Source organism: Tetranychus urticae, chromosome 3, assembly GCF_039701765.1.
Source record: "Tetranychus urticae isolate SD_2017Ah chromosome 3, NJAU_TeUrti_SD_1.0, whole genome shotgun sequence".
In the NCBI taxonomy this organism is placed as follows: domain Eukaryota; kingdom Metazoa; phylum Arthropoda; class Arachnida; order Trombidiformes; family Tetranychidae; genus Tetranychus; species Tetranychus urticae.
In genome coordinates, this window is record NC_142960.1 from 24,187,530 (window position 1) to 24,313,000 (window position 125,471).

The window sequence follows — 125,471 nt, forward strand, 5'->3', positions numbered from 1 at the left end:
TTGAAGGTTACAACTCGATCGCAGAAGACAATCAGGAAGTTGGAAATCAGATTTGCTAATTTTGTTAGCTAAACGACAAATTTCTATACTAATCAGTGTTATTTTACAGTGATCTTTTGATTTGTTTCAGGAGATGACGAGTGACTTGATAAAGCACCTCAGTTGTAGCTGAGAGTAGTGCTCATCAGTTGAAAAGGAAACGGAAAAATGTTGAGAGTAATCGCTCTTCAGACACAATTTTTATAATGAGAGCGAGCTCGTCAATTTCACTGAACACGATAATTTAATTGAATTGAATTGGGTATAGTTGAGTTGAGATGGATCACTTGTAAGCAAAGCTTCTAACACAAATATTATAAGGTAAAGCTTAGGTTTGTTAATAACCAAAATATAAGTAAAGATGAGATCAAAATTAACACACAATTTTGCACTGACTAGTATTGAAAGACTAGCATCCTCGCCATTTGTGAGTACTCTATCAGGGGATGAAAGGTAGAGCAACACAAAGTGATGTGATTCAGTATAACATCTATCAATAAATTACTTATTCAGATCTTTGATGAGAACAATTCACTTTAATTCAATTTAAGCACAATTATTAAAGGCACACAGGTAAAGGCACAAATATTAGAGGCTCAAAGATATGAGAGAAACGCTCATCAACACTGAACAATTTTCTTAATTGTTGACAAAATACCAAATAACACATAAATTAAATTTACTTACTGTTGACTATTTATATCAAAATTAAAGGAAAAGGAAAGAGCTAAAGGTAAAAGTGAGGGAAAGCTAAAGGGGTTGATACTTAATGACAAACTGTAAAATGAAGTGAGACAAATAGTGAGTAGATCCCTTACAGCTAGATTAGATGAAACAAACCTAGTATTAAATTGTTTATATGGGTCAAATAGTTGATCTTATAGTTGATTGAACAATCAAAGATACTTGTTTCTTGGAGCAAAAGATCATTGACCGTTAGCTCAAAAAAATTTTCAGCATTTTTAACCTTTCTTGTTTAACTTACCATTCAAGTTTCTTGCCTTTTCTCATCAGCATCATCATTTTTTTCATCATTCTCATCGTCAACATCTTTTCATCTTCTTCTTCTTGATATTTCTGTGTGAGTCCATAATTAAATGTAAACAGGGTGTGGAGATCCCATAGCCGCCATTACAGTTTAGCCTCAGGTTTAGTCTTCAGCTTAGTTTCTTTTTTTGAATTACTACTTGACAAGAGCCTCACTTGAAAGACAAAAGATGATGTAAAATGGTAAAGCATCTCAAGTTGCTGGACCAAACATTGAATAATAATGGTAATGGTAATGGTATTGAAGTGAAGACAATTTGCCAGAATCAGTTTGTTATTGACACCAATCAATTAGGAGAAACCAGAATTCGGGTTAACTCGGATTGTCTTTCCCTACTTTCTTTTGTTTTTGTCCTCCCTTTGGGTAAAAAAACCAGTTATCAATCAACTTTCTTAAGCACAGTAATTGATTAAATATTAAAATAGTGCTGATTAGTTGAAGATTATCAATTTTCCATTTTTTAAGCAAATCGTCCCATTTCATCCCATTTCAATTTCATATGATTCAAAAGCGTCTCTAAATAACATTATTCACTCTCTATTTGCAACCATGTGTAGACTATTGCTGCCATTTTGAAAACACACATTGCCAGTGAAAGGATAATTGTGAGTGCAAGTTGCGGTTCCTTGTGAGACGAATTAATTCCATGATTGCCTTCCTAGTCAAATTCTCTCCTAAACCATTTACTTGACCAAACAGAAGAATCAACAGGATTATTTCCCAGCAGGAATTATGATAAATGATGTAAATATAAGCGAAAACTTGTCTTAGCTAAGCAACACAAATAGAAGGGGGAAAACGTTTGCTTATTGATAATGTGTTGAAACAAGTGTTGACTTACCTTTGAATTTAATTGTTTTCCAGCAATTTAGAAAGCTTGAAAGCAATATCTAATGATCCATCTCGTTAAACACAGAACCAATAAAACTGGTGAAAAGAAAACAAAAGGTAACCAAATGATCCTTTGGAGTCTACAATAAAAAAAGCTTAATCATTTACTTCCACTGATTTTCGATTATGTTGTGCATAATCATTGATTTTATTAGCAAAACAGCACTATTTAAATACCTTTCTTGATAACAATAATTATCAGTTACTCAATCAGTGTTATATAATGATAAAAAAAGAAAAGTATTTCAAGGTAGGCTTAAAGAAGTGATTAATCTCTAATTAATCTCGTCTGGTATCTCATTGTACTAATGAAGTACAAATACACTAGAGTACCCGGTTAAAGCAATTTTTTTTTCTAAGTCTCCATCTAGTGATAATGGGTTTCAGAAAGTGGCAGCGCTTAAGATTTATGTAATGCAAGGATTATAAAAACAATGTAAATTTTCATAAAATCATAGATGGCGACTGTGAAAATTGCTTTAAATGGGACACAAAAAAATTGCTTTAACCGGGTACTCTAGTGTACTTTTCAACTTCTGGAGAGATAATCATCGATACTTCCACAATACTATCGATGTTTGAATTAAACCGTTTAATCAAATGCAAGCAGTTGTATTACGTTAACTTGTATAATGATAGATGGCGTTGTAATTGAAATCTCTTGAATCAATCACATTTTTTGTCATTAATATTTCAATTTTTCATTGAATGTTCAGTTTTTTCCAAGAAATGTTCGTTATTCCTGATTATTAATTAATAGGAATTACAATTGTTCAATGATTGAATAGCTGATGATGAAAGAGATGAAAAGGAAAGAGAAAGGGAAAGGAAAAAAGAGTGAGAAAAGTGAGTGAGAAAGAAAGAGATAGAGAGAGGGAGATAAAGTGAAACTTGAATTATATGTTTACAAGTTAGTTTTGTAATAAACGTTTGTAAAGAAACTTTGGATAATTTTGTTAACATATATTTGCTTTCATTTTTGTGCCTTTTTTAATGTTTAATAATCAAATTTGTGCTCATTTTCAGTAAAAATTTGTTCAATTTAACCTTGACTTGAACAAGCAACCAGACAAATCAAGCGTCATTGCCTGAAATCATCAAATACACTTTCATCAGATACCAGTATAAGGCTTAAAAGTGTCTCACATTTTGAATGGTTTGTTTCTTACAACTTTAATCAACTTGCCAATGAGCTAATTGTGTGTTTTATTATCGAACAATTTATTAGATTTAACCATGGATCTAAATGTGTTCAATGAAACTTGGGATGTATTTAATCAACTATTCGGTGAGTGATTCTTTCCTTTACTTATGCATGTATAAGCTTAGCTTTATAACCACCATCTGTATGTGTTGCCGTGTGTTTACTCCCATTGGATTACTGTGATTATCAATGTGAATCGATCAATTGTGGTGATAAATTGTCTGAAATGAGAGCATTTATTATGTTCTGAGCTGCCAATCAGTTTTTTAAATTTGTTCAGTGATTTACAATACACTAAATTTATGTTTTAAAGCTGGTATTATTGCTGTTGAAGAAAGTGAATCTGCCAAACCTTTTTTTGATTAATAACCTGTTAGCACTGAATTTTCGATAATTTGTTGAATTTGATTCGATTTGATTTATTAAAACTAAATTAGGAGATGATGATGATTACTGGTGCCAAATGTATGTTAGGTTAAATTATTTAATATTGTATCATTGAGATTGATTAAGTGACCTGACAAAATTGCTTCAGGTAAAGCCTTTAATCTGATTAAAATTAAATGAGTTAAAACTGGAAGATCAGTTAATTGTTCTATTTGACCTAACAATTTATTTTTCAATTGAAATTGAACTTCACCATAAATGAAATGATTTTTTTTCTTTCCCTTCTCTTCCAACTAATCAAATCGATTTTAACCAGAAATTTGAAGTAACTTATCTTCCGCCTTTCATGCAAAACCCAAACTTGATTATCATGACATTTATAATAGCTTTGAGCCGATTCAGCTTGTCAGATTGAAGTTTAACCAGTTGATATAAAATGAGACCAATTTGGAGATGATATTATTAAAGTAACAATTAATAGAATGCTCAAAATTAATCAACAATTTAAATCACTAAATGACCAAATAGTTTCTATTCAAATGTTATCTATTGTCCAAATCAATTGTGTTAACCGTAATTAAACAAACTGTGATCCTGTTGTTGAAGGAGGATGTTAACTGTACAAATTGAACTGAATCAATGAAAAAAAACCTAATTATAAATTTTTTGTTTTGTCATTTTCACATTTGCAATATCATCATTTAAGTCAATGTAGAGCTCACAATCAAATCAATTTTGATCAACTCATCAAATTGAGAAACTATTCTTATCCAATTGCAATTAAAATAATCGAAAGTGAATCAAGTTGACTGTCAACTCATCATGTAATATAAATAACTGTAAATCAATTTCAAAATCAGTTTTTGTTTGTTTGTTAATTTGCTCATTTGGATTGACAAAACTAACAGTTTATGGTCAACTCTCAATCTGTAAATCACTCGTCATTTGACATTAAAAATGCAAAAGATGATAAAGATGATTAAGAGGAAGGGAATCTTTAATATCAATTGACACTTGTTTATTCAGTCGACTTGAAATCTTGAATTGATCAACATTTTAACTGACCATAATTGGCTAAATAAATTGATCCGGTTTATGTAGAGTTGAGTATTTGAAGCATCCTTAAATCACACCAATAACAGAAACAATTAACAGCTTCAACAGTTTCTATGGACCGTTATCAAAGTGATTTGACCCAGGCCTTAAAAAAACATAAATCAACTCCACTGACCATGAACTTAAGTCTCTAATGTAACTCAAAATTAGCTTTAATAAAAGCAATCAATTAGAGTGACATGTTTATTTTCACCCAAAAAATCATTGATTCTGTTTTTGATAGACATTTTCAAGGCTCAATGAATGCCACTATAATCAATATTGTTATGACTATGATTAATAACAAATGTTTGTTTATAATAAAAAACGGAGTAAAAATGAGCTTCATTTTACACCAAAAAAAAGGTCCTAAAAGCATTGATTTAAAACAGCCAACACCATTCCTTTGAAAACAGCTTCAAAACAATCTCTTGTTCAGTAACTTAAGATGATAATTGTAACCATAAGTAACAAGAAAATTAATGATAAAAAAAACATAATGGCAACAATGAATGTTATGATGTTGATAAAGCAAAGGAAATTAATTTCCAACAACAATAATCGTCAGCAAATTGTTTCCAGGAGCCTCATTAATTGCGGTAAACTGAATGTAAAGGTAAATGTTCAATATGAGAATAAAGTTAAACATTAGTTTTTTTATACTAAAGTAGTTTTCCTTTACCTTTTTGTTGCCATTTTTGACATTTTGTTTTACTTTTACTTTCAATTTCATTCATCGGTATCTTTTTTAACCAACAATAAGGATGTTGATGCTGGACTTTTTGGGTGTCGTCCTTTAGACCCTCTTTTCGGGCTCAGGTCATTGAAGCGGAAATCATTTGACACAGAAAATAACCGTGACAGTGACACCCATTCATCTTGTTGTTCATTTTCATCGCTCTTTTGGCTTCTTTAAATCCTTGAATCTCTCAACTTTTGCCCTTCACAGAACCTCTGTCATTAAAATATGCAACTAAACAAATCTAAATTTGAATTTGAATGTAAACTTCGCACGCTCGGGAAAAAGGTGTGCACTTGTCTTCATCAATATCATATTTATTACCTTTATCCTTTCATCATTTAGTCTCATTCCTATCATCTTATCAACTTCAACCTTGACTATTATCTTCCCATGGAGGTTATCATTTTACTATTCTGTCTTTTATCTGATAATAAAACATGATTTACTGTTGTTGCTGATAACCAGTTTGATGATAACCTCGGTTTCGATCACTTGTATTCAAACAATTAGACTAACATTTGCAGATGAATGGCTCAATGTTTGCCTCAATTAAGTTCACCTGAATCAACAGTCACTGATTATAATTATCAGAGCTATTCACTTACCATCAACTCATATTTTACCATTCAAGCATAAAGATTATGTCTTGTTGTGAACTTTTCATTTTGCATTATAAGTATTCTGAGCATAAAAGAAGCGTTTAAGAATGTTAATTGTTATGTTGGTAAACATTGAATTCTCATCTTTTTTTGTCAAAGATTAATGTTTAAGATATTCAGCTTCAGGGGTAAAAGGGTTCCCACCATGAGGTCTCCTGTTTGGATTCAACAATCAACAACAATTAACTTTAGTGCAACTTGCTTCCCTTTACTGTCTTCTTCTCAATTTATCCGATTAATTATCAAGTAAGGAACCTTTTTTAACCTTTAATTACTATTTCTTTGGTTCTTGTTTGTTAATTAGTTTAATTCAATTAGAGTGAAATGAGTTATTGTCATGCAATTCTCAAGAGATGCACAATCAACAGGAAGCAAAATAATTACAAAGATTTTAGGTGCTCATTGCGACAGTTGAAGGTGAATTCCGATTAAAGGTGATAACTTACTGTAAGGAGGACCTGCAAAATCGCCTGTTTTCGATTTCTTTTAAAATGGTACTTTTCAGACACAAAATTCAATGTTAATTTCATAAATCAAATCTATTTTTTTATAGCATGCATAGTTTTTGAGATATCGGCCAAAATATCTAAATATCACATAGTATTAGAGACCTTTTAAACATAATGAAGAAGCCGTCTAAGCCAGCTGAATCTTGGCAAAACAAATGTAATCGAGTATGCTGAATAAACTGGTGGTGGTTGAAGCTTTGAAAAAATAGCCAAACAGATTGAAAATTGGCGAAAACGGGATTTCGTTAAATTTTACTAAGTGTCAATGTAACACCCTGTTTGGCTATTTTTTCAGGAACCAAACCATCACCATATTATTCAGCATACTCGATTACATTTGTTTTGCCAATATTCAGCTGGCTTAGACGGCTTCTTCATCATTTTCAAAAATACGCTTATTAATCCCTGTTCTAATTCAGTTTTTTACAATTTTAACCCTGTTCGGCTATTTTTTCAGGAACCAAACCTTCACTGTATTATTCAGCATGCTTGATTACATTGATAATGTCAATATTCAGCTGGCTTAGACGGCATCTTCATTATTTTTAAAAGGTCATTAATAAATCTATATTTTAATCTGGTTTTCGCAATTTTAACCCTATTTGGCGATTTTTTAAGGGACCAAACTTTCACTATATTGTTCAGCATCTTTGATAACATAGATCACGAATAGAATCGACTGGCTTAGCGACCTCTTCTAACGTGCTAAAAAATGCAACCTTCGAATCATGATATGAACTTTTCTCTCGAATGCGTTGTTTTAGCAAAAAAAGAAACAGATATTCGGAATCAGCATAAAAAATTACATTCAAAAAAGTTCATTTTATAAATATATCCTAAGAGGAGATTTTCCCTATTCATTTGCAGGTCCTCCTTACTGTAGCTTACTGATCAATGTTGAATCTACAAAAATCTGGTTCCCATTTAGTTTCAGTTATTTGATATGAAAAAGCAACAACAATTAAACAATTTACATTAATTTTCAACAATTTTTCTCATAATAATTCTTGATGTTCTAATTTTATAGCTCAAATTGTCTCACCAATCTATTAATAGTTCTGAAAATAACGAAGTCATCAATAAATTTTGTAAGCCTTTTCGCTGAGTGATGATTTATATCGAAGATAAACTCAACGTTAGTTTTGATAACAATGTTAACGAGTTACTAAAAAATACCATTTTGTCGGAGGTCTGTCCAACAATAAACTGTCCAGTTCTGTTGAAGCTTTGAATAAACTTGGAGATAAATTTGCTAAGTCAATTTTCCCAGAATTAATGAGCTGAAACCTTAAAGTTCCCTTAATCTCTCTTATAGCCAGTTAATTATACTGACTTACATGATGCCTTCAAAGTATGAAAAAATCCTAGAAATTTAATGAGTGCCAAACGGAAATGTACTTCAAATCATGAATAAAAAGATATCTTTTTCATGAATCAAAAGTGATAAAATTATGCAATTTAAAGGCCTGCTTTAAACTGTTACTTTTATTTTTACAAAACACATTTAAACTCGACCTCACCAGTACAGGCTATTAGTATTGGAAATTCATTCCTTATACTAATATTTTCATCGTATATTCAGATACATGAATTCATTATATGATGCTGTATGAATCATCAAAATAAAATAGCTCCCGGAGGCTATTTAGTTCTGAAAAAGGTTTAGAAGTTGAATTTGAATAATTTAACAGCTGTAAAAAACCACTACTTAATGAATTTAACACATTGAAACACTCTTTTTATACATGTGTTATTGATAATCCTTGTCTTCATCGATGTCAAATACAGTCGAAATCTGGAATACCCAATCGAATAGAAACAGGGCAAAACTTTGAGAATAAATTATTGAACAGCTGCGCTCGTGAATTCCTCTATTCCGCAAATAAATGTTCGCTTCTCGATTAAAAAGAAAATTCTACTATGAATGAAATATATTGAATCTTGACGTCGCTGCCTCTCATTATTCAAATTTAAAATTCTGAAGTCACCTTAAAATTGAAATCTATTTTGATTTTTCGTTGTAAAAGTCAAATAGCCCAATGTATTGGATTGTGTGTTCGACTGGTTCAATTTTGATCAACATTTCAGGATAGATGACTATTAATAGCTCAAGATTTGAATGCAAACAGCTATAATTATGCCGATGGAGATTAAAAATAGTTTGTAGAGTTTAATTCTTTCATTTTTGATTCGAACGTGAATTAAATTATTTGCGTAATTTATGCACTTTGTCCATTACTGCAGCTCTGATGGATCATCATTAGTATTTTGTTAGATAATCACTTGGTTGCTAATGCCATTCAAAGAAATTCATGATTCAACTTATGGTCAATATTGCCCTTGCAGATTGTAATATCATTGAATTGATCTATTAACTAACAACTTCCTTGATAACTGTTTGTACTCTACTTGGAACAGTCTCAATGCCCACTGAACAACCCTTTTGTTCACCTCACCAAGAATAACAATAAACCTTTCCTTTCATCTGACAAAGTCAAAGTCAATATCCTTAAGGCTATTGATTCATCATTTCCCTGAATTTCATTGTTTCCCCAATCATTAATTTATTTGTGCAGACAAAATGAGACACTTTACATTTTATCATCTCTTTAATTAACACGTATTTTTGTAATAATTACCTCAACCAATCAATCAACTTACAAGGTGCAAATGTAAAGCTGAATAAACATTGCAACGAGTTTAAAAAAATTCATGATTATTGCGATTGATTTAGAGTGAAATGAAATAAAAACAAAAGTTGAACAAGAAAAAGGAATTGTTTCAAAGTGCAAATCAACAAATGATTAAATCAATAATTATTATTCAATTGAACAACATTTAACTGTTGATGTTTTGCAATCAATCAAATTGATAAGATTAACACTGTTGATTACTTTGTCTTACCGTTAATCGTAATTGAACAAATAAAAACTTTTTTCCTGTTCAAATGGCTAAACGTTTTCAAATGTCAAAATGTATCTCACAAAATTCATAACCCAAAGTGAATGAACAAACAACGTTTACACAGGTAAAAGGAATGCAAAACTGAAATGATTAATCTTATTGAACCCCAAATGACCTTCAGATAATTATGATGATGATGGTGATGGCGATGATAAAGGAAGCAGTTTTTTGTTTGAAAAACATGGCGAGATGAAAAGTGAATGATTAAAATGATGATTTTGCAAACCCACACAATGAAAGTTGAAAAACCACGAAAGTGTAACTGCATTCTCATCCTCATCCCTATCTTGATCGATTTCAATGGAAACGTGGCATTTTTAGCTTGGACTATAAACGAAGCGGTTAACTGTTGACTGATTGAACGTGCTTGCTCGAAGAGCGACTTGATGATATCCGATTTTATCAATCGATTAATCATTCTTTTCTTGCATTTTTGAATTGTTTAAGCCTTATCTTTTCGTCTATCAAAATGCAACCTAAAATTGGCATTTAAAGTTAATATCTCATCAACCCACTTTTAATGGGACACCCTGTTGTCTCTAATTAGTATCATCCTCTATCATGAATTCAGATTAATCTCAATTCGAATTTGCTTCCAACTTGATAAAACATATTCATGTTTACACTTTACCTTCATTGTTGTTTCTTATTGTTTTTGCTTTCTCCTTTTATTTACACTTTCAATTGAAACATAATTTAAACAGATTAAATGCAACATTTGAAACTTTTACCTGACAATTTACCTTTTGTTATTGGCTATTATTGTTGTTGTACTTGTTTCTGTTGTTTTTGCACTTCATCTTAATGATGAATTAGTTGATCAGATTTATCACACAATTGACTTCCGTGATTATATTATTAGGATTATCATTTATTGCACATTCTTGATCAATCATGCAAAATGAGAATCCCAAGGTTTTCACTTGATCGCAAATATTCAGTTACTTAATTTAATTTTGTTTTCTCAATTTTTGTTGCTCAGTTCAGGTCAGTTCTGTTAATCAACTTTTACCTACAGATAAATGATATATTAACTCTCCTACCACACCTACAAAGTTTCCTGCTGATTTTCACAGCATTTTTATAATACATTTCAGATGAGTTATCATGTTTGATATCATGAAGTTTGGAAAACTTTTTTTTTCCTTCTCTTGTTTATCTTGAAACCTCAACTATTTTTTGAATTTTCAACTTTTGTCTATTTACTTTGCATGACTTTAAGCAAACTTTTGGTTAACTTGTAACTTGAAGATCCATTGAAACAGAAACGCAAATCAATCCGTTGCAATAGATCATGTTAGTTGATTAGTGTGATTTCCTCTCCATCATTCTGATGAAGCTATCTCATGAATTCAGGAAGATGGTAATTTTTATTTCCTCATTTTATCAATAATAATTGGGAAAGTTCAAGTGTAATTTTGTTGCAGTTCAGTGTTGTTAAAGCATTTTAACCCACGAGATTCGGGAGAAAGGCGTTTCAAGCGAAATTAGGGGAAATTATCAGAATGGAAGGGAATTTTTATCAGAACAGATTTGTTTTAAAATTCAGACAAATTTCAATGAAGAACGTAAAGTGGAATTTCAGGATTATTTCAGGAAAAATTGATTGAAAAGAATTTCAATGAATGCTGATTAAGCTCGTCATGAAATTAATCTGGTTTCTCATTCATTTCCATCATCTTCGCATTTTTTAGTGAACCAACTCTTTCATGATACAACTTGAAATTGCTCAATTTAATTGGTTTCCTACTATTTTTCAAAGTGTCTAAATGTCTCACATCATCTTGAATTGAGAAGAGAGAAGAAACAACACAAAAGTGAAGTTGGATGGATGATAGCACAATAGATGGCGATCTTTCATTTTGCAGCTCAAGTGAGGTTTGAAAACACCCAGTCAGGTTATTGAAGTTTTACCGGCATTCAGACTTGATGGAGTTAAGATAAAACTTTCCAGTGCCATCTATTGGCTAGTAAGATTAACTTGATAGAAAATAAACTTTTGAAAAGTTGAGTTATCTATTAGTACATGTAGTTGTAACAAATGAAAGCATCCTTTTCAGATGCACTGTTTTTTGATATGAATTGAAGTAAGGTGCTGATCAAAATTTTAAAGCTGTTCTGAAAAGGGATTCAGCATTAACACAATGCTATTTATGTGTTAAGACCACAAGATGTTTTATCAAACAAAACTTTTGATAACTTTGCCTTAACAACAAGGAGCAGTAAATAAACCATTGACCTAGTTTTTGGAGTAACCGATGGAAATAAACCATTGATATTAACAGCAACTTTTATCGAATATTGTATTGAATAATTTCTATTTCAATATTTTGATTTTGAATAATGAGAAATATTGTTGTGCTTTTTAATTTCATTTCGGTAATTTATTAGTCGATAACTTGAAAGCACAACATTTATCAGAAAATAGCTCAAATGAAAATCAGCATGGATCATTTATGATATTGTTCATGCACTTTGAAAATATGTAATTTTGAGGTAGATTCACCCTTATGATTCAAACATTTTCAAAGTTTTATTTTATCCTTCGATTTCAACACGGAAGATGGCAGCAAATCTGCAGTTTGACCGAGTATCTGTTGAATGTATTGCTTTAGGCCAAGAACACCCGAAGATTGAATTTCATGAAAGAGTGATATAAATGAGTTGTGCCAATTGAATATTTCAATAACAATCAATACAATCAACCCATCAAAGCTTATTGATTTAAGATGTAAAAATTTGTTTAAAGTCAAAGTACCGTTAAACAGCAACATTGATTTGAATGCAACATTTTACTGGGAAAGCAACTAATTTTGAATTATATCGTGATTAACATGGTTCCTATTTTTTGCTTAAAATCACCATAATTATTATTGTTATTGTTAACAGTAAAACTAAACAAAACTGTATACATAATAGTACTTTCGTTAATTGTTAATTTGCTGTTTTCTTTTCTGCGAATCAAATTGCAAAGTTAATAATAATCAGAACAATTGAATGATTAAATGAGCAGCTTGAAGCAGCGTATACTTGCTTGTAAAATACGGAACAAAAGCAAGTTAACTTATTCATAGTAAAAACCCTTTAAATACCAATTTGATTTGCTAATTAAGTTGAACAGAAGCCAATAATGAAGCACAATTGGTTACTCAAAAGATGCTCAATAATAACTTGAACTATTAACTAGAAACTAAATTTGAAAGTAAGTTTGAATGTCAGTGAAACAAAAAGTAAAACAAGGTCAAAGTTTACATTTCGTTCAACTTTATTTAACTTTCATCATTAAACATCATCAATAACTATATTGAACATTCATAATTTATTAATAATCGTAACTAATTACTGTAGTAATTGCCGTTGTTGTTATCGATTGGACGTCAATCGTTAACGGGAATCTTGAAGTTGATCAAGCTGATGATGAACAGCGAACCAGAAAATAAAAACAAAATGATTAACATTCAATAATCAACATGTTATTTATTGGGTGTGAATTGATTCGATAATGATGATTATAATTTGAGCATTTTAATCATAATGATCATTCAACTTAATCATGACCAAATCAATTGATTGAAAGTTAATTTGGTGCAAAGAAAAAAACGTTTAATCATAAATCATATCCAACTGAGTCTATTCACTTGATTCTCATCATCAGCATCATGAAGATGCGAATGAATAAAAACACAAAAAAAATAAAGTTAATGATAAAGTGAAAAGATTAGCGAATTGTTTGGTTTTAATATTTTTAACTGTATTAATTATTTAATCATGGATGAATAATAAATTGTCTGTTGATTTAGACTGTATTGTAGCTGGCTAATAATGAATTTGAAGGAAGATGAAAATTATTTAAAAATAGGTTATTCGGTTTAATTTGTGTGTTGGGTCACAATCAAAACAATCAACAATACACTTTAAATTGTGGTCAGTAAGTGTTGAGATTTGCATTGAAAGGGTTTGAATGAGAATTAAAAAAAACTTTCACTTCTAATTAATTAAATGATACACACCTTGGAGTTTCTTGTTCTTAGCTGATAATTTATTAATTATTAAGATGATGAACAATTACAAGTTATTAAAATCAAGTAAAACACGATCATGTTATTATTTCAAAGAATATAATCAAGAGAAAAGCAAATGCTATCAAAATGATAGTTATAATGATATCATTTGTGATGATAATAATTACAAGAGTTTGTTACCCGGAAGAGCCTTGGTGTTGATGTTGTGGCCAGAAGACGTTGATTATGAAAAATAAAAAGTCTGTTTGAGCTTTGCGATTTTCCTATTGAAACTCAATGAAACATGATTAAAATTTTGATTAATATTTTTTTTTGTTTTCATCATTCAATTAAATTAAATTGTAAATTCATATGATATTTGAATGCAATAACAGCAAAAAAAGTGCGATTCAAGCAAAATCAAGAATAATGATATTGGAAAAGCTATAATTTTTAGTTAATTTAATCAATTTAGGTGTTAATTGTATGGTGAATTTGATCGTATTTTCATTAATGTGATCATTGGTGTTGACCAAAGAGAAGCAAAAGACCTCTTTTCTGGTTTCCTTTCAGTCTCTTTAAGGTTTCTTTCTCATTTTTTGCTGCTTTCTGGTTCCTTTTAGCTTGTTTTTTGGGTGATTTTTTGACCTTTTTTTTCTCGTCCTTTTAAAAGTCTGCAATTTGTAGACAAAATTTCATTCATAAACACTAATCATTTAAACTTAATAGACTAATCTAGTTGATGAACAAACTGAAAAGTCAAAGTCTGTAAAATCTTTTCGAGTTTCCTTTCCCATTCTGTGCATTCTGTCAATTCCATTGACCTTTTCGACCCCTTCCAGTGACAGACTGAGAGAGAGGGCCAAATGATGATGAGTTTAAGACGACAGGAAGATGATGAAGAGGAAGGAAGGATAAAGTTTCCTTGTAAGTCAACAGGATAAAGTAAAATATGAACCGTTCAAAATTACACAGAATCTTGAAGACAACAAAAACAGCTCACTAGAGTTAAAAGCCAAAAAATTAACTAACATTGATAAATTATTAACTCATAAAGGAACCCAAAAGAGGAACCACAAAAAAAACTGAACTAACCTACTCGTTATGAGCCATTTCAAACGGCAACTCCTTACTATGACTTATATCTTTATGTTATCAATAACTATTATTTTTGACGCTTCGTCTTTGAGTACAGTTTCCATTGCAACTTTCACATATGGACTTTCATGGTACAATGAAAAAGAAATATATTATTAGATATTTGAAACTTTCTTGACTTGTTCAAATGTTCAGTCAAACCTAAGCTCAAGTTAAGCCTTGATTAATAAGATGAATCTTCTCATTACAGACAACATCTTGTCTCAGTGTTTTTGACAAAAGTTTCATATTTTCTCAATTTAATAAGATTCATGTGGTAATGTTAATTAGCACACCATGAAATCTCATGTACAAAACTCTTTTGTTAATTATTTTGATGGGAATTTTTTAATTCTTTGCTTGATTGTCTTTCATCAATTCTCAATTGTTTGTAAATCTTTTGTTGAAAGACAACAATCTTTACCGACTTTGTGACCTCAACTTCCTCTGTTGACTTCCGATTAAATTGTTATCAAATTATTGTTTGATGTCATAAATGATGTGATAAAACCAAATTAATGCTAATGTTTATTTATGGGTCAAAAATTATTCTCAATGTTGGTCAATGTTATTAAGTAAATAAAGATGACTTTGATTATCTGAATCCATTGTAATTACAAAACTTGATTTATCATTGTTTGTCAAATGAACACGCTTTTATTATCCTTTGCATTATTATTTTTATCAATTATTCATAAATTACTCACCATTGTTTGCTTTAAATGAGTCAAACTGACCGGCGGATTTCAATATTAACTTGCATCGTAACTGGTTTAATTAACAGTTAACCCAAAAAGTATCATATTGGCTTTTCAATTAACATATAGATTGATGTGGTTCATTGTTGCTCCTTCAATTCAACCCTTTCATGCCTTTTTATCATATGTTAATACATTATTATGTTAATTGCGCTTCCAATTGTTTCCCATGTTAGTTTTGCTTGTCAAACTGTTGAACTTGAAACTTGATGGGTTTTACCGTGAAAACTTTACTTTGAAAGGGTTGAGAGTGTCAAATATATAATAGTTACAACTTAGTTGCTTCAAATCATTAATTTATCCCAGTTTTTGTGTCGACTGTTATGCTTATTAAGATGATTCAAGCAAAAAACTCATCCAACTCTCATCATCACATTTGATTGCATTTAGATTCAGGCCCTTATGATTCTGATCAAATATGGATTAACAAAGTGTATCGTATTTTGTGTCTTCCAATTCACGATCGCATTTTCAAAAAATATTCAAATTCATTTCAGTTGTCAAATTTATTTGCAGTTAACTGTCAATAAGAATGCGCTCTCAATGACCAAGAAATTAACTCAAAAAGTGACAAGAATCTTATTTGAAAGCTTGTATCCAATAAACTTTCCATTCTTTGCAACATTTGTTGTAATTTTTGCAGCCATTTTCATGAGAATATGCTTTCAATACTGCATGATAGAATAATGAAGGTACAATTTATTACCTTATGTGTATTTTGTTCTTTTCGAATAGGAAAAGTATTTATCTCGCATCGCCCCTTCCATTTAAACTGATAGGTAGAGTAATACGTGCAACCCTTAATCTGGATATTCCCATAATTTGCATCTCAAGCTATTAATATATCAACTGAAATGAGTGAATTAGCAACTCAGGAAATTTGCTGATTTTCATATTCATTTAAACATAAATAGAGTTGAGGATAAAAAATATTGTTTTGTTATTGCTATTGCAACCAGAAACCTTACCAATCCAATTGAATAAAAGACTGAACATTTCTTCTCAAACCGACCCTTAATCTAATTTCTTCATTGAACTCTATTGTGATTAAATGGTTATTTAATTAATTGATGAATTGAAGGCGAGTTTAAGTATTAAAAGTGATTATATTTGTAACAATTGACAATCTTGTGAGGTTAACCCAAACATGAATAACATGGATAAAGGTCAATAAGGAAAGGTTAGGCTTAGGAGGAGGAAGAAGAGCAAAAAGATGCGATTGTTGATTATAGTGATGATGAGGGATGATGAATATAGATGAAGATGAAATTGATGGGAGGATGAGGTGGAGGAGGTTAAAAGACAACTCTATCTTTTTTATCCTTCTTCATCATCTTTTATCCGATTGTGTTGATAATCGATTTGTCTCACGATAGCCTGATTCATGAAATAAGGTTGTTGATGTTGGGTAAATTGGATAACCAGAAAGAACTGAAAATATATCTATCAAATGGAAGATGAGAGAAGAGAAGAGAAAGAAAGAGAGAAAGAGAGAGTAAAGAGTGTGATGCAAAAATTGACAGCTTTAGTGGTAAATAAAAGGGGGAAAATGGAAGAGAAAAGAAGCGAAAAAAGAGCGAAATAAGCAAAATAAATAGTCAACCTCCCAGCAACTCTTTTGAATAATAATATTATCAAATAATTATATTAATATTGAGAGATATGAATCGAGAATGTAAATAAAACTCGCGAATCTGAAAATAGAAACAAAAAGAAAGGTAAAAGTTTTAGTCTCTCATCAATTTCAATTGTATGCTCGGACATATTGTTTACCGTAAAAATTTTTGGCCCTCTTCTTGTTATGCCAAAAAACTAATGTACACAACAAATGCTCTTTGCTTTTGTGTTTTCTCTCTATTTGGCTTCTATTTTGTCCGTTAGTACATATTTATCTTCATTCAAGCTTGACCATTTTTTGCTTCCAAAAGCACATTAAGCGAAGTTGATTGAGATGAGGATAATCTTGATAATAGTTTGAGTTGATAACCTTGTCTGCTCATGTTCGCTCTCTTTGTCTTTCTCTGTGTGTTAACTGATCTTGGGCTTTTACATTATTTTATAATACAGAGGCGAGTTTAGCTAGCGATTTACAGTTTCTCTGTTTGGTCGTTTAACTTTGCCTTGAGGCAGCTAAGGTCACGCGAGATGAAGGCACGAGTCTGTTTTACTAAGATGAACATGTGAAAGATAAAAGGCCTTCTTCTTTGACCATCTTATATTTAGAAGACGAACAACGAAGGCAGCTGTCGTCTTTTATCGTCTTGTAAGATGTTTGCTGTAAACGAAATGCACCTTTACTTTTGAACTTGACAGTAAAGTTGAATATTTTACTTGGAAAATCATTTCTCGTTCCTCTGGTCTCAAGATGTTCACTTAAATATTGTTGTTGCCTTTATTCACTTGAAGTGACCTTTTTCACTGGTCTCACTTCATACTCGTGCCAAATACGTGTTACATATGAAGAGAAAGAGAGAGAGAAAGAGAGAGAATGGAAGGTTGAATGTCTAGTGAATGATATTTTTGTTGTTATCCATCAAGTGACATGGTTTGGTTTTTGTTGTCAACAGATGGACAAAGTAAATCATCATTGAATAGATAAGCTGAATAAACTAAGACAACGATGATAAGTAAACCTTGCATTGGTCAAGTTAAGCCTTGGGCCACAAGTGAATAGTCAACAATAATATCCATTTGTACCCAAAATGAAAGGTTCCTCTTTCGGTTTTGGGTTCCTTTTGTTGTCTCTTTTTACTTTTTCTTCTTCCTTAACCTTTCCAATATCTCTTCCTCCTCCACCTTTCCTTTCATCTTTCCTATCCTCATCCTCATCCCCGTCACCATCAACATCAACATCATCAGTGTTCTTTGTTGGACTAATACAAATGTGCCAATAAATACAGAATCAAAAAGCTTAATTGTGAACTTGTACTGAAATCTCTTGAATTCACTTGACAATCAAATAATCAAAATTAACTGTCAACAAACCAAAAAGCAATTTAATCAATTTCAACGGCAATACATTTAACCTTCAATCCCTGATGAGTTGAAAAGCTGATGATGTTAATCCCAATCTTCATATTGTTAATCACATCAACATCCATTTTTCAAAGTCATCTTTTTCTCGTTCAAATCAATGTTATTTGAAAACTTTTAATCATTATAAATGGCTCATTGCAAAAAGTTTAATTAAAATGTTGTGACTTGAAAATTAACTGATTCAGAGGATTTACTCGGCCAATGAGTTTAATGAACAATTAAGCAGATAGATAAACAATATCTCTTGAAACTCAACAACATAACCTGGAACAATTTTCACTGATGATTTCAATGTAAAAAGTGAAAGATTAGTTCTGCCAAATCAGATTTCATTTGAACTGTTAAATTGGAAACAGTTTATTATAACAAAAAAACAATCAAAATTATCATTTGATTATTTGGTTTAAGTTGCTTTACCAATCACGATTGACCCCAGACGAAATTAATCATCACCTCAACTATTCAAGGGAACACACAATTGGTGTTTCAATGATTTCCGATGAATCAGCTTTTGATTGAAATAAATTGTTGAACAATAATATTGGAAATTGAATAATAGCGATAACAATAATGATGATAATAATTATTGAACAAGAAAATAACTGATAATAAATAAGCTTCAAGTAACTCCAAATGAAATTGAGTTTTATTTTCTGTATTTTTTCATTTCCAATCAAATGAATAAAATTAAACTCAAAATAAGTTAATTATTTTGTTTAATGTATTTTTACCTCATTTCTTAGTTAATTTTTGTGTCTTAAAAATAATTAACATTAAATAAATTATCTGAGCTTACAAACTCCTCCTTTAATTAAGCTCAGGTAAAAGAGTTTAATCAAGCCGATTGATTAACCTGAGTTTCTCGGTATCAACAAATCAAATCTTAATCAATAAGATTTTCTTGATCACAACTTTGATTGGAATTTTGGTTTTCTTGGTTCAAATGTAAACAATTACCAATTTGAATAATCATCAAAGTTGATTTTTCAATCAATGTATCAATAATCATTGATCGCATTTGTTTTTAATCAAGGTTACAAAAATTGAGGTTGAAATTGAACTTTAGGCTTCAATGGTTAACTTGATGTGTATCAAGTTTTAGGTTAACAATCATTTCAATCAACGATAAACAAATAATTTCAATGTTTTCAGTTTATTCAATTTCGATTGTCAAAGTGATTTATCAATGAGCCAAATGATTAAACTTTTCCTATTTGAATATTGATTTGTAACAAAAGGTTTACATTGATTTAAGGTTTGGTTGTAAATGATTTACTTGTGTAGGTTTGTTACTAGCTAATTGCAACTCAATTCAAATAATCACCGATTTCGTTGAGTTGGTTAAGTGAAAATAAAACAAAGCAAATTATTTATCAACTGATTTATTGAAAATTGAAAGTGAATCATATAAATCAAATCGCCTAATTTAGATGGAGAAAAACCAATCCTTCAATTATTACATTCCTGTATTCATGCAACAATCATGGTTAACGTACAATTGACAATGAATTGTATTTTGATTACATCTTGATCTACATTTCTGCAATAATATTTGACTTTATACTTGACCGTTAAATGCAATTTTCATTGCAAAGTTTAATTTTCGATTTGAAAATTTCTATTTTCAGAAATGATGCTTTCAATTTGACAAAAATGATAACTTATAAAGTTATCATAAATGACTGTAATTGAGACAATATTTCAATTGCTAAAAGTGTCAATATTGACAGATGTTAATGGATTAACCTGATGAGAGCAATTAACTGAACACGATTTGATTAAATATTTGCCTTAATATCGTTAATCAATTTAATCGAGTTGAATGAGCAAAAAGAAGTAAAAAATATATTTTGTCTATGAAAAGTTTCAGTTGAATTGGTTACTTGAATCAAGAAGAAATGAGTTGATTTAATCACTGGAAATCACGATCAAAATTGTTTATTCACAATTATATATTTTCTGTTGGTTTGTCCAACTGATTGAGCCTTGAGCATATCATTGATTAGATTAAATTGAAATTCAATTATGAATAAAATGGGCTTCAAAGTGAATGTTGAGTTGACTGAGAAAAACCTCAATTTTGGTTGCCCATTAAAAACCCTGAAATCTATTCATTTGAAAATAAACCAGAACAAAAATTAATCTAGTTTACTCTTGATTAATTCAGTATTAACATTATATCAATGGTAAAATAGTATCAACATTAAAAGCTGTTAAGCTGATTGCATGATGATAATAAGTTCAACTTTCACAAAAAAATAAAATTTTTCATTTCAATCGAGAAACCAGATTAACTTAATTGTTTGAACCACTTTTGTGTAACCCTTCATTGGAATCGCGTGATAAACCAATAAACAAGTGGCAAAATATCATCATGTTAATCATAATTATGATGATTAGGATTATAATAAAAGAGTTTTCAAGATGGTCACAACTTGAAGGTTAAACCTAACAAGGTTAACCCACGATTTTTGGATAATTTCAAGATATAAATGTCACTATATTTGTACATTCAAACTTGATTCAGACAAACACTGAGCACAATAATGATAAGCAAATTTTATTAATAATTGCTATTATTATATGAACTTTATTGTGACTCTTTTTTATTATGAATTACAATCTATTAAAATGGGAAAATGTGAATATCAAATTGATAGGCTCAACAAATGAAATGATGGGAACCGCAAAAACACACAATAGCGACTCAAGTAGTAATAATGTTACGTTTTACATGTTTATATAAGTCTACAATTTAATCAACTATCGATGAGGATGGAAATGTTTATTTATATTGTAACTATCAATTGAATAAGCATTCATCTAAAACTGTGGATTAACCTTTAACTTTGCAATCAATGAAAGTTGTGTCGAAAGGTTAGAATCCGTTTTTAGCATTCAATGGTTTCATGGTTCATTTTAATTAATGGTCATCGTGATAACTTGAAAATTGTCAAATTGTATTCAATATTCATGGTTGCCATGCAATTGCAATCAAACTGTCGAACTGGTTAATCGCTCATGTTTATCCAGTAACACATGTACAACAATCGACTGATTATAAAGATTAAACTCTTTCAATTGAATCGATCATTTTCCACTCTTTTTGACAGTTAAGTCGACTTTCATGAAAAGAAACTTTTCAAAGTCTGAATCTTTTGCTACATTTATTGAAATCTTGTTTTCTTCCGTTTCCGAATCAGAGGATTTCCACTTGTCACTGGCTATTGCTATTTTTATCATTCGCATTATAATGTTGATTCATTAAGATGACCCATCAACCTTTAAAACCCCAAAAAAGGCACACTTGACATGAATTCAATTTTTGTACTTTACAATTGATTGCAAAGTCCATCAAGATGAGATAAACTCATTGTTATCCAAATTTTATATCATTATTCATAATCATCTGAATATTAATTCAAATTGATCTTTTCTCCTCCCTTTACTCTTCTCTCCATCAGATTAAGTTGAGTTGAGCATCAAACGGACGATTCATAGCCAATCGTTTAAATCATCAACTGAGATACTTTTGATGTTGACTCAAGTTGGTCTACTTTAGCACTTATCCTCATCACTTCTCATCCGAATAAGTGTTGAACATGACCCAATATGGGCCAAACAAAAGTGACACTAAATTAACAATTAGATGAGTTAAAAATGAAAATAAAAAGATTACCAAATTAACTCACTTTTCAACTTGACCTTTGCCTATCCAAACATTTATTTTGTAGTTGATGTAACATTGACCAATATAATTGCTTTGTCAGGTCAATTCATCTTGTCACCATCTTAAAGTAGCAGGTTAACCTTAACCTTGACCCAAACTGTATTTGTGGGTGACCAGGTAAAAAGAAGTAAATATCAATGAAAGTCTCAAAATTGAAAAATGATGTCTTCAAAGTGTTCATTCATCTTGTTCATCTTCTCCATCCTCATCATTCTCATCTTTTTTATTGCATTTAATGGTAAATTTATTGGTTTATCGTGAAAAATATAAAGATAATGAGAAAATTTTAGCACAAAAAAAGTAAAATATTTCTTCTAATGGCAATAATAGCTTAATTGATCACAATCAACAATCAACTAGTTGTGAACCGTTTTACTTGCTCAATCAATTCAATCTTATTCATTTGCAGATTAGCCTTTTAGTTGGGATTAATTTATTTAACTAAGCCAAGAAGATAATGATTATGAGAATCGTAATAATGAGTAAACTTGATCATCTTCATTCCATGTTTCAAATGTTGACTGTTGATTACATTTGTTTAGTTAGTCAACATAAATCATTGTGAAAGTTAATAGTCTCTCTCAATGGGAATGATAATGATAATGATGATAATGATGAGGTGACAATTCGTGAGTTTACAAGATGAAGATGATCGCAATTAAATGCTCTCTTATCAAGCTGTGAATTAAAAAAAACTTTTCAATATGAAACATTTTATCGAATAAAGATGATGATAGAAATGAAATGATAGAGATGATTCTCAATGATAAATGTGATTCTGTTTTAGCTCATGAAAAAAGGGTTTCAATAAATTGCATCCAAATAGTTTATGATAACAATTGAACCATTGAAACCAGGTTATAAGTCAATATTGAAATAATAGATGAATGGTAATGAAGAAAAATATGAAAATGAAAATTTGATGAAAATGAGGAAGCATGGAAAGGATAAGATTGATGAGGAACAAAAAAGAGGAGGAAAATTTAATAACAGTTAATATCTGAATGGAAGGAAAACTAACAAAGGTAAAAGTTTATCAATCTGTTGGTTGATCAATTTGATGAAGACAAAAAATGAAGGTAAACACGCAATCAAGACAAACACGCGTTTCATTATGTGAATTATGCCATAAGCTTTTCTAGTTGAATGCAGATGATGGGTGGAGATGGGTGAATGAAGATGCTCATTGATGATGATCCATCATGTTTATCGCCATTTACCGGATAACCAAAAAGTCTTTTCATCGATTGTTGATTAAACATTTGTGATTTACTGAGTTTCATCAAAGGTGATCATTTTGAATGATTGAGATGATAATCGGATGAAGAAGAAAAATGATGTTATTGGACTGTTCTCAATGATATTGCATTTGAATTTTATGTTGATCATGATTAACATCCAGGACATCATAATTTGTCCCAATTTCATCGTTTTTGTCACTCTTTTTTCATCATTATTTTACTCAACACTATTATTAATATCTCAATATCAACCTGTTATTAAATAATAAATTAAATACTTTTTACGATTGGATTAACATTGACTGTAAAATGGCCATGATTCGCAACCATTTGACTCTCCAATCAATTTCAATCAACTCTTTCAATTGTTAACATTGAGGTCATTTTGAGATCATTGTTATTCAAAACCGTTGTTTCCGTGATTAACTAATTACTTTACCATTGCAATTTGATTATAATCGTTATTATTCCCGTTGGCAATTTTAATATTAAATGATTAACCAAATTAAGTTTGTTTATTATAATGAAACGATTCGATAAAACACATTAACTTTGCTTCTTTTTATATCAATAATTATATCCAAAATGATGATCAAAAATGATTAATCCAAATTGATATTATCAATTATTATTATTTTTGCGCAAAATAATTCATTTTTTATTGAAATTAACCCTTTTCTCTCATCATTTTTGCATTCATATCATACAATTGATTGATTCAATTTAGCAATTTAATCTTTAAATTGTAACTATTTTATCCCAGTTTTTTTCACAATCCATTAGTTGAGCATTAAATTGATTTGTTTTCAATCAAAACTACAAACAACAGCAGCACCAACAAGCGAAACCAGGAAGAAGCATCATCAGTTTATCATGAATATTATTTTCTAATTTATTTATAATGATAATAATGAAGATGATGAGAAAAAAGAGAAAATTGATTAATTAAAGAGTAAAGTAAACACACCCTGAAAAAGATTCATTTTTAAGGTGATTTGAAACCTTTAGTTTCCGGTGATAGAGACAGGTAAGTCGATCTTTTAGTGATAGATTGATTTACAAATAATCATTGGGATGAAAATGATGATGATGGAGACGATTCTACAGATTCGCACAAAGCTCGTGAAAAATGATCTAAAAAAGCCGAAGGGTGTTCAAGTACGTGCTAAACTTTCCCCTTGCAACTTGAATTTCATTCATTCATGATGAACCTCCTTTTCGCTACTTTTACTGTTTATTCATTTATCCGATTCCCTTGTTATCATGCAAACACCAAAAAGGTAATGATGCTAATGCTTGTTGTTTCCACGTTGAAGAAGTTTCAAAACATTATCAATTAATGATGCAAAATACATTAATCCCAATTTGAATTGTTCAACAATTTACTTTTCATATTATTGCACAAACTGTTATCAAGTTTCCATGATGTTTCATGTACTCAGACTGACTTTAAAGAAACTTCATCCTTTCATTTATAAAGTAAACTGAATGAACCAGAATCGAGTCAGTTCAAGTTGGAAATGTTTACAACTTGAAATGTTATCACTTTGATGAATTATCAATTAACTGATTATTTATTGACTTGGCTTACAATGAAAACTTGCGATTTACCTTTAATTTGTTGATTCAGGTTGAACAAATATGATAATGAAGAGAATGGCCAATGGCTTTAGCATAATGTAACCCACCCTGTTGACCATCCAAAACCACCCTCAAACCCTTTCTGCTACCATTTGACTGTATCTAATCAGTAAATCATAATATGATGCAAAAATAGCAAAAAAAGTAACCCAAGAAGATATGAAAAACAAGTTATGAATCATCTCGTGATAACTTTGGCCCATATTTGGTTGCTGAACAACTCTTTCTGGACGTTTCTTATTGGGTTACTTTCTCTTGATAATAATAATAATTATAATCATAATATGATAGTGATAAAGTGTATTAAATAATAATCTTTATGTTGTTGAACTGCAAGCTAAAAATGGTGTTCATCTCGAGACAATTTTACCTGTGAAAAACAGTAAGATGAAGATGTTTGATAAATATATGAGACAAGACTTGATCATCTTGATTAGGTCCGTCTCACTCATCTTCCCCTTCATCTTTATCTTCATCATAAGTTTCTTTCTTTTTCTCTTCAATTTTGGCTCAAGTCAAAGGTTTATTTTTTATGTGTTTGTGTGCAAAGGCAAATCAACTCAAATGAGGTGAGACTTTACCATAAGAAGCAATTTAATCAAAATTAACTAATGATGATTAATGCCACAATCCAGAAAATCGGTTACTTTCTTTACAACAATTTCAATGGTAAACTAAACAGTTGGAATATAATTATTAATATGAATTTGTTTCATAATAATCATTCAAATAGCCTCAAGAATGTTATCATTTGTTTGAAAAAAAGAGCATTTTTTGCTTCATTTTTAATGCCCTTTTCACTCTAGATTAATGTCAATGTCAATCTTAATCCATGACAATTTAACTCATTTATTGGGACAATCTCAAGCTTCAGCTACTTTATTGTTGAAATAACAGCTTTTCATCTCAACATTTCATTTGTTTGTCCATCAAAAAAGATTATCATTTTGATAAAGAATCTAAACAAGTTGGAAACTGTGATTCATAACCAGCCGTTCCCTGTTAATTTTGGGAATCACCTCAAGGCCTCTTGTTGAAAGTCCACCTTTACCTTTATTCACCATTAACCACCCTCTCTTGAATCAGTTATCATGATTCCCAATGACCAATGCCTTGAAGCACAATTGATTGAGAAAAAAGGAGAACATAAAAAGAAAATTAGATTATTTTCCTTTTCCAATTTCTCAATATTTTCCAGGTCAGACACAGATGAAAACAAGACCAGAATCGTTTCAATTTCAATTGAACAAATTAAATGAATCTGCTCATGGAAATAAGATCAAACATTTGTATTGAACTTTTCCAAATCACTGCTAATTGGATATTTGCTTGTTAGTTGTTGATGTTTCAATGTTTCGTCTGTTTCTTTTTCTTTTCGTATGTACATTGAGCAAATGATAATTATGATGTTTAACTCAATTATCATTAAAAAGATGATTCACAATTAACCTCGGGCTCAACACTATTTGATTACAATTTGATTTGTTATCTACATAATAATTCATCTTAAATCATTGACTATGAAGATGAATAAAAGAAGCAAAAAAGGGTTTATTTGTTTCATCTGTTATTAACTGTAAACATTTAATTGTTGCCCAAAATTTACATTTTGGGTTATCATTAAATGGTGTTGATAGCTTTTGGCTCTTCTCTTTAAACTAACATTTCAAATAGTCGATGATGATCATGAAAAGTAACGAGAATTGATTGATTCCAAGTTTTTCCTTCTCTTGTTATTCATGTTATTCTCATGTTGACAGAACCTTATTTGCAATATTGTTTAACTACTCATTATGATCCATTTATAAAAGGTTATCATGGTTAAGCGGGTTCACAATGAGATATAAAAAAGAACAATAATTTTTACAAAATAATCATTTTTTTCATCCTTTCATTTTATTGGCATCAGTAAACACAGCTGAATTCATGCGGGAACAAAATATTGTTTATTGTTGTAACATGTTTACTTGTTGGTGAACATTTACCTGCTGTAGTTGAACACCTCAATCAATACACACGGAGAGAAGAAATGTAAAACAATTAAAAATCTTATCAACATTTGCTTGTAAATAGAATTGAGAATTTCAAGGTGAAAAAAAGTTCAACTGTTTTCAGTAATTAATGCAAGGAAAATAATAAATTCATGAAATAGTTTTCTGTCTTTTCACTTTAAAGTTTCACCTTTTAAACATGAGAACCGGTAAAAAATTTTAGGTTAACAGTAGTCAAAGTTTGGCCTGAATGACTGAATAGCTCAATATTATCAAGATGTTTTACCATCATAAATAACCATTTCATGTACAATAAAAAAATCACCAAATCAGTTGAAAAATTGTGAATCTTTCATCGAAAATCGGTAAAAACAAAAAATGCCAAACTTTGTGTTTATCACTTTATTCAGCATGAAAGATTAAGTTCTGGCCCAATTTGATTAGCTTTATGCATAGAAAGATATGGGAAAGTTCAAGATAGACTTTTATTTATCAGATAATAAGAAGAACCAAATCACTGCTAAGGTTAAGGATGAAAAATGATTTTAAAGAAGATGTTTGATTATTGTGGTTGTACAAGTTGAGGTTTGATTAAAGGCTTGTTTTCAGTAATATGATTAACTCGTTGATGATGAAAATGCCAATAAATGATTTGAATTGTTCCAATCAATTAAAAGCAATGGAAACAGTTTTAATTGTATTTTTATCAAGAACAAGAGTCAAGTTTCCAGCAATATTCAGTGGTGAATTTGGTGGTGTTAATTTAGTAATCAACTTGGATCATCTTGTATTAACCAGTGCAAAGGCCTTATTCATGGACAATTGTTTCATAATAACATTGAGTTGAACATCGCCTAAGTAAGGAGTGGAGCCTGAGTTTAATCTTATTGTTTAATCAACACCAGAACTTGATATTATTTCATGAAATGCATATTAAACTCATCTTGATCTAAACACTCCATTGAACCATTTTCATTAACGCTCCTCAAATCCTACAAAATGGTGTCTAAAATGGTCAGAATGGGAATAATAAATTCAGAGAATCTATTTCTTAGTGCAATGTCTGCAAATTCAGTTAAACATTTGACCGAGACTTGCAGGGTAAAATGATTTGAGGAAACAGCTTTTCATTGCAATATTGGATAACTGAGGATTGACAAGTCATCATATGTGACTCTGGCTAATTGTGAACCTTGCCAAAAAGAAGAATTAAACTTCGAATCTGTTGAAATTAATGATTAACTCGACAGTGGAATGAGATTTATGGGGAAATAAGTAATCAAGTGATTTAGTTTTTTCAACATTTATCGCATTTTCAATAATGCGAATGAATGTCAATGAAAAAAAGAGCGATAGTTCACCATAACGCAATTGCAAGCTTGTGATTGAAGTTGATAAGCTTTTTTGCTCATCAAACCTCATTACTGTAAAGTTAATTAGTTAATAATTAGTAATTAGTGGTTAGTTTACCTTTAAAGTTTTATTTTTATTGAAACTCAAATCTTAGTCGACTTTGGGTCAATCTTGAGCAATTGTCCTTATGAACGCAACAGCTAATTATCGACAATTATTTTGGTTAAAAAACGAAATCTCGTCTAATGTACAAAAAAAGTGTGACACACTAAAGAGTTAATCAATGAGTTCTTTTCTCGGTCAATCTCTCAAAGTTTAATATCAACGATTTTCAAGCCCAAAGATCACACCATGAAGTTTATTAACTGAACTGAAATGGTTATTGATGAATGGAAAAAAAGTTATTTACTTTTTCACCTCATCATTAGACAGCTAAACAAGATGGATTAGTGAGATAAGTCAAGTTTCCTGATTTACCTGGATATATATCTTGAGTCGCCTACGAACTATTTGAACTTTGAAGTTGATTAGATTTGTTAATCACAATTGTGTTGACATTTTAAATTCATTTACAAATGTCCACCTTCGTTGATGTTGAGAATCATAATCGCCATAAATCATCTTATCAAGTGCTAACGATTTACCCTTTCAGACGGTACAGTTTTGATATGAAGAGAAAAAAAGGAGAACACAAAAAGAAGATATTTTCACCTTTTCATATGAATTATGATATTCTGTTAAGTTGTTCATGTTGACACTCAAATCGCCCTGTTGTGCCCTGAAATGAGTTGAATGTAATCTCACTATTATGAGATCTTATAATCTTATATAGTTTATGAGAAGAAATGAGGGAAAGCCTCTAAGCCATGTTAATTCACAGATTATCTCAAAGGAAATTGAAAAGTTTCTTTCTCTTTCTCTTGATCGTCATCAGATAATTCTGATGCCTTAAATAGATAACCATTGATAAAGAATAAAGTGAAAGATTTAAAATGAAGAAAAGTACTTTTTAACTTTCAAAATTCAATTGAACTTGCCTTAAACCACTTTCAGATGTTGAGCTTTTTCTTTTGATTTAGATGATGATTTCATGTCTACTATTGATTTCATGATGAAGATGAGGATAAGTTATTGATGATAACTTTTTTTGGCCAAAAGCGAAGTGACCTTCAAATTGACACTCATTTCCTAACTAATCTATTTTAATTATTTATGTTTACATCATTTACAAACTGTTTTTTTCAAGTTGATTGAAATTAGTTACGAATTTTAATTGAAAAAAAACTTTTCTAATCAATTCTATTTTAAACTTGAACAATTTCATTCATTGCAATAAACTATTAAATCATTGACTCAACAATCACAGAATACACAATCAATTTCAGTTCTGTAACCTCAATTTATTAACCAAATTGTTGATTACAATTGGGTTGATTAATCGTCAAGAAAGATGAACTTTTTTTTCTGTAACATTATTGAACCTTAAGAGGGTTTAATAGCAAACTGTCATGGAAATTAATGGTTGAAAACAAAACACATTTTTTGATAAAAGTCAGAATCTAGATTGGATTGATGTCATTGTAATAACAATGAGATGATGACCAGGTTGACAACAAATGAACCTGATTCTATTGCCATAATTTTCATCTTGAATTTTGATCGCCGTTGTTTATTATGATTACAGCTTCCCTGTTGAACTAATCATCAGACTGACAATGAATACTATTATTAAGTGTGGAAACAGTTTGTTTTGTGAAAAGACTTGAATGAAACAAAATAGCTGGATAATATTCATTGTTTGTCTTTTTTGCCTTTCATTGAAAAAGCACCAAAGATGAAGATGATGGTGATCATGATGATGATAGGGTGTTTGACAGTTAACCAGCCAAGAGAATCATAAGATGAATTGTAAGTTGTTAAAACAAGAACTCTAATTGGGTTGAAATGAAGGGCAATGAGTGAATGTAGACTGATGAGGATAACGGCGATGATGAGGAGGATGATATTGAAACAGAGCTCAATAAAACCAGTCTTCATGTGGAGGCCAACTTTGATATTAAAATGTTCCTTAAATACTCTATTCCGCATTCTGATTCGTATTAAACATTATGAGAACTTATTTAACTTATTTTTCACCTCAAAATACAATTTAACCTTTCACACTTTGAAGCCATGAAAGAACACACAAAAAAATCCTTTGACTATTCGAGTGATCCTTTTCATCATTGAACACATTTTCCACCTCAATTGAGTCGACATTAAAATTGATCTAAAATCTGGTTGTTAGCATTTTTGATAATATTTGAAACAAATTTTTTCTTTTCAATCAATCTATTGATAAGTTTCATGATAAATTTGGGTTTTCACTTGTCCATTCATTTGGCCATTGACAGTGAAATTTGCTACTTTCAGGTGAAACTAAATTAGCCTTTAATCCTAAGATAATCTGATGGAAGCCAATTGAATGATTTTAATTGAGTTTGACATTGACTATCAACTTTAATTATGTCATGCAATCTTCATATCTGATTGAATATGTCAAATAGTCAATAGGTAAAAAGATCTGTACACAAAACTGATTTTTTATGATAAAACTGGTTGTGAACTCATTTTGTGTTGTTTTTTCTCTCTATTCCAATCAATTAGATAAACCAAAAAACTGTCAATTTAATTAAGATGATAATCACAGTTAGCTTTTTACTGTAAAATTGATTGCCAGTTAAAAGTGCAGCTAAATGAATGAAAAAAGGTTTACTGCTAAAAATAGGTTTAAATGTATACCAAAACAATATATTAGTAAACAAAAATGATTTACTGATTAAAGACAATAAAATTATTTATTTATGATTTGTTTTAAACCAGGAAGATCAAATAATGAAATAAAAGACCACAAAAATGATAAATTGATGAAGAAGCTTCACAATTTAAGATGAAATTAAAATGGCGTTTTACCTGATTAAGTGCATCAATTTGTAGTACAAAATGCAAACAAAAATGTAAACCAAACCTTTGATAGAAAAAAGAAAATCATTGATTAAATTACCTGTTGATAGTTATTTTGATTGTAAAAACGGGTAACAAAACAAAACGGAAATCATCTTTAACTAATCATTACACTCGACTAACAATTGAAATGGTCATAAACCAATAATTGAGGTTAAAAAAGGTAAAAGTTGAAATATATTTGTGGCTTAACATCTATTCACTTCCTACTGGGTTCATGTTTTTGTCAACAGGTAAACGTATTAAATCATTTATCATCACTTTATCAACTTTATCCATCGTAATGTTATACCTTTTTTCAGATGAATCTTGCAAAGTATAAAAAGTATTATAAAAGTTGAGGAAAAAGTTGTCCTTTTTTCCTGGTTTTATGTCCATTTAGTTCTCAATTACTTTACAAATCGTTATTGGCCTTTTGAGCAAATTAAGTGATCAATCGGATTAGTTGATTGTTTACCCAAAATTGTATCACATTCACACAAATAATAAGATTATGTTAACCCTCGAAGCAAAAGTAAACTGCATTGAACAATTTACCTAATTACTCGATATGGTAACGATTCATGTGTTCAACTTTCATCAGGCTAAAGTGATAAAAGTGATTTGAGGAAATTCCGGAAGAACTGAAGATGATAATGATGATGATGTTGATGGTCATCATCTTGTGAGTCTTTCATTTCTTTCACTTAATAGGCTCACCAACTGTACCTTTGTTGTTGTCATTTTGACAGCCTTTAATCTCAACTCAGCTTAACTCAGCTTAACTCATCTCTGCTTTGCTCTTTGAATAGTTGTTCATCAAATTTCATACATTTTTTGGCTTCTTCCTCAGGTCAATTTGAACTTCTCTTTCATTATCATCATAATCCTCTTTTCATCTTATTCAGCTTCTTCCTCATTGAACACAATTAGGTGAAAAATGAGGAAAAATCATATTCCTCAGAATGTTGAGACAATTTTTAACTACTAATTAACATCACCTCCAATGGTGATTGGTAAGAATAGATAAAATGAGCAGAAAATATCTCATTACAATCATCATCAGATAATCTGTATTTTCACAAGAAAACGCAAGATAAAGATGATGATGATAAATGCACTGTGAAAATGATTCAAAATATTGCAGTTGATTACCTTTGGGGTCAACTTTTCTTCCGTCATATGATCACTTTTGTGAATGACCCTGGTTATGAATATTTTTTTCTTTTCTTTTTGTACACAATCATTCTGTAATCATTCTTGATATTATCATGCTGTATCATCATCATCATGATTACCATGCATCAACTTTGAAAAAAGTAGCCAACACAAAATGTTCAAAGTAAAATAAGAGGAAATCAGACAAAGTATTTGAAAAAAAGTCAAAGTGAACTTCAACACTGCTTCACTATTAATACGATTCATTAATTCAATTGTAATTTGACTTTTCTCACATTTAATTAACCAGTTTAATGAAGAAAAAATGAAATGATAGTTATTCATCGTTTCTCAATTGGAAACTGAATCAGTTGAAACAAGGATTGAATGGCATTAAAAGCATTTAAACCCACGGTCAATGTTACCTTGATTATGTTGACATTTTTCGATTGTGTTTAAATGGTTAACATTGTTATATATTGAATTTTATACGAAACAAGAACAGATAACTGTTGATAACTGTATTGCTCTGTGCAGCCTCTAACTGTCTGGTTAAGTGTAGGTTTGCCGTGCGATTAACATTCATTCATTTTTACGTGTAATAACCAAATAAAGTTATCTAAAGAGCAAGCTCATCAAGTCTCTTTCACTCTCTCTATCTCTTTCCTCTCTTTCTGTCTGTCTGTCTCTCTCTGTCTCTCTCTCTCTCTCAATGAGCACACCAAAAAAGACAGAGAAAAAGAAAGAGCCCAATGATCCCTTTTGTAGTCTCTCTCTTGTCTTTCTCTCTCTTTCCCACTCTCATATCGGGAGTCGGTTGAGTTAAGAAACCATTTGGGTTTCTGCTTTTCTCAAACTTGTTCTTGATGCATTTAGTCAGTTTGTGTGTGTTTTTATTTTGTGCTTAACCTTGTGTGTGTAAATTTTTTTGGTGTATTATAGACAACATAGAGAATGGATTTTTTTGCCCAATTTAATTTTCTTTGCGCCTAAAGTGATAATCTCAATGTGATGTAAACATTGTCTTCCAATGAGAAACCAAATGAATTTGAAGCAACAAATAAGTCAATCTCAAGCCTTATCTCAATCTTGTGTGTGATAAATTTTTATTATTATCAGGTAGTTATCAATTAAAGCCTAAACTAAAACCCAAACTCCAAACGCAATCACAAACCTAAACCTAAGTCTAAACCCAAACTGAAACCCAAACCTAAGTGCTAAACATCAACCTAAGTCTCAAAAGTTAAACTCAAACCATTGGACAACTTTAACCAAAACTTAACCCTAAAGTTAAACTTGTGTCTAAACCTTGTACCTCAACCCAAGTCTAAATGTGAACCTTGCTGCAACAAATCTTTATGTGCAAAGAAAATTAGATTTGATTGAAACTTCATTTTCTATGCTGTATAATTAATTAACTGTTTGTATTTACTATCATATAATAGTATGGACTTCTCTTATTTGATTAATTATACAGATGGAGGCAAAAAGCCCTATTTGGCCAGCATCGAGAGTCTAGAAGACTGTGGTGATGAGGAATTAAACGTTAATATTGCCACCATCAACAACAATGCCATGGATGATGGAAATATTTCAACAAATTGTCTTAAATTAAGGCATATTGAACGTGTCATTATGGAAATAGTTGAAACCGAAAGGACTTATGTACAGGATTTATCAGAGATAATTGAAGGATATCTTATTTATTTAAAAAAGTTTATTAATCAAAGTTCATCATCATCATCATCACCGTCATCACCGTCAACATCATCATCATCTTCAACATCATCATCAACTTCATCATTATCAACCTCAACATCAACATCACCATCATCGTCGCCAAAAAAGTGTTTCATTTGTTTGGATCAACTAAACAATCTTTTTGGAAATATTGAAGACATATTTGAATTCAATTCAAAATTTCTGAGTCAACTGGAAGAATGTGATTTAATACCGAGTCGAATAGCCAAATGTTTTGTCCAACAGTCAAAAGGTTTTGAAGTGTATACACAATATTGTACCAATTATCCTCGAACCGTTTCCTTGCTCACTCATCTGATGACAAACAAGGAAACTGCAGAGATATTCCGAGAGAGGCAGTTATTTTTGAAACACAGTCTTCCTTTAGGTTCCTATCTTCTTAAACCAGTTCAAAGAATCCTCAAGTATCACCTTCTCCTTCAGAATATTGTGAAAGATGAAGAAGAAGATATCGATGATATACGCCAAGCACTTTCCGTGATGACCAACATTGCGGCTCACATCAACGAAATGAAAAGGAAACACGAACATGCAGTTCGTGTCCAAGAAATTCAAAGTTTACTCTGTGGTTGGATGGGACAAGATTTAACAACATATGGCGAACTGGTTGCCGAAGGTTCTTTCCGTATGCTTGGAGCCAAAGCTGTGCGCCATTTGTTTTTATTTGAAAAGATGCTTTTAATCACCAAGAAGAAAGAAGACGGATTACTTTGTTATAAAGCTCTTATCATGTGTTCAAATTTAATGGTAATCGAAAGTATCGAAGGCGAACCATTTTGCTTTCAAGTTATACCTTTTGACTCTCCTCGAACTCAGTACACCTTTCAATCGCGCAATCTGGACCATAAACGGGAATGGTGTTTGCAGTTGAAAAGGTTAATGTTGGAAAACTATCCAATGCCAATTCCTTCCAATGCAAAGCAAATTGTTATGAAATTGGGTTTAACGAGTAATTATGGGTTCAAGAGTTCTGGATCTGGATCTGGTAAAGAATCTAAAAGTAGTTATAGCAGTGTTGGCTCAGGTCGACGAACACCTTCAGCTCCAGAATACTTGGAGAAAAGGAAACAGGAAAGACGCAAATCAGATGCCGATAGTCATTCAACTAGTAATAGTCTCCATAAAGGTTTCAAATTGAGAAAGTCATTGAAAAAGATTCAACCCTCGTTTGACCTTGCAATGATGAATGGGTCTAAAAGATCACGAAGTGCCAGTACCGATGAGACAGCCATGAATCTATTGAAAAGAGAGGAACAACTAAAGATTGATAGGAGATCAAGTTTAGGAACCATTAAACCTGCAAGTCTCCAGGAAGAGGAGATGAACAACAGTCAAAGTGGTAACATTAGTCTAACTTGCTGTGATGTCAAAACAATTAATAATAATGAAACAATAGCGACAACAACTTTAACCTCCTCCTCTTTACCTTCACCCATATTCAGTACAAACAGTATCACAACAATATGTCCAATGTCAATAGTTACCTGTTCAACGACAACCCTTTCAACCACCACAACAAGCAGCAATTCATCTCTGGCAAGTCTAGAGAAATCATTGACTGACAATGTTGATGGTGAACGAAGTTATTGGTCTGGTTTACGTCGATCAAGTTCCAGGTGCTCGGCACGTAAATTGGCAAATGATTATCTGAAGCGAGCATCAATCAGTGAGGCTTGTGGTGATGATTACGTTTCCTTTTACTTTTGTGGCAATGGTTTGGTTCGAAGGGATTCAATCAATGGAAGTACCAGTTCCAATGGTGTTGCCACTCTTGGTGAAGAGGACAAGTTGAGTGTAGGCAATTTGGATCCATCGTCAATTCATGGATACAGTTTATCATCTGGTTCTAGTATGGCTTCAATGGTATCTTCAACAGCCTCTGAAAGCAATTCAATTATGTGCATATGTAAAGCTTATCGTCAATTGAACTTACGTTCAACACCTAAACAAACACAGTCACTATCTTCATCCAATTCATCTTCAACTTCATCTTCAACCACATCTTTCACTTCAACAGATGGTAATAATGTTACTGGATCCAATGTACAAATTGTTGAGAGTCCTTATGATGAGTACATACCTTGCCTTTGTGGTTCAACTTGCGAACAACGATCTCGACTCTTTAATTCGAATTCGGGCGAAGATTCTGGCCTTGGCAGCATCTTTTCAGGAAGCTCGTCCAACAGTTCCTTCTCAGCGCGAACATCAACACCTTTATCAGCTGGTTCAAGTGAACTCAGTATGGCTTCCTCGTCTCATTCGTCAACCGATGATTATCATCACATACTTAGCAATTTAACTGGTGCTGTTGGTCGTCTAGGATTAACCAATGATCATTCATCTTCTAATCATCTGAACAATCCTCATAATGTTCGTCGAGCTCAATCCTTTACTGGAATGGTTAAAACAAAAACAGCTCTTCTCACCCACACATTATCCTTTCGACACTCACCTCAACTCGATTTAACACCCTGCTGTAATCTTACTCATCACCATCAAGTCAATCAATATCATGGTCACCAACATAATCACCATCCACACCACCACCACCACCATCATCATCATTCTGGTAACAATCAAAAGACTCATCATTACCACCACCATCATCAACAGAAGAACCCAAATCACAGTCACCAACATCACCAGTCTAACAACCATCGGTCACCTCTTCAAACAAACCATTACTCAAGCCAGCAACCTTGCCATCATGAACAAGAACCATCAACAAGAATGGAACAAGTTGGACAAAATTGTCATGAAAATGATGAACAACTTGCAAATTCACATTCTGATGATTCTCCCGATATCTCTTGTTCCTCTTCTTCCTCTCCATCTCATCATCACCATTCTACACCCTCATCAACCTGCAGTTCAAGCCAAACTTCATCAACAACAACATTCTCCTCATCACCATTTACATCTCCTTCTCTGTCAAATGTCTCATTTTCACGTAATTCATCCAACGTCAGGCTTCCCTCGTCAACCTCATTGGAAGAGATGAGCCCAACATCACCAGAAATCTGGTTACGGAAACAAGAAGAACACTTTCCACCAGCTTGTAAAAAGGGAGGCTCATTGCCAAGAAGCTTTGAATCAACAGCATTCACCTCGTCAAGCCAATTGTAATTCCCCCCACTTCCCACTCCTCCACTTCCACCTCCTTTTTTTGATAATTGATTGAATATAATTAGCTTTTGGCGAAGCAAGAAAAAAAGTGAAAGACGCCATGAAAAAAAGGAAAAACAAGGAAATACAATCAACGAGAAACCAAGAAACATGGAAAGCAAAGCTGAAGACATTTGAAAGAAACAAATTTTTATCAAGAATTGTTATGACAAACTCGGATTCTATGCAAAGCTGCTTTTTGCATCGCCATCTTTCACTATCTTTTTTGTTTAAACTTCTCAAATGTCTTGAAATAATTTAAATACATTTGTCTTCCCTCTTCTCATCTTCTTCATCCTCTTCATCCTCTTCATTCTCTTCATCCTTTTCATCCATCTTCTGCTTTTCTTCCTCATCTTTACAACTATCTATATGATAATGAATTTTTTGTTTTTAAAAAATTTAAAAATAACACTCGCTTTCTTTTTTTGTTAGAAAGATCAACAATCTATTAATATTATTACAACTATTATTATTTAATCATAATCTGTCTTAATTCCTTGTTACGGTCAATTGCCAAAAACAAACTTGATTGGATTCCATCAATTGGCAATGTAATTTTCAATCGCCATTTCCTCTTCCTAATAACCTTGATTACTTTGCAGATGGAAACCATTCACAGGATTTAATGGTGAAACTAAATGTTACAATGTAATGGAAAGAAAGCTCAAGTTTCTCACAACCAGACGAATGCTGTTTCAAAATGATAACAATTAACGATTCAATTTCCGATTGGTTTATTGATCAGGGAAGGTTAATGATCAACTAGTTGGTATATCCAATGATGGCAAGTAAACTATCATGAAAAACACTCGACAGTTTATCCACAAATGACCATTGGTTATCATGAAGTGATTTTCGGTTAATCGTAAAGCAACAGTCATTCAAGATTCTCATTTTCATCATAAAGTGAAATTGTTGAAAAACAGCGAAATTGAATGAAATTGAATGAAATGATGAGCTAATGATAATGATAATAAAAATGATAATGATAATGATGCTACTGATGGTAATAATGATTATTATTATGAATGTTATTTTCCAGTCATTCAATATGAAAGGAACAGATTGAAAAGCCAAACACAAGAATTTTCTCAATCAATTCAATTTGTTTCATTTTTTGAGGAATTTTTCATTTAATATTATCAAAGCCTCATTTCCATTCTAATTGATGATGATAATGATAACTATAATAATAATAGTATTAGTATAATGGCCTTTTGCCTTTGGCTGAATGTGTTTCAAAAAATCATTGAACTTGTCAAAAGAGCTAACAGAGTACAGATTAACTATTGATGATCAATTGTATAATAATATCAATTTAACAATCAAACAGGTAAATGATCATAAAATGATAGTTTTTAAGGTTCATCTTTGCCTTGCTTCCAAGTTGATCATCTGGAGTTAGTCAGTGGTTCAATGATAACAAAATTAAATGAAAATTTAAACAGCAAATCACAAAACATCATCTAATTGTTTCTAAATATGATAATCAGTTTTGTCTTGATTTACCTTGAGGCTTGAATGATTGCTCTTGCATTTCGGTGTTTACATTCAAAAGTATGGATCTCTTAAAATAGACTTTCAATTGACCCAGAACATGATGATGATGATGATTGAAGAAAGTTTCATTTTCTAATTATGACCTTGATTGTGACTGTCTGCTGAATATTTGATGACGAGTATTAATGTTTTGTTTAACGCATTTGTTTTTGTTTATTAATCAAGAGTTGAATTGAAAGGAAAATACAAATCACAAAAAAGGCCTTTCATCTTTACCATTCAATTAAAGGTAAGTTGCCATCTCAATTAACCTTTTATTTGACCGCAATTAAGGCTAATATGTTAGACTATCTTAATCAATTCATTTAATAAACAACAGAAACAGAAATGATTGCTTGTATTTAAATTAAAAGTAAAATGTTATTCATTCATTAAATAAGGAGTGGTCCCTAAAAAATTGGACTAACTTTGAACCAAATTTTAACAATGTTAAATATTTTCAATCAAAGGATTCTATGGCTCAAATTAACGGAAATTTAATGCACTTTTCAAATATATAATTTTTATCTATCAAAACATTAAATTAATCAGTAAAATGTGTCTTAAATCGAGTGATAAGCGTAATTTAATAGTTCAGTTCGTCAAATCTAACCCAAACCTTCGACCAAGTGATGTTTATAATTACTTTCAGAAACTTGAATTTTCTAGATCAACTGTATATAACATTGTTAAACAGACCAATGACGGTATTTCAAGTGAAAGGAAATCAGGTTCAGGTCGGAAACCAACTAAAATGACCCAAGGAAAACTAAAAAAGTTCGTGAAATTTAGTGAAAACTGTACAGAATCTCAGAGATATATTGCCAAAAAATTTGATATTTCAAAAACTCATGTTCAAAGATTGATGAAAAAGGCAAACATCAGTTATCATCGGACTATTCAAGCTCCAAAATCAACCCCAGCTCAAGAAAAGAGACAAAAAATTCGAATAAGAAAGATGCTCAAAGGTGATTTCAAAAAAAGTGCAAATAAAGATATTGTTGAAGATGATGAAAGTTATTTTCCATTAGATCGTAGTCAAGGTTCAGGTTATTATGCTTCATCGTCAATCAATACACCAGATCACATTAAATTTCATAAAAAGTCAAAATTTGAACCTAAACTTTGCATTTGGATAGCGGTAAGTTCGAAAGGTAAAAGCGCCCCCTATTTCATTCCCGCTAAATGTGCGCTCAATTCTGACCTTTATGTCAAAAATTGCATTGAAAAACGTTTGTTACCTTACTTGCAATCCAAATACCCTCAAAATGATTACATTTTTTGGCCTGATGGAGCTTCAGCTCATTATGCAAGAAAAACTGTTGCAAAACTTGACGAACTCAATGTCAATTATGTAGCTAAAGAGGACAATCCACCCAATGTACCTCAGCTTAGAGCGATTGAAAAGTTTTGGGATCATTTGAAGGACAAAGTTTACCAATCTGGTTGGAAAGCTGACAATTTTGACCAATTGAGACGCCGAATAATGAATAAACTAAAAGATTTTGACGACTCATACTTTGAGCGGCTTTTTCGGTCGACCCATTCAAAATTATGGAAAGCCCATAAACAAGGACCATTATCTGTCCTCAATAAATAGATGTATCAAATTTCAATCCAAAATATTGAATACTTTTCAAATTATTTGCAATCAAAGTTAGTCCAATTTTTTAGGGACCACTCCTTACCATTTAAGATGCAATCTTTCAAGTTCAACTCCTTTCCTTATGCAAATCAATGACGATTCAAATGCTCACACAGTTTATAAATTGTTTGTATTAATACATTTGTGTGTGAGTGTGTTAACTGCAGATTCAAGTTGAGCACTTTTTATAGTCTTAATCATCTTCAATTGTCAATGAACGCTCCTAATTTGTAGTTAATTTGAGATACAATTAATAACTCACAGCCCAACTCTCCATTGAATTAATACTTTCTCTTCACTTTCAGGGTTAATTCAGGATACATTTGTTGTCCTTATTGATTAATTCAAATCATTGATTGTAATTTTTGTAATAGTTACAGCTACCTCATAGTGAGCTCATCACTGTTGATCCTTAATTGATGCAATTTAAATGACAATGAAAGGTTGAAATGTTAAATTAACTATTAAAAATGTAATTTAACTTGAAAAGGTAAAAGTTAATGTTTGCAATTACATTTTTATGTACATTAAAAGGTTGTTAACCTTTAATCTCACGTTCAAGGTTATTAATTTAAAAGTTATTAACACATTTAACTAACAATATTGTATTCATTAAATTCAATTGCTTACTACACAGTTTATGTGTTTAACTGTTTAGTAATTTTTCATTGTCAACCTTTCGCATTGTTGCCTCAATTGTATTTGCACTTTCACATTTACGTTTAAATTTAGTTGACTTGCTTTTCATTCACTTCAATTGACGATTCAATTGGATGAACGCAAAAAGGTTAACTATTTAAATAATTAGTTTAGTCAAGTATTTAGCAAATGTCTGTTCCAAGAGGATATTTATTGATTAGGAAATGAAAAGTGTTGAGTTTAAGTTGAAAACAGGTTAACAAGATTGACTTTTATGAATAACTTCTGTGCTATTTCGGTTGAAAAATGAATCTCTTTTGCAATGTAACCTGAAAACCCTGTAAACTCATTCAGTTTGCAGAATATTTACATGTATGATAGACTTTTAAGTTATAATTTCTCGTAATTAGTCTGAACAAAGTAAAGATGAGGCTGAAAGGAATTTTGGTTTTTAATTTCGCAGTTTGCTATGACAGTTTATAACAGTTCGATGAATATAAAATAAGATCGAATGCGAAATGAAAAATTCTTGATGAATTTAATTTTTCGATTTATTGTCATTTAATATATTGATGGCTAAGTCAATTAAACAGAATTTCTTAGTAACATTAGATGCACTGAAAAATTATTTACCAATTTTTAGGTATTGAAATTTTATCGAGTGCTGAAAGAAATGAAATTGACTGGGATTAACTGGTATTTCATGGCACTTGACCATGTGATTGCTCATCTGGATTGCAACACATTGCACCACAATCGTCTTCACTTGATTCCTCTTCAATCAATGTAATTGTAGTACATTCATGAGCTCTTTTCATGTGTCTATCCAAATTGTCCGCTATAGAAGAAGCGTGATCACAATGTATGCACTTGTATAGTCGATAGAAATGTTTGCTAATAACATGTTGTTGCCAATAAGATCCAAATTGTCAGCTATAGAAGAATCGAGTTGATTGTTAATCATAATTTTCACCAAAGTACAAGGCTCGTGAATCGCGACTGATGCCAATATTTCAGGTAATATTATCTTTAAATGTTATTACGTGTAAAAAATAGTCTTGAATGAACTTGACAGTTTGGATGTGTGTCAGATGCTACAGACCTCAGACTTGAACCATGATCTTTTGCAGATTGAAGAACCATAAGTTCGAACTCTCAAGGTCATTCAAGGTCGAACCATTATTTGATCTTTAATTGATATTTCAAGGTCATTTTCTGAGAGTAAGAATTTTTATAGATCAGTCAGTGTTTGTTAGATGCTGGTAAAAAATATGAGTGTTTCCATAACAATCAGTGAATCAATTGGTTTGGGTGAAAATTCGGTTATCTTTTGAGATAGAGTTATGAATATCTAACAAACACCGACTGATCTAAAAAAATTCTTACTCTCAGAAAATGACCTTAAAATGTCAGTTAAAGGTCAAATAATGGTTTGACCTTGAATGACCTTGCGAGTTCGAACTTAAGGTTCTGCAATCTGCAAAAGCTCATGGTTCAAGTCTGAGGTCTGTAGCATCAACCGTTCGTGAGTTATGCCTGCAGACAGGCGTAAAATGAAAAAAATACCCGGTATAATCGATAGAAATGTTTGCTAATAACATGTTGTTGCCAATAAGAACGAGTGAATGGCTTAAAACAAACGCAACAAATGATATGACGAGAGCCTATTGATAGATCATCCTTGATCAAGGGTAAAATTTTATCGACACAATTCGCAATCCGTTGTATATGTGAATAATATTGCAGTACACAAGTCCAGCTGTAGTCGACTTCACTTTTTCGAGCCCATCTTTTGCTTTTTTCCTTCATCAGTATCCGCCGTTTTTTCATTTCAAATTCTAGTTGTTTGAAGCACGACTTTGATGTTGACATCTTGGCACATCTTTTATTACTTTTGGCTGCTGTTGCTAACTGTTAACTTGTTAACTTTCTCATCGAGCAAATATCAATATTAATGCAAATAACACTTTGAATCATCAAACTGCGGCTTCTTCTCATTTTGATTACCAATATTTTGTTGGTCATTGATAAATTAACAATCAAGATTTAAATTCAACATTCGATTCTGTTTATAAACTGCACATGAGGAGCATATCAAGAATAAGATTATCATCGTGTCAATTAATGCACAAGTGCAGGTATCAATAAACCGTTTTGAAAGCGACTCTTTCCGATTAATCTGATTGGATCTTGATTGACATTTAATTACATTTGAATTAAAATTAAATTAATGAGGAAACGAGGATTACAGTAGTGGTTAGGGTTAAGTTAATAGATTTTCTTGCGTGGACCGGCCAGCCGCGACAGCTTTTAAGGCGCCGTCTACCCCTTGCTACCTAGGTGTTTTACCGACCCATAGGCGCCAGGCTTTATCCAGCTTAGCTGGGAATCCATCAGGAAGGGAGGATGGGATAGTCCAGGGGGCTTAACCCTGAGTAAGCTCTACTGTATGCGCCTTAACTTCAGGACTTGGGCGAGATTCGAACGCTAACCCCAAGATGCAGAGAACAACATATGAAGATTAGCAGTCTTATCGCCAACGCTAACCACTAGGCTAACGTTAAGTTAACAAATGGGGAGATTTTTTTCATAGTCGCCATCTAACAATAAATTGAAGTACCTTTAAGATAGAATTTAATTTTGTCCATTTCTCTATTGTCTAGTTTCTCTGAAAACTAATTATGACCGAGATGGTGACACCTGAAAATTAAATTAACTCTGGCCCTATTTTGTTAACTTAACCCTAACCACTACTGTAGAACATTTCTTGTTTCGTAAAAAAAAGATTTTTTCAGCTTGACCCCGACTTTGAAAACAATAGCATTCCATTTATTAATTGGTCGGCTCCATTTTATGGTCGAAGCTTTACTCTTGCGAATAAAGACAATCATCATTTAAATACCCAATTAAAGGGGCCGGCAATCCTGGTATCTACACCAAAGCGGCATGTTATGAGGTAATCCTCATTTACTGAGAATATTGAACAATTCAATGAATTACTTTATTTCATCTTGTTTGTACTCAATAGATATGCAATAATATGAAAAGACATGGTTGGACCAAGGAATGGGACGATGTTGGTCAAGTGCCTTATGCATATCATGAGGATCAATGGGTTGGTTATGAAGACGAAGAGAGTTTAATGATTAAAATGAAGTTGATTAAAGATGAAGGTTATGGTGGAGCCATGATATGGTCAATAGGTTAGTGTTTATGTTGTCATTTCAAGTTAACTGATCATTTGTTGTTTATTATTACAGACATGGATGACTTCAATGGAGAGTGTGGTAATAAAAATGCTTTACTTCAAGTGATTAACGATAATCTCAAATGTTGAACTTGCAACTTCAATTGCATGCAAGAACTCACTAGAAGTCATCATCAATACCATCATCATTATACAAACACCGTTTTAATTCCCATTAATGGATGCATTTCCAGTCCAGCAGATTGTATTGATGCATCATGAGCATGTATTTCATTTGAGGAGAGCGATGAGATCATAATTAAAGAGAAAGTTTGTGAATAAAAATGTTTGGAAGTTGATAACTTGATGAAGTTAAAAATGAATTGATGGAAACTGAAGGCTTGAAAAACTGACAAGTGATTGATAGAATGAAAGTTTTACATTTATGACAAGTTTTAGTAATAGTAACAGAAGTCCTGTTATTTCATCAAATATTGAAATATAAACTTCGAATGTAAAATGGTGATTCGCGTAACTGTCTTAAATTCATTTACAACAATTAAGCTACAAGTTTCACTTTTATCAAGATATTGTAACTGGAACTGGGCTTTGGAACACTTTCAATATGAATTCTGCATTATTTTCATAATCATCTAAAAGAGACAAGATCATGTTCATATAATGATACATGTATTAGCTTATTTGCTTAAATGCACGAACGGGAGAATCATCACAGAAAAAACTATTTCAAGAAAGCGATATTTATTGTGGATTGTTTACACTGTTTTATGAGTTGATTGTTAAGCATAATTTTCACCAAAGTACAAGGCGCATAAATCGCAATATTTTAAAACAAATCATGGCCCTTGACTATCAGGATTGCAACACATTACATCACAATCGTCTTCACTTGATTCCTCTTCAATCAATACGTGTGAAGGTGTAATTGTGCTAGAATCATGAGCTCTTTTCATGTGTCTATTTAAATTGTCCGCTATAGAAGAAGCGTGATCACAATGTATGCACTTGTATAGTCGATAGAAATGTTTGCTAATAACATGTTGTTGCCAATAAGAACGAGTGAATGGCTTAAAACAAACGCAACAAATGATATGACGAGAGCCTATTGATAGATCATCCTTGATCAAGGGTAAAATTTTATCGACACAATTCGCAATCCGTTGTATATGTGAATAATATTGCAGTACACAAGTCCAGCTGTAGTCGACTTCACTTTTTCGAGCCCATCTTTTGCTTTTTTCCTTCATCAGTATCCGCCGTTTTTTCATTTCAAATTCTAGTTGTTTGAAGCACGACTTTGATGTTGACATCTTGGCACATCTTTTATTACTTTTGGCTGCTGTTGCTGGTTCTGCTGAGGAATCTGAATCTGTGATTTTAAGGTCCGTCGCAATTCCATCACAATTCATCGATGCTTCCATGAGCTTGAGTATACAACTAAACAAAAAACTTTAAAATAGAAATGAGTTAAACCATAAAATTTGTATTCAATACCAAAGCCACCAATTTAATTGTGTTTCGAATTGTTCTCTCAAGGAAAATCTCTGCTTCAAACGGATTTTAATTTAAAACAAATCGGCAATATTAACATCTTAGTTCGGCTGATAGAGTAAAATTTATCTTAATTATCTGATAATTTATTGAGTAAACAATTGTAAACAACTTTCTCATCGAGCAAATATCAATATTAATGCAAATAACACTTTGAATCATCAAACTGCGGCTTCTTCTCATTTTGATTACCAATATTTTGTTGGTCATTGATAAATTAACAATCAAGATTTAAATTCAACATTCGATTCTGTTTATAAACTGCACATGAGGAGCATATCAAGAATAAGATCATCATCGTGTCAATTAATTCACAAGTGCAGGTATCAATAAACCGTAATGATACAGTAATGTCATGAATTGTGAGTGATGTGATGAACTACAATATTGTACAATTTATAAAGCTTCAGAAATGAGCTTTTATTCATGAGGGTTCCCAACATAATTTGCATCCTCCATTTGATTATTATTATCATCTAAATAGATCATAGGAACAACTTCCATGGGATTGACTGGTCTTTCATGGCCCTTGACCATGTCATAATGCATTGATTGCTTATCAGATGATTCCACTTTTAACTTTTCTTGAATAGAATTTTCATTCTTTTCATTCATGGCTGTATATTGAACACACTTTTCGTCATTGTCTGAGCCCCGCATAGCTAAATAGCTCATTTCTTGTCCTCCATAGTAACCAGGCATCGTGGTTTTACTAACCAACGTTTCGAGTTCAGTATAATAATCACGAATGGACTCGTCGATCAGTTCACCCAATCTGTTGACCAATTGTTTAAAATTGGGTCGTTCAATTGGAATGGATAGCCAACAATCTGTCATTATCTTATAAATGATTTGTGGACATTTGTCTGGTCTCTCCATTCGATATCCTTTAACCAACTTGAGATAGAAGTGTTGATCCGCAGGTAAACCTGGATAAGGTGATTTGCCCAAAGTGAATATTTCCCAAAGTAGAACCCCAAATGACCAGACATCAGATTGAGTTGTGTAGAGACGATCACCAATTGACTCAATTGCCATCCATTTTATGGGCAATGGAGTGTCGACCTTCTTGATGTAATTGTAATCCTTCTGAATGTCTTTCGCCAAACCAAAGTCACATATTTTAACGACTCCTTTATCGGCCACAAGAACATTTCGAGCAGCTAAGTCACGATGAATCAACTGTGTTAACAAAAACAAGTGTATTAATAATTAAAAAAAACAATAATTAAAGAAATTACTTTTTTCTGTTGTAAATATTCCATTCCTCTGGCTACTTGAAAAGCAATCGCAATCAAAAAACTTGTACTGATTTGCAAAGAAGCACTCGAATCTGCCTCATCAGATGTGACACTCGTACAGAATCCATCAGCAGAGTTGATACAATCTGCATTACCTGAATCGTTATTGGAATAATAATTGGAACTACTTGTTGCAGTTGAATTTTCCATCGAAGTGTAGGTTCCTGTTGGATTGAATGGATAATATTTTTGACTATATTGTTGCATTTTTGGATCATACAAGCCAGAGACTGGATCAACTTGATTAATGAAAAAATTGCGCCGTTCCCTCAAATAGTCTCTTAAGTTGCCATAAGGACAGTACTCGACGATTATCATTAGTTTACTGTGCTCATGGCATTTAGTTACAGCTCCAAGGCAGTTGACGATATTCAGATTTCGACCCATGTGAATGAGTATTTTAAGCTCAGCTATAAGTGCTTTAACCTGCAAATAATCAGCATCTGGTTTCAACATTTTAACAGCAACAAGACTATTTCTTCCAGTTTCACTGAGGCCGATTGCTTGAGCTAGAACAACTCGACCAAAAGCGCCTTCACCAAGAGTTCGTTTTATTTTCAGTCGATCAGGTGGAAACTCCCATCGAGAATCATAAGACAACAAGTCAACCTGTTCATCTAAAGGTACATCAGGGTTGTATGAATTGATTGATGAAGGACTCAGAAGGTCTGCAGTCAAGTATTTAGTGCGCTTTCGATGTCGGGCTACAACCAAGGAAACTATAAAAATGCAAGTGCAACTCACAAGAACAGTAATGACGAATAAAATGATGACGACTTTAAGAGCATTACTCAAACTACCAACCACTTCCAGGAATATTTGTCGTCGAATCGTTCCTCCTTTGTTCGATATCCTACATTCATATTTACCTTTATCAGATACATTCAAGTTCTGGATAACTAAATGTGAACTGTCATCGACTGTATGAATATTTAGTCTATCGTTCTGCTCTATCACTTGATCATCTTTTAACCATTCAATTGTAGGCTTAGGCTTTCCGATGGCGGCACAAAATAGCTCGAACATCGATGATTGGGCGAATTTGACTAAAGTTTTGTTCATGTTTGAGCTCATTAACTTTGGTGGAATCGCCCAGATTATGGTAATCTTCTTGTTCTTAACGACATAAGATACTGAATCGCTCAACTTCAAAGAAGAGTTTGTATCTTTTGTAGATGATTCTTCGCTTTTCGCATCGACTTTCAATGTTGCATTGCAATAGTAAGTTCCAGCTGAATACTTATCGATTTTCATCAAAGTCAATGTACTCACTAAATTTTCACCCTGATTGTTGAGATTGTGGATCATTATTCGAGATGTATTCGGCAATTTATGAGGCAGTGTATGACATTTACTTTGGTACCAATCGAGTTTAGAATAATTCAGTGGCGAAGCTTCACACCTAAATAATAAATCATCTCCTACAATGTATTCAGTTGCATTGACTCTCAAGTGAATCTCTTCTGAATCAGAATTAGTTATCATGAAATACCTATCAGCGTGTTTGGATCCATGGCTATTGGAGGCTTCGCATCTATAGATACCGTCATGAGAGGCATTCTTTATGTTTAAAACCGATCGAAATTGATAAAAGTTTATGATTGACTCTTCGCCTCTTCTGGGTAAAAACCATTGATTAGTTTCCCAATCGGATTCATTATTGAAACGGTCATTGAATCGATTGGCTATTATGCGATTCGAGTTAGTCACTCGATTACAAGATGTGCGTTTACAAGGAAAGAAAGACCAAGAAATATTCAAAGGCTGATTGGCGATTGCATAGCAGTTAAGTGAATGCGAAGAGCCTTTAGAGAAGAAGCGTTGTGATCCAATGATCTCAACATGGGTTTGCTGTTCAGTTGATACTGATTTATTCATTAATGATTTGCTCGTGTTTTGTTGAGCAATGCTGAGTGTAGGTAAGGCCAGTGGCTTGGACTGATTGCTTCCGTTGCCAGTCTCTATCATCAGCCCTTCTTTGAACCAGTCTGTTCAGAAACAGATTAACAACAAGAAGAACGAGAATTCCTCATATTACAACGTACTAAAGTTCCAGGTAATCAATATTTAACTACATGAGTTTGGCCATATTAGATCATTCATAATGAATTTTTTACTTTTCAACATTTCAGTTAAATGACTAACAATGGAAAATCATTCTCTTTATTGTGGTTAATTCATTATGAATATAATAATTGCTGCTCTTGTTAATAGTTAAACCATGAAACCCTAAGGATATGAGTATTATTTTCATTTTGACGAGCTTCGACTACAGTGTTGATGGCTGTTCGTTTAAAAGTATTTGTTTGTTTTGCAGTGAATAAGATTCGTTTATTGAGATGAAAGCCATTAACGAAGGAAGCTTAGTCATCGCCATTTCAATTATCCTCATAATCATCACCAAGATAGTTTGTTTAACCTTCATAACTGACAATAAAGCATGAGAATAAAGCAAGGATTGCTGAACTTACCATTCATTAGAAAATGAATTGAAGTTTGAATATTTGCATCCTGATAAGAGCAAATGTATCTACCGATCTGATTAGAGGTTACATTGAGTATCGTCAATTTATTTTGAAACTTTGTTTTCTTCTTATCAGTCAGGCATTCATCAGTCATGTTTGTAGATGTTTCCGTAAATATTGAGTTATTCTGAAAAGAAATAAAAACTGAGCAATCTTTTCATATTTGCATTGGTATTTTAATTTTGACTTATAGTTTAACCAACTATAATAGTAACTCACCAAAGTATTTGCTGTATAGTTCCATGTTAATGGTTCATTTCCACTGCAGCATAAGTAGATAGCACTTCCAAATGGTATTATTGGTGAGTAAGATTCTGATTCATTCGTTTTGAATGAAATATTGAATAAACCAGAGGACTTTATGTGGATGTTTGGAGGCTCTGAAGAAATTGAAAGATGTGAGTTAACCAAGACTGAACAGCAAAAAGAAACAAATCCCAGCCAATTTCTGAACATTTTATCTTATGAGAATCGACGTTCAATGTACATCTAATATCATAAGAAATCGAAATATAGTTATTCGATTATTATTAACAGAAACATGATGATTACTTGCACCATTATTTTCATATTGTTTCAGTGTTGTTGTGATAAGTTAAAGAGACGAGGAAAAGGAAATCCTTTTCAGTAAATAGATTAGTATTGAATAGACAAAATCATTAGTCGAAATGCCCTTGAATATTCCTACTTGTGATAGCTCATTCCGGAGATTCTCAGTAATTTGTGGATAATTTTGTTTCTATCTGATTCTAAGTTTATAGGAAAAACTTGATATCCGTCAAAAGATTTATAGGAATCATCTAATCAGAATAATCTGAGCAATAAAAATTACTCATTAGTAAAGCATAGTTAATTTAATGATTGGTTCGATGAAAACGTTAGGTCAACGGGCAAAAGAGAAATTATTACCTAAAGTAATAGATGAGTTAAATCATATCATATAAAACCTTTCAATACATATATACAAATTGTCGATAGACAGCATGTATATCGACAATTTGATAAAGCTTCATGGTTTCTCAATCATTCAAGAAATCGCAAGTTTTTGCATTAAATAACGTTAGTTTTATTTCGATGAAACGATTCGACCTTTTAATATGAAACATGAGAATGCAATTCATTGCCAGTTAGATGGACAAATGAACAAGACAGCGACAATATGAAAGGAAGCGATAAAGGAAGTTAAGCAATTCCAAATGTTACTGTACAGTTCGTAAATAACTTAGTTGATTGTTTTTAAGGTGCATCGAGCAATATGATTTCAATCAAATAGTATATAGGTTAATATGAATTTTCAACTTAATTTGTTTGATTTTTAAAGTCACAATTATTCATAAAATTAGTAAAAATTTTATTGATTATCGCATAAAAGGTATAAAAAGCTGGTCAACTCGTCTTTTTGCATAAGATGAATATTTATCATGTTAAGCAACCAGTTTTTTTGTCCACATGCACCTGTGAAATCGTCCATGTCTGTAAAGAAAAAAATGAAAAACCTTGACAATCAAAGTGCACTCAATTCGAATCCATAATCATCTCATCGGATTAGACAAAAGTATCAGTGAAGGGCTTCATTTCAATAGAGATGAAACGCATGCTGCTAACCCAATAAATAAATGAAATGACAACTAACCTATTGACCAAATCATGGCTCCACCGTAACCTTCATTTTTGATGAACTCCATTTTAGCCGCTAAGCTCTCATCATCTTCATAGCCAACCCATTGATCTTTGTGAAACGCGTAAGGAGCCTTACCTTGAGCATCCCATTTTCTGGTCCATTTTGCCGACTCAATCTGAGTACAAATCTGTGAATCAAAAGGCAATTTATAATGAATAAATGATTTTTGCTGAAAGTTAATGAATTCTTATTTATCAGTTCACGGTTTAATTTCACTTGCATATTTTTCATGTGCCTTGCAATTTGCCATATTTGAAATTGATTGAGTAAAAACATGAACCGATAAGAAGTTTATTAGTTTGTCTCAGACAAAAATTAATTCTTCACTTTGAGACCTTTTGAGATGCAAATTATTATTATTTTGATATTATTTAACATACTTCGTAATAAGTCAAGAATCCGGGCTCATGTGAATAGTTACCAGCTACTCCTAATCCTGGTTGTGTTATCGGTGACTTTTGCGTGTTCTTTTTGGGATTCTTCAGAGTAAAGCTTTTCCCAAAGAAAGGAACACCAACAATCAGCTTATTCTTAGGAGCTCCTGCATCAACCCACATTTTGAGTCCGTCTCTCTATCATGAAAGGCAAATAAATCATCAAATATTATGAGGTGAGACAACGAATTGTTTTACTGCCAGCTTCATGAGAAACTTACTACATTCAAAGTCATTTCATCGAAAGTATCAAAAGATCTCGGATACAATGGACTGTGAATATCGGCAAAACCAGTCCAGTTCGTCCTCAGATGAAAAGCCTTAACATGAATTTGGTCTAAATGTCTGATGATTGCATGATGATTAAGGAAATTTAAAAAGGTATTAAACTAATCGCTTTCATTACAAACTAAATTCAGGTTCCACTGTATTGTAGTAATCATTACCTCGATATTTCACCAACATCATAGCCACTTTTAACGTAACTTTCAACGATCGGAACGATTGCAGATAAGATGTAATTTCGTTTGACGAATTCTTCTTTCAGTTCCTATTAACCAATACAGATTAAATGAAGAAATATTCGTTGAAATCTCGAAGTGAGAAGGAGCAATGAACTGACCTTCAACAAGTGAGAAAAGTTTGTGACATCAGATAGCTCTCCACCTCTCCATGGCACTCCTGGATATTTCCAGTCCAAATCTAGTCCATCCAATTTGTATTGGCTTAGAAATGACATGACAGAAGAAATGAACTTTTGTCTTGATTCTTTTTCACTTATCATAAGTGAGTATTTAGCTCCGTTCTCAAGCCAACCTCCGACAGAGACCATAATTTTAAGGTTAGGCCACTTCGCTCGTAAATCAGCAAATTTTTCAAATCCTTGAAAGTAAACAATTTACATTGTTATTTGTCAAACGGAATTTGTAAGTCACTTACTTCGATTCAAACTATGTGATTCAGAACTCGATTTGTTCTGGCACGTCATATCATCAGAGGCACATTCATTGTAGTCAAAGTACTTATCTGGGAATTTAATTTCATTTGTTTTTTCATCCAAACCAAGATAAGCGTATACCAAATGGGTACATAAATCACCAGGAACATCGTCAATTTCATAATTCATCGGATGTGTTCGATAGATAACACACAATTTTATTGGAGACTTCGGCTGCATCTTGCACCATTGATCCTTAAAATGTACAAACAGAACAAATTAATATTCATCTAAATTATTACTTGCATTAATCGTACCCAAAATGATGAAAATGGAAAGTTTTGCTAACCTAACCGCCGCCATTTGAACTCTTCTGGCAAACATTAATTACTTTGAATATATGGTTCAGGTCTAAATATGTTGGTTTATCTGATCGATTGCTTTTTTTGAAACGATATCCTGTTCTTTGTGCCCTGAATTGTAATGATGAACCCAATGAGTACATATCCTGATGAATACATCCTTTTTGATCCCCTGAATACTGCATCCATTCATTTTTCGACTGATCAAGTAAAAATTAATAAATAATAAAAGTAATAAAAAATTCTATTCTCTTTCAATGAAAGTTGAATAAAAAGTTCGATTTCTTCACAATTCTACAACATTCAAATCAAATAGGAAATTAAAGTCTTGCTTTTGGATAATAACGGTTGATATGAAATACATGGGCACACGTCCAACACTTTGAACACCTTTCTCAACTCATGAGCTCTGAAACTATAGAAGCAGATTGGACTATTACGATTCATTGGAAACAAAAATTTCCTTTGATGAGTGGCTCAAACACATAGATACGAACATCATTCAATTTAATTCATAATAGTGTAAAATATGAAAGGTGGAGCTGATTCAACGCAAGAATAAATTTCTGTGTATTTTATACTGTAATATACTGAATCTCTTAGGCTCATGATATTCCTGTAGTAGTCCATTCTTACCTCGAGATAACTCAATGAAAATAATGAAGAAACTGGCCTACTTGAGCTTCTGTGCCTTTGCAGGACTATTGCTTGTCTTTGTCCTTATAATTTGTGCCTTTGTTTATTTCATTTCTGACAAAGAAGCAGATATTAAGTTGAACTCTCAAGTTTCTGGTAAAATAGTGTGCTACTTTGGTACTTGGTCAACTTATCGCCCATCTCCGTGGACTTATACAATTGACAACATTCCAGGTAATTTGTGTACTCATTTGATCTATACGTTTGTAGGTTTCAACGAAACATTTCAACTCAAGTATTTAGACAATCAATTTGATATTGTTAGAGGTAAGTTGCGCTTGATTTGACTTTTGCTATTTACAGAGTCTATTAGTTACTTAAATTTCAATTCTGTTTCAGAGGGTTTCAAGAAGTTTGTCGCCCTCAGAGCCAAATGGCCACGACTAAAGTTCATTATAGCTGTGGGTGGTTGGAGTGTTGGAGGCGCATTGTTTTCTAATATGGTCAAAGATCGAGAATCACGAAAATCATTCATTACATCTGTTGCCACTTTTCTGACTCGATATAAGTTCGATGGATTGGATTTAGACTGGCAATATCCAGGGTCAACAGAGCATCAAGGAAATTATCAAGACAAAGAAAATTTTGCAAAACTAATCAAGGTTAGATCTATTCGCCCAGCGAATAGGTATTTTTCAATGCAAACTTGTTACCTTTTCCTACAAGATTCACAAATTCAGTTAACTTGATCGACTGAGCTTGTTCATTGCATGATATGAAAAGTCAATATTATGCTTGTCAAACATTCAACTGAAAAAAGTATCTTAAGCAATTTTTCGTGACGAAAGGAATAAGTGCCAATGAAAATCATTTTACACTTTTGATTATTCCATTGCAGGAACTACGAACTGAGTTTGATAAACATAATTATATTTTGTCATCGACTGTACCAATAACCTCATCTCGAATACAAGATGGTTATAAAATCACAGAATTGGCGAGGTAAGCACACAATTGTTGAAATTGATCAACTTGAATCGAATCATAATACAAACTCATCTCCAATTTCAGGGATCTTGATCATTTTCATGTCCTTACTTACAATTTGAGGGGAGTTCGTTCACCTTTAGTCGATGTGCACAGTCCGCTGTTTCCAAGATCAACTGATGGAGAAGAAGTTTTTGGATTGAATGTTGTAAGTTTCATTACACCATTTTCTTCATTTCTCGCATAATAACGTTCAGTTATTAAATCGCCAAATCTATCAACAAAAATGAACTAATCGAGTTGATTAACATAGAGGGATGGTCTTCAATATTGGGCTTCATTAGGTGTTCCAAAGTACAAATTAGTTGTTGGAATTCCTTTCTTTGGTAAAACTTTCACATTGGAATGCGAAGAAAACAATGGAATCAAAGCTCCGATTAATAAAACCTATCACACGGGAAGACCAGGTGAATTTACACGGGAAGCTGGTATACTTGCTTATTATGAGGTCTGTAGCACTTAGTCTAGTTCAACAATAATCTGTACAATTTTGCTGATCGCCCATCCTTGATTCAGATTTGTCCAGGACTTTTATTGAACAAATGGACTCGAGAATGGGATGACGAAACTAAAGTTCCTTATGCATATTATAAAGATCAATGGGTTGGGTATGAAGATGAAGAGAGTATAAGGTTCAAGATGGAGTTCATCAGAAAAGAAGGTTATGGTGGAGCCATGATTTGGACTTTGGGTTTGTATTCATGATAGTTGATTCATTTTAAATGAATACCTTTAACTCTTTACCTTCTTTTCAATACTAGATCTTGATGACTTCAGAGGTGAATGTGGGGAAAATAACATCTTACTTCGGACTATTCATAAACATCTACGAGTAAATACGCTCAAGTTTTTCACTTGATCATTTTGTATTCCATTCTGCTAATCAATCGATGAATAAAATTATCGACATCAGTTTTTTAAACGACAGCTTGACGATAAAGATCGATTTCAATCATATTGATTCTTTTAACTCTCTGCCCCATGCTCAACACCTAATGTAACATCAAAGTAAATCGAGAGTAATTTGAGTGAACCAGCAGCCAGATTCAGCTAAGTAATCATGAAAAGTAATTTAAAGTAAGATTATTAATGAACCAGATCGAGTGTGGAGTTTATCCAATTTCATTATAATTTTTAATCTGTTTTGTTTTAGTGACAAAGCCTGTGAATTATTCATTTCCAAATCGATATCGACTTCATGACTCACAATGCTTTTTTATCTTCTTGATTCACATAAAAATAATAAGCTACTCTGACTGATCAATTGAAAGATCAGTTGATCAATATCTTGAACCGTCAATCAGCATAAACCGGCCTAACAGAATCAGATAAAACAAAAAAGTGATTGCTGTTTGGATAAAATTTGATGCTTGAATCTAAAGTGAAAATGCATTCCCTGTTTAGGGACGGACTTTAATCCAAAAGACTTGCCTATTTTTGTGCCTTGTCTCGAATGGTTCTCAAACACTCAGTAATTAACAATAGTTAACTTGAAATGAGCAAATCTAAATTATTAACAAATTTGTTTAAAGCGAAACTTATAACTTTATTTGCTAAAGCTGTGATCATTCGAGCAACATTGAAATTGAATCATTTTTTGTTCCAAGGTATTGTTTTTTATTACGTTTTGTTAGCATATTACTTACCCATGTTACTGTGCCATCCTCATATCAATAGGATAAACGAAGCTTATAACTTCCAGCCTTGAGAGATTTACCAGAAATACGAGACAGAACTGAAAATCGTAAAGGCTATCTAGTAATTCTGGTAAAACTCTTGAGGCTGGAAATCGCCAAAACCATTGGATCACCAGAATCGTCGAATCCAGGAATCCATTGCAAAGTTTAAAAAGGCATAAGTTTCTGTTGCACTTACTTTTTCGATCCTTATTGAGATTAATCTGTAAAAATAAAAAATTCAAGAAACATTGACTTTAATATAACAAGACAACAACAATCTCAGCATTTTGACTCATTACTGTTTCTTTCAAACAATGAAGTAATAAAATAAAGCGAAAGTATTTGGTAAATGATATTTGTTTTGAACAGAATAGTTCAACTTACATGCAACTTAAAAACTCAAAGCTGAAGAGTTTTTGTTTTCAAGTTTGGCAATATTACAGTCTCTAGACAGAATAGGAAGTAAACGGCCGAGATAACAAGGATTGAATGGACTAAGAGTTGCTCGAGTCAGAGCCATTTTATTGAGCAAGGTTTTGCCTACAGGATGAAAAAGGCTCGTGCCTTGAGGAAGCGTTAGTCACCCTGAAACTAATGCGATAACAAAAAGGAAACGGATTGGTTGGTTAGGTTAACTTAGAATTTGGCAGATTTCATTCCTATAAACATTCATCCGTTGAAATGCTTTATATAGATAGTCCAGTGTTTGATTTGTAGTTTAGAAGCTCATTTTTCATTTCAACCAATAAATAGCTGAGCATAAAATGTAATTTACTCTTCTCAAGATACTCTTTATTCGGCTGTGATTACTGAATAATCAGTTACAATAAATTTCACTGATTTTCCTTGTGAATATTTTCTTTAAAGTGGCCATATTTTCAGTGAGTCTGTCACTGTGAGATTTGAAATTGAAATGCATTCTCACAACGTCAGACTCTCTGCAAATTGGATCGCATATCTTTCAATACAATTCACTGTATTTATCCAGGATGAATAATAATTGTCCATCTACCAAGAATATTTATTAAGCCAAAATAAATTAATAATGCAAGTCAATTTTTCATTGGCTAATTGAACAATAATGAAATGTTTGATCTAATCTTGCAATAGGGAAGATTCACGATTGATCTGTGATTTTATTTTCCTCAGCATCTTGCCATGGATAAATTGGTAGAATTGAGATGAACTAGTTGATTCACCATTAACACTTAAACTAACCAGATTAAACAAACTACTTTTCAATTAAAGATTTTGAATTTACATAAATATCACTTTATACTATGAAAGCTTTAAATTCAGAAAATGTCGATTCTTTCAGTTTGTATGATTTTTTATCAGTTCTCATAATCATGTGTTGGAATTTTACAGAGTTTAAACCATTAAGAAGTATTCGATATTCAATTCATATTCTATTGAACTTTAACCAAAACTCCATTTTTGTTTTTAATGTGAATATTTTGTAACACAATTCTAATGTTATCAGTTATTCTGGTGGTTTCTGAATTCCATGATTTCTCAAACTCTGACTATTCACTATTCCTTTCACTGTTTTATCAATTTACAGCCATATATTACCTGTATGAATTAGAACTGAATATCATGAATGATATCCTATACCGATCCTTAATCTGCAAACTGCGCATTACCATCAGTTATTATCAACTATTTAAGCTCATGTTATTCCATTGTTTGCTCATAACGTGAACTTTTATTGTGCTGTCAATTTGAATTCGCATCAATCATTTCTACGACTATTCAGCTTAAATATCAACAGAAGCAAAAATATGGCAAAATTATTCAGTTTGACTTTCCTTTTTGGAATCATCGTTGTTCTGGCCACAATGAATCTTGGCTACTTTGTATCCGCAGGTAAGATTATTGAAGCTTTTATGAATTTTCATTTTAACCATTAAATCTCTTACTAATAATTACCCATTCCAATTGAATTATTCTCCTCTTATATCTTACTTCAAAGATTGTTGGTGGACTGGCTGTCAAAAAAGTGATTGGGCTGTCGTTGGATGTAAGCAGTATGGACGTGAAGAGAAAGAAACTTCTGATTGTCCCGGTGGAAAGAAATACAAGTGCTGTAACTAATTATTACATGCATTGTGAGTATTCGGAGTTGAATCAATCTTAAGTTCTACTGAATTGATTTGCTGATGCCTAACCGTTTAGAAACCGACCATTCCATTGAATATTAAACACACAAACAATGTTTATCTGAAAATTAAATTCATGAAGTAATCTAAAAACTTCTTGAATCATGAATAAACAGAAACACTAATAAATAAAGATTTGAAAGCAAATTCACATGAATTTTTATTAACTTTATTGCATTTCTTCGTGCAAGGTTCTATACTGGTATTTTGAATGGTGCTATTAGTAATAGTAATGAACATTGTTTAGGGGAATAATATTTCGTTATTTCTTATTGAAAAAAGTTATTAATACATTCGTATATACAAAGTTTCCTTTAGATCGTTATCATGACATAACTTGAAACCTATTTTGCGACAGCGTAACATTTGGAATTGCTTAGCTTCCTTTATCGCTTTATTTCATATTGTCGCTCACGATGCATTTACAAATCAATGATAAATAAAATAAATGTATAAAATGAATAAAATATCAGTGATAAAAATCTGAGATAAATGAAATCGGAAAGATGCGTGCGGGTTGGTTAGAAAAAGTTATTAATGGATGCAATTTGCAATTAAATCCAATCATTCAACATGAGATTTGATTCATCAATTTCATCAACTTTGTCAAATTTCAAGCAGCTCTGTTCCTTTTTGACTTTCCCATCCATAAAAACAAAACTTTAACTAATAACTGTATGCGATGAAAACTTTCGAGTTATGGCGCAGAGAAAAATACTATTAATGATTAAAAACCAGCTATTTGACTGACATGGCCTGTATTCTCTATCAATTGCATTCTTTCGAATCTACTGAAATTTCTTTTTTATCGTTTTGAATTTTGGAATGATTGTTAGAATTTTCTTGATACAGGAAAAATTCCAGATTCAGTAGATAGGATTTATCAAATTGCTAGTAACTAATTGAAAACCAAATAAAAATAAAAAATCCGTGATTTATATTAATTGTAGCTTCGTTGTTATACGCAACCCAAGCAGTGGCTTATCAATGGGTTATAAAGTTGATTCAAATAAAAATCAATAAATCATTATAAACATTAATAGTTATTCAAAAGCATTTATTATCAACTTCAATACACAGATTTATCAACTAATGTATTGAGATATCGTTTATCTCAAAGCGAACATGGTCCGGCACATTTCCAACAACGATTGCAATCAGACTTGCGTCTGCATCTGGCATATTTATAGCTTTGAGAATGGTGTCTTCCAGTGTAACACCATTCATCGGCACCAAACATCCTTCCAAAACCACCGCATTTAGCCCAACAGCGGCCCCGTCGACAACCATATTGATGGCCTTTAACACAGCCAGCAGTATCTTTCATCCTTCCATAAAACTTTTGACCTAAATCGTCAGCACTTTGGATCCATTCAAAAGGATTTATTATAGCTGAAGTATAAGTTATATTCAAGCTGAGGAAGAAAATACAGAAAACAAGAAACAGTTGCATTGTCGATAGTTATGCATGAACTGACAGAATCGACTATACTCAACTACTTATAAGGAAATTTATAAATCGATGTTCATCTATTAGAGTTTTTCGATTTCTTCTATTAAAAACTCCATTATGAAAAAATTGAATTTCCTTTTTGAGATAAGAATCATATGAGTAATCTAAACGGAAACGCGACACAAAATAATAAACTAAGTTCAAATTGACACCCAATTATTTCAATCCTGCCGATCCATCGATGAATTTAAATTGAAGAAATGAATCCATGGTTATTCTGAAAAAATAACACGAATGAATGATTTCTTATGAGGTGCTGAACAAGTTCATCTACCTTTAAGCTAAGAAAGGCACTTCTCATGAGCAGAAAACATAACCGAGAAAAGAATCATTTGAATCAAGAATATGATAAGAAAAAAATACACAGCACGTAAGCTCTGATTCAACTACATCGAAAATAGAAAACCTCATCTCAGAATACATTTCTCTAAGAAATTCATGAAAAAAGAGGTTGGAGAAGAAAGTAGAATCCGTATTCAATAAAATGGAGGGAAGGGGGCAACTTTTTAGTTATCCAAGTTGATGGTTCATTGTTGGAACATAATTTTAAGCATACAAACTTTGTCTTTCAAGTAAAGATTTTGGTGAAAAGTCTTGTATTAATAATGAATGTGAATCAAAATATTTAGAATTGGTTTAATTTTCCAATGACAGATGGCTCTTATCAAGCATTTCCAGGTGTAACACTAATAGTTTTCTCGCCAATATCAAAACTCACATCTGAATGGGATCCATTTGAGTCATCTATCGCTGAGTGCAAAGCTCCAAATGAGTCAGCAGGGTAAAACAGAGTTTAAATAAACTTGTATCATAAGTATTGAACCTCACACCAATACTGATACCAATGGTCTAAATGCTCATTTTACATTGTATTATATTATTGTTTTATTTGAAGGTAACTAATTCGACGAAATTTGATTAGATTACTACAATTCTAAGGCTTCGAAGTTAGAAAGAACCTGAACCACTGATTTATAATTGAAACATGTTAAGTTTCAGGCATCATTCAAGGCAGGTGCTCAATTTTGAAGAGGTCAATATGCTGCTTGCTAGAGCTAATATTGACTAAAATTTCGAATTGTTTTAACCACTCAGTTGATCAGCTAATTAAGAGTCAACTAAACTTGTGAATGCTAATATACAGCTAACCAAAATTAAAATTGTCGCAAATTTTACATTGCAACTAATTTGAAAGTTGAAACTGAAAAAGTGAGCTTTTCAAATTGAATTACCATATGACTTTGGTTTGATTCAAATTCATCCGTTTATTTAACCTCTAAATGGTATTTTAAGGTCATTCTTTGAATGAATCTTAAATACGTAAATGTTCTGTATTATGATCTAAGCTTCACCACAGAATAGAAACTAATTCAATTTTTTTCAATTCTTTTCATTTCAATCATTAAATCAGCCTATCGTTACTTGCTATTGAATCACAAGTCTTATGTTCTATTTGACCGTTCTGAATCTCCGACTATTCCATGTCTATCATCTAATTCAAAAACAAATGTCATTTTATGGAAAAACGTTGTTCAAGTTGACCCAAAAAAATTTCCAAACATAACATTCGATCCAACCATAGGATTCTCTGCCGATCAAATCGCAAAGATAATGTGTGTGATAACTTCAGACTAGCTGTGTGATAATAGATCATGTTGCATCTCGTATTATTAGATAGCAACTACAAGAAAAATGTATAGCAGACTTTATTGGAAGACACAAATGAGACAAATACTGCTATTCGTATTCCTTTTAGGTGAGAAGTGAAATAATCAAATTTTTTACCGTTTTTTTTACTTTTCGCTTTTAATTTGCTAACAGTGTTAAGTCAAAAGTCGACTTTCGTTACAAATGCACGAAATCATGGCTATAAAATTGTTTGTTATTACTCTACCTGGGCAGTTTACCGACCAGCTCCCATGAGTTATGGGATAAATAACATTCCCGGTAATCTTTGTACTCACTTGGTTTATCAATATGTTAGGTTGGACGAAAAAACAAACGGACTTAAATCGCTTGATAAATATTTCGATTATGAGTTAAGTAAGTCTATTTAATTTGATATAAAACCTATGACTTATGTTATTTATGCGTAAAAGGAGGACTTATAGATTTTGCTGCGTTGCGGTTAAAGTGGCCTCACCTTAAGATTATGGTATCTGTTGGTGGTTGGGCTGATAGCGGGGTCAAGTACTCGAATATGGTCAGTAAAAGTGAGTCAAGACGTCAATTCATTTCATCCGTATTATCATTCCTCAATCATTACAAGTTTGATGGACTGGATTTAGATTGGCAGTATCCTGGAGTACCATGGAGAGGTGGAGAACCATCTGATATCACAAACTTATCTCACTTGTTGAAGGTCAGTGCGTTGCTCATTCCCACTTTTAGATTCCAACGAATATTCTTTCATTTAATTGTCATTGATCAACAGGAACTGAAAGAAGAATTCGTCAAACGAAATTATATCTTATCTGTCATCGTTCCGATCGTTGAAAGTTACGTTAAAAGTGGCTATGATGTTGATGAAATATCGAGGTAATTATTATTACAATCCAGTATCAATTCGGATTTGAATTCGGAATGCAAGTAATTAGTTTGTGAATATTTTTGAATTTTCTTTATCTATCTTGCAATCAATTATGGACTCAATCGCTCAGACATTTAGACCAAATTCATGTTATGGCTTTTCATTTGAGATCGAACTGGACTGGCTTTGCTGATATTCACAGTCCGTTGTATCCGAGATCTTTTGATACTTTTGACAGGACTTTAAATGTTGTAAGTTTCTTACAAGGAGGTACCCGAGGTCATCCGAACCGATTTCAATGATAAGTGTTTCATTGCATTCGTCTTACTAACAAACAATACAGTTTGTAATCTTTTGATTAGCAAATGTATAAAGATTCGTAAAGCGGCATTCATTGTCGATGCATAGATCAATGTGAAAGCAATCATATGAACCAATTGCGATGAGCCTTTTTTTTCATTCATTTTGTTTGTACATTATCATACTTTACATGTAAAAAGATTTTGATTCTGTTTTTCTAGTTTATCTTTAATTTAATTTAATTTAAAGATTTCGAGACAGTTGAATACTCATAAAACCTAATTGTTTTATGATAAAAATATTACATTTATTCGGATGACCTCGGGTACTTCCCTCGTCGGCAAAACAATTCGTTGTCTCACCTCATAATATTTGATGATTTATTTGCCTTTCATGATAGAGAGACGGGCTCAAAATGTGGGTTGATGCAGGAGCTCCTAAGAATAAGCTGATTGTTGGTGTTCCTTTCTTTGGGAAAAGCTTTACTCTGAAGAATCCCAAAAAGAACACGCAAAAGTCACCGATAACACAACCAGGATTAGGTGTAGCTGGTAACTATTCACATGAGCCCGGATTCTTGACTTATTACGAAGTATGTTAAATAATATCAAAATAATAATTTGCATCTCAAAAGGTCTCAAAGTGAAGGATTAATTTTTGTCTGAGACAAACTAATAAACTTCTTATCGGTTCATGTTTTTACTCAATCAATTTCAAATATGGCAAATTGCAAGGCACATGAAAAATATGCAAGTGAAATTAAACCGTGAACTGATAAATAAGAATTCATTAACTTTCAGCAAAAATCATTTATTCATTATAAATTGCCTTTTGATTCACAGATTTGTACTCAGATTGAGTCGGCAAAATGGACCAGAAAATGGGATGCTCAAGGTAAGGCTCCTTACGCGTTTCACAAAGATCAATGGGTTGGCTATGAAGATGATGAGAGCTTAGCGGCTAAAATGGAGTTCATCAAAAATGAAGGTTACGGTGGAGCCATGATTTGGTCAATAGGTTAGTTGTCATTTCATTTATTTATTGGGTTAGCAGCATGCGTTTCATCTCTATTGAAATGAAGCCCTTCACTGATACTTTTGTCTAATCCGATGAGATGATTATGGATTCGAATTGAGTGCACTTTGATTGTCAAGGTTTTTCATTTTTTTCTTTACAGACATGGACGATTTCACAGGTGCATGTGGACAAAAAAACTGGTTGCTTAACATGATAAATATTCATCTTATGCAAAAAGACGAGTTGACCAGCTTTTTATACCTTTTATGCGATAATCAATAAAATTTTTACTAATTTTATGAATAATTGTGACTTTAAAAATCAAACAAATTAAGTTGAAAATTCATATTAACCTATATACTATTTGATTGAAATCATATTGCTCGATGCACCTTAAAAACAATCAACTAAGTTATTTACGAACTGTACAGTAACATTTGGAATTGCTTAACTTCCTTTATCGCTTCCTTTCATATTGTCGCTGTCGATTCGTTTGCAAATCAGAATATCAATGATAAAAACCTGAGATAAATAAAATCGGAAAGACGTGTGCTGATTGATTAGAAAAAGTTTTTTGACAAATGAAACCTTGTTATCAGTTATTCAACATTCGCTCATTATTAATAATGTGACACACTCTCGTCTTTTGCAAAAAAGTGTATAAAGAGCGATATCTACGATCGATCAATGTTTTTATTATTAGTACATGAATCAGTTATCTTTTCCTATCATAAAGCGCAATATTTTACTCAATCTGTATCATCTTATCAATCAGTCACTATCAAGCCTGAACAAGCCATGAGATAATTATTATTATTATAACATAACTGCACCTGTTCATTTGATCCCCAGAACTAAGCAAAAGAATCCCTAGGGTGCTGTGCTGTGACGAAACGAAAAAAGGAGTGAACGATAAACTTCAGACTAGCTGTGTGATAAAAGTAAACTGAAAGATGACTAAAAGATTATGTTGCATCTATTATTATTATTAGATAGCAACTACAAGACAATTTGATAGCAAACTTCATTGGAAGACACAAATGAGACAAATACTGCTATTCGTATTCCTTTTAGGTGAGAAGTGAAATAATCAGGATTTTTTACCGTTTTTTACTTTTCGCTTTTAATTTGCTAACAGTGTTAAGTCAAAAGTCGACTTTCGTTACAAATGCACGGAATCATGGCTATAAAATTGTTTGTTATTACTCTACCTGGGCAGTTTATCGACCAGCTCCCATGAGTTATGGGATAAATAACATTCCCGGTAATCTTTGTACTCACTTGGTTTATCAATATGTTGGGTTGGACGAAAAAACAAACGGACTTAAATCGCTTGATAAATATTTCGATTATGAGTTAAGTAAGTCTATTTAATTTGATATAAAACCTATGACTTATGTTATTTATGCGTAAAAGGAGGACTTATAGATTTTGCTGCGTTGCGGTTAAAGTGGCCTCACCTTAAGATTATGGTATCTGTTGGTGGTTGGGTTGATAGTGGTGTTAAGTACTCGAATATGGTCAGTACAAGTGAGTCAAGACGTCAATTCATTTCATCCGTATTATCGTTCCTCAATCATTACAAGTTTGATGGACTGGATTTAGATTGGGATTATCCTGGAGTGTCGTCGAGAGGTGGAAGACCTTCTGATAAAGATAATCTAGCTCAATTGTTCAAAGCAAGTATTGGCCAACTCAATTATTTCAATTCTTTAAACAACAATTAGCTGAGTTACTTTTTTTTGTTAACCAGGAATTGCGTATGGAATTTGATAAACATAATTACATTTTATCTGCTGTTGTTCCGGCAGCTGAGTATCAAATAAACAGTGGCTATGATGTCCCTCGAATATCAAGGTAATTATTATTAAAATATATACGAATAAAAATGAGCAGTCGATAAATTTTGCATCAAAACTAAAGAATTGAATTCCTTCAGATTTCAAAACGATTTCTTTGACCAGCTATAGTTTCTTTAGGCTACCACTTTACCACAGGCTGACTTTGCTTGCAGCGCAATTCGTATATCCAATAATTTTTCATAGTAAAGCATCAATGCAGATTCGATAGAAACTCAATCTATGATTCCTCCAATCAATAACTTGATTTAATAATCTTCTTTAGGTATTTGCATCAAATACATGTAATGACATTTCATTTACGCGGTGATTGGTCAGGTCATGCTGATGTGCATAGCCCAATATACCAAAGACCTTTCGAAAAGTACGGACCAAATAGGCATTTAAATATCGTAGGTGTCTACCAGTATGTGTCTATGTGATTTGATATTAATTGATACTCTATTAGAGAGATGTTATGAGACTATGGAATACAAAAGGAGCACCTAAAAGTAAATTGATCGTCGGCGTCCCATTCTTCGGCAAAAGTTTCACTCTATTAGATCCTAACTACCATTCATTGAATGCACCAATAAAAGGCGTTGGAATAGCTGGTAAATACACGAAACAGCCTGGTATATTGTCGTATTACGAGGTAAGTTGAACAGATTAATTGTCCAAACAAAGTCATTTAAAACGGGTTACTATTGATAGGTTTGTCAAGGTCAATATAATGCTGGCCTTAAAGAGAAGGGCTATGATAGGATAAACGAGATTCCGTTTCGGTATGGAAATGGTCAATGGGTTGGCTACGAAGATGTCATCAGTTTAGACAAAAAAATGAAGTTCATCAAAAGTGAAGGTTATGGAGGTGCCATGATTTGGTCAATAGGTAAGTCACATTTATTTACAAAATTTATTGCTGTGTTTGGTATGTAATTAGTTCTTATGCTAAATTGTTTTACATGAATAGATATGGACGACTTCGTCGGTGTTTGTGGGCGAAAAGGCGCCTGTAAGCATTGGTTGCTTGAGAAAGTCAACTCTGGCTTTAGATATTGATTGGATTCCATTTTGAACTCAAAGATCTAATAATAATGATAATTGTGTGCATTAATTAATCATTTTAAAATGAGAAAATACTAGAACTCATTTTATGGCAAGACTGAAGTTACAATAGTTTGTGATTGCAATGAAAATGAATAAAAGATGTGAATTTAAAGATACTAAAGTTTTATTAAATTCTTGAAACAATTATGCAAGTCTAACAGCATGAACTCAGTTACAAATATCCCTGGCAATATCAAGCTTTACTTTCAAAAGACGATACGAGAGATCGAGTCAGACTAATGAGGAATGGGCAAGATTTTGCCTAATTGTCTGAAGATTCCCATGAACATACCGGTCAATCCCAAAGTTCCTTAAAGAGATGAAACCCGACTACACACCGACATTAATTAATGCACAAACTTGATTAATTTCCCTGAGGTTCTAGTATCCATCATTTTCTCTCCGTTTCTCAATTATATTATCGATATTCTTTTCAAAAGTTACATCAATCTATTTCTTTGTAACAATGCGAAGAAAAAGTTGCATCCTCTCAATGAGAATTCAATGTTTTCATCTCACTAAGCCTGAAAGAGTGAGTTTATCTTCCAAAGATATCGATCGCAGGAACCATGAACAGAGTAAAACAGTGAACAGACTTTGATTTAACCAAAGAAATCAAAGTATAATTTTAAAGCATTTGCTAGAAAACAAATCTGAACCGGAGAAGTTTTCATTGAATTTTGTGAAAAAGATTTAATAATCTAAAGTAAAACAGTTTTCTTTTCAACAATAAACTGCAAAATCTGTTCAGACCAGAAAAACATACTTGATTTGATGAAAAGTACAACATAACACAATAATGTCCTTAATCCAGTACAACTTATTTTTATGTACACAAAATCTTAACATTGAAAGTTTATGCCTTTACATTGTTTTAGAATCCAATTCAAAGTGTTTTAGTTTAAAACAATCATGTTCCTGCAATAGCGTTAATAAAGTGCCAGATTTTAACTAATCCATGTAATTTATTTTCGTCCCATCAATTGAGCAGCTTATTTGAACCTGAGTGAACGCCAAGCTAAACAGGTTATCATAAGACTTTTAGTGACATTGAATAATCCAAAAGGATTAAGAGAGACAAGGGACCATCACAATGAGTGCGAAAGGAGTGAAAGTTCATCAAAGATGTCGAAGTACATTGGAACCACTGTACAGTATCAAAATGATAATAAAAAAGTTATTAACAACCAAACAACAAATGCATCATCATGTTCGACATTATCTGTTTCTTCCATTTCTTCTCCGTGTTCTTCATCATCTTCAACATCATCATTGTGCTCATCGATTGACCCAAACCAGAGTAAACCAAATGAAAAAACAAATGCTAATGTTGATGAAACTTGCAGTTGTCCTTACTTCATTCCTCTTATTAGTGACTCAAATAATGTTCAATCAAAACTTGAAACTTATATCGAACCATTCAAACAAATCCAACTCAAATCTTGTGATTCACCAACAATTGAAAATCAAATTACAGAATCATTTAGTAACATCAAATCATTATTATTATCCGATACTGTCCATGCAGAGATTCATCCAGAGCCATGTATTAACAATAATCAACAATCACATGAAAAACAACTTCAAGGATTGACTAAAGCTAATAAGACCAAAGCTGTACAACAATCATTCAAGAACTCACACAACAACATCTTTGACTCATTGCCAAATTTTTCACCTTTGGTCAAGAATAAAATTGATCCTAATCGTGAATCCAAAATGACTGTTTTCAGTATTATAAAGTCTAATAATAATACAAAGCCTAATGGAATTATCTTTAATGGTTCGTTACCAAATGGTTTAGTTAAAAGTTCATTTCGTCCCTCACAGCCTGATAATAATAGTTTAGCTGAGATTAAATTAAACATGGAAGCAACGGAAGTTGAAGGCGGTCAATCAAGTAGAGCAGTTGATGATACTGTAATTGATTGCAGTGATGATGCAAACGAAAAAAGGAAACAAGTTGAGAAACAAGAGAATGCTGAAAATTGTGATAGTCGTGATGAAACTGGTGCTCATCCAACTACTAATGAAAGTGAAAATGTTGAAGATGGGACAGTGACCAGTCCAGATAATGTGTCAAAAGAAAATGTGATTAGTGTCAATGAGAAAAGTGAGAATAGAAAAATAAAAAACTTACTTAAAGGAGTTCCAAATGATAAAAAGTTATTGCTTGAAAGACGATTGTCTGGTTCACATCCACTTCCTGACACTCCTGATACCAATGAATCTTCAGCCCCAAGTCCTGATTGGGCCAGCAAAATACTCAATCAGGAAAATATAAGGATTCAGGTAAGAAGCAAAAAGAGTAACTAGAAAAGCCGAGATTAATAAAAAATGCACAACTCATTAACTAAACATTTCGAAGCAATTGTTCCATGAACTTGGAACGGAAACCTTGAAATAAATCCCTCAAATTATTATTATCATTGTCATAATTATAACATTATCATAACATGAATAAACTCCATGTTATTATTACTGGCAAATGGGAATCCAAAAATTAATCATCGTTTTCTTGATTATCAGATAATAATGAAGTGAAGGAACACAAGGATAATTAGAAATGTGATTCGCTTTCCATTTTTCAACTTTACACAGATTATCTTTTCAATATTGTTCAATTCATGCACTTTTGCATCTGATTAATCCTTAATAATTTTTCTTTCTTGTTTCATTTCTCTAACCCATGTTGAAACAATTTCCACATTTCTACTGTCGCATCAATATTTCAATGTTCAATAGCAAAACATTTACTTCTTCTGATATTAAATTACATCATGAAATCATGAACATATAATTTGCACAGATAATGATTATGATAACCGAAAAATGTCAATGTCTACTGAAGCTTTCGAAATTGTTTGTCCAACACGCAATCAAATACAATATAATAGTGAGTTGAGAAGAGTTTCCAACGAAAATTGTTCTTCTTTTCCAGTTCTTTTTATTAAGATGATTGCTTTACAAAAAAATTGTTATTTGAAGTAAAATTTACGAAATAATGATGATAATTTGTGTTTCGAGGAAACAAAAGATTGTTATTTTCAAACAGTTTTACTTTCATTGATAACATTTAGCAAGTTTCTATCATGCTTTTTTAGATAAATAACGAGTCTGAATTCAGGTTCTGCAACTAAAAATAGAATGAAAAACGTTTCATTGTTAGAACAATAACGTTTCATTATTAAGGAAAACAAGTTTAATTTGAAATCTAGGGTCGCATCAGTCATGCTTTTGCCTTTTCAAAGTTCAAAGCTACTTCATCATTGAGGATATAATTGTGATCTGAGTCAACACCTTTTCATGAATTCAATGGTTTCTGTTGACATTTACTTTGTTTTCAATTTTAAACTTTTTAATGTTAGTTTAACTGATGCTGGTTAAAGTTACTTGACTTTTGAGTTTACACAAGAATAATGCAAATTTCATCTTTTGTGCTTTTAATGTTTGTTTTCATGACTCAATACTAAACTTTATTCAACGGTATTAGAGCCAGAATCGTTGAATAATTTTCATCAAACTGGACAATCGATTGTACCAATAAAATGAGCCATTTGGGCAACTTAATAATCAAAATGATTTAAGGTTAAAAATAATTACTCTTGACATTGATCAATCGTAGACATCTCTATGCAAATTGAATCTTCAAATCTGATATTTCAAACCGAATATTTTGAGAATAAAAGTTGGGCAACTTTATCAGATGAATTATTGATCGCTGACTAATTATAGCGTAAAATTTCAACGACATCCTCCGAGAATATTATATTACCGTATTCAAATACACTTTTGCTAACTCTTGCGTTTTATTCACTGAATTGAACTCAGGTCGAGTGGTGATTGTCATATTTTAAATGCAATTTGTTGCTGGTTTAAACATTGTCAACTAAGATTTCAAGCAAGTTTAATTTCAACAAAATAATCGATAAACTAATATTTGAATACTAATTATAGACTTTTCTTTTTACAGTTTATTAGTATTTCAACTAATTAGATGAATCCCAAAAAGACATTTAAAATGATCTATTAATAAACATTAAACAAGACCTTTACCTGATTTTAAATCAAAAAATTTTCATTTCATCATTAAAAAAATATGTCTGGTTTGCAAAGAAAAAATGAATCCATCATTTTTGTCTCTTTTGTATTAGGGTCATTTTCAGGGTCATGAAATTTTCTAGACATAAATGTTCTGTGTTCAACGAGAAATGTAAAACAAGACAGCAAAAGTTATCATAATGTTTGATCTATCAATATGTCAACCTCACCCTTCATTATCGCTATCATCATCATTATTTCTCAACTAGAATTTCGAATATTCTCTTTTGCTCAAGATGAAGTTGTAATAGACGAATCATATTTGGGAACAGCTCCACCCAAATATATTTATATGAATATTCAGGGAGTTTTTATTAAAGCCTTTAAAATAGATTTGTGAACAAAATCAATAAAAAACATATTGAAAGAGTTACATTGAATTTTCATGTCAATTTATTTAATTTGGCTGAAAGTGTGGTTTGCTCAAGATGCCGCTGCATCTCGTTTTTTATCTTTATCTGAATATTCATTGTAATTTGTTGATCGTGTTAATGAACTTTGTTTTTGTTCACAAAGTTGGGTTACTTGCAAATTTGATCAGAAGATGATAACAATGCAAAATGTAAAAAAGTCGAGGTATATGTTTGCCCATCGAGTCATTGGAATTAATTAGTTGAAGTGGTATAAAAGAGCGAGTTTTCTTCATTCATCATCAGTAATTCAAAGTATCTCATCCACCATTCAACAACCAACTATCATTCTTAAACCAATTATTCTTAAAACTTTCAACCAAATCATCATGAAGTTTATTCAAGTTTTACTTTTTGCTTTCGTGTGTTTCGCCGCTGCTTTAGCAGCACCAACTATGAACGAATGGCAATCAGCTTTGGCAGGTCCTGGCAATTCACCGCATAATTCTGAAGCCGTAAGCAGACTTGCTGGTGGTGGCGGTGGTGGCGGTGGAGGCAGTGGTGGTGGTGGCTGTGGCAAATAAACTAATAGCTCATGCTTCTCACTGTCAATTGGACTCGTCTGCCAATCTAAATGTACCATACTGTAGCATCTTCTGGGACTTTGAAGATGTCAACATGTATGGCAATATCAAAATTCATTTAACTCCGATTGTTACTCTTAAATCAAAATGAAGTGAATAAATAAATAAAGAAATCCAGTTTATTCAATTTAATATTTTATCAAGAGTTTAATTTTACTGACGATTCTCGTAATATCTTATATTATTATAAGATTCCTTAAATGATGATGATAATGGTAATAATAAGTTTTATAATCGTTTAACTGAGCGAAATTCATGTTACATTAGAGAAAAAAATAGTTGATTTGTGTCATAAGTAACTTATGAAAATACCCAATGTCCATTCAAATGTTATAAATACAATTGTTTACTTTTGCAGAATGCAAATACCACACGGACTGCAATAACCTACACGCATCGTTATTCGTCGATAGCCTCTCGGGCACCGAGTATAACCTCAAGTTACTCAGCTTATGATGTGCCTCATGAAAAGTTGACTGATCTTCGAAAGATTCTACACCCAGAAGTGGAGAAGAAAGATTTGGAAACTGTTTTCAAGGCACATTGGGAAACCTTTATGGACTGTCGATGCTTTGAGTGTACATTTAACAATGCAGCCAAATTTATCACGGTTGCTGTTCTGGCATTCACATTATTTCTTTTCATCAGAGCCTTGACCAACATTTTCAGAAGATAACACAGGGTCAGTTTATTTTGTTTTGTTATTGGGCCATTTCAATTGATTGTCATTTATTCAAAAACACAAATAACAGCTCGGAATAATATTATATAAATGTATGCAGAACCATCTAGTTTCAAGTAATAATAAGTTTCTTTCGTCTCTTCATCAGTTCATTTCAATGATCGCCAATCTTCATCTTCACTATTCTAATTACCATGGGCTCCTTCATTGAGACACAAGTTCCGGGTTTGTAAATATCGAGCCAATAGATTGGAATATATTAGGGTGTCCGGCTCAATGTGTCACACTTTTAAATGTGAATATTTTATTGATGAGTGAACCAATTTAGCCAATTCTTTTGAAAATCATATAAATAGAGATTCAGAATTTTTTTGACACATCTCAAACCGTTAAAACATTGATAATTCGAAAGTAATTAGAAAAAAATCGAAAAATGGCGATTTTGTAAATTTCGAACTTTGTGGCCATATAGCGTCGATATCAATGAAAAGTTTTGCAATTTTATTCCATTTAATTATAGTACTTGAGTTGATTAAAAATCACTTTTCTCAGTTTTTCTCTTGATCTTCAAGTTTTCGAGAAATATTCGATTAAAAAAGTTTCTATCGCGAGCAAATCACAGGGGGGACCCTTTGTTTTTGATAAGATTTTGAGCCGCATAAAATTTCATTTTTTTCGATTTTTCCCGATATATTTCGAATTAGAAAACGGATAATTGTTAATGACGTGTCAAAAAAATTCTGAATCTCTATTTATATGATTTTCAAAAGAATTGGCTAAATTGGTTCACTCATCAATAAAATATTCACATTCAAAAGTGTGACACATTGAGCCGGACACCCTAATAATTGTTGAGCAAAAGACAATCGTTTCCAAATAATTGTGATATGAATAAATATCGAAGCAAAACGAGGAGAAAGCAAGCCAAAACAATGTATTATTATACAAATAATCATAAATATCTTTAGTACAGATGTTATGTTCAATCACTATTATTGTCGTAATGACAGCAAACAGATATAAAAATATTTATGTTTCCCAATAAAATTTGAAAAACGAAACACTTGAGCTTTTACTTTCAACTTTTGCTGTTATATTAACTTTGTAATTGAAATTTACTTCCAGAAAAGAAATATTCTGATATAATCTTCAATCAGTGTACGATGAAAATGAGCGTCTCATGCTCTTTAGAGGTCGAGGTTAACAATTAGTTATCACGATTTTGTTGCACATTGAAACACGTTTTGTGAAACTTCTTGATTTCATTTGAGTTTAGATAAAAGTTGAACTAAGTTATTGGGTAAGTTAAAGTGAAACTGAAGATATTTTCCCAGGTTTATTTCAGGTAAGTCAGCCAACAGATTTGATAATGGGTTGTAACAATCAATATTTACTTTCTATCTTGATGGCGATGAATGACGTTATTAACGATTGTTGAGACTAAAGAGATTTTTGCTTTTCTTTTTATTTTTTGCTTCTTGAATTTTGTTTCGCCTAAGGAAAGTTAAAGATGACTTTATCCTAAAAAAGAAAACATTTAGACAAAAGTCCTTGAGGCTTTTCATTAACCATGAAACTAGCCATTCCTTCACATCATTCACTTGTTTACTCTCTTTGTCTTCAAGTATATTCATCATCATCACCAACAGCAGCAAGTTCAGTTTAGTTATTACAAAGTAATTCAATAGATCTTTAAGTTTGACCAGTAAAGCAAGTTGAATATCTTGAGACGAGTTTCGATTATTCTTTCAAATCCAAAGTTAATCATGAGATTCTTTTTAATGAAATTAGTTTTTTACTTAAGTTTGTCATTGATAACAGTAACAGATGCGACACATCGTGTAAAGAATAACAGTGAAAGTGCTCTTCAATCTCGAACTTATGGTTCAGGTGCTTTAGAAGTATTGTCATCATTATTTACAGATGCGGGTGTTAAACCAGTCAAGCCAGGACAACATAAACCAGGTGCTTCATCAGCTGGATATGCAAATCTTCCGTCTTTTCAGCTTCAACCTTCAGGTCCACCTAGTCATGGACAATATCAACCAGTAGAATCCAATGGTTATAACAACCCTTCGCAACCAAACAGGCCAGTTATCGTTCCACCTCACCAACCGAATAAACCACCGCCAATACAAAAGCCTTCAGCTTATGAAAGTGAACCTGAACAGTATCGACCAGTGAGTGAAGTTGGTAAACCCGATGAAATCGGAGGCAACAAACATTCAGAATCATCTGGCTATGGTCCATCAAAACCTGCAGTGGAAACCATTGATCCAAGTGAAGCTTCGTATCCAACATCATCGGGAAACAAGAAGCCAGGCCATTCGATTGAATCATATCCTGATGATGATGGTCAAGAATCTCATGGTTGTATTTGTGTTCCTTACTATCAATGTGATAATGGCAGAATAGTTGATGACGGAGCTGGAATAATTGATCCAAGAATCAAAGAACCACCGAAAAAAGAAATTCCTTTGGTGAGTTTGAATTTTGAAAGAAAAGGTTGAGTGCAAAATAATGGTTCAAATTTTCGATTATTTAATATTGCATACTTTTATATCAACTTAACAAGTTGTGTTTTTATTGCTTCAAAGAAGTTCAACAAAAATCGATTCAGTATTAAGATCGAGTAAGTTATTTGAGTGTAATTTGAAAGTAAAATTGATGCATTCCAACAATGTCAAGTATTGCGTTTGCAATAAACAACAGAAAATTTATGAAAACAAATTTTAATTGCAATATTATAATAAATATCCTTCTAAGTAAGGATACTATTGTTTCAGTTTGCCTTGAGTTGTACTTGTTTGTTTTTGAGCTTGTAGGATGCGATATTTTTGCTAGAAGAGTGTTGTTTCGATGGATTTGTACAACTACCAATTCCAGGTCGAAAGATTAATGTTATCGTATGAAAACAAAGTATTGACTTTTTTAACATTTGATGTCATAATCTGAATAGGATGGTCGATATCAACCCCCTTATTGTGGCACTTTCCATGTTTGCTGCTCTGAACCTGAAACAGCAACTCAATTGCCATATACACATAAATGTGGGATTCGTAATCCAAGTGGAATAAACAGACGGATACTTGTTCCGAGTAGCAAAGGTGAATCTGATTTCGGCGAATGGCCATGGCAGGTAAAAATGCATTTTTTATACCAAGGACTGAATTCTGGATATTTTCAGCCATAAAATAGTAAATAAGCAATAGACTATCTGATTGCAGCTATTTCATTTCCAGCAGAAGATTCAAGAAACTTTTCTTCCAAGACTAGCTAGACTGGTATATTTTTTGCCATTTTATTCAGCAAATTGATTCTTCAATCTTCAGATTCAATTTTGATCATGAATACATATTTTCAATTCAGTTTTGATTTACACAGTAGTATAAACAGAAATACAAATGTATAAAATTATCCTTTTCAAAGGGTTACAGGAAACAGAGTAAATAAGCATCAAAGTTACAGGAATATTATAATAGAAAATAATATTTTCTTATAACAATTTCACTAGAATTGAATGAAAGTAATGATAAACTCGAGAGATTCTGTATGATATTTTAATCTGCATTAAGTTTGACTCAATATTCTGATCAATCAGGTTAGGTTGGGTTAGGTTAGAGGTCAATGAATTCGGTATTTGAAATTTCGAGTTTTCTATGATGATTTCGATAGTTTGCATAGTAAGCATAAACTAAAAAAGTCTTGAGATTGTCGAAGAAAAATCGAAATTTTAAAAACCTTGGCATTTATTATAAACTTGTCTTAGAAAATGTTTCTTTAATCATAGATAATGTTTTTACAATAGATTCTATCATGACAATAATGTGCAAAAATTGGTAGAAGCTCAAATTTTCTCTCAACTTGGACTGATCTTCTTGGGAATAGTCTTCTATTATATTTTAAGCTTTTCTAATGAATTTTGTTTGCTCATCTCAATCTCTTTATCATCGCATTTCAATAGGTTGCTGTTTTAAAAATTGAGAAAGATGTCAATATATTCCAATGTGGCGGTACTTTGATTGACTCACAGCACGTTCTTACAGTTGCTCATTGTGTTAAAGCATTCATTGATTCCACTCAATATGCATTAAAGGTTCGTCTTGGTGAATGGGACACTCAGAAGACCACTGAATTCTTGCCTCATGAGGATTATCTGGTTGAAAGGGTTCTCATTCATCCCAAGTTCAATCCCAACAACCTTTGGAATGATATTGCTCTGCTTAAACTGGATCGTCCAGTGAATTTCAAACCAAACATTGACTCAGTCTGCTTACCAACACCTGATGAAGTATTTGAAGGACATCAATGTGTCACTACAGGTTGGGGTAAAAATGCATATAGTAAGTTGTGAAAGACTGGTGCCATTAGACATTAGGAATCGATTTGCAATTGATTTAACTCGAAACTTAACTTTCTTGTAGAAGGAGGACATTACTCTAATATATTGAAAGAGGTCAGTTTACCCATTATATCAAATTATGACTGTCAAAAAAGACTTCGTCGCACTCGTTTGGGACCGCGATTTCGGTTACATGACGGTTTCATGTGTGCTGGAGGTGAAGAAGGACGAGATTCATGCAAAGTAAGTAACAGTTGAAACTTTCTTCTGCACGGCATAATACATTGTATCATTTATATCTTGAATGATACTTTTTGCTTTTGCGTTCACTTCAATTCTTGAGACACAATTTTGACTCGAATCTATTACAGCTTAATTCAACTTGCAAGTAATTGGACCTTAAAGAAAACTTGATTTAATTAGTTAATTCATTGTTTTATTGAAAGTTAATCGTATCATTAATAGTGGCGTCCAGTTTTATTGGATGTAGAAATTAGGTTCTCCTCGAATTATAAGCAATTAATTTAATTTAGTGGAAAATATTAAATTCTTAAAATGAATCATCTCAAACTAATTCAACTGAGAAATGAAATTAAAAAACAGAAAACATATGAACCAAAAGATGAGTTGAATCAGATATATTTTATAATTGCCATTGAAACTTTTGTTGCTTGAATAAGGCAAATTGTCCATTCCATCCATTGTTCAGTGATCGCTTGAAACTATCTATAATCAAATAAAGCGGATGAGAACAAACTATTCATGACTTTACTGATTAGATTAACTCGATGTCTTATTCATTGAAGAAGCTTCATATTATTATATTGTTTTTCATCATTCAAGGTCGAAACAGAAAAAAACCAAAATTAATGAAAACCCAATCCAACGTAATCTTAAACAATGAAAGTGACAGTGAAATCGTTAATACTAAATTCAGATTGAGCAATTAATTAAAGGGAAATGGGTTAGGAAAGAAGAGGAAGGAAGATGCCAACGGGACCAGCATTGATGAAAAGTTATTGTGAATTATTATCTGTATTACATGAGATTCAGTGTGATAAATGAACAAGAACAGAGTATGCTGCATATTTCCTCTTCAATACTATTCTAATCTCTTTCTATTATCACAGCTATCAAATCGTTATTCGATCTTCATTTTCTTTCAAGTTAATCTTCATCATTGTAATATTTATGTTTACAGGCTATGATACGCTTCAAGGTTCAACTGCTCACAAATCCAATAGTGAAGTTATCTTTTGTCTGAAAATCAATTTTTCGTCCTCAAAGAACTGTACCAGTAATACATGTTGTTCATCACGAATTTTGTCAAGTTAGAATAGTATTTTATGCATTCCATGAGAATGCAAATCATTCAAAACAAATTGCAATCAGCTTCAATTTTCAAATTTAATAAACTGACGACATTAGAAACGCAAATTTTAGTTTGATAAAATTGACATTAAAAGATATCAGTTATTGCAAGTTTAAATGTGCAAGTGAAATTGGAATCATAAATATGATGGTAACTCAATAATCAATTTTTAAGTTGGGCATTTGAATGAGAATGAAACCTGTAAGGCATTCAACAAGAAATGAACAAATACATTGTTTAAAAACGTTATGATTTGACTTTTTCATTTTTCGACTGATTAGTATTCCAAAGTCATTGTTATCTTGCTGCTGTTAAGATACTATAACTTATCTGTACTTGGCATACTGTCATTCAATTCGATTACTTGATATTCGAAAGAATTGTCTTTACATTTGGATTTATTTCATTCATTATTGTTGTTGACTTTTGTTTGCCTTTTCAAGGACATCATAAATTCAGTAAAGATAATTATCATTACTGATTTGGCAAATGAAAAACAAAACACCGAGATCCCCGACCCTTTAGAAAAAGAGACTGTTCATGGTCTAATGAACATTTTTAACTATTAATTAGATCAAGTCCAATTTATTAATATTGCATGATGCATGGATAGGCATAGACTCTGTGTCGATGAGAAAACTCATTGACAAGCCTTTGCTTTCTATTGATTAAATCAAGCAATCATTAACATTGACCCTCACTCAAACGTCGAAATTGCTAGCTACCAGAAAAAATTTCATCAAAACTTGCATATTCACACTGCCTTTCAAATCACTTTTCAATCCTTTTTAAAATTGATTATCACAACTATTACGATAACTTGAAAATGATTTGACAATCTGGATCTCAGTGTTGATAGCATAAACGACATGGGAAAACTGATTCTTGTTATTTGAACCATTTTTATATCACATTAATCACTTATTTTCATTCCTTCACTTATTGATTATTTGCATGTACTTTATAGTGATATTAGTACAACATGCTTCATAATTTCATTTCCATGATTTTTCAAATGCATGCTAAACGATTCATTGAATATACAGACAGTGAACATTTCGTTTCTTTTCTTGATTATTGTCTTTCCTGACAATTACGAGAATTTTATTGATTATTTTCTGTTGCTCACTTTCCAGTAAAAATGCACTGATTTTGTTTCAATCATTCACAACAAACATTTTGCTACAGTTTTATGTAGTTATTCAGCATAATCAACACATTACACATTGTACTATCAGCTGATATTAATAGCTAACATTGTTAACTGGAACAAACGGAAATGATTTTAATTTAAATTGGTCTTTTCACTTGGTCAGGGAGATGAATAAATGGTGATTGCTTAGAGTTGCGATAAAAAAAGATAAAATAAAACGAGTTAACAATTCTGATCAAACTTAGATAAGGTTATAAAAATAATTATAGCATGTTAAAAAATGCTATACGTATGTAGTTCCTGGAGAGTTAACCACCAAAATCACTGTACTTTTTCAAATCAAAATCGAAATGCAAACTGTTCATTGGATTGTATTCATACAGCAATGATAATAATCATGGTGTAATTAATAAACTTGGTTCACAAGGGAGAGCTTTACAACAATTGCTGTTCATTGTTTAATAGTTTGATATTCCTACAAGAACTCAAGTCTTGAATTGATCAGGTTCATTTTCACATCCAATTGAAGCTTTTAATCATTGAATGATTTTTATGATTATTAGGGTGATGGTGGAGGACCTTTAGTTTGTTATCGTCAAGATGGAACTTATACTTTGGTTGGAATCGTTTCATGGGGAATCGATTGTGGTCAACCAGGTCATCCTGGTGTTTATATCAATGTACAAAAGTATCTGGAATGGATAACAGAAATGACAGGAAATGATGTTAAAAATTATTGGTCACCAGCATCGAGTTACCCTGCATCATCATCATTGCCAATTTCAGACGCTCAACCAGCTAAACCATCAGCAACTGGAACCCAATATTGAAAGCAAACAAAGTATTGATTGCGCTAAAAGAGTTTTGAAATGAATGTTGATAGACAGCGACAAACTACTTACAATGATTAACTCAACAACCAAGTTGTCAACTAAATGTAACCAATGATAGCTTAAAATGCTCATTGTTATCTGCTAAATAAATATAAAGATAGTTATGAAACAAATAATGAAAAGATAACTCTTTTCCTCGTCATTATCATTATGATCAGCTTGTGTGTTCCCTTTATTTCCACTTCCTTTTCGTCAATACTCTTCATCAACCATAACAATTCAATTACTTTCCTTTTCTCTTTGTTTTTATCCAACAATTGATCAATTGCAGTACAATTTAACCAATCCGTCGTGTCTTCCTCTTTTTATCATTGTAATGGTAATAGATCCAAGGAAAACAGAGCAAAGCATAAAAACTGACTTGAATCCATTTATGATTATTTTTTGCCTTTTCCTGACAACATGCTCACAATTTACGAGCGGAAACACCATTTATCTTGGCTAATAGACGAAAAAGATTCAGTTAACTTTGATACTTTACTTACTACTAAATGGATTGCTGTTTATTGTTTTCAAAGCCAAGGTCAAAGCTGGCAAAAAACTTTTCTTACGAAACCAGAAAATTGAAATGTTCTGATGTTCTTTTCCTGATTAGATTAATTTTAAATCAAATTCAATTAAAGGTCGATCAAGATCCAATCAGATTAATCGGAAAGAGTTGCTTTCAAAATGTTCTATTGATACCTGCACTTGTGCATTAATTGACACGATGACGATCCTACTGACTCCTGATGTAGCAGTTTATAAACAAGATTGAATGTTGAATTTAAATCTTCATTATTAATGCATCAATGACCAACAAAATACTGGCAATCAAAGTGAGAAGAAGCCGCAGTTTGATGTTTCAAAGTGTTGTTTGCATTAATATTTATATTTAGTCGATAAGAAAGTTAGCAATTGTTTACTCACAATAGATAAATTTTAATCAGTCAGCCGAACTGAGATGTTAACATTGTTGCCAATTTGTTTAAATTTAAATTCGTTAAAAGCAGAGATTTTCCTTGAGAGAGCAACTTGAGACACAAGTAAATTGATTGTTTTGAGATTATAATAAATACAAAAGTTTTTATGGTTTAACTCATTTCGAGTTTAAAGTTTTTTGTTTTGTCTCATATTCAAGCCCAATGGAAGTATCAATGAATTGTGATGAAATTCAAACTGACCTTAACATCACAGACTCAGCTTCTCCAGCAACAGCAGCCAAAAGTAATAAAAAATGTGTCAAGATGTCAACATCAAAGTCGTGCCTCAAACAACTAGAATTTGAAATAAAAAAACAGCGGATACTGATGAAGGAAAAAAGCAAAAGATGCGCTCGAAAAAGTGAAATTGACTTCAGTCGAACTTGTGTACGGCAACATTATTCACATATACAACGGATTGCGAATTGTGTCGATAATATTTTACCCTTAATCAAGGATGATCTATCACTAGGCTCTGGTTATATCATTTGTTTCGTTTGTTTCAAGCCATTTACGCGTGGGTTTTGGCAACAACATGTAATAAGTAAACATTTTTATCGCCTGCACAAGTGTCTTTACTGTGATCACGCTTACTCTATGGTTAGCAGTTTGCATCGACACATGAAAAAAGCTCATGATTCCACTACAACAGCACCTACGCACACACAGTTCATTGAAGATGATTCAAGTGAAGACGATTTTGATGAGACTATCCCTTTGCAAACCTGAACTTTTTAAGCTGAAAATTATCAATTTTTCTAATTTACAAAATCTCCTGGATTTTATATACTGTATAATGAACTTTACTACTCGAATAAAAATTTGAGCAATTTCTAGAATTTTTCTCTCTGATTTATTCTGTCTGCTCTGATTAATTAATTTTTTGCATAAACTACCTCTAGCTACTTCAACATATTTTTACCATTCAACCATGATTATTCTTAAATAATACAATGAAAAAAATCGTGCGCATTAATAACCATTAAGCAACCAGAAAATATGACGATATGAGTTGATACAATTTCAATCACTTGTTGTTCATATTTACACTTTGCAACTTCTTTAAAATAATGTATTTTGAAATAAATTTCTCCAAGTGATTTTTGTTCATCGTTATGGTTCTGGTTTTCAGAATTAAAAATGAAAAAATCAACCACAAGTCAAAAGATTCAACTTTCAATCTTTGCTGGTTCAATTTTTTTTTCTTTTTTAGGCTGTTTCTTTCTTGTAACGGTAAGTTGATTGCTCGCCATGATTGTTTGAAAAGTTACACGACTAATTCATCTTTTTCATGCCTCTTAACAGGGTAATTATTTCACCATTTTATAAAAATATTATAATAATATAACCTAATTTTGTGCAGTTTCTTGCAAAAGTCAAAGAAAAAATCACATATTAATGGTTAAATTCCGATAAACCATCTAGATATGCAAATGAAAAGTTATTGCCTTCAGGAGACGATAAGTCAGAGTTTCAAGACTGTTGGTGGACTGGGTGTCAGAAAAATGCTTGGCAAGCTGTGGGATGTGCTCATTACAACAGGCAAGTTTCAGAAGTTCACTTGAAACGAAAGTGATTAATATAAACATAACATTTTACAGAACTGAAAGAGACAAGTTGGTCTGTGAAGATGGCCATAAATATTTTTGCTGCCCGAAATTGACGGATGAAGATTTTTCTACAGATGATTCTACAGATGAGTATGATTATTTAATTTTCAATGTTTCAATTAAGGTGTTAAATAGTGAAAATGATTTTGAATTATTAGAGGTCCACCAATCTCAGAAACAACAACTTCCTCATCAACAACGACTTATAAGCCAATGTATCATGGCTGTTGGTGGACTGGATGCCAGAAAAATAGCTGGGCGATTGTTGGCTGTGCCCATTATAATTTGTGAGTATCGAGAAACTCGATGATTTGAAATGCAATAAATGGAAATAAAAGTATCGAATTAGGCATATTCAATCAAGAAATTAAGTCTCAGAGACATTTAATGTTAATGCGGACCTGATTGTATCCCCATCAGAAGGATAAAAAATTCTTTCGGTCTTTGAATAGCTCAGTTGAATTTACCTCAAGAAAGATTGAATGGTATTCACAAGAAATAGTCCGACAGTTTGCTAAGCAAACTTTGCTTATTTTATCAAAAGAGATTGTGAGCCAATCACCCGAAATTTGAAATCATCTCTCTTTTATTTTATGCATATACATGTATGTTTAGTTTAGGAACCTTTATTTATTAAGAAGCGAAATTTTTATATCATGATAGAACAGATACATTAGGTAGATTAATCAAAAAGTAGATTTAGTCAGAGCAATCACATAGCTGTAATTAAAGCTTAGTTTGAAAATCCCAATCCTAAATCCGAAGATTTTTGACTTTTTTCAACAAATAAGACTTTAAACTGAATAACCACAATTCATCTGAACTAAAGTCTACATTCAGCCCGAAGTCTTATTTGTTGAAAAAAGTCAAGGATCTTCGGATTTAGGATTTTCAAACCTAACTTATTTCTGATTAGAAATTAGCGCAAACTTTTTTCCCTGATGAAACAAGACCCGGAATGAATTACAGTGTTTTATTCGTCTAAGGTCAATTTCATTATACAAGAACAACCATTCCCCGACAGCCTGACATTTAACCCGGTTTAGCCGTTTTCACTTGAACTGTTTGGACAAGATTTTAAACTTATTAAATTACTCATATCTAGTATTTTATGTTATTATATTATTATAATAGTATATCCATATAAGATATCCAGTATAAGAGTTGAAAATCAAAAAAATGATTTTAAAACCTGTAAATGCCCTGTGAGTCCCGTGAATTTACATGCACAGTTACATTTTATTATAAAATACATTGTTTATGTATATTTTTCATTGCAAAGAACTGAACACGAAAGGACAGATTGTGACGATGGACATAGATATTTTTGTTGTCCTGGCCCACCTCTCAAGAAGAAGCCTGTAAAGGCTGAAGAACAGAGATGTTGGTGGTCTAGTTGCCAATTTAAATCTTGGGAGAATCGAGGCTGTCGAGCTGATCTTGAATTCAAAAGTAGCCAGCCATGTCCTGAAGGAGACTTATTTGAATGCTGTGAAACCAAAGAGCGGTTAGTTGAAGTACTTTATGATGAACTAAACTAAAGTTTATTTTCTTGATTGAAGCAAACAAGAGGATATTGAACCGATTACAGGAGGATCTTTTGAGAATTTCGTGAAATATCTGCTTCTTAAAAGTCATGATTTTATTGCAACGCCAACACAGTTGAAGTGTACTCAACTAGATCCTGATAAATCAATAATAATGCAAGTTGGGGATGATGATGGCGTCAGAATTTGTGATTTATGTCCGAATTTACCTTTTCTTTACTTGAAAGATATTTTCCTGGACCGAATTCCATCAAATACAACATCGAATGTTGATTTTCAAGATTGTTTTGGTTTGTGCGAAGCGAATTCTCGTTGCCTATCTTTGAGTTATGATCAAGAATCATTGAAATGCTACATGTTCAACAGCACAGTTGGTATCTTTACAAGTGATTCAAATTGGAAAACGATTTTGATGAGTCAACCTTCTGGAGTATTAGAGAGCTGGCTTTATATACGCCATACTTCCATTTCAGGTCACTATCATAAAATTGACCAACAAACAAGTTTTCGTGATTGTTTAAGAGCTTGTCAACTCGACAAATTGTGCAATCATGCTTCATACAATTTACAATCATTTGAATGCAAGATGTATAGTAACGTAAAAACAATTGATTATATTGACTTGAGCTATGGTTGGTTGACAGCATTTAATTTGACTGATATACCATCTGAGAAATTAGATGTTTCCTGGAGATTCACTCGAGATGAAAATGATTTGGATAAACTTGCCTCAAACACCACTTTAGATAATCCTTGTTCTGGAAAACACAACGAAACTCATTCAGCTTACTTTTCAAAAGATTGTTTTACTTCCGGTGCAGTTGGTTGTGACTCAATCACTGGTTGCAAAAAATGCTATTACCCTGAGGCAACAGATGAACTTTTCAGTTATAAACTACAGATTTGCCCAGACAGTGTAATGGCTAAAGCATCGAGAATCGCAGATCAAGTTATCAATCGAATGGTTTCTTGTTTGTCGAAAGATAAATGTCTCGGAATCGGCGTTAATGGACTGGATGAGTCAACTGAAGAAATATTGCCTGAATTATTGACCAAGGAATATCAAACCAGATATATGTTGAGATACCCTGAAAAAAATATTGGTTTACATCGTTTTCTTCTTAGAAACGATTTTTTACCTGATTTTGAGTTTGTGGAAAGTGAAATGACACAATATTACAATGAAATGAGTCGAGCAAATCTGGAGGACTGCTTAGAAGAAATCAATATCAATGATAAAATCACTAAAATAAGTTATTCATCGATAACAAAAATATGCAAAGTTGCAAGTGATCAAGTTTCAATGCATAATAAACCCAAACAAGGGTTGATTGCGATGGTTAAACATCCGGATATTTGGTCAAACTCTGCTTACTATGCAGCAATTTACGGCATTGGTCTTGATAAATCGAAAGCCAGATGGGAAATCAAGTCTTGTGAGCCTGACTGTGAAGAAAAGTGCAGTAGTTATTGTTCAAATGAGCTCAAAGATTGGTGTATCTTTTATACACTTACGTATGAGTATGGTGAAGCAGAATGTCACTTTTACGAATATGATGATACTTTGACACTACAAGCAGCTAATTCAATCTTGTACAAAAAAATAAGTACATTAGATTTTAATCTAGAATCACTGGACAAGCTAAACTTTTTCCAATCTGATGATATTTATGGGTGCTTTGAAAACTCTCTAAATGAAGACTCCACAGCATCAGTGGAGTTGAAAAAAACCAAAAATGGAGTTTCACTGCGACGAAAGCGAAATATATTCAAAAAGATTGGGAATGCTTTCAAAAAAATCGGCAAGGGGTTTGTTGATGGTATCAAGAACACTGCTAAAACTATTATCGATTCTGGAAAAGGACTAGTAAAAGCAGCAGGAAAATTCATAAAAGGAGACATCAAAGGAGCAGCAGATGCAGCAATGAAGATTCCCATCGTTAAAGACATCAAAACTATCGGAGAAGCTGCTGGTTCTCTTTTCAAAGGTGACTTTAAAAGTTTCAAGAAAAAAGGAGCTGAGTTCTTGCAATCAGGAACTTTTGATTTGCTTTCAATGGCTATTCCAGGGGGAGGCATCGCTGGTAAAGGATTAAGCATAGCTAGTAAAGCTATAGCTAACACTGGCAAAATTTCAAAAAATGCAGCGAAAACAGGAGTGAAAAAGCTTAAAACAAAAGACAAAATAACAAAGGACAGATCAAAATCAGATCAAAGTAAATCAAAAAGCAAAGGGGAAGATAACAAGAAAAAAGACAAAGATAGAGATGCAGAGCAGAGAGGAAGTCAATGCGATGTGAAAAATAAACACACTAAAAGAGCCACTAAACGTAAGCGTCCTGGTAAAGATTGTGATGACGATGATAAAGGTAATGGCGCATGCCCTCGTCCCGTTTCGAACGTTCATGGCCCAAATCTAGATCCGATAATTCCATCTACAACTAACGATTGTAGAAATAGAAAAGTTAATGCTAAATGTGATTTCGAATGTGAACCAGGTTATGAGGAAGTTGAACCAACAATAACTTGTAAAAATATTGGTAAAAACAAACTCGATTGGATGCCGAAGCCAGAATGCAAGCTAAAAGACTGTGCAAAAACAAACCAAGTTTTGATATCGTTAACGACACCAAAGAATAAACTTGGAGCAGTTGGTACTTCAAAACATGTAGTCGTTTACAGTGTACTCTTCAACAAACGCAGAAAATTGCCGATTTGGTCAATCGCGCTCCATCAAAGTAATGTTTGGCAACACAAAAGGTGGTTAAGATTACTTAGAGAATTTAAAACAGATATTATATTATTATATTATAGTTTTCTCATAAACTTTTTTTCGTCTATTTCAGCTACAACGAGTTCTTTTTCAAAAGTCGAGAGAATAGGTTCAAAAAATACCCTTGCCCATCTTTAGTAGCGTACCAAGCAAACGATTTAGATTACAAAGATAGTGGATGGCATAAAGGCCATCTTACCCCAGCTAACATTGCACGTTGGTCCCACAAAGCCACTTTATCTTCTAATCTCTATATCAATGCTGCACCACAAGATGGCCGAACAAATTCAGGTCTCTGGACGCAACTCGAAGCTCATGTTCAATGCTTTGGAAAGCGAAAAAGAATAATAGTGGCAACTGGAATATGCCACTCATCCATCGGTAAGACGAATACTGGCGGAATCGATGTTCCTGCATGCTTTTGGAAAATGTTGTGTTATAAAGATGAATCATCGACTGAAGTCGTTGTTGGTTTTATTGCTGAAAATTCCAAACTCAACAACAAGCATGATCATGCGAAACGCGCCAACGTATCTTTGACTCCAGTTTCCCAGGCTCGTATATTGAGAATGTTTAAAGGACGCAATCCTTGGATATCAACTATAATGGAGTTAAATAAAGGTCGTGAGGCTACAATTGGAGCAGACGCTGCAGTTTGGTTACCTGTCAATCCAATAGCATGTGAACGAGCTCGAAGTTTGAAGGACGATGAAGCCGCAGCATGGGTAGCAGCATTTACAAAGGCAGAGTCGAAACTGATGCGGGGTAAAAACACACACTCTGGTAAAATAAAAAGAGAGTCACCGCCATTAGATCGTGGGTGTCATCCTGACGAGTTTAGTGAAACTTTGTCTTTGATAGGACTTGCAACATCAGGTTCAGGCATTGACATAGACAGAGATACCGATACAAGTCGAATTGTTGCAGAGAATGGGGATGGCTCAATAAAAGTTGCAGTGCAAAGCTGTGGAAAGCGCATTATTGGTTATTACACATCATGGGGGAAAAGACCAATAACTGGAATGATGATGCAAAGATTAACTCATGTTATTTTTGCATTTTTAGAGATTTCATCAGATGGAAGAGTATTCATTGGTTCTCCAGATCGTAAAAACAGCAAAGACATCGATGAAGAGCTTGATAGAGCCAAATCACGTCTTGAGCACTTGATGAGCTTGAGAAAAATTTACCCACATGTAAAAGTACTATTTGCAGTTGGAGGCTGGGAAAATTCACAATATTTCAGTAAAATTGCTGCTTCAAGTTCCATGAGAAATACATTTATGACATCTATTGTTAAGCTTATTTCAGAATGGGGCTTTGATGGCGTTGATTTAGACTGGGAATATCCTGTTACAGGTGGTGCTAATGAAGGAGTGCCAGCTGATAAAATGAATTATGTGATTCTCATGAAAGAATTACGTGGCTTATTAGATGCTCTTGCTGATGAGGTGAAAAGAAACGACAAATATTTGATATCATTCGCAGGTGCTGCAGGTCAGTGGACATTGGATCCAGGTTTTGACCTCCCGGGTTTACTCAAATATGCTGATTTTGTAAACATCATGACTTATGATTACTTTGGGGCTTGGGCATCGAAATGGGGAGCATATACTGGGCCACCAGCACCATTATACTTTGGTATGCCATCACGATTCTCAGGAAAAACTAATGCAGCCTGGACCGTTAAATATTACACCTGTAAAACTAAGCTACCGCACAAACTTAATATGGGAGTTCCTTTCTATGGCAGATACTGGAAAAATGTTGGCGATCCAGTTGATGGATCTGACGGTATGTGGCGACTTGCGAAGGCTGTAAATGGTAAATTTGAGGGAAATTTTGTTCCTTGGTATAAGATTGAATCTGAATATGCACCATCAAATGGATACAATGTCAAATTCCATGAGAAATCGAAAACACCGTACGCTTGGAACCCATCAACAAAAATATTTCTAGGCTTTGAGAACCAGGAATCCCTAAAATACAAAGTTGAATATGCTGTGCATAAGAATGTTGGTGGTCTGATGGTGTGGGCAATCGATCTTGATGATCGCAACCTTACTTTACTCGATATTGTCAGTAAAGCACCTCTTTGTAAAAACACTGATCCTAACAAATTTGACTTCATTTGCTCACCAATCGACGAAAAAAGATGGTGGACATCTGAAGATGGCGAAGACAAAGCAGGGCTGTGTGGTAAATCAGCTCCACTTTACAAAGGCTATTATCCAGTCTGCGATCCTGATGATCCAGGTTACAGTTGCTGTGGTAAGTTTGGCTATTGTGGAACTGGCCCTGATTATTGCAATTGCCCGACTTGTAAAGATTTTGGAAAAGACCCAAGAAAAATTTTAGAAGGTGCTATTAAACCATCAGTTCCGGTTACATGGTATTTACTTAACGATCCTGACGGTAAAAGAGGCAGATGTGGGAGAAAAATAGAAAAAATCTCAGGAATTTATCCAACTTGTAACCCTGATGATGATAATTCTCATTGTTGCTCGAACGGTGGTTACTGCGGAAGTTCAGCTGAGCATTGTAAATGCCCTGGTTGCATAGATTTCAGAAAGAATCCGGCTTATAAGTATGGTCCGAAAATGTGGTGGACGCTTGAAGATGGAGCTAGTCTCGGAGGATCTTGTGGACCAAAAGCTCCTAAGATAAATGGAAAAGAGGCTGGCTGTGACCCAGATTCGCCAACACACAAGTGCTGTAGTCCTCATGGTTGGTGTGGTGCAGGACCTGACTTTTGTGCATGTAAAGGCTGTAAAACCTACAGTTAACTATTATATCTACTTGCCTTTATAATTCAAAACAATCATTGTTACTGGTTTATAATAATTAAACTGATTAAAGGGATGAATAGGTGAAAAATTGTTTAAGTTCCAAAATAAGAATTTCGAGTTCTACATGATTGGAATGGCGATGACTAAGCTTTCAAACAACAGGCAAACACATACACATGTACTTTCAACGCATACGTCGCACTTGTAGCTATCAATTAGCCAAATATTAGCTCGTGAAAATGAAAATAATACTCATACGCTTATGGTATCACGCACTAACTATTAACGAGAACAGCAATTACATTATATTATTATACTATTCATAATGTATTAACCACAATAATGTGAATGATTTCCCATTTTTAGTCATTTAACTGAAAATCTTGTAAAGTAAAAAATTCTTAATGAATGATCTGATATGGCCAAACTCATGTAGTTAAATATTGATTACCTGGAACTTTAGTACATTGCAATATGAGAAATTCTCAATTCTCATTCTTCTTGTTGTTAATCTGTTTCTGAACAGACTGGTTCAAAGAAGGTGATGGTGGTGATAGAGACTGGCAACGGAAGCAATCAGTCCAAGCCACTGGCCTTACCTACACTCAGCATTGCTCAACAAAACACGAGCAAATCATTAATGAATAAATCAGTATCAACTGAACAGCAAACCCATGTTGAGATCATTGGATCACAACGCTTCTTCTCTAAAGGCTCTTCGCATTCACTTAACTGCTATGCAATCGCCAATCAGCCTTTGAATATTTCTTGGTCTTTCTTTCCTTGTAAACGCGCATCTTGTAATCGAGTGACTAACTCGAATCGCATAATAGCCAATGGATTCAATGACCGTTTGAATGATGAATCAGATTGGGAAACTAATCAATGGTTTTTACGAAGAAGAGGCGAAGAGTCAATAATAAACTTTTATCAATTTCGATCGGTTTTAAACATAAGGAATGCCTCTCATGACGGTATCTATAGATTCGAAGCCTTCAATAGCCATGGATCCAAACACGCTGATAGGTATTTCATGATGACTAGTTCTGGTTCAGAAGAGATTCACTTGAGAGTCAATGCAACTGAATACATTGTAGGAGATGATTTATTATTTAGGTGTGAAGCTTCGCCACTGAATTATTCTAAACTCGATTGGTACCAAAGTAAATGTCATACACTGACTCATAAATTGCAGAATACATCTCGAATAATGATCCACAATCTCAACAATCAGGGTGAAAATTTAGTGAGTACATTGATCACGATGAAAATCGATAAGTATTCAGCAGGAACTTACTATTGTAATACAACATTGAAAGTCGATGCAAAAAGCGAAGAATCATCTACAAAAGATACAAACTCTTCTTTGAAGTTGAGCGATTCAGTATCTTATGTTGTTAAGAACAAGAAGATTACAATAATCTGGGCGATTCCACCAAAATGAGCTCAAACATGAACAAAACTTTAGTCAAATTCGCCCAATCATCGATGTTCGAGCTATTTTATGGCGCAATCGGAAAGCTTAAGCCTACAATTGGATGTTCAAAAGATGAGCAAGTGATAGAGCAAAACGATAGACTAAATATTCATACAGTCGATGACAGTTCACATTTAGTTATCCAGAACTTGAATATATCTGATAAAGGTAAATATGAATGTAGGATATCGAACAAAGTTGGAACGATTCGGCGGCAAATATTCCTGGAAGTGGTTGGTAGTTTGAGTAATGCTCTTAAAGTCGTCATCATTTTATTCGTCATTACTGTTCTTGTGAGTTGCACTTGCATTTTTATAGTTTCCTTGGTTGTAGCCAGACATCGAAAGCGCACTAAATACTTGACTGCAGACCTTCTGAGTCCTTCGTCAATCAATTCATACAACCCTAATGTACCTTTAGATGAACAGGTTGACTTGTTGTCTTATGATGGGAGTTTCCACCTGATCGACTGAAAATAAAACGAACTCTTGGTGAAGGCGCTTTTGGTCGAATTGTTCTAGCTCAAGCAATCGGCCTCAGGGAAACTGGAAGAACCAGTCTTGTTGCTGTTAAAATGTTGAAACCAGATGCTGATTATTTGCAGGTTAAGGAAAAAGGTCAACTTGTGCTGGCACACAGTTCCAGAGAAGGCTGCTGGATAAAGAGAAGAAAGAGGAAAAGAAAGACAGGAAGTGAAAACGATTGAAATTCAATGAAGGCCAATTCCAATGAATTTCAATCGTTTTTTTCTCATCTCTCTTTTCCTCTTCTCTTCTCATCTCATCTCATCTTATCTTTTTGGATGAAATCTTTTCCTCTTTCTTTCTCTTCTCTTCTCGTCTTTTCACTTTCCCTCTTTATTTCTCTTCTCTTCTCAACTCATCTCTTCATTTTTGGTGATTTTTTTACTCTTTCTTTTTTCTTTTCTTTCCCTTTCCCTCTAACTTTTCCTTTCCTTTCCTCTTCATTTCATCTCATCTCTTCATCATTTACATGATAATTTTTTTCTTCTCTTCATCTCTTCTCTTCTGATCTCTTCTCTCCTCATCTATTTTTCTCTTTCTTTTCTTACTCTTCGCTTCTCTTCTCTTTCTTTCTCTTGATCATTTTTTAAAATGATTTTTTCCTCTTTTTCTTCCTCTTCTCATCTCTTCATTATCTTTATGATAATTATCGGAGCGTAGTGAAACGAAGTGAAGATTTTAACTCAGCTTAGCCATTTTGAAAAACCACTTTTTGATTTCTTTCGTCACGGCTAGCGCCTAAATGACTCGTCCGAATATCTTCAAATTTTGTATAGAATGTTAAAAACTTGTGAAGATGAATTGATTGGACCATCTTGGCCATCGGAGGTCATTTTTCGGGATTTTGATCTTTGACCTTTAGAGGTCATTTAAAGGTCGTTTGAATTTCTTCTATCTATATTGACAACTCTCATAAATATTCGTCATTACAACACTAATAGTAATCGAAATTATGCCCAAATCACGAAAAAATCAAAATTTCGTGCAAATGCAATTTTTTGCAACTATATCTCATTAACAAATACGCTTAGCAACTTGATATTCGAAGCATGATTAAGAGCATTTCGAAGAGTTGAAACTTAATCATGGGCGTCAAAGGCCATTTTTCGGGATTTTTACTTTTGGCCTTCAGAGTTCATTTAAAGGCCTTGATGTAATTTGATAACTCTCATATAGATTGAATTACTAATAGCCAGCATAATATGGCTCCAAAATTAAGCAATAAAACTTCACACTCTTTGCACTTTACACAACGTTGAATAAGCTATGGCGCTTGAGGGACTGAATGAGCATCTCTTCAGGGATGAGGAATAGAGGCTGATAACTTGAATCTGAGATCAGTTTCTCAATAACTTCAATTATAATCAAGCCTGTGTATCAATTTTGGGTCAACCATTTTATTTAAGTTGATATGATAAATACGTAATCGAATAACACCTGAACACAGTTAATAAGTAATTAGATTTTTAGATGTTCACAATCAATACAAAAGAGAGAGAGAACAATCATATTGATTAAATTGTCCAGAATTTAGATTGAGCAAAAGGGAAAGAAAGAGAAGCAAACAAATTTAAGATTAAACTAACAAGTAAGAGGGATCGACATCGAATTATAAACTGTGAATGAAGAGAGGCTAAATGAAGTGTCGATCCCTTTGAATTGAATATGTTACTAACGCTCCGATATTGGCGAACGATCGTCTGGCCTAGTTTTATTTTTCTCATCTTTTCTCATCTTTTCTTCATCTTTTCTCATCTTTTCTCATCTTTTCTTATCTTTTCTTATCTTTTCTCATCTTTTCTCATCAAAAATAAAAACAGAAATGCACAATGGCTTTTCACCTCTTTTCACCAGCCCCAGAATCGTGGCTGAGTGTATTATATTAAGCACTATTGCCTGATTAGACTTACAAAAGATAAAGCTTTCGGCCTTCTTCTCTATTAAAAAAATTGTATTTTCAAGATAACAAATGGTTAGCAAAATTGAGACTTAATTTTTAGATTAAACCAATTGTTATCTTGGTTATTGGTTTTTTAATAGAGAGCAATGCATATTGATTTAAAATGAATATTGACATTGATAATTGATTCTATCACCAAAAAGGGGCTGGTTTTTTTGCGTAAGCTAAAATTCACCTTCGCTGGTCCCTTCATCAATAATTATTTTTCATCCTCTTTATACTCAAATCTACTTATCATTTCTTCTTCTTTATCATCATATCACTCATTCTTCTTTCGAACCTTTTTCCACCATAATGCATTAACTTGATCAACTTTTTGCAACTTTAACTCAAATTTTCCGAACTTTAGCATTTTCCTCAACTTTCCACAACCTTTTCTGAACTTTTTATGCATTGATTCAGAGTCTTTAAAACTGCAAAAAAACTTTATGCAAGTATAAGAAAAAAGGAAAATTAGTTGATTAAGCATGCTTGAGTATTTTAGAGGTGGCCAAAACTTCACCAATATCCTTGATAGAGATCATTTATCAACTTGATGATCTCACCGCGGTCAGCAGCACGGATGTAGGTTTTTTTTGTTATTATCGGAGCGTAGTGAAACGAAGTGAAGATTTTTAACTCAGGTCCCATTTTGAAAAACCACTTTTTAAATTTCTTGTTGGTCGCATAACTAATGAACGAAAACATCTGTCGAGTTGATATTGAACACCAGACATCTATATGAGAAAAAGATTAACTGATCAACTTTTGGAGGTCATCCGAGGTCATTTTTCGGAAATTCGACCTTTGACCTTTAGATCACTTTTGAAAGGCATTTCAGAAATTTTGCATCATTTTGATCACTACACAACAGATTCATTATTATATCACTAAATATTTATGCAATAGGACTTGAAACTTGCAAAAAGTTATATAACTTATGAAAGGATTCTGTTAAGAGAGTCAGTCTAAGATAAGCCACACAGGTCAGCAAGATACACAAAAAGTATAACTATCTCAATAATGATGAGCATACGACGAAAGTGCGAAAAAAGTAGACATATGGGTTTGACATTTTTCGCCATGGAGTGACACATAAGATCAAAATTGTAATTAGTTCATGTTGTGAAGCTATAACTTTATCAAGTGTTCCATATCAGTCAGAGTAATTATTGGTAGATTTGGGAGAGAAATACACGGGTTATATTTATTTCATACAAGATGTCTGATCTTTACACTTTTAGAGTTTTTGTTAATTCTGAATATCATCGTTCGCGTTGAAATAAATATAACCCGTGCTAATTCTCAACAAATTTTTGCCGACTTGGGAATAAATAATAATTTTAGAATGAGTTTTGAATTACCAGAGAAAGTTTTGGATTTCGGAACAATCCGAACTTGGATTATGAGCTCTGGAAATCGTGCATTTTATGTGAATTAAATTCTCACATTAAAATGTGGATAACTCATGGAGCACGTATGATAGAGTGACGCGACTGAACTAGCACGATTATTAGAGTTTGAAAATTATCATGTGACCTTAGTTTGACCTCTAATATTGTTAGGAGCGATTTCCGACAAATGACCTTGAATGATTTTGACCTTGAAATATAGCAAATAAGTATCAGCGGTATTTTCTTATAAGAAATCTGAGGCCTCAAGGTCAATCACAGGACAAGATATAGCCGTTTAACATCGGTAAAGATAGCTGAATAGCCCTGTAGAAAAGAGTGAGAAAAAATCGAAATTTGCAAAGCTTTCAGATCGAACGTAAATTCTGCTTATTCATTCGATGATCTCAAATCGAGTGTTTATGCACATGCAGCCATTACAAATTGAATTTCTTATTCATTCATAAACTACATGTACAGGGCATTTCAGCTAATTTTACCGATGTTAAATGGCTATATCTTTGCCCCATAGTGACCTTGAGGTTAGATATTTTGTTTATAGAAATTTCGGCGATACTCAATTGTCACATTTCAAGGTCAAGGTCATTCAAGGTCATTTGTCGGAAATCTTTCCTAATGTGTTTAGAGGTCAAAAGAAAGTCAAATCATAATTTTCAAGGTCAAATTATCATACTGAGCGATCATACTATATCAATTTACAATCACAATCTATCACTTCTCAATACAATAGTACAATAGGGCGATGTATAACTAACGCTCCGATTTTGGCGAGCGATCGTCTGACCTAGTTTAAATAGTTTTTGATCTGTGCAACTCGCTCATCAAGTGATCGGGAAGGAGCACTAAAAACGAGATGAATTGAAGTTTAAATCCCTTGTAAATATGTTAAATAATAACTACAATGTAATACTTACATTCTGCTTGGTTTTCGAGCAAATACCGACCTCGCTACAATATACAGGGCTATTCAGCTACTTATTATGATGTTGAACGCCAATAACTTTGCAACCAAACATGCTATTGGCTTAGGAATCGAATATATTAAGTTTGCGCGACATTCATTTTTTATGTTTCAAGGTCAAGGTCATTCAAGATCATTTTCGGAAATCGCTGCTGCTCATGCTAGAGGTCATTCTGAGGACCGGACATCATTTTTGTAGACAAAAAATCTTCCTGATCAAGTTTCGACACTCTGTGAAGAACGCCGCTTGAGTTATTAACATTTAAGTTCCAAAACTTCGTGGATTTGAATTTTTTATTTTTATAAAAATTCACATTTTTTAGTCTCATTGAGACTAAATTGGAACTAATTGACAAAAAATATCCACCTTATACTGTCAAAAATTGAATAAGACCTTGTTGAATAAACTTGCTTAACCTCATTCGTGTAAAGCGCTGCTGGAGCTTGAAGCAGTCACCTGGATCGCGAAAATTTAGTGGAAAATGAATTATGGAGTTGATTGCGCCCCAATGAGCATAAAAAATGCGAATTTTCGTAAAAATAAAAAATTTAAATTAACGAAGTTTTGGAACTTAAATGTTAATAACTCAAGCAGCGTTCTTCACAGAGTGTCGACGCTTGATCAGGAAGATTTTTTGTCTTCAAAAATGATGTCGGGTCCTCAGAATGACCTCTAACATGAGCAGCAGCGATTTCCGAAAAATGACCTTGAATGACCTTGACCTTGAAATATAAAAAATGAATGTCGCGCAAACTTACTATATTCGATTCCTAGGCCCTAACATAAAATTCGCCCTCCATCCACCCCGCCGCTTGGAACCGGTTAGGTTATAGTTGCGACGGCGACTTTGTTCTGCTAAGGGTGTCCCGCAAGCGAGACCAAATGACTGAGGCTTCTAGGAAAACAAGGCTAGGCTGCAGCAAATATATGCAAGACTCATTAAGAGGTTTACGACCCTAATCCATTCATATTACATTGCGCCGTTTATAACGACGAGACAATAAATACAATATCATAAGGTCTACCAGTTAGACTGGTCACCTTTGCGTACTGCACAGTACAGGTACTGCACAGTACTTCCAATAAACTTAAAGATGTTAAGAGACTCATTGGTCAGGGTCGCAGCACGAGACTGCTACCTATATTATGGCTCAGGTCAACCAGAGGGACACTTAGTATTCGCCAGCTAAAGACCCAGTAATGATCAGAAGCCTATTGGGAACATAGCACCCCCCCACCACGGTGAGGTGGTCCCCCGTTGGGGGGGATTCCTAGGCCAATAGCATGTTTGGTTGCAAAGTTATTGGCGTTCAACATCATACTAAGTAGCTGAATAGCCCCGTATGTATTTTGTTGAGCATTTATAAGGGGGAGAAGCTCATGGCTAGCAACCGGGCAACAAACTGAATAACAATTACGTTGACAACACTTTGTTATTGAATTACCTGATGCAGAGGTTGATGGCACTTTGCTGTTTGGCATGTTTCCTTGAGCTGATGGAACACTCATTAAGCTTTTACTCCAAGTGGTAACTGGTGAATTCCGTTGAGTAGCTCGTGAAACGGTTGAAACTCGTCTCACAGGTGAGTTTGGCACCATATCAGATTGAGGAGCAATATCAGTCAATAATTCGGAAAGCAAATGATCTCTTGCCGTAGGTGTTGATGAGGTTGATAAGGTGAGGAATGGAGGTCGGAAGGACAACAATGTTGGGCGCACAGAAAACTGAGGTGGTGGAGGTGGAAGGGGTAACTGTGGAGGAGATGATGCAACATAAAATGCCTCTTGTTTTATATCCATTTTTTTCACTCTTGATTATTGAACTTATAAAACTTGGGGAAAAAACTTGACAAAAAGATCGAAGTAGAGACTGTCAAAAATATTTTTTTCGTCTGCACTGCGATTTTTCCTCACTCACATAGTGAGCTCACTCTTTCACACTTTTACTTATCGCAATTTCACAACGCTTCAATGCATTTTGTAGCAATTAACTTAATTTCCACGAAAAAGCCGTAGATTTTAAAACAATGTATTAAGTTATTATCACTAGAATTTCAATAGTGTTTTCACTGTGCATTCTTGATTTCATTTTTTCGTTGAAAATAAACAAATTAATATCTACAGGGCTATTCAGCTACTTAGTAAGATGTTGAACGCCAATAACTTTGCAACCAGACATATCTTTGACCTGGGAATCGAATATAGTGAGTTTGGGGGACATTCATTTTTTATGTTTCAAGGACAAGGTCATTCAAGGTCATTTTTCGGAAATCGCTGCTGCTCATGTTAGAGGTCATTCTGAGAACAGGACATCATTTTTGAAGACGAAAAATCTTCCTGGTCAAGTTTCGACGCTCTGTGATGAACGCTGCTTGAGTTATTGACATTTAAGTTACAAAACTTCGTTAATTTAAATTTTTCATTTTTATGAAAATCTGCATTTTTTATGCTCATTGGGGCGCAATCAACCCCTAAATTCATTTTTCACTACATTTTCGTGATCCAGATGACTGAGCAAAGCTCCAGCAGCGCTTTACACGAATGGGGTTAAGCAAGTTTATTTAACAAGGTCTTATTCAATTTTTACAGTATAAGATGGATTATTTCTGTCAATTAGTTCCAATTTAGTCTCAATGAGCATAAAAAATGCAGATTTTCATAAAAATAAAAAATTTAAATTAACGAAGTTTTGTAACTTAAATGTTAATAACTCAAGCAGCGTTCATCACAGAGCGTCGAAACTTGACCAGGAAGATTTTTCGTCTTCAAAAATGATGTCCTGTTCTCAGAATGACCTCTAACATGAGCAGCAGCGATTTCCGAAAAATGACCTTGAATGACCTTGTCCTTGAAACATAAAAAATGAATGTCCCCCAAACTCACTATATTCGATTCCCAGGTCAAAGATATGTCTGGTTGCAAAGTTATTGGCGTTCAACATCTTACTAAGTAGCTGAATAGCCCTGTAAATTAAATAAGTTGATGGTGATTCATTTGATTTCCATGTAGAAAATAATGCATTCTCAAAACACAAATATTTCAAATTAAACGGCGATAATAAAAGTGCATTATTTTATGATGTCTTATAACAAGTAATTTGAACGTTTAATACGAAGTTTCAACTTAATAAATAGTAGTTTTATTTGGTGAATCAATTCTTTTTTCATGAGTTAACATATGGAATGTATTTTAATGACTTTTAATTGTAAGGATGTAAATTTTATTTGTTGATTTATTCATAATCACTTATATTTTTCAACAGAAATTCTTAATTAATTATTTTCACAAAGTGTGTAAAAGTGATTAAAGAGAGAAAATCGTAATTTTGAATCTCCCTTCGAGAAAAAGTAAAAATCACTACAATTACAGTAAAGGAAACGATTTACAGAGATTTTGGAAGATCCAGAGGATCTTACAACAATTCTTAATATTTCTGGTAAAACAGTGCATTCTGGTCTTATGATATCACCACAGAATTTCAAGCTTCTCACTGACGAAAAATCGCGTGCATTTCAGTTGAAGATGTCTATGGTCAAATTGATCATTGTAGATGAAATGTCCATGATAGGACTACGTATGTTGTGGCAAATTTCAAGAAGACTGCAAGAAGCTGCAGGAAATGCTGATGATCCCTTTGGTGGTTACTTGATTTATTTCTTCGGTGATATACAGCAACTGCCGCCGGTTAAAAACAATGCTCTTTATAGTCATTCAAATTCACCCAATGCAAATAAAGGTAGAATTGTTTTGGACAGTTTTCAAAGATTTTTGATGTTAACATCAAATCACAGACAGGCTGGTCAAGAGCAAGCACAGTTTAGAAGAATATTGGATGGAATTGCTAATGGATATCTGACTGACCAACAGTTTGAAATACTTAATTAAAGACGTAGTGGTACTTTCAAGACAAGAGCTTGCGAAATTTGCAAGTGCAATACGCTTATTACCTAAGAATAAAATGGCTGATGAATACAATGAAAATCTTCTGAGAAGTAGTGGCCACCCAGTTGCACTCATTCCTGCAGTTAATAGTAGCAAACTAGCATCAAAACAAAAATCAGATAAAGCACAGGCCTTGGAACAAATCTTGAAATTAACCAAAGGTTGTCGTGTCATGTTACGAAGCAATTTATGGACTGAAGTTGGACTTGTTAATGGGGCTCTTGGTACATTGCGAGCCATTGTTTATGAGCATAATAAACGACCTCCAAGTGTTCCAGTTGCCCTTATGATTGAGTTTGATAATTATAAGGGCCCTACATACGATGGTCGTGGTATTCCAATAACAACAATAACAAGACACTGGAAAACAGAAGGAAAACCGCAATGGCGTCGACAGTTTCCAATAAATGTCGCACACGCAATCACTATTCACAAATCTCAAGGATTAACACTTTCTCAAGCGGTTGTTCATATTGGAGATACTGAATCCGACATATGTTCATCATACGTTGCATTCAGCAGAGTCAAAAATCTTCAAAGTTTAATAATTGATCAAGTTATTTCTAAAGATCGCATAAATAACCTTTCTAATAGCCCTCAACTCGCACAAAGAAAAATATTTTTACGCAGATTTTTGTAACTCTAACTTAAATTCACGTATATATGCCAATATTGCCATTACTAATGCTATTAAGCTCAGTTTTTTCATTCATTGTATTAGTATTTTTCATGTGACCTTATTTTGTTTCAGTAATTAAACGTTTACAATTGATTAAACTTTTCTTCACTTCTTTTATTTATATTTTTTAACATCAATTCCTACTAAAATTTTACTTGATTATTCAATGAATTGTAATAACTTTTGTCATTTTTTCTTTTCCTTTAGGCGCGATTTCAGATTTTCTATTTTTCTATTTTCTTGAACATAGTCAAGATCAACCAATTTGTATTGTGATTGCTCAATAAAGCAAATCTCGCTAACGCTCCGATTTTGGCGAGCGATCGTCTGACCTAGTGTAGTTCATGAGTTATTGATACTTATATTTCAAAATGATTACCTCTGTTCTGAGATAACTGTTGATAAAATCAAAAAAACCTTCGATTAACCGAACTAGAATTTTGATGTAAAGCTTAAATACGGAGAATCAGCCCGCTAGACCTTATCAGTTTTGTGCACACCTGTTTCGTATGAATAGCCCTTCGTTCTGGTTTACCATATTGTGTTATAGTTAGGAGATCCATTATATTTTTCAATAGTACTAAGAAAGGCAAGATTGCATATGAAAAATCAAAGCATAGATAGTACCAGAAGCTGAGAAAAACGCGTTTGAATGTCGAACTTTGACCTTGATTTTCTCAAAAACTGCTGATCACAATCTTATCTTAGCCCCTATCAGCCTACGAAGTCTGAGTGCTTAACTCAAAAGTGAGAATTTGCGACCATAGTCCTTGCCTTATCGGTTTGTACATGTTCTCCCAACGTCAAACTAGGCTTCCATTCCGTGCCATAAACGTAATACTGCTTACCCTTGTAGTCCGTATACCCGTGGCGTAGAAACTGTTGAACTTCGTGATCACCATCTGCAGCTTTGGCACTCTGAGCACTAGAAGCGGGAGAGCTTGTGACTGAAATAGTCTCACTAATGAGAGTACATCCACGAGCTGGACGCTTAGACATTTTCACAAATTCAAATAGAACAAGTAGAGTTGAATGATGAATAAAGAGGAGACGTTAACTGAAAGAGACAGCAAGTTGAAATGAAGTTAAATACGAAAGAGGCTTCGATTCAAGAAGGCCGGTCAGATGTGATAAGATCTGATCAATGATAATTATTGGCCACTCAAGTGGCTAGTGCTCAACAATCTTTTGATTATCCAAAGATAATTATTTACCACTAAAGTGGTTGTTAATCTAAAGTGTCTAGATAAAACTAGGCTTCAGCAGTGGTAGCTAATTCTTGGAAATAAACCCAAGTGAGAGCCCAATGCTAATGACAACTATCAGTTGTAACTTTGAAATGTATAAATACTCTTGACCAAGAGAAGAGGGACAGTCTTGTCTCAGTCACCATTAGAACAATAAAGCTTTACTTTAATTAAAATTGAACTCGGCGCTCACAATGTATATAAAAAGATATAAAAAGTTGAAAGGTTAAAACAATACCAAGTATATCTAAAAGCTCCCTGTGGGGAGGGGGCTAAAGGTTAGATTTCCCATTTGGGTTACATTCAAATTATCTGGTTAGTATTTACAGTTGATTTCTGTTATGAAACCTTAGTGCATTAGTTGTTTGACATAGTTTGACTGCATAGAATGATGCTGCCATTTGATTACAAAGCACTTTGCATAACGGAGTTATGGTGATGTTCATTCAATAAGCAAGTTCTGTTATTCTGAGAGGTCAACTTTACAGTCGACTTTGATGGATATGAGCACTCAATGCCCTATTTATGCAAGGTGAGTACAAAATACCCCTTGCTGTAGGGATGAGGTTTCGAAAGGATACTATTAACCTTTGATCCTGGGCGATTCTCTGGATTCATCCCTTTTCTCTTGCTAATTTTTTGCCTTTTCTGGCATACATATAGTGTATCCTTCCTACCCATGCCCTAAGCTTAGGTTTACAAGAGTTTTAAGCACAATTTTCAGTTGGTTTTACCGCGTGCATAAATGTTAACTCCAAGTTTGGGTACATGTTTTATTCTATTATTGGAATAAAACATGTCATGATAATGATTTTCAGATTTGCTTTTACTATCATTGACGATCCCGATGAGACATTTGGATTGATATGACATTGTCGAACCCAATGCAACATTTACATTGAAATAACATTGACGATCCCAATGAGACATTTACATTGAAATAACACTTGACGATCCCAATGAGACATTTACAATGAAATAACATTGACGATCCCAATGAGACATTTACATTGAAATAACATTGACGCTCATACTAAGACACTGTGAATGCAATAACATTGACAATCCCACAGAGACATTCACATTGAAATAACACTTGACGATCCCAATGAGACATTTACATTACAATCACATTGACGCTCATTATGAGACATTTACATTGAAATAACATTGACGATCTCAATGAGGCATTCACATTGAAATAACATTGACGCTCATACTAAGACACTGTGAATGAAATAACATTGACAATCCCACAGAGACATTTACATTGAAATAACACTTGACGATCCCAATGAGACATTTACATTGAAATAACATTGACGCTCATGCTTAGACACTAAGAATGAAATAACATTGACGAACCCAATGCAACATTTACATTGAAATAACATTGACGATCCCAATGAGACATTTACATTGAAATAACACTTGACGATCCCAATGAGACATTACAAATGAAATAACATTGACGATCTCAATGAGGCATTCACATTGAAATAACATTGACGCTCATACTAAGACACTGTGAATGCAATAACATTGACAATCCCACAGAGACATTCACATTGAAATAACACTTGACGCTCATTATGAGACATTTACATTTAAATAACATTGACGATCTCAATGAGACATTTACATTGAAATAACACTTGACGATCCCAATGAGACATTTACATTGAAATAAAATTGACGATCCCAATGAGACATTTACATTGAAATAACATTGACGCTCATGCTTAGACACTAAGAATGAAATAACATTGACGAACCCAATGCAACATTTACATTGAAATAACATTGACGATCCCAATGAGACATTTACATTGAAATAACACTTGACGATCCCAATGAGACATTACAAATGAAATAACATTGACGATCTCAATGAGGCATTCACATTGAAATAACATTGACGCTCATACTAAGACACTGTGAATGCAATAACATTGACAATCCCACAGAGACATTCACATTGAAATAACACTTGACGCTCATTATGAGACATTTACATTTAAATAACATTGACGATCTCAATGAGACATTCACATTGAAATAACACTTGACGCTCATTATGAGACATTTACATTGAAATAACATTGACGATCCCAATGAGACATTTACATTGAAATAACACTTGACGATCCCAATGAGACATTTACATTGAAATAAAATTGACGATCCCAATGAGACATTTACATTGAAATAACATTGACGCTTATTATGAGACATTTACATTGAAATAACATTGACGATCCCAATGAGGCATTCACATTGAAATAACACTTGACGATCCCAATGAGACATTTACATTGAAATAACATTGACGCTCATGCTTAGACACTAAGAATGAAATAACATTGACGATCCCAATGAGACATTTGCATTGAAATAACATTGACGATCCCAATGCGGCATTTACATCGAAATAACATTGACGATCCCAATGAGACATTTACATTGAAATAACATTGACGCTCATGCTTAGACACTAAGAATGAAATAACATCGACGAACCCAATGCAACATTTACATTGAAATAACATTGACGATCCCAATGAGACATTTATATTGAAATAACACTTGACGATCCCAATGAGACATTACAAATGAAATAACATTGACGATCCCAATGAGGCATTTACATTGAAATAACATTGACGCTCATTATGAGACATTTGCATTGAAATAACATTGACGCTCATTATGAGACATTAACATTGAAATGCCATTGACGATCTCAATGAGGCATTCACATTGAAATAACATTGACGTTCATACTAGGACATCAAGAATGAAATAACAGGGACAATCTCAATGAGAAATTTGCATTGAAATAACATTGACGATCCCAATGCGGCATTTACATCGAAATAACATTGACGATCCCAATGCAACATTTACATTGAAATAACATTGACGATCCCAATGAGACATTTACATTGAAATAACATTGACGATCCCAATGAGACATTTACATTGAAATAACACTTGACGATCCCAATGAGACATTTACATTGAAATAAAATTGACGATCCCAATGAGACATTTACATTGAAATAACATTGACGCTTATTATGAGACATTTACATTGAAATAACATTGACGATCCCAATGAGGCATTCACATTGAAATAACACTTGACGATCCCAATGAGACATTTACATTGAAATAACATTGACGCTCATGCTTAGACACTAAGAATGAAATAACATTGACGATCCCAATGAGACATTTGCATTGAAATAACATTGACGATCCCAATGCGGCATTTACATCGAAATAACATTGACGATCCCAATGAGACATTTACATTGAAATAACATTGACGCTCATGCTTAGACACTAAGAATGAAATAACATCGACGAACCCAATGCAACATTTACATTGAAATAACATTGACGATCCCAATGAGACATTTATATTGAAATAACACTTGACGATCCCAATGAGACATTACAAATGAAATAACATTGACGATCCCAATGAGGCATTTACATTGAAATAACATTGACGCTCATTATGAGACATTTGCATTGAAATAACATTGACGCTCATTATGAGACATTAACATTGAAATGCCATTGACGATCTCAATGAGGCATTCACATTGAAATAACATTGACGTTCATACTAGGACATCAAGAATGAAATAACAGGGACAATCTCAATGAGAAATTTGCATTGAAATAACATTGACGATCCCAATGCGGCATTTACATCGAAATAACATTGACGATCCCAATGCAACATTTACATTGAAATAACATTGACGATCCCAATGAGACATTTACATTGAAATAACATTGACGATCCCAATGAGACATTACAAATGAAATAACATTGACGATCCCAATGAGGCATTCACATTGAAATAACATTGACGCTCATTATGAGACATTTGCATTGAAATAACATTGACGCTCATTATGAGACATTAACATTGAAATAACATTGACGATCTCAATGAGGCATTCACATTGAAATAACATTGAAGCTCATACTAGGACATCAAGAATGAAATAACAGGGACAATCTCAATGTGAAATTTGCTTTAAAATGTCATTGACGATCCCAATGAGTCATTTACATTGAAATAACATTGACGCTGATACTTAGACCTCAAGAATGAAATAACATTGACGATCCAAATGAGATAATTACATTGAAATAACATTGTCGATCCCAATGAGGCATTTACATTGAAATAACATCGACGATCTAAATGAGGCATTTACATTGAAATAACATTGACGATCCCACTGAGACATTTATATTGAAATAACACTTGTCGATCCCAATGAGACATTTACGCTGAAATAACATTGACGCTCATTATGAGACATTTGCATTGAAATAACATTGACGCTCATTATGAGACATTTGCATTGAAATAACATTTACGATCCCAATGAGGAATTCACATTGAAATAACATTGACGCTCATACTAAGACACTGTGAATGAAATAACATTGACGATCAAAATGAGGCATTTACATTGAAATAACATTGACGATCCCAATGAGGCATGTACATTGAAATAACATTGACGCTCATACTAAGACACTGTGAATGAAATAACATTGACAATCCCACAGAGACATTCACATTGAAATAACACTTGACGATCCCAATGAGACATTTACATTGAAATAACATTGCCGCTCATGCTTAGACACTAAGAATGAAATAACATTGACGATCCCAATGAGACATTTGCATCGAAATAACATTGACGATCCCAATGAGGCATTTACATTGAAATAACATTGACGCTCATTATGAGACATTTGCATTGAAATAACATTGACGCTCATTATGAGACATTAACATTGAAATGCCATTGACGATCTCAATGAGGCATTCACATTGAAATAACATTGACGTTCATACTAGGACATCAAGAATGAAATAACAGGGACAATCTCAATGAGAAATTTGCATTGAAATAACATTGACGATCCCAATGCGGCATTTACATCGAAATAACATTGACGATCCCAATGCAACATTTACATTGAAATAACATTGACGATCCCAATGAGACATTTACATTGAAATAACATTGACGATCCCAATGAGACATTACAAATGAAATAACATTGACGATCCCAATGAGGCATTCACATTGAAATAACATTGACGCTCATTATGAGACATTTGCATTGAAATAACATTGACGCTCATTATGAGACATTAACATTGAAATAACATTGACGATCTCAATGAGGCATTCACATTGAAATAACATTGAAGCTCATACTAGGACATCAAGAATGAAATAACAGGGACAATCTCAATGTGAAATTTGCTTTAAAATGTCATTGACGATCCCAATGAGTCATTTACATTGAAATAACATTGACGCTGATACTTAGACCTCAAGAATGAAATAACATTGACGATCCAAATGAGATAATTACATTGAAATAACATTGTCGATCCCAATGAGGCATTTACATTGAAATAACATCGACGATCTAAATGAGGCATTTACATTGAAATAACATTGACGATCCCACTGAGACATTTATATTGAAATAACACTTGTCGATCCCAATGAGACATTTACGCTGAAATAACATTGACGCTCATTATGAGACATTTGCATTGAAATAACATTGACGCTCATTATGAGACATTTGCATTGAAATAACATTTACGATCCCAATGAGGAATTCACATTGAAATAACATTGACGCTCATACTAAGACACTGTGAATGAAATAACATTGACGATCAAAATGAGGCATTTACATTGAAATAACATTGACGATCCCAATGAGGCATGTACATTGAAATAACATTGACGCTCATACTAAGACACTGTGAATGAAATAACATTGACAATCCCACAGAGACATTCACATTGAAATAACACTTGACGATCCCAATGAGACATTTACATTGAAATAACATTGCCGCTCATGCTTAGACACTAAGAATGAAATAACATTGACGATCCCAATGAGACATTTGCATCGAAATAACATTGACGATCCCAATGAGACATTTACATTGAAATAACATTGACGCTCATGCTTAGACACTAAGAATGAAATAACATTGACGAACCCAATGCAACATTTACATTGAAATAACATTGACGCTCATTATGAGACATTTGCATTGAAATAACATTGACGCTCATTATGAGACATTAACATTGAAATAACATTGACGAGCTCAATGAGGCATTCACATTGAAATAACATTGACGCTCATCCTAGGACATCAAGAATGAAATAACAGGGACAATCTCAATGAGAAATTTGCATTAAAATGTCATTGACGATCCCAATGAGTCATTTACATTGCAATAACATTGACGCTGATACTTAGACCTCAAGAATGAAATAACATTGACGATCTCAATGAGGCATTCACATTGAACTAACATTGACGCTCATACTAAGACACTGTGAATGCAATAACATTGACAGTCCCACAGAGACATTCACATTGAAATAACACTTGACGCTCATTATGAGAGATTTACATTGAAATAACATTGACGATCCCAATGAGACATTTACATTGAAATAACACTTGACGATCCCAATGAGACATTTACATTGAAATAAAATTGACGATCCCAATGAGACATTTACATTGAAATAACATTGACGCTTATTATGAGACATTTACATTGAAATAACATTGACGATCCCAATGAGGCATGTACATTGAAATAACATTGACGCTCATACTAAGACACTGTGAATGAAATAACATTGACAATCCCACAGAGACATTCACATTGAAATAACACTTGACGATCCCAATGAGACATTTACATTGAAATAACATTGCCGCTCATGCTTAGACACTAAGAATGAAATAACATTGACGATCCCAATGAGACATTTGCATCGAAATAACATTGACGATCCCAATGAGACATTTACATTGAAATAACATTGACGCTCATGCTTAGACACTAAGAATGAAATAACATTGACGAACCCAATGCAACATTTACATTGAAATAACATTGACGCTCATTATGAGACATTTGCATTGAAATAACATTGACGCTCATTATGAGACATTAACATTGAAATAACATTGACGAGCTCAATGAGGCATTCACATTGAAATAACATTGACGCTCATCCTAGGACATCAAGAATGAAATAACAGGGACAATCTCAATGAGAAATTTGCATTAAAATGTCATTGACGATCCCAATGAGTCATTTACATTGCAATAACATTGACGCTGATACTTAGACCTCAAGAATGAAATAACATTGACGATCTCAATGAGGCATTCACATTGAACTAACATTGACGCTCATACTAAGACACTGTGAATGCAATAACATTGACAGTCCCACAGAGACATTCACATTGAAATAACACTTGACGCTCATTATGAGAGATTTACATTGAAATAACATTGACGATCCCAATGAGACATTTACATTGAAATAACACTTGACGATCCCAATGAGACATTTACATTGAAATAAAATTGACGATCCCAATGAGACATTTACATTGAAATAACATTGACGCTTATTATGAGACATTTACATTGAAATAACATTGACGATCCCAATGAGGCATTCACATTGAAATAACACTTGACGATCCCAATGAGACATTTACATTGAAATAACATTGACGCTCATGCTTAGACACTAAGAATGAAATAACATTGACGATCCCAATGAGACATTTGCATTGAAATAACATTGACGATCCCAATGCGGCATTTACATCGAAATAACATTGACGATCCCAATGCGACATTTACATTGAAATAACATTGACGCTCATGCTTAGACACTAAGAATGAAATAACATCGACGAACCCAATGCAACATTTACATTGAAATAACATTGACGATCCCAATGAGACATTTACATTGAAATAACACTTGACGATCCCAATGAGACATTACAAATGAAAAAACATTGACGATCCCAATGAGGCATTTACATTGAAATAACATTGACGCTCATTATGAGACATTTGCATTGAAATAACATTGACGCTCATTATGAGACATTAACATTGAAATGCCATTGACGATCTCAATGAGGCATTCACATTGAAATAACATTGACGTTCATACTAGGACATCAAGAATGAAATAACAGGGACAATCTCAATGAGAAATTTGCATTGAAATAACATTGACGATCCCAATGCGGCATTTACATCGAAATAACATTGACGATCCCAATGCAACATTTACATTGAAATAACATTGACGATCCCAATGAGACATTTACATTGAAATAACATTGACGATCCCAATGAGACATTACAAATGAAATAACATTGACGATCCCAATGAGGCATTCACATTGAAATAACATTGACGCTCATTATGAGACATTTGCATTGAAATAACATTGACGCTCATTATGAGACATTAACATTGAAATAACATTGACGATCTCAATGAGGCATTCACATTGAAATAACATTGAAGCTCATACTAGGACATCAAGAATGAAATAACAGGGACAATCTCAATGAGAAATTTGCATTAAAATGTCATTGACGATCCCAATGTCATTACAGAATTGGAAAATATCTGGTCCGAGTTAACTCATTGTGGGGATATTATAAGTGACCAGGATAAGGTTATTGAAATTTTGAGCAAATTACCTCAACAATATAAGCATTTCATTTCTTCGATTAGAGTTATTTTGGATAATATTAAATATAATGATTTACTGGCTAGACTTTTGCAAGAGGAAGAAACAGCTAAGGGTCAAGGCCAAAATACTGATGAGACTGCTTTGGTTATTAAACATAAACCTAAATTGCAAAACATTAAAAACGTCAAATGTTATTACTGTAATGAGAAAGGTCATTTTAAACGAGACTGTCTCAAATTCAAGGAAACATTTAGTAAGACAAATGTCAAACAATTGAATAACAATGATGAATCAAAGTGGAAGAAGCATAAAGATCATAAAGAAAGAGCATTGACGGTTGTTAATGATGATCAAGATGGTAACATATGGATCATAGATTCAGGAGCAACTAATCATATGTGTGCTCATCGTTCTTGGTTTATTGATTACATTGAAACTAATGGTAAACAAGTAATCCAAGGTGACGGAACAAATATTGATGTAATCGGTATCGGTACTATTGAAATTAAATCAAGTTTTGGGGTGAATTTTAAGCTTAAAAATGTATTTCATGTCCCTAAGTTACATCTTAATTTGATCTCATTGGGTCAAGCTGAAGACTCAGGTGCTGAGATTGTGTTCAAAAGTGGTAAATGTAAGATTTATCTTAATGATGAACTGATCGTAACAGGTGAACGAAAAGGAAGATTATACAAATTGGAATGTATTGCTCATGTCAATAATGGAGGGTTATTTTCTTTACAAGATAACAGTAAATCTGACGATATCAATCTATGGCATTTAAGATATGGACATCTTAATTATGAAACATTGAATAACATGGTTCATCATAATATTATTGATGGTGTAGCTATTAAAGGCGAAAAAGCAAACATTTGCAAAGGTTGTTTAAAGGGTAAAATGACTAAAATGAGCACAACTAGTAGAACCAATGTATCTACTAATGATGTATTGGATCTTGTCCATTCCGATGTTTGTGGTCCAATGAGAACTAAATCATTTACTGGTTTACGCTATTTTGTTACATTTATCGATGACTGGTCAAATTGGGTCAAAGTTGTACCAATACAAGAAAGAAGCGAAATTTTCGAGCAGTACAAAATATTTGAAGCTGAAGTTTCCAATTTACATGGTAAAGCTATCAAAATATTCAGAACTGATAATGGTTGTGAGTATTGTTCAAATGAATTCGAATCGCATTTACAGTTAAAGGGTACAAAACATGAAACATCAATTGCTTACCATCATGAACAAAACGGAGTCGCTGAGAGAATGAATCGAACTCTAAGAGAAATGGCTTGTTCAATGCTTCATCAAGCTGAATTACCATTGAAATATTGGGCAGAAGCTATTATTACTGCTGCTTACATCAGGAATAGATGTTCAGCCAAGTCAATTTATAACTTAACACCTTTTGAGCGTTGGAAAGGAAGAAAACCAATAGTCAAACACTTGAGAGTATTTGGTTGTAAAGCTTTTGTATTTGTTCCTGATGAAAAGCGATCCAAATTAGAGGCTAAATCAATCGAAGCTATATTTACTGGTTACGGTTCAAACAAAAAAGGTTACCGATTGATTAACATTGAAGATAACAGAGTTATTTATGGTAAAAATGTTAAATTTGATGAAAAGTCATTATTATTGAAACAAAATGATTCAGCATAATGTGACTTTGATATTATTGATGACGATGTTGAAGCAAATGATTTTGAACAAGATGAGCAACAAATTAACACAAAATTTGATAATCGCTTATTGTTAACAATGAACAATGAACCTGAGACTTATGAGGAAGTAATTAAGTCAGATGATGGAGATGATGTCAATCTTTGATTAATACTAATACTTGGGTATTAGTTAAGCGACCAGAAAATCATAATGTAATCAAGAATAGATGGGTATTCGAAATCAAAGACAATTTCAATGAAAAACAATACAAAGCAAGACTTGTGGCTAAAGGATTTACTCAAAGAAAGGGAATAGATTACTCAGAAACTTTTGCTCCGGTAGCAAAATTCACAACTCTGAGGTGCTTGATATCTTTGAGTGTAAAATTTGGTTATTTTAGAAGTCAAATGGACGTTAAAACAGCTTACCTTAATGGTGTATTAGAGGAAGATATTTATATGGAACAACCAGAGGGATTCAATGAAGATACCAATTTAGTTTGCAAATTGAAAATGAGTCTTTATGGTTTGAAGCAATCAGGGAGAGCTTGGAACTTATTGTTCAATGAATTCATGATGAAAATTGGATTTAAAAGGGTCGAATCAGATAATTGTTTATACTATCAAGGTGATGATAACAAAAGAGTCTATTTACTAATTTATGTTGATGACTTATTGATATTTGGTAAATCTATTGAACAAATCGCATTTATTAAGGAACAGTTATGTTCACGATTTTTGATGAAAGATCTTGGTAATGTGAAGTCCTTTTTAGGAATTGAGTTTATGGTTGATGAGGAGACTAAGATTATTAAGTTAAATCAGTCAAAATACATAAAAGCAATATTGAAAAGGTACAATATGGAAAATTGAAATCCAATTGCCACTCCTTTTGATCAATCATCAAAGCTATCAAAACATTCTGATGGTAATGATTTACTTGAAAACGTTCCTTATTCAAGTGCAGTTGGAGCACTGATTTATTTGTCAACATGCACTAGGCCTGATATTTCATTTGCAGTTGGTGTAGTCGGGCAATTTATGGTTAATCCAAATAAGACTCATTGGTCAGCTGTAAAACGTATTTATCGTTACTTGAAAGGAACAGTTGATTTAACTTTAACATTCAAAAACAGTAAACATGATGTATTAGAAGGCTATACTGACGCTGATTTTGCTTCATCTACGATTGATCGTAAAAGTAACAGTGGTTCTGCTATTTTTTGTTTCGGTAATCTTATTTCATGGACAAGCAAGAAACAAACTACAGTTTCTCTATCCACTGCTGAAGCTGAATATGTAGCCTTAACAAGCTGTATAAAAGACATAATTTGGTTGCGTTCACTTTTATCAGAAATTGGCTTGATTGATTCGACAGCAGTAACAGTCTATGAAGACAATCAATGTGCGATTGCATTGAGCAAAAATCCAGTTTGTCAATCTAAAACTAAACATATTGATATCAAGTATCACTTAATCAGAGAGAAAATTCAGCAGAAAATCGTTGATGTTCGGTATATCTCAACTCAGGACATGATCGCAGATATACTTACAAAGCCTTTACCAAAGGAAACATTTGAGAAGTTTAGGTCAAGATTGACGATAATGTGATCTGAGAGGAAGAATTGGAAAATATAACATCTCACATTATCCTCATTGTTACGTCTTTTCAATTGATTACTTTGAAAGGTTGAACAGTTCAATTCGTTTACAAACGTAGAGTTGATTTAAACACAATTAAATTTAATCACAATTAAAGTTGAATTCAAACAAACTCAGAAGATTTATTCAGTCTTTCAAATCCTGAATGTTCAGGTTCTTTTAGGATCACTAGTTTACAAACTAAAGAATACGATTGTTGGATTAGACTGGATTACCAAAGGTTTAGAAACCACAAGTTGACCAAAAATGTTACTTGAAACAATGAAACTGGATACGACTGGTTTGGTCACTTATACTGATGAGTTAGCTTAGAAGCTCTTGAACCCTTATCTTGTTGACCAATTAGCTTTAGCAAGCAAAAGATGAATTTAGAGTTGAAACGAGTTTCCAAACTCTAACCAAAAACAGCTAAAAACCGAGAAGTTGAACTCAATGATTATAATCAGGAGAATAGCACACAATTCAATAGCTGTAATCTCGAGCATTGACCAGAATCAATTAGGCAAATATGATGAGAAAACACAAATAGACTAGAGTCTTAGGAAGCACAAAATTAAGAGCACAATGGAAATTTAAAGAAAACTTAAAGACATTTATTAAACACCAAATTAACCCAAAAAATAAGAAAAAGATGAAGGTTTATAAACCATGAAGATGAACAACTTATTATCAGAATTGTAACACTTAAAGATATTTTAGATTCAGTTCATTTCGATACTTAATGATTAAAATCAAAAAGACAGATTGAAAAAAACTATCAAAAGACAATTAAACTCAATTATGAGAACCCATTATATACTGTTTTTAACGGAAGGAAAAGAACAAAAGAAAAAGGAAAAGGAATAATTGTGTAAGCTTAGAAGCTCTGACCAATTATCACTGTGACAACAGTAAACAATCTTATGATGTCATTGTTAGGGATTATTACAAAATTTACAAAACCAATTTTTATGTTTTACCCAATGATAAGCTTACAAGCTAAACAAAATGAAAATTAAAGATTAAATGATTAAATGATTTTTATCAAATGATTATGATTGGAATGATTTTGGGCAACTCTACCCTTCACATCCCCTCCTCGATGACTAAGAACCCAAAATTACTTCCATTCATCATCAGTTGGAATTGGTTCCATGGTTGAATCAGCAAAAGTTACTCTTTTCTTTGAGGCTTCAGAAGTTTGTGAACTTTGAGAAACTTGATTTGCTTCCATTGATTCAGTCTTTGAATTCTTAGATGCATTGGGATTATTATCCCTTTCGGCGGCTCGCTTTAGCTTTCTTTCTTCTTTTCTTTCTTGTTCAAATCTGGCAACTGTTTCAGCAATAGATTCTTTCTTCTTGCAGTAGGCGATAGCTTTAGCTTGTCTTCTAGCTCGGGCTACAGGCGATTGTGAGGACATAGCGACTTGAGCTTTCAATACCTCCAAATTAATATTGCAGCGATTTGCAACTGTTACCAACATAGCCTTATCAGGCAAAACGCAATTATCAGAAAAGACAGGAAATGGAATTCTTCTTCTTCTTTGAGGATGAGTTCCCCATTCGGTAGGCCAAGAACAAAGACCTTTTTGCACCCCTTGATCAAATTCATAAAGTAAAGCAGCAGTTACTCTATTACCACACGTTTGTTGAACGTTTTCGTTGTGTATGCCATTCCAAACTTTTGCCATCCTTTCGATCTCTTCATGTTGTAGATAATAAAGTCGAAGGACTGTTGTCGTCTCGACTGCAGGCGAATGTGCTTTTACCGGCAAAGTATACCCAGTAAACCAGAGAAAGGCAATTGCATTTAGATGCATCGGATGCTCGATGTAGGGCGAATAGAAATTGTTGACATCTCTCAACTTAGGATGCAGCAAACGAATTTCATCTTTTGTGAAACCAAGATTATCCAAATGGTTTATCAACCCATATCCTACAATTATGTTAGCGCAGGCCAAATATTTGAGAACTTGATCTCTTACCATGAACAAATTTCGAGCGTATTTGAGATCCTTTGGACTTAGTCCATGCCAAGTTGAATCAATGTATTCAATATCTCGATATCGAACAAACGTCTCATAGATAACTTGCATGTTCCCATCCATTATGAGTACCCAGCAAGGTCGAGGTCTCATTCTTCCATTTTCCAAAACAGAGATGTTCATTGTAGAAATTGAGAAAATTAATTGCTTATCAGCAACTTGAGCAGCACAATCATTAACAACTTTCAGTTGGTCATCCAACATTGCTGGCAGGTTAGCCTTCGGTCTGTTAATGAAACTTTGAGCAAGAAAACCACGTCTTTGGACGGTATGGAAAATTGTATTTTCCTTCTTTGAAGTATTTGGCTCTTTATAAATCGATCGAGGATTCAGACAAGATGGGAATGCTTCCATAAGCCATTCCTGAATAACTTCAGCATCTGCAGGGGCTAATCTTTCGTAAGGATTAATTCGTATGAACGGAGACTGTGTGTCTTCTACATCAATTGCATACATAATTTCAGTTGAGGTTGTTGATAGTGAATCATCATCTCGAGCATCAACGTATTTATACCATCTTTTCCAATTAAGAGAATAATCAAGTAAATAATTTGGAACTTGAGAGCATCGAGTTGTTGGCCATCGTCTTTTGACGTCTGGAATAGGTACCTTCGAACAGCTAGGAAATCCAATAGCTAAGGCGAATTGCTCAGCTTCATCAATCGGTTCCGTTGGATCCCTTTGTCTAGCTAAATTATTCCAATAATTTGATTTGAAATTAGTTTGCGCTCGAATCAATTCAGGATGAAATTCTTGAGGATTGATTTTATGACTCTTTGAAAAGAATGCATATCCTAGAGCTTTCTTGTGCCATCGTTGCTCGTGAGTTTGAGTCGGTTCCCGTAATTTTAAATGTGCAGGCAAAATGCTTTTTAGCGAAACCTTTTTCCTATTAAGTTCTTCACGAACTGGACCAGAAATGAAATTAAGTTGAAGAGTTTTGTCAAACTCATAGACGATTGGACCATTTTTACATCTGGATAAATGATACAGAATTTGAGTAACACTTAATTGTGCCTCACAGAATTGACGGTGACAAGTGAAGGTGGCTTCACTGTATAACTTGCGAATTTCTTCGTTCTTAACCTCGGTATACTTCGGGTATCCGTTCAATTCAACTCCAACTAGACAGGATGAATTTATGCACATAAATTTATCAGCTTCTGTGACTTTTGTCAACTGCAAATCACCAGGCAATGATTGCAACCAGCGAATACAGCTAAGGCAGTAAATCTTTGTACATGTATCACAAATTTTTGGATTAAGAGCAATTTGCTCACATAACTGGCAGGTCATGAATTCTTTCAACCGACCCAATTCGGTATGAATGACTTGACTTGCAGCAAATCCTTTTCGTAAAGATCCAAATTGAATGTTGTCTAGATTGGTATCTACGACGTTAAACTGTATCTTCTCTTTTATGAAAGATTCAAACCACGCTTTATCATCATTGGACTTCTTGATGTCCTTCTCAACCCAATCTTGAGCTTGAATAAAGTATTCAGTTCGGTTATAAAATGGCAATTCCTTCTCATCAATAGGCTTAGGAGCCGGGAACAAACAGTTAAATCTTTGTTGATTTGCATCAGGAGGTGGATACGGACTATTGTCCTTAGAACGTAGATCAATTGAAGGATCATACAAACCAAAAGCAGTTGATTTAGGCAATGGATCCTTTATTCCTCGCTTACCATAAGCGTTACCTCCAAGAGTAAAATACGGATGCACCTTAGGCTTATCAGCCTCTTCTGTTTCCATTGGAGTTTCATCTCCCCATCCAGTTGATAGCATTGAAAGCATATGAGATCGTACATTTGCACCAGCATTAGACTTACGACCATCAGAGGTTGTTGCTTCCATCTTTTCATCTTTTTTATCACCATGATTATCATCATTATCAGCATCCTTGTCATCAAGGGTTACCACAGGAGCCTTTTTAGGAATGCTCTTGAGCTTATCAGCTAAAATATTCGAGAAAACTTCACTCGAAACAATCGATCCTTCTGCACACAGGAAAGATTCATTGGAATCATCATTTCCAGAATGGTCAACGAATGAAGACATGATTATTGCTTCTCGAAACACAAAGACTTGTTTAAATTTTAAAGATGATTTAAGTTTATAAACTGAAACTGGATTAACACCAAAGTTCAATGTAACTGCACAAGTTAACAGAACACCAAAGAGTTCGATCACAAAATTTTGCCAAAGTTCAATACAATGATTAACACAGTTGAATGATTCAACGTTGAACACAATTAGCTTATTAAAGCTCGAAACACAGTTCACAATTTGCTTAAAAAAGCGTGATGAATAGTCCAAAGACTTGATGGGAAAACCAAAATTTCCAAATTCTAAATAGAACTTCTGACTGTTGAGACTTTGATTATAATCAATTTGACACAAATTTAAACAATTAACACTTAATTTAACTGAATTAAGTAAGGAACTTGATGAATTTATCAGGAAAAATTCAAAGAAGAACTGATTTAGTTTATAAACTAGAAGAAAATTTGAAATAGAATTTGAAAAGGACAATTGGACTAATTTGTCAACTGAAGACAATGGAAGAACAAATGAAAGTGAAGAACCTTCTTCCCCAAACAGTAACTCCCTCTCAACTGTATTCGTGATTTGAGCGCGAATTAATTGCAAAGGATTATTTGCGCTAATTTTAAATTTTCCAGAGTTTACAAACTCACTTAAGATAATTAAGTTGACTGAAATTATCTTTCTTTTTCGAGTTGTTGGACCAACTTTTTCAGCATCTTGACCACTTATGACCTGATTAGACATTATCTCGCGATTAGCAGTCTTGTATTTTCGTCTTTTCTTCTTCTTTTTACTTAATTGTTTAACTGGATTTAAGTCAACAGACTGATTGTCATCTGCAATAGTTGACTTTTCGGATTCAGAGTCCATTTCATTTGAATTATCATTAACAGCAGCACTTGTATCGGCATTTAAACTTTGATTATAATCATTCGAATCATTCAATTCACTTGAATTCAAACTTAATTGTTCAGATAATGAAGCACTTAAAAGTTCATCATTGGCATTATCATCTGCTTCACTTATGAGTTTCGCTTTCAAAGTTTTTAAACTTTCAGGGATTATCCCTACATGTGGTTTGGTAAGCTCCAAGTTAAAAGTAAATCTTTCTTCGTTTTCAGGATTAACTAGCAGCAGTGAACCATTCTTTTCTCCAATAACAAAATAAGGTCCATAAAACTTTTGTACTAATTTCTTAGTAGTCCCAATCGAAGGAGCACAATTTTTTATGTAACACAAATCACCAACTTGATATGGATTCCTTTTTGTTGTAGACTTTAGTCTTTCTTTGTAATAATTTGATTGCTTTAATAATCTATCTCGAGCAATTTCTCTGCATTTCTCAATTGTTTGATTAATTACCGGAGTTTCTAAACTCAACTGCAAATCTATCGGCTTCATCAGGAATTTACCAAATACCAAATAGTAAGGTGAAAACCTATGAATCTTGTGTACTGAAGCATTAATTGCTATTACCGCATCTTCCAAAGATGTCTTTAAATCCAGCTTATCAGCATCACAAATTGAAGTTCTCAGACGTTCAGCAATTGTCCGATTAACTCGTTCAACAGTTCCTTGACTTTGAGGATGATAACTGTTGCTAACTTCATGTTTAATTCCAATAGATTTAAGAAAATCATTCACTTCCCCTGAAAGGAAGTTTCTCCCTCGATCAGTTTGTATAACTGCAGGGAAACCAAACAAACTGAAAAACTCGTTTAAAAACGTAATTACTGTTGAAGCATGTTGATTGCTATAAACTCGAGCGTATACAAATCTTGTTAGCGAATCAATTAAAACCAAAATTACTTTCTTTGCACCTTGTTTGTAAGTAATTGGTCCTTGTGCGTCCATCTCAAGTCTTTCAAAAATCATTTTAGGGATAGGCTTACAAGCCGGTTCAGAATAAGTAACATTGCTAGATTTACTCACGTAACATTTGTTACAATTTTGGCAAAGTTTTTTAACTTCTTCATAGAGCTTAGGCATCCAAAATCTTCTCGCAATTTGTAAGTAGGTCTTTTCGACACCAAAATGTCCACCAATTGAAGAGTTATGCTCTTCTTCGAAAACTTTTTGAAGTACTTTGTCATTGATGACAACTCGATTTAAATCGTGACCAATTGTTGGTTTGTGGTATAACAGATTGTTTATAAACAGGAAACTTTCATTTAACTTTGAATCAGGTTTGATTGCTAGTTCATCGATAATACACTTAATTTCACCATCAGCTTGTTGAGCTTCTATCAGCTTGATTTTCCATTGATCATCCGTTTGATAATGGTAAACAGTTTCAAAACTTCTTCTTAACAATGAATCAATTCCAAGAGCGTCATTAATAAACAATTCACTGTTCACTGAATCACAATAAAGTTCATCTGAGTCTAAAGACTCCACAAAATACAAATTTTCAATGTATTCTTGTTCAGGATCAATTGTCTTTCGGTGATCCCATTCGTTTTGATAACGTGACAAACAATCAGGGCCATGTTGATCTCCTTTTGTGTAGATCACTTTGAATTTGTAGCTTGACAAAATAATTGCCCATCGATTTAATCGTTGATTCTTAAACTGAAGCTTAGGTAGCTGACACAGGGCATGGTGATCGGTTTCGACCAAGAATTCATCACCATCCAAATAATGATCAAATTTTTTAACAGCAACCAAAATTGCAAGACATTCTTTCTCGCTAACTGAGTAACTTAATTGATGCTTCGCCAACTTTTGTGAAAAGAAGTATAAAGGTTTCCAATTTCTAACTTTCTCGATTGGAATTCGTTCCTCATTATCAGGAATATCATCTAGATTAGCATCTTCTTGAAGCAGTATTCCACCAACTGCAACATCACTAGCGTCTACGCTTAATTTCTTTCTTAATTTCGGATTGAAATGTACCAACATTGTAGTTTCAATCAAAGAGTTTTTCAACTCATCCAAAGCTTGATGGTCTTGACGTAACATTTTAAACTTTCTTTCTTTCGATATCAATCGATACAATGGAGCAGCAAGATTCGAGTAATTCTTAATATACCTTGAAAAATAGTTATAACACCCTAATTGCGATTGCAATTGTCGAACAGTTGTAGGGTATGGTAATCGCTTTAAAGCGGCAACTTTGTCAGGATCTGGACGTATTCCATCGCCATTAACCAAATGTCCTAACAAGATCAATTCACTGCATCCAAATTTGCATTTATCAGTCTTGATTTTGAGATTCCAATCTCGTAAACGTTCAAGAACTAAACTCGTGTTTATTAACAACTCAGACCATGATTTTCCAATAACAGGGATGTCATCAAAGTATCCCAAACATTCAGTGTAATTAAGTCCTTTTAACACTGTATTCATCAATCGTTGAAATTCAAAAGGAGCACAGGCTAACCCCATCGGTAGCCTCTTATACTGGTATTTGCCATCAGGCGTCACAAACACAGTTTTACCTCGCTCACTTGGAGGTATTTCAATCTGAAAATAACCTTGATAAAGGTCGAACATATTAAAATATTTAGCACCACGTATTGCTTCTAAGCAATCATCTATTCTCGGCATTGGATGATAAATCACTTTTGTTAGTCTATTGACTGCACGAAGATCGTTTAACAAACGAAAAGTACCATCAGGTTTTCCAATCAGCATTGCAGGAGAACCACCTTCGGATTGTGATCCATCCTCAATAATATCGTTTTTCAAAAGATCAGCAATTATCTTTTCATATTCTTGTCTTTTCTCAATTGTACAAGGATATGGCTTTTGAAAAGGAACGTGATTGTCACCAATATCGATTTTAATCGGCCATCTTTCCCAGGGAACACATCCTAGGTCTGATTTGCATTGGCTAAATACTTCAGGAAACTGCATTAACACATTCAGCAATTCCATTTTCTTTTGATCATCCAGATTATCATCCATTCGCTTCATTAGTCTTTCTTCTAGACTCAATTCAGCTTTTTGTTCTTGACAAAACATTACAGGAACAATGATGTCAAACTCCTTTGATTCAGACAGATTCATCATGAAATTTTGTCTCTCTTCTAACTGCACAGGAATATTTTCCTCATCTTCATACGGCGAATAAGGCATAACAGGAAGAAAGTTATCAGCAGGCTTTCTTTCCTCAGGAATATCAGGAATTTTATTTACCATAGGCACTTCAGGCCTTCCAATTAACTCCATTGATTCATCTGCCGTACAAAATCGAAACATTAGCTCAGGAGTGAGCCATTCACTACCAACTTTTTCTCTCAAATTAACTTGGTATCGGCCACCATAATTAACCATACCAGCAAAATATACGTCAGCAAAACGATTCCCAAGAACCATCACAGGTTCCAAATTTCTCATCACTTGAAATTTGATTACCCTTGATTCCTTCATCTTAGGATGTTTAAAGATCGCGAAGGCAGCACCTTCGACAGCTTGAAAGCTATTTGCAATAATTCCTCGTACAGCTACATTTGATTGTAGTGTAAAAACTTTAAGCTTCATTGCCAGATTTAAATCTATGCACGCAGTACATGCTCCAGTATCAACTAGGACGTCGCCAACTTTAATAACTTCTTTATTAGGATAACAAAAAGTTAACCTTACCGTAGGAAAATTCCTAATTTCATCGTCAATGTTTGTTATTAACTCGACTTTCCTATTCTCATGACTTTCGCTCATCATGAAACACATTCCAGAAGCATTTGGTGCTCGAGCTAATGGGCCATTAGCTTCATGTACATCTGGTTTCTTCTCGCCAACATAATTTGCTGTTTCCTGCTTATTAGCATTTGAATTTGAATTTGCATTTGATTGACCTTGACCAAACGTTGGTTGAACATTAGCCATTCTCAGATTAGCAGGCTGAAAACGGTTCGACTGATTGTTACCACCACTATGATTAGAATCAGATTTTTCACCATGAGATTTCCTTGGTTTACGACAATCTCTCGAAGAATGTCCCAAAATTCCGCAATTATAACACCTGAAAGGAGGCTTTCGTGCAGAAGCACTGAAGGAGTTGGAATTATTATTCCTCTTGTCTTTCTTCTTCTCATTATCTTTATTATCTTTACGATTATTATCGTGTCGAAAAGATTCGCGTTTATGCTCTCCTTTTTCATTGCGTTTTCGCATCTCAATGTTGTATTCATTTACTAACGCAGCAGTTAGTTCCTGAATATCATGAACAGACTTTGACCGGATCAAAGTGTCCTTTACCTCGGTAGGCAATCGTATCAAGACATCTTGAATAAACTCGCTAGGTGAAGGTTCACCTTTAACTTTGATAACCATAGTTTCTAACTTACGAATGAATTCGTCCGGTTTCATATCGAAGTTCCACTTTAAATTATGGAAATCAGCAGTAGCTTGAGAAATAACAGCAGGATTCCTCAGCTTCTTTTCTAGTGCAGTAATGTAAGTTTTGCATGTATGCTTTTCTTTATCCAACTCTTTTGCATAGGGCAGGAATTCGTAAGCCATAGCTTTTTGAAGCACATACAGCTTGTCGTCGTCGTGACATCTCTCCAAGCTCAATATCCGCTTAATAGTTTGCAACCACATCCATGAATCGACAGTACCAGGAACATATTCAGGTAACTTCGGGAGTTTAGGCTTGCATCTATTGTAAGCATTGACGGTTGGTTGTCGTCGTTGACTTCTCGGTCTATTGACCTCTTCATCACTATCACTATTTCGGTCTAATGATCTATCACGTTCAGCATATCTGCTTCTAACCTCATCAGCTCTATCAGCTTGTCTTGAAGTACTAGGCTGAAAAGCTAAAGTTTCTTGTTCATCTTCAAAAACTTCATCTCGAGTTCGTTCAGAACCAATTAAATCACTTATGTTAACACCAGGATCAATAGTTGTCTTAACTGCAGCAGAGCTTGTTAGCTCAGATCGATTCCACTTCTGAAACATTAATTCCAAAATTCGTTTAGCAGGAGAACCAATTGACATCTTTTTAATTGTATTAGCTGGAGTCAATCGCATTGTTTTTGGTTTATCACCACACTTATGAATTATTTCCCGTATATCAGCTTCAGAAACAGAGTTTTCTCTTAATTCAGTGATCCATGAGGGTATATCGAGGTGTATGATTTGATTAGCATCAGTAGCTTCCATAATTTCTTGATTAACTTCAATATCACCATTTAAAGCGAACAAAGTTTTAACAGCATCATAAAATTTTCGTTTAATGATAACATCATTTTGAACAAATTTTATTTTCCAATTTCTTAGTTGACTTCTCATTTGCACAATATCGTAAGCTTTTAAGCTAAGGTCGACTTCTCGAGGTTGATTTCCTTTGTTTCTTTTATCTTGACCTCTATTTTTAACTGGAGGTTGATCGGGATTATCATCACCATCAGAATTTACCTCGTCGTCATTCTTATTTTTATCACCAGCCATGAAACAATAATCATATTGAATAGCTGAATTAAACAGCCATCCTGCCGAGGTCGCCATTTGAAAGGTTGAACAGTTCAATTCGTTTACAAACGTAGAGTTGATTTAAACACAATTAAATTTAATCACAATTAAAGTTGAATTCAAACAAACTCAGAAGATTTATTCAGTCTTTCAAATCCTGAATGTTCAGGTTCTTTTAGGATCACTAGTTTACAAACTAAAGAATACGATTGTTGGATTAGACTGGATTACCAAAGGTTTAGAAACCACAAGTTGACCAAAAATGTTACTTGAAACAATGAAACTGGATACGACTGGTTTGGTCACTTATACTGATGAGTTAGCTTAGAAGCTCTTGAACCCTTATCTTGTTGACCAATTAGCTTTAGCAAGCAAAAGATGAATTTAGAGTTGAAACGAGTTTCCAAACTCTAACCAAAAACAGCTAAAAACCGAGAAGTTGAACTCAATGATTATAATCAGGAGAATAGC

At 33.1% G+C, this 125,471-nt stretch overlaps 10 protein-coding genes, 1 long non-coding RNA gene and 1 pseudogene across 18 annotated transcripts; 10 read left to right on the top strand and 2 right to left on the bottom strand.

The window, feature by feature from the left end:
• The first annotated feature begins 2,688 nt into the window (after positions 1–2,688).
• Positions 2,689–37,972, top strand: LOC107365165 (uncharacterized). 5 transcript variants are annotated; one of them, XM_015932639.3, is made up of 3 exons: positions 2,689–3,134; positions 3,207–3,266; positions 34,044–37,972. In XM_015932639.3, exons 2-3 carry the CDS (start codon positions 3,215–3,217, stop codon positions 37,451–37,453), a joined length of 3,462 nt encoding a protein of 1,153 aa, XP_015788125.2. In that variant the 5' UTR covers positions 2,689–3,134; positions 3,207–3,214; the 3' UTR covers positions 37,454–37,972. The 5 variants fall into 5 exon arrangements, with proteins under 5 accessions (XP_015788125.2, XP_089125636.1, XP_089125638.1 ...); XM_089269510.1 differs by lacking the exon at positions 2,689–3,134 and having other exon boundaries at positions 3,236–3,266; positions 34,012–37,972; XM_089269512.1 differs by lacking the exons at positions 2,689–3,134; positions 3,207–3,266 and adding an exon at positions 33,388–33,480.
• Positions 37,973–44,346: 6,374 nt separating this feature from the next.
• Positions 44,347–44,850, top strand: LOC107365171 (endochitinase-like). Its single transcript, XM_025161461.2, has 2 exons — positions 44,347–44,521; positions 44,579–44,850. Exons 1-2 carry the CDS (start codon positions 44,359–44,361, stop codon positions 44,653–44,655), a joined length of 240 nt encoding a protein of 79 aa, XP_025017229.1. The 5' UTR covers positions 44,347–44,358; the 3' UTR covers positions 44,656–44,850.
• A 400-nt stretch (positions 44,851–45,250) lies between these two features.
• Positions 45,251–50,437, bottom strand: LOC107365076 (vascular endothelial growth factor receptor 1-like). The gene is made up of 4 exons (XM_015932541.3): positions 50,123–50,437; positions 49,850–50,030; positions 47,319–49,366; positions 45,251–47,259 (listed from the first exon to the last, which is right to left on the bottom strand). Exons 1-4 carry the CDS (start codon positions 50,357–50,359, stop codon positions 46,498–46,500), a joined length of 3,228 nt encoding a protein of 1,075 aa, XP_015788027.2. The 5' UTR covers positions 50,360–50,437; the 3' UTR covers positions 45,251–46,497.
• A 797-nt stretch (positions 50,438–51,234) lies between these two features.
• Positions 51,235–53,764, bottom strand: LOC107365077 (endochitinase-like; annotated as a pseudogene). The gene is made up of 9 exons (XR_016200037.1): positions 53,690–53,764; positions 53,310–53,517; positions 52,958–53,210; positions 52,641–52,900; positions 52,465–52,568; positions 52,240–52,363; positions 51,965–52,156; positions 51,537–51,711; positions 51,235–51,376 (listed from the first exon to the last, which is right to left on the bottom strand). The product of XR_016200037.1 is annotated as an endochitinase-like (transcript).
• A 10-nt stretch (positions 53,765–53,774) lies between these two features.
• Positions 53,775–55,952, top strand: LOC107365167 (endochitinase-like). Its single transcript, XM_015932641.3, has 7 exons — positions 53,775–54,280; positions 54,353–54,615; positions 54,852–54,955; positions 55,025–55,148; positions 55,254–55,448; positions 55,517–55,691; positions 55,762–55,952. Exons 1-7 carry the CDS (start codon positions 53,968–53,970, stop codon positions 55,857–55,859), a joined length of 1,272 nt encoding a protein of 423 aa, XP_015788127.1. The 5' UTR covers positions 53,775–53,967; the 3' UTR covers positions 55,860–55,952.
• Positions 55,953–58,385: 2,433 nt separating this feature from the next.
• Positions 58,386–58,992, top strand: LOC107365172 (uncharacterized). The gene is made up of 2 exons (XR_001569370.3): positions 58,386–58,548; positions 58,655–58,992. It is a non-coding gene; the product is annotated as an uncharacterized LOC107365172 (long non-coding RNA).
• A 2,984-nt stretch (positions 58,993–61,976) lies between these two features.
• On the top strand, positions 61,977–64,503 carry LOC149093658 (endochitinase-like). 2 transcript variants are annotated; one of them, XM_089269516.1, is made up of 8 exons: positions 61,977–62,110; positions 62,176–62,397; positions 62,454–62,716; positions 62,789–62,892; positions 63,015–63,135; positions 63,585–63,776; positions 64,027–64,201; positions 64,362–64,503. In XM_089269516.1, the coding sequence occupies exons 1-8, from the start codon at positions 62,047–62,049 to the stop codon at positions 64,481–64,483; spliced, it is 1,263 nt and encodes a 420-aa protein (XP_089125642.1). In that variant the 5' UTR covers positions 61,977–62,046; the 3' UTR covers positions 64,484–64,503. The 2 variants fall into 2 exon arrangements, with proteins under 2 accessions (XP_089125642.1, XP_089125641.1); XM_089269515.1 differs by having other exon boundaries at positions 62,454–62,892.
• Positions 64,504–65,124: 621 nt separating this feature from the next.
• Positions 65,125–67,265, top strand: LOC107365080 (endochitinase-like). Its single transcript, XM_089269517.1, has 8 exons — positions 65,125–65,275; positions 65,340–65,561; positions 65,618–65,880; positions 65,955–66,058; positions 66,326–66,452; positions 66,509–66,694; positions 66,754–66,931; positions 67,013–67,265. The coding sequence occupies exons 1-8, from the start codon at positions 65,242–65,244 to the stop codon at positions 67,099–67,101; spliced, it is 1,203 nt and encodes a 400-aa protein (XP_089125643.1). The 5' UTR covers positions 65,125–65,241; the 3' UTR covers positions 67,102–67,265.
• A 310-nt stretch (positions 67,266–67,575) lies between these two features.
• Positions 67,576–73,477, top strand: LOC149093659 (uncharacterized). 2 transcript variants are annotated; one of them, XM_089269514.1, is made up of 3 exons: positions 67,576–69,441; positions 72,603–72,926; positions 73,075–73,477. In XM_089269514.1, exons 1-2 carry the CDS (start codon positions 68,275–68,277, stop codon positions 72,918–72,920), a joined length of 1,485 nt encoding a protein of 494 aa, XP_089125640.1. In that variant the 5' UTR covers positions 67,576–68,274; the 3' UTR covers positions 72,921–72,926; positions 73,075–73,477. The 2 variants fall into 2 exon arrangements, with proteins under 2 accessions (XP_089125640.1, XP_089125639.1); XM_089269513.1 differs by having other exon boundaries at positions 67,578–69,441; positions 72,603–73,477.
• LOC107365166 (inactive CLIP domain-containing serine protease A8) lies at positions 71,912–82,487 on the top strand. The gene is made up of 5 exons (XM_025161460.2): positions 71,912–75,406; positions 75,886–76,065; positions 76,891–77,269; positions 77,351–77,511; positions 80,357–82,487. The coding sequence occupies exons 1-5, from the start codon at positions 74,693–74,695 to the stop codon at positions 80,621–80,623; spliced, it is 1,701 nt and encodes a 566-aa protein (XP_025017228.2). The 5' UTR covers positions 71,912–74,692; the 3' UTR covers positions 80,624–82,487.
• Positions 82,488–83,053: 566 nt separating this feature from the next.
• Positions 83,054–90,444, top strand: LOC107365163 (uncharacterized). The gene is made up of 6 exons (XM_015932638.3): positions 83,054–83,190; positions 83,250–83,348; positions 83,417–83,545; positions 84,541–84,765; positions 84,821–87,565; positions 87,652–90,444. The coding sequence occupies exons 3-6, from the start codon at positions 83,472–83,474 to the stop codon at positions 90,362–90,364; spliced, it is 5,757 nt and encodes a 1,918-aa protein (XP_015788124.2). The 5' UTR covers positions 83,054–83,190; positions 83,250–83,348; positions 83,417–83,471; the 3' UTR covers positions 90,365–90,444.
• A 10,195-nt stretch (positions 90,445–100,639) lies between these two features.
• LOC149093660 (ATP-dependent DNA helicase PIF1-like) lies at positions 100,640–101,263 on the top strand. The gene has a single exon (XM_089269385.1). It carries the CDS (start codon positions 100,640–100,642, stop codon positions 101,261–101,263), a length of 624 nt encoding a protein of 207 aa, XP_089125511.1.
• Positions 101,264–125,471: the final 24,208 nt, after the last annotated feature.

Bases quoted from the DNA above. Each gene is read 5' to 3' on its own strand.
- LOC107365166 (XM_025161460.2), top strand. From the start codon at position 74,693: ATGAGATTCTTTTTAATGAAATTAGTTTTTTACTTAAGTTTGTCATTG. The intron at 75,407-75,885 runs GTGAGTTTGAAT...TAATCTGAATAG, and splicing joins CGAAAAAAGAAATTCCTTTG to GATGGTCGATATCAACCCCC. The intron at 77,512-80,356 runs GTAAGTAACAGT...TATGATTATTAG, and splicing joins AAGGACGAGATTCATGCAAA to GGTGATGGTGGAGGACCTTT.
- LOC149093659 (XM_089269514.1), top strand. From the start codon at position 68,275: ATGTCGAAGTACATTGGAACCACTGTACAGTATCAAAATGATAATAAA. The intron at 69,442-72,602 runs GTAAGAAGCAAA...TTACTTTTGCAG, and splicing joins AGGAAAATATAAGGATTCAG to AATGCAAATACCACACGGAC.
- LOC107365163 (XM_015932638.3), top strand. From the start codon at position 83,472: ATGTATCATGGCTGTTGGTGGACTGGATGCCAGAAAAATAGCTGGGCG. The intron at 84,766-84,820 runs GTTAGTTGAAGT...TCTTGATTGAAG, and splicing joins TGCTGTGAAACCAAAGAGCG to CAAACAAGAGGATATTGAAC. The intron at 87,566-87,651 runs GTGGTTAAGATT...CGTCTATTTCAG, and splicing joins AATGTTTGGCAACACAAAAG to CTACAACGAGTTCTTTTTCA.
- LOC107365076 (XM_015932541.3), bottom strand. From the start codon at position 50,359: ATGTTCAGAAATTGGCTGGGATTTGTTTCTTTTTGCTGTTCAGTCTTG. The intron at 50,031-50,122 runs GTGAGTTACTAT...ATTTCTTTTCAG, and splicing joins ACTATACAGCAAATACTTTG to AATAACTCAATATTTACGGA. The intron at 49,367-49,849 runs GTAAGTTCAGCA...GTTTCTGAACAG, and splicing joins AATTCATTTTCTAATGAATG to ACTGGTTCAAAGAAGGGCTG.
- LOC107365080 (XM_089269517.1), top strand. From the start codon at position 65,242: ATGAGACAAATACTGCTATTCGTATTCCTTTTAG. The intron at 65,276-65,339 runs GTGAGAAGTGAA...ATTTGCTAACAG, and splicing joins GCTATTCGTATTCCTTTTAG to TGTTAAGTCAAAAGTCGACT. The intron at 65,562-65,617 runs GTAAGTCTATTT...TATGCGTAAAAG, and splicing joins ATATTTCGATTATGAGTTAA to GAGGACTTATAGATTTTGCT.
- LOC149093660 (XM_089269385.1), top strand. From the start codon at position 100,640: ATGGCTGATGAATACAATGAAAATCTTCTGAGAAGTAGTGGCCACCCA.
- LOC107365165 (XM_015932639.3), top strand. From the start codon at position 3,215: ATGGATCTAAATGTGTTCAATGAAACTTGGGATGTATTTAATCAACTA. The intron at 3,267-34,043 runs GTGAGTGATTCT...TTAATTATACAG, and splicing joins TGTATTTAATCAACTATTCG to ATGGAGGCAAAAAGCCCTAT.
- LOC107365171 (XM_025161461.2), top strand. From the start codon at position 44,359: ATGAAAAGACATGGTTGGACCAAGGAATGGGACGATGTTGGTCAAGTG. The intron at 44,522-44,578 runs GTTAGTGTTTAT...TTATTATTACAG, and splicing joins AGCCATGATATGGTCAATAG to ACATGGATGACTTCAATGGA.
- LOC149093658 (XM_089269515.1), top strand. From the start codon at position 62,047: ATGTATAGCAGACTTTATTGGAAGACACAAATGAGACAAATACTGCTA. The intron at 62,398-62,453 runs GTAAGTCTATTT...TATGCGTAAAAG, and splicing joins ATATTTCGATTATGAGTTAA to GAGGACTTATAGATTTTGCT. The intron at 63,136-63,584 runs GTAAGTTTCTTA...CTTTCATGATAG, and splicing joins TTGACAGGACTTTAAATGTT to AGAGACGGGCTCAAAATGTG.
- LOC107365167 (XM_015932641.3), top strand. From the start codon at position 53,968: ATGAAAATAATGAAGAAACTGGCCTACTTGAGCTTCTGTGCCTTTGCA. The intron at 55,149-55,253 runs GTAAGTTTCATT...TGATTAACATAG, and splicing joins AAGTTTTTGGATTGAATGTT to AGGGATGGTCTTCAATATTG. The intron at 55,449-55,516 runs GTCTGTAGCACT...TCCTTGATTCAG, and splicing joins GTATACTTGCTTATTATGAG to ATTTGTCCAGGACTTTTATT.